Raw genomic sequence first — 144179 nt, 5'->3', positions numbered from 1 at the left:
CATGAAGCTGGTTGAGAGAATGTGTGCAAAGCTGTCATCGAGGCAAAGGGAGGCTACTTTGAAGAATCTGAATTTGTTTTAACACTTTTTTGGTTACTACATGATTCCATATGTGTTATTTCATAGTTTTGATGTCTTCACTATTACTCTACAATGTAGATAATAGTACAAATAAAGAAAAACCCTGGAATGTGTAGGTGTGTCCAAACTTTTGACTGGTAATGTATATAGATCTCTGGTTTTGGGCAGCCATTTGCAAATTGGAAAGTAAAGTTGGCGGGTGCACAGTGCACTGTTCAGCTGCTGGCTTCCACAAAAGTAAGTTGAGGTTTTTCCTAAAATTATATAATTATACCTGTCGAAATAAAATAATAAAAAATACTTCACTAGAGAGCATGACTTAGGCCTAATAAACACGTAGGCCTATGCCTATTTGGGAAGCCCATTTGGCAACTGGCCTAGCTCATAAATGAGTTGCGGCTGTCAGTGAAAAGCATCTAAAAGATGTGTAAAGATAATGTGTCTTGAGTATATTTTAAAATGTTGAGACAAGAAGAAGGGGAGGGGGGTGTAGCTAAGATATGGCTCGTCTCTCTACAGAATGCATGCACTCAGCTCTCCAGAATGCACTCAGCTGTCTCCAGCCAATTCTTGCAAATTCATTGTTTCATTATGAGAATTGTTTTGCCTTTGGACTGTTTATTTTTTATCAATTCCCCATTACATATGTCACCAGTAGGCCTAGTAGATGTACCGTTAAACCCCGTCATTTGGTTACATTCATTTTTGTTAATGCATGTATTAATTAGGCTATAGTAATTTACTGTTCTCAATCTCGGAGAGGAAACATTTTTGCAGAGTTCACAACCTGCTACACTTGTGAGAAACAAGATTTGGTTTATTTCATAACCATCATTTCCGAGTAGAGGTCGACCGATTAATCGGAATGGCCGATGAATTAGGGACGATTTCAAGTTTTCATAACATTCGTAAATCGGTAATTTTGGACGCAGAGTAGACGCCGATTTTTATTTAGTCTTTATTTAACTAGGCATGTCAGTTAAGAACACATTCTTATTTTCAACGACGGCCTAGGAACGGTGGGTTAACTGCCTTGTTCAGGGGCAGAACGACAGATTTTTACCTTGTCAGCTCAGGGATTCAATCTTGCAACCTTGCGGTTAACTAGTCCAACGCTCTAACCACCTGCCTCACAAGGACCCCGCCTGTTGCGCGAATGCAGTAAGAAGCCAAGGTAAGTTGCTAGCTAGCATTAAACTTAATCAATAATAATCACTAGTTATAACTACACATGGTTGATGATATTACTAGTTTATCTAGCGTGTCCTGCATTGCATATAATCGATGCAGTGCGCATTCGTGAAAAAGGACTGCCATTGCTCCAACGTGTACCTAACCATAAACACCAATGCCTTTCTTAAAATCAATACACAGAAGTATATTTTTTTAAACCTGCATATTTAGCTAAAATAAATCCAGGTTAGCAGGCAATATTAACCAGGTGAAATTGTGTTACTTCTCTTGCATTCATTGCACGCAGAGTCAGGGTATATGCAACAGTTTGGGCCGCCTGGCTCATTGCAAACTAATTTGCCAGAATTATACGTAATTATGACATAACATTGAAGGTTGTGCAATTTAAAAGAGCAATATTTAGACTGCCACCCGCTAGATAAAATACGGAGCGGTTCCGTATTTCACTGAAAGAATAAACGTCTTGTTTTCGAGATGATAGTTTCCGGATTCGACCATATTAATGACCTAAGGCTCGCATTTTTGTGTGTTATTAAGTTATAATAAAGTCTATGATTTGATAGAGCAGTCTGACTGAGCGATAGTAGGCAACAGCAGGCTCATAAGCATTCATTCAAACAGCACTTTCGTGCGTTTTGCCAGCAGCTCTGCTGTTTATGACTTCAAGCCTATCAACTCCCGAGATTAGGCTGGTGTAACGATGTGAAATGGCTAGTTAGTTAGCGGGGTGCGCGCTAATAGCGTTTCAAACATCACTCGCTCTGAGACTTGGAGTAGTTGTTCCCCTTGTTCTGCATGGGTAACGTTGCTTCGAGGGTGGCTGTTGTCGTTGTGTTCCTGGTTCGAGCCCAGGTAGGAGCGAGGAGAGGTACGGAAGCTATACTGTTACACTGGCAATACTAAAGTGCCTATAAGAACATCCAATAGTCAAAGGTATATGAAATACAAATGGTATAGAGAGAAATAGTCCTATAATATCTATAATAACTACAACCTAAAATTTCTTACCTGGGAATATTGAAGACTCATGTTAAAAGGAACCACCAGCTTTGATATGTTCTCATGTTCTGAGCAAAGAACTTAAACTTTAGCTTTCTTACATGGCACATATTGCACTTTTACTTTCTTCTCCAACAATTTGTTTTTGCATTATTTAAACCAAATTGAATGAAACAAATGTTTCATTATTTATTTGAGGCTAAATTGATTTTATTGATGTATTATATGAAGTTAAAATAAGTATTCATTCAGTATTGTTGTAATTGTCATTATTACAAATACATTTTAAAAATCGTCCGATTAATCGCTATCAGCTTTTTTTTGTCCTCCAATAATCAGTATCGGTGTTGAAAAATCATAATCGTTCAACCTCTATTTCCGAGTTGTCAATTATTTTATTGTCTTTTGTTTGGAGGGTTCCACGTGTGCAATAAGCATGTGTCTGGTTTCTCTGTGCTAATAATGTTGAGAGAGCATGCATAGAAGTACCTGACCTGCTGAACTGTCTTAACTCGTGGTGAGTTAGACCGCCAACACACATTTTTTCTTCACCTCAGACAGTAAGTCAACAAAGTCTGTTTTTAACATCCATTTCAATGATAATAGTTCCTCACATAGAAAAATCTTTCCAACACTATCCAGGCCTCAATAATCCCCAAGCCTCAGCGTGAAATAGCAAAATATCATGATCTGATGATCCCATATATCCAGTGGAAATGTCATAAAATACCTGAACATTTTCCCTTAGGCATAAACAGCTGTCTGTCCCTGAGCTCACTGTTGTTGGAAACTCTGAGGTTCCAATGTTGCAAGTTGATACAATGTTGCAAGTTAACTAGGAACAGCTTCAGGCCAGATCCAGTTGATTGATTTAATACGATGGTTCAAGTCAAGACAGATAGAAAGGGAGGCAGACAGGTGGAGTAGAGAGGTGAATGACATTGAAAGAACCTGATTTTTCATCCGGATATTTTCTACTGTTTTTAATTTGTTGGCTTTTGGCCTATTAATTTTACTTCGTTGATGATGGACGTTATAGGCCTACTGCTATATCGGCCTATGATATCCCTGAGTTCCATGCACTCATTTCTTTAGCCTCCAATGGATCACAGTGTATCAATGTGTCCATATGGCAGAGGCTGGTGCTTTGGCATAAGTGGAATTTGAACTTTCAGATTTGTATCATTTTAATACCAATTTTTAGGATTAACCATGTGACATTGATTTTGAGAAACGACTGACCAGTAACGTCACCACACAAAGCCCCAGCCCAGTCTCTATCACACTAATGGAGAGAGAGGCCAGACTACTAGAGGAGTATTACTAAACGATTTTGCACTGTGCCCCACCTAAAGGTTTTTGACCAGAAAAATGTTTCTCAGGACAACCCAGTTCTTAGCCGTGACCACAGAAGGACTGGCTGAAAGAAGGACTGGCTGAAAGCCACCATGTGGGAATCACTGGACCACACGATATTCTGTGAACCCCAACTCATGTACTCAGACTCTTTATGTCGAGTACCTTGCTGTTGACATAATACCAGAAGACTGAGCCAACTAGTAGAACCTAGACTTTCAATCAGGCCATCCTACTGAAAGGGACAGATATATTTTTATTTATTTAACCTTTATATAACTAGGCAAGTCAGTTAAGAACAAATTATTATTTGATATAAAACAGGAATTACATTATTAAAACGCAGCTATTAAACAACCATTACTCATGCTCTAGGCAGACACAGCTGAAATCATATGACTGATTTCTTAATGTCTGTGTCACAAATCCGAAAATGTTGAACAACAGGTGAAGACAGCAGAACAGTGCTATAGACATGTAAGGGGGTACATGGGGCTGGGTTGCAGGGACATGGCTCATACCTCTACAATGGTGACTTTGGCTGCCTTGCACATGGGCTGGTTGAAGTTCCTGGCTGTTTTCCTACATGGAGAGAGAACGAAAGAGAGAGAGAGAGAAAGAGATGGCATTAGCTAACAAGCATTCACGGCAACAAGGGAGCAATACAAGAAAGCAGGCACAGAGAAGTAATGGAATGGAAGTACAATAAGTCAATTAAGCATTAAGGCATAACAGGCAGTGCAGTATCATGAACACAGTCACAGGTAAATGGCGTTGTTCGGCCCGGTGCGATAGGGAAGGTTTTATAACATGAGTTACAGCATCAACATAGAGCAATCATGAACCGTGCAACAATCAATTCAACATTGCCTGTTTTTGCCTGTAAAATCAAATGGGGATTTTTTTATTGCAAAGTAGATACTGCGCTCTTGTGGTGACCAATTGAATTGTATTTACTATCACTTATTTTCAGTGTACAGGAGAGTAAATATTCAGGGGCAAGAAACAATACAGGCCCTGTTTTCATGTGGACCGAGAGAATGTTCTTCTCACATACTGACAGACAAGGGAACTAAGAAGAAAAGTCCATTTTCTACAGCTTTTCTGGAGAACGTTCAGTCTCTTTAGTCTAGTGTCAACATCTTAATTCAGTCACTGAGCCTAAAAGTGAATATCCTACCAGCAATCCATATGGCACAGAGCGACCTGCAGGCCCACAGTTTTGCTTATTGTGGAAACATAACTAGGTGATTAGAAAGGGTGTAACCTGTCCTGGGACAAGCAGTGGCCTAAATCACAGTGCCTTGGGTAAATATTTAGTGTCAAATGGATATGTATTACATAATGTACATTTACTCAATACTACGCTGATGGCTTTTTTGAAATAATGATGCACCTCGTCTCAACGACAGCATTACAGGTCTTGGTGAGAGCAGACTTAAGGGGTAAATATGCGCCTATGCTTTGTGCAAGGATTCAAGGGTAGGAGGAAGTAGCTTGCCCTGATATCAGATAACCTTTATCCCCAGAATAAGTGATTGACAGACAGGTTAAAGTGAGTGAATGTATTGGTAGCTACCTGAAGATTATGTTCCCGGCCTTGTCGGCCTTCCAGGCCTTGACCAGAGCAAAGTCTCCAGTGATGGCCTTCTCCATGATGTAGTGCCTTCCATTAAACTCCCGCACCTGCCAAACAACAACACAGCAAGGGCTCAAGAGACAGACTAGAAGACTGCTGGAGATGACAGCATTTTGAGTGTTGTTACAGAGGCTCGTGCTCCATGTCAGTATAGGCAGATTGTGTGATGAAAACAGACAGTGGTGAGAAAAACAATTTGATGCAATAACATTAGGGGATGTGTCACGATGTGGTGAATGTGGTGCTAGAAACCACATGTTGGTAGAGGCTGGGGTCTGACCTCTCTCTGTTCACTGGCGATGGCGATAGTTCCGTCCTTGTTGTATTTGATGGGGGAGCCGCCCTCCTGGACGAGGGTACCATAGCCTGTAGCCGTGAAGAAGGCAGGAACACCCGCACCGCCAGCTCTGATCCTCTCTGCTAGGGTACCCTGGGGGATAGAGGTCACGGTCATCAACTGGATCATTACTCAAAATCACTGAACCTGGACATTCCAAACCTCCACAACAAATGTATAGGACCTCAAATAACTCAAATGGATAACCTAGTAAAGCAAGGTGGTATCTGTGTGTGTGCTTGCGTGTCACCTGTGGCGTTAGCTCCACCTCCAGCTCCCCAGACAGGTATTGTCTCTCAAACTCGATGTTCTCTCCCACATAGGAGGAGATCATCCTCTTGATCTGTTTGGTCTGTAGGAGCAGACCCAACCCAAAGTTATCCACCCTGCAGGGAGAGAACACACACAGGTTACCACACACACACACACACACACACACTTCAGCCTACAGAAAAAGCAAACAGATCATCAGCTCCTCAGGGTATGCTGCCTCATGATGCACCACATACTCACACCCTACCCAGGTAGGTTCATATTATTCCCAAACTTTTACAAAAAATGCTTGTTGGATTTTATTATACTCATTTCGATGTGACACTTATGGGATACACCGTTGGGTGGGTCAAAAGCTTGAAGTACGCAATCACACAGTGTCTGTTGGAGACATAGGTCGAGTGGCAAATGAGGTGAGCTCTTCTCCTCAATAAAGGGAGCCACTTGCCCGCCAACTGGTCATTCTGGCCCTCTTCCTTGCGGAAGTGACTGTGTTCACAAAAGAAGCTCTCCTCAGCACGACTAGATTCCTGTCTTCCTATTGAACTTTTCTCAGGCGAACCGTGAGGTAACGCTGACGAATGTAAGACCTCAGCTCCTGTCGATAATGTTGAGTACTGATTGAAAGGAAGGTTTTGCTTTGAGTAGAATAAATGTTCTACTCGTCAGTCCCTGTTGTAGCTAACGTCACATGGCTAGCTATCGAGACTTGGTTAGCCCTCGCTGCAATACTTTAGCTTACCTGGCTCACCACGTTAACAAAGGACTAGCTTTCACCGCAGGGCTTAAGCTAACCTAGCTAGCTCACTGTAAGGCAAGCTAACCACACCAGCATTACTAGCTGCAACATGGTAATATTGCTAGCTCCCATCTCGCGTCTAGCTAACTGGAAAGCTAGCTAACGACACTACAAAGGGCTAGCTCTCGCCGTAAGGCTTAGCTACCCCGGATAAGTTTCAGCAAGACTAGCTTTTCCACCTGCAAGGGTAGAATTGCTAACTATACTCTCGCAATTAGCTCAACCCACATTCACCCGTGCCGTGTTAACTAGACTGATAGCCCTTACTTCACAGCGCGACGGGAGCTTGAACTTTGCTCAAGGATTACGATTTATCTGAGCCATGGAGCCTGCTACCCCCTCAAATGGCGCCTGCCACTGCCCCATTACCGGTGCACCCTTGTCCGTGTGGAGCTAAGCAATCGGGCAAGGACACACACTGTTTGTGTACCGTCTGCCTGTGGGCATAGCAGGCTAAAGCAGCACTCACTAACCCTGAGTTCAACGGGAAGACACTCCCCTCTCGCACCATCCCGGGAAAGCAACTTTTCTCAGCGGCCCCAGCATGCGTGCCAGAGGGAAAACACAACTGGGACAAGCCTTTGTCCAGCAATGGCCAAACCAGGCACTTTCTTGGCATGGACATTCAGGGCATAGAGGAGAAAGGCTTCAACAAGCCTTGGGGTGGTTATCCACCCCAACCCCAGTGCCGTCTATGACCGGCACTACCTGGAAAGGCAGAGCGCTTCACCGCCTCTATATTCCATAAGGTCTATATGTCTGCGGCACATTCAGTACAACTTAATGTCCCTATTGTTGGCTTACCAGGCCAATTTGCTACTAGAGATCGGCATTGTCTTAGGCAAAGGTCAACCAGTACCTATGGAACGAGATGTGCGTCGCTGGAGATCTCAACCTACGGGCCTCTAGAGGCGCCATCCAAGCGCCTTGAGCATTGCGGTGGTGGGGGAGAGAGCCTTGTGGCTTGACTTGAAAGCCTTGTGTCTAGCCTCTCAGAAAAGGAAAAGGCAGATTTCCTCGACGCTCCTATCACGCCAAAGGAACTGTTTGGGCCTTCTGTCGCCGACATGCGACCGAAGTGCGAACCTCGTAAGAAGGAAGGCGAAGCCATTAACTTCTGCTTGCCCCGCAGATCTGGGGTTCGTGGAAACCCGGTCTCACCTTCCACAAGCAAAGGCTCGGCAGGAGGGAGTGGGTAAAAATCTGGTACCAGGTTTTTCGGTAATGCAAAACCCCAATCGATGTAGCAGGCTGTGAATCCACAGTTCAGCTCTCCTATCAGAGGCCGACAGAGGGGGAAGCCCTCTGCTGCTTCCACAGATGTCCCACCCATCTACTTCTCCCACGGGGAAAGATGGGATGCCCGACCTAGGAGTATGTCCCCAGCGGCAGAGAGGGTCAATCAGTGTCCTGAACGGACTTGTTGTCCAGAGGGAATCCCCTATACAAGGATTGGAGACTGCACCCCCAGATGGTGAACCAGATCTTATATCTATTCGCATTGCACAAAGACACGCACTGCGTATTGTTCTTTGCTATAGCATGATACACACCACTGGGACTGGATGTGCGGGCACACCCTTGAAGGGTGGTGCTTTACGCTTTTCCTCCTCTATGCTTCATTTCCCCCACTCTGGACAGAGTATGGGAACAAGGATTATACCTCCTTGATAGCCCCTCGATGACCAGGGAAGCTCTGGCTAGTGGATATTCATCTTTCACTATACGCCGAGCCCTGTAAACTGCCGTTACTACCTTTTAACCCACGTGAAAAAGGAGATTTTCCACTTTCACCCGGAACCCATTGCCCTCTGGACCTGGCCCGTGGGGAGGTAAATCTGAATTCGATAGGCTTGCCCTTCTACGTGCTCACTATATATAGTTGAAGTCGGAAGTTTACATACACTTAGGTTGGAGTCATTAAAACTCGTTTTACAAACCACTCCACAAGTTTCTTGTTAACAAACTATAGTTTTAGCTAGTCGGTTAGGACATCTACTTTGTGCATGACAAGTAATTTTTCCAACAATTGTTTACAGACAGATTATTTCACTTATAATTTACTGTATCACAATTCCAGTGGGTCAGAAGTTTACATACACTAAGTTGAATGTGCCTTTAAACAGCTTGTAAAATTCCAGAAATGATGTCATGGCGTTAGAAGCTTCTGATAGGCTAATAGACATCATTTGAGTCACTTGGAGGTGTACCTGTGGATGTATTTCAAGGCCTACCTTCAAACTCAGACCTCAGAAAACAAATTGTTGACCTCCATAAGTCTGGTTCATCCTTGGAAGCAATTTCCAAATGCCTGAAGGTACCACGTTCATCTGTACAAACAATAGTACGCAAGTATAAACACCATTGGACCACGCAGCCATCAGACCACTCAGGAAGGAGACGCGTTCCGTCTCCTAGAGACTTTGGTGGAAAAAGTGCAAATCAATCCTAGAACAGCAGCAAAGGAACTTGTGAAGATGCTGGAGGAAACAGGTACAAAAGTATCTATATCCACAGTAAAACGAGTCCTATATCGACATAACCTGAAAGGCCGCTCAGCAAGGAAGAAGCCATTGCTCCAAAACAGCCAGAAAAAAAACGGACTACGGTTTGCAACTGCACATGTGGACAAAGATCGTACTTTTTGGACAAATGTCCTCTGGTCTTATGGAACAAAAATATAACTGTTTGGCCATAATGGCCATCATTATGTTTGGAGGAATAAGTGGGTGGCTTTCAAGCCGAAGAACACCATCCCAACCGTGAAGCACAGGGGTGGCAGCATCATGTTGTGGGGGTGCTTTGCTGCAGGAGGGACTGGTGCACTTCACAAAATAGATGGGATCATGAGAAGGAAATGTATGTGGATATATTGAAACAACATCTCAAGACATCAGTCAGGAAGTTAAAGCTTGGTTGCAAATGGGTCTTCCAAGTGGACAATGACCCCAAGCATACTTCCAAAGTTGTGGCAAACTGGCTTAAGGACAACAAAGTCAAAGTATTGGAGTGACCATCACAAAGCCCTGATCTCAATCCCATAGAACATTTGTGGGCAGAACTGAAAAAGTGTGTGTGAGCAAGGAGGCCTACAAACCTGACTCAGTTACACCAGCTCTGTCAGGAGGATATGGGCCAAAATTCACCTAACTTATTGTGGGAAGCTTGTGGAAGGCTACCTGAAACATTTGACCCAAGTTAAACAATTTAAAGGCAATGATACCGAATACTAATTGAGTGTATGTAAACTTCTGACCCACTGGGAATGCAATGAAAGAAATAAAAGCTGAAATAAATCATTCTCTACTATTATTCTGACAGGTGATCATAACTGACCTAAAATAGGGAATTTTACTAGGATTAAATGTCAGGAATTGTGAGAAAAAAAAAGTTTAAATGTATTTGGCTAAGATGTATGTAAACTTCCGACTTCAACTGTAGATGCATGTTGTGCGTTTGTGAGAAGTGGTGTGACCAGAAACAACGAACTCTCAAGGTTTTTTCAACCACAATCTCAGCCTGTCATATAGGCTTCGACAATACACAGGAGTGAAACAATCTCTGGTATGTCGTTTCATGAAGGGAGCGCGTCACTTACGCCCAGTCTTCAAGCCTCCAAGCCTTTATCCCCCTCCTGGGACCGGTCTATTGTGCTTGAGGTGATTTCACAGCAACCTTTTGAGCTGCTGGAAAGCGCCAAATCCTTCAAGATGGCTTTGATCATTGCCATTACATCTGCAAAATGACTGAGCTGCATGCACTGTTCACCATTCGTGCCTAGAGTTTGCCCTGGGTTTCGTGGTTACGTAACTCCGCCTTTATGCCTAAGATCAGCGGCAATTACGATTGTCTCGCTTTCGAGCTTGTGGCTTTCCAAACGCCACCCTTCACTTCTACGGAAGGGCATCTCCACCGTTCATGTCCAGTATGTGCTTTGCCAATCTACTTGGGTAGAACGAGAGCATGGCGTAAGAGTACGAACCCTTTGTGTTCGTACCCCCTGCAAGGATGGGCCCCTCTCTCGTAAACGGCTATCCCATGGGATAGTAGAGGCTATTATATTGGCTTATAATAGCAAGCGTTTAAAGCCCCCGGAGGGCCTGAAGGTTCACTCCACCAATGGCTAACCTTTTGGTCAATGTTCAAAGACATCTCTTTGAGAGGCGACATGTTGGGCCACCCTTTTTACCAACTGGACGTCACTTCACCTTCATTGGCGTATACTGTCTTTAGTTTGGGAGCATCTGAATGGTGATGCTGTTGGAACAACCCTGGCTTCGGAGAGCATGTCTGCGTTACGAGAGTTGCCAATATGCCATAAGTGACACATCAAAACGAGTATTAGAAGCAGAACTTAGGTTTCTATTAGTGAGATGTGTCACTGCTTTTCCCTGATAACAAAAGTACAAGGAAGTGATGCATGCTTGAGAATGACCAGTTGGCGGGCAAGTGGCTCCCTTTATTGGGAGCGGCAGGGTAGCCTAGTGGTTAGAGCGTTGGACTCGTAACCGGAAGGTTGCAAGTTCAAACCCCCGAGCTGACAAGGTACAAATCTGTCGCTCTGCCCCTGTTCCTAGGCCGTCATTGAAAATAAGTATTTGTTCTTAACTTACTTGCCTAGATAAATAAAGGTAAAATAAAAAAATAAATTGAGGAGAAGGGCTCAAATCATTCGCCACTCAACCCGTCTCCAACAGGCGTATCCCATAAGTGACACATATTCCCTCATATTCTCATAGAACCGGGGTTACGCAAGTAATCCTAAATTAATCAAGGTCAAACTACCGTAGTTTGTGTTAACAGCTCTGTCAGTCAGGTCCTGTGAAAGTTAACAAAGTGCAACAATCTACTATAACAGCATGAAATTATATTTGTTATAAATGTTTATTGTATATGTAAAAAGGCAATTCCAGTGTTATGTATGTGCCTTTTGCACACAAAATGAGAAACAAATTCCTCACAGAATTGACTTATCAAGCATAAATTAAAATGTTATTGTATATTTGTAGAACCCAAAAGGGAAAGAGTTACAAAATTCTAAGTAATACCACTTTGAAGTAACGGAACAGCAAAACTTACTTATGGATGTGACTGAAATTGACAGGCATTTTTGGGAGAATGGACACATCAGCAAAGGTCTGTGAATCTCAAAGTCTTAGGGTAAAATATGAATAGCCACTGTGAAAGTAAGGCTTGGCTACACACGAAAACAACAATGATGGAAATATATAAGTATCATATACAGTGCATTCGGAAAGTATTCATACCCCTTGACTTTTTCCACATTTTATGGTTACAGCCTTATTCTAAAATGGATTAAATAGTCCCCCTGCATTAATCCACACACACACACACACACACACACACACACACACACACACACACACACACACACACACACACACCCCATAATGACAAAGCAAAAACAGGTTTTTAGACATCTTTGCAAATGTATAAAAAAAAATGTTTTAACTTAAACATCACATTTACATAAGTGTTCAGACCCTTTACTCAGAACTTTCTTGAGGCACCTTTGGCAGTGATTACAGCCTCAAGTCTTCTTGGGTATGACGCTACAAGCTTGGCACACCTGTATTTGGGGAGCTTCTCTCATTCTTCTCTGCAGATCCTCTCAAGCTCTGTCAGGTTGGATGGGGAGCGTCGCATGAAATTACAGCCATTTTCAGGTCTCTCCAGAGATGTTCAATCGGGTTCAAGTCTGGGCTCTGACTTAGCCACTCAAGAACATTGAGATTTGTCCCGAAGCCACTCCTGCATTGTCTTGGCTGTGTGCTTAGGGTCTTTGTCCTGTTGGAAGGTGAACCTTCGCCCCAGTCTGAGGTCCTGAGCAGGTTTTCATCAAGGATCCCTCTCCGTTCATCTTTCCCTTGATCCTGACTAGTCTCCCAGTCTCTGCCTCTGAAAAACATCCCCACAGCATGATGCTGCCACCACCATGTTTCACCTTAGGGATGGTGTCAGGTTTCCTCCAGATGTGACGCTTGGCATTCAGGTGAGAGTCCTTTAGGTGCCTTTTGGGAAACTCCAAGCAGGCTGTCATGCCTTTTACTGAGGATTTGCTTCCGTCTGGCCACTCTACCATAAAGGCCTGATTGGTGGAGTGCTGCAGAAATGGTTGTCCTTCTGGAAGGTTCTCCGATCTCCACAGAGGAGCTCTGTCAGAGTGACCATCGAGTTCTTGGTTGGGCTCTCAGCTGAGCTGGGCACTCAGCTCTAGGATGAGTCTTGGTGGTTCCAAACTTCTTCCATTTAAGAATGATAGAGGCCACTTGTGTTCTTGGGGACCTTCAATGCTGCATACATTTTTTGGTACCCTTACCTAGATCTGTGCCTCGACACAATCCTGTCTCGGAGCTCTACAGACAATTCCTTCGACCTTATGGCTTGGATTTTGCTCAGACATGCACCGTCACCTGTGGGACCTTTATATAGACAGGTGTGTGCCTTTCCAAATCATGTCCAATCGATTGAATTTCCCACAAGGTGGACTCCAATCAAGTTGTAGAAACATCTCAAGGATGATCAATGGAAACAGGATGCACCTGAGCTCAATTTCAAGTCTCATAGCAAGGCATCTTTTATTTTTTTATTGCAAAAATTTCTAAAAACCAGTTTTCGCTTTGTCATTATGGGGTATTGTGTGCCGATTGCTGAGGATTCGTTAGTCATTTAAATCGATTTTAGAATAAGGCTGTAACATAACAAAATGTGGAAAAAGTCAAGAGGCCTGAATACTTTCCAAAGGCGCTGTATACTTTAGGCAGGAAAATGTACCGTTCTGCATGTGACGCTATGCAAAATTTTGTTGTCATCTGAAAATGCAGTGTACCTCAAAGAACCAACAAATCACCAGTATCTTGAATAGATATTGCATAGGCTATCAAAGTGCACTCGTGGGTCCTGTCTTAACCAACCATAAATGCACAAATGTGCTAAAAAAATGCATTTACAATTCTTTATTTGAAAAACTCTATTTTCATTGCGAATTAAAGTGCTGCATACCTCAAATATAGAAATATGTGCACTTTCATAACACTGCAAGTGACATCAATAAGGGATCATGGAGGGGCTCCCGAGTGGCGCAGCGGTCTAAGGCGTCCCTGCGCCACACAAAAAAAGTTATGAGAGTTTATGCCAGGGTTCCTTCTTCCATTCTACGATATATTGAATCCTGACATATCGTAAGTAGTGTAGGCATATTTGTTGCCCACTTCATTGGTTCTTGGGAGTTGAAAGACTGGCCTGATAGAGCTACTGCTGGGCTGAGAGCAGTCACAACGGTTTATACAGTTGCCTCAAGAGGGCATAAAAAAACTAATGTGCCCATTTGCCCTGACAAAGAAAAGGCTGGGAAGTGCGCCAGGTCAGCAGTCACAATAGTCTCTCAGTGACAGTTATTGACCAATAGTAGTGAGATGCAGTAAATAAAACTATTATTTTTAATTCCAGGTAGCAATGTGACCCATATAAGCAGTTCACTAAAGACATATACTGAGTGCAAGATAAAAGTGCATATCTTGGCTTCATGGACCTCAGGTTATTATAGTAAACCAAAACTGAAACCAAAACGAATCATGAAAAAACTATTTTGTAAACTGAAACAAAATAATTAAGAAATCTGTTTGAAAAACTAAAACTATACTGAAAATATTATATAAACAGAGAGAAAGAAAGAGAAAGACAGAGTTTGAAGGACAAGAACTCCACAGGGTTCAGAGAACAGTAGACTACAAGTTCTTAACTTATGTTTGCTATCATTTTCTTTTCATTTTGCCTTTTAAAAAACATTCCTTCTCGGATTCCTGACGGTTGTCTGACTACTAGACATATCAAATTGTCTAATCTGGGTCGGGTATAGGCCTGTACCCAGACATTTTATATCATTCAAATTCCCAAAGGCTTTTCACTCTAAAACAGGGATCATCAAGTAGATTCAGCCATGTTGTAGACCGCAAATTGAGCGCAAGACTCCTAAACAGATACAATATTTGACTAAAACATAATCCTTTCAAACTTTGCTTACATTTGTATATGATCACGATGTGTCTCTCTATTATGTGTGGGAATATTTGGGAACGGATTTCCAAAATGTAAATCTTGTATCTGATCTACTGGTGTTTTTACCGTCTTTTATGCCAATCAATGAAAATTTTAAAAACAATGAAATGTTTTTTTGCTCAGAAAACTATAGGGCCAAATATAAACCACCCGGGGGCCACCAGTTGGGGAAACCTGGTCTAAAATGACTGGTTCTTCAGGTTTCTGTCAAAGAGATTAGGTACAGTATAGAGGGAGGCACATAGAACAAGCAGCAGGGGAAATGCTTTTTTCGGTGGATGTCCTCGTCATAGCTCAGCATGGCCAGAATTATTTTATCCAGCTCCTGTGGCATGTCTGGGATGTTCCAAAAGTCATCTCTTTATAAACTAACACACTGAAATGGAGTATGCGAAGAGACAAGAATATAACCCTGGCACCAAGTCCACAACTACTTTTAGATTCAGTCTGCCCCATTGCTTCACATTAAGCCTACACACGAGCAGTTAAGTTGTAGGCCAACATGAATTAAGCATGAAGCATTTCTCTGCTTTCTGAAGACAAACAGACACTTTGTTCCAGTCGGTGCTTCATCCTTAGAGAGTTGGTGCTGCAGTTCAACCCCACGTCTAGCAGGATTAGTTCATCCTCACTGATAGCTTGGGTTGAAACTAGCCAACCATTCAGCACAGTGGTCAGTCCCTCCCTCCGGTCACTGGTGCAAAAAACAGCTCCCCTGACCCTAAAAGACTGGACAACACTACATCGATAGAAAACCAAGACAGTTTAGGAGTGGGTGCAAAACTGTCATTCAAGGTCAGGACCCCTTGTGAAAAGGTGCTTTGAGCCCAGCTCTGTGTGGAAGTTGTGTAGATTGTAACTGACCTTAGATTAGCATCTTGGGGCAACTTTATCGTACCCCCCTGGCCCCACACACGGAAGCTTTGTTATGAGAAACTCTTGTTTAAAATGTTTGGACCTGACAGGGTCTCTGTTGGAGTTCAGTCATTATAAACATATTCTAAATGGCATTATAAAACACTGGTCATGATCACAGCAAAGAGGAGAATGCACACATTCTCCTGAAGTTGGGTTCTCAACTAGCACTGCATCAGTGGCAACAAACATTTCCGAACAGCAGTAACAAATCAAGTTTGAGATAATTCAAGTGAATGAAAAATCAATTCTACTAGTCAGACACAGGTGAAAAGTAATTTGGTGCAAGAATATACAGTTGAAATCAGGAAGTTTACATACACTTAGGTTGGAGTCATTAAAACTTGTTTTACAACCACTCCAAAACATTTTTTGTTAAAATATAGTTTTGGCAAGTCGGTTAGGACATCTACTTTGTGCATGACACAAGTAATTTTTCCAACAATTGTTAACAGACAGAGATTATTTCACTTATAACTCACTGTATCACAATTCCAGTGGGTCAGAAGTTTACATACACTAAGTTGACTGTGTCTTTAAACATCTTGGAAAATTCCAGAAAATGATGTCATGTTTTTAGAAGCTTCTGATAGGCTAATTGACATCATTTGAGTCAATTGGAGGTGTACCTGTGGATGGATTTCAAGGCCTACCTTCAAACTCAGTGCCTTTTTGCTTGACATCATGGGAAAATCAAAAGAAATGAGCCAAGACCTCAGAAAAAAAATTGTAGACCTCCACAAGTCTGGTTCATCCTTGGGAGCAATTTCCAAATGCCTGAAGGTACCACGTTCATCTGTACAAACAATAGTGTGCAAGTGTAAACACCATGGGACCACGTAGCCATTATACCGCTCAGGAAAGAGACGCGTTCTGTCTCCTAGAGATGAATGTACTTTGGTGTGAAAAGTGCAAATTAATCCCAGAACAACAGCAAAGGACCTTGTGAACATGCTGGAGGAAACAGGTACAAAAGCATCTATATCCATAGTAAAACAAGTCCTATATCACCATAACCTGAAAGGCTGCTCAGCAAGAAAGAAGCCACTGTTCCAAAATCGCCATAAAAAAGCCAACCTACGGTTTGCAACTGCACATGGGGACGAAGATAGTACCTTTTGGAGAAATGTCCTCTGGTCTGATGAAACAAAAATAGAAATGTTTGGCCATAATGACCATTGTTACATTTGGAGGACAAAGGGGGAGGCTTGCAAGCCGAAGAACACCATCCCAACCGTGAAGCATGGGGATGTCAGCATCATGTTGTGGGGGTGCTTTGCTGCAGGAGGGACTGGTGCACTTCACAAAATAGATGGCCCCATGAAGAATGAAAATGTGGATATATTGAAGCAACATCTCAAGACATCGGTCAGGAAGTTAAAGCTTGGTCACAAGGCAAGGCAGCCGTCTTCATCGACCTTGCCAAGGCTTTCGACTCTGTCAATCACCATATTCTTATCGGCAGACTCAGTAGCCACGGTTTTTCAGATGACTGCCTTGCCTGGTTCACCAATTACTTTGCAGACAGTGTTCAGTGTGTCAAATCGGAGGGCATGCTGTCCGGTCCTCTGGCAGTCTCTATGGGGGTGCCACAGGGTTCAATTCTCGGGCCGACTCTTTTCTCTGTATATATCAATGATGTTGCTCTTGCTGCGGGCGATTCCCTGATCCACCTCTACGCAGACGACACCATTCTATATACTTCCGGCCCATCCTTGGACACTGTGCTATCTAACCTCCAAACGAGCTTCAATGCCATACAACACTCCTTCCGTGGCCTCCAACTGCTCTTAAACGCTAGTAAAACCAAATGCATGCTTTTCAACCGTTCGCTGCCTGCACCCGCACGCCTGACCAGCATCACCACCCTGGATGGTTCCGACCTTAAATATGTGGACATCTATAAGTACCTAGGTGTCTGGCTAGACTGTAAACTCTCCTTCCAGACTCATATCAAACATCTCCAATCGAAAATCAAATCAAGAGTCGGCTTTCTATTCCGCAACAAAGCCTCCTTCACTCACGCCGCCAAACTTACCCTAGTAAAACTGACTATCCTACCGATCCTCGACTTTGGCGATGTCATCTACAAAATTGCTTCCAACACTCTACTCAGCAAACTGGATGCAGTTTATCACAGTGCCATCCGTTTTGTCACTAAAGCACCTTATACCACCCACCACTGCGACTTGTATGCTCTAGTCGGCTGGCCCTCGCTACATATTCGTCGCCAGACCCACTGGCTCCAGGTCATCTACAAGTCCATGCTAGGTAAAGCTCCGCCTTATCTCAGTTCACTGGTCACGATGGCAACACCCATCCGTAGCACGCGCTCCAGCAGGTGTATCTCACTGATCATCCCTAAAGCCAACACCTCATTTGGCCACCTTTCGTTCCAGTACTCTGCTGCCTGTGACTGGAACAAATTGCAAAAATCACTGAAGTTGGAGACTTTTATCTCCCTCACCAACTTCAAACATCTGCTATCTGAGCAGCTAACCGATCGCTGCAGCTGTACATAGTCTATTGGTAAATAGCCCACCCATTTTCACCTACTCCATGTGTAACTCTGTGTTGTCTGTTCACACTGCTATGCTTTATCTTGGCCAGGTCGCAGTTGCAAATGAGAACTTGTTCTCAACTAGCCTACCTGGTTAAATAAAGGTGAAATAAAATAAAAATAAAAATGGGTATTCCAAAATGGACAATGACCCCAAGCATACTTCCAAAGTTGTGTCAAACTGTGGCAAAAGGACAACAAACTGAAGGTATTGGAGTAGCCATCACAAAGCCCTGATACTCAATCCTATAGAAAATGTGTGGGCAGAACTGAAAAAGCATGTGGGAGCAAGGAGGCCTACAAACCTTACTCAGTTACACCAGCTCTGTCAGGAGGAATGGGCCAAAAGTCACCCAACTTATTGTGGGAAGCTTGTGGAAGGCTACCCGAAACGTTTGACCCAAGTTAAACAATTTAAAGGCAATGCTACCAAATACTAATCGACTGTATGTAAACTGACCCACTGGGAATGTGATGAAATAAATAAAAGCTGAAATAAATCACTCTCTACTATTATTCTGGCATTTCACATTCTTAAAATGAAGTGGTGATCCTAACTGACCAAAGACAGGGAATTTATGAGGATTAAATGTCAGGAATTGTGAAAAACTTGGTTTAAATGTATTTGGCTAAGGTGTATGTCAACCTCCGACTTCAACAGAATAAACAATACTGAAATGAGAGGAGAATTTCACCACACTTAAACTAAAATGTAAACAAACAAATTATGTGATGTGAAAATCAATCCAGCCATGGCAGAAATGTACAAAAACGAATTGATCCTGTCCTTTCTCAACTTGGCCATTTATTATTGAAACAAAGAGAGTGGGATTTGAGTGTGCTAAGGATGTCGTGACAACTTTCAAAAGCATGGCCACCACAATGGAATGCACCCACGGTTTTGGGTTGCATGCAGGAACCTGCACATGTGAGCAAAAGACCCCCACTCACTCACTCACTACTTACCCAGCATTGTTGCTGACGGCTGTGAGGCTCTTTACACCAGTCTTTAATAAACTGTTGATAAGGTTCTCTGGGATGCCACACAAACCAAAACCTAGTGAGAGAGAAAGAGAATCAATCAATGTTTACAGTCATTTCTATTAAAAAGGAGAGCATGGCCCATTACTATGAAGTGGACACAGGGCAATGTGTGAGTGAGAATTTCCCCTGCTGAAAAAGATAAGCAGCATGCCATGAACTGGTTCATATAACACATTTGCCCATAGCCAAGTTTATCTATACCCTTCTCTTACAGCTGTCACTGTAGACTGTTTACCCCTTAACACTTCATAGATTTCAAAGAATTTGATAGGAGTGTAAGCAAAAACCATTCCACCAAGCCTATCAGAGGGCAAGGTGGGGCTATTATAATATTGTTAATACCCTTCTCTTACAGGTAACACTATGAAGTGTTAAGGGGTAAACAGTCTACAGTGACAGCTGCATTTGTAATGCATCACAGGAAAAAGCCCTTTCAAACCCCACAGTGAAGTCCTTGATGGTCTCCTGATATTACCTCCCACTAGGATAGTGGCTCCACTGGGGATGTCCTTCACAGCGTCTGTGGGGTCTGTGTAGAACTGGGAGTTTCTCTGGCTGGAGGTGGAATAGGAGCAGCCACACATCTGGGGAACACAGAGGAAAAGTCCAAGTTTACTATAGTAAACAAAAACTAAGTCATAGAAGAAAAAAAAGTTAGTAAACTGAGATAAAACAACAAACTATACTGAAACCACTTGAATTACTCTTAATCTAACAAGAAATAATAATACATAGAGGGCAAAAAAACCTAATGAGGTTTTCAAGCTACTGAATCTGGTGGTCACATTGAGATTGACTTTAAAATGTAAAAAGGTAGACTCAGCTAAATGACGTTGCTATGAGCAGCTATTGGACGCATTTGAGTGGTAAGGCTGAAGCAACCGAATGTTAAAAAAAAGTTGAGGAGTGAAGACGGGGGAGGTGCATCTGTGACAGCCGGGCCAAAAAAACAACAAATGATTGGTTGACAATAGAGCCTCCCACAATGCAGGCGATGGCTCTAGGAGGAAGTTGGTGAAGAGCAACTGCTGAAACTTGCAGTTGACTGCAGTCAAAACTTCATGACCTTTGATCACATCAAGTTCACGAAGTTGGCATGGTGGCGCAAGTCTGACCATTTTTATCCACTGAATGCAACACACTTTGAAAGGCCAACGATAGTCACCGACTTCACAAAAGTGATCCGCTCTAAGGTAGCCATTGAGATGAGCACGATGCAAGACTTTGCTCTCACACAGAGTATCAGCGCATGTGCATGCTTCACGCTGCTACAACGTGGTAGCTTCACGCTGCTACAACGTGGTAGCTACAAGACCAGCTACAAAACAGCTGAGCACTTTAGCCTCACAGGGTGGGGCACGAACTCAATATAATTTAAAATGACTAAAACCAAATCAACCAGTGTAGTAATTATAAATGGACCTACATTCATATAGTTTCTTGACTGTGTCCAGCTCACTAATAATCACTGAAATGAAAGCTAGAAAGTCAACGAGCATCAAAAATTCCAAGAACGATGGATATTTGATTTTGACAGGGAGGAAACCAATTGCACCGGGGGCCGCATTCGTACCTCGTTGAAGAAGACCGAATGCTGCCCCTGGTGCAAAATGAGTTTGACCCCCCTAAACAAGGCAATCAGCCCTATAAAATCAGCACTTCACATTGACCGCAGTGAGATAAAAACCCAGGCCTATAGTAAAGAATGTATTCAACTACAGCACAGGAAAGACAAACAAGAAAGGCAACGGCACAACAAACAAAGTGGACATGTGGCAAGGAAACAACAAGCTTGAACTGGTGGGATCTTGGGAACTCTGCAATGAAGCAAATTTCTACCGCTGAGACGTGGAGAGCAGACGGAAGCCGTTTAACCCCATCAAGCTTTTTATTTTCAGCCATTATCCCACCACTCGCTCATCCATTAACTCCTCCACTGTAACTAATTATATCCACCGTAACGGACTACTGTAGATGGAAGGCTCACTGGAGGAAATCGGAAGCCTGGTGGATCTGAGACGGTCTCTGACAATACAGAAGTTATTTTTCTTAGCTCTGACATTAACCTCAAGTCCCTGAAGTACAAAATAAAATATTATACACTGTCTGCAATCACCCCCTGAATGTAATTAATTTAGTGGTCCGTAATAACCAGCTTAAGTTGACATCCATTATCCCCACCTTCCACGCTACTATGATCCATTAAACTATCGGGCAGGAGTATGATGGATTTCTGTCATTTGACATACATGGCTCGACTTGGCCCTCAGCTCATGTAAAAATGAATTAGATATTATGGCCAATGAAGTGGAAGGAATATGATCCCAGAAGGATTTTATTTTTTCCAAAATAGGTTTGACTGTAAACTTTGGACCAGCATCTTGTGTTAAAAGGCCCAGTGAAGTCAAAAACATGAGTGTTCTGTGGTTTATAGGTCCACACTATGGAATTATACTGTGAAATTACATACACCAGGAGGTAAATTAGTTGATAGACCAACAAGAAATATAGTTCCAAGCCTCCCTGTCAATAACAGCTAGATTTTGTTTTTCCAACCCCTATCAGACCACTCCCAGTCGTAATAAAATTACTGCTTGAGAAATTGCTATTTTTTTTCTCTTTTCGAACCTTTAAAATTGAAAAAAATCACATTAAGGTACTTGATTGTTACCGAGAAACTATTTGTTATCGTGGTAAAAAAAAAAAAAACAGTGGCATTGGGCCTTTAAGGGTATATACCCAGGCTGACCTAGATGGAACCTTTCAGGAAGATAAACGACCATTAGCTTTATTTACTGTTATAACCTACAACACCTTATCTTAGGGTCAGTCTACACACACTGTACTGTGGCACAAATAACACACAGCAGCAACTGCATTACATGTGACTAAAGGAGGTCAAAACACAAACAATACAACATGTTATAGGATTACTGAGAGGCTAACTTCTATTGGTAATGGGATGCACAATAAAATGCATAGAACATTAATGGCATTCTGTCAGTGACTGTAATTCCCTAATCATTGTAGTGTATAGCAAAGCACCTCAACTCCTCCACAGAGTTGAGAGCAGACTAGAGTTTTTGAAATGAACCTCCCGACTCCTTCGAGTCGCTATGCAGTCGATACTTCCTAAACATACTTTCTTAAACCCTTACCGTGTTCTTATGTTTGTCCTCGATTGTTGTGTGCCTTTCTTTGTTTGCTGAAATCCATACTTTTTAATAAAACCTTAATCAAATTACAACCCCCGACTGATACTCGTATCGTTTGACAGCGACTCGATGTAGTCGGAGGTACACTCCGCCCACTCATGTCTCCACACAACTCTGTTGATGTGAAGTGCATCGTTGAGTTTTACTTGGCTATGTAATGTGCTGTACACACTCAAAAATTCCCTTATTCTATAACAGAAATGCAAACATAGACAAGATTAACAATACCCTTATTGGAGAACTGTAGGCATTGCTTTATTTTCTATTCTACTACCGGTAGACTACACCTCAGTTTACAGACTGTTCTGCACTACAGTTTTACGTGCCTCTAATTTTGGCTGTCCTTTTAGTGCACATGGCTTGCAAAGGGTCCGTGGGCAATGGAAACATTCTTGGGCTTCTGCGTTATACTACATCGGTAGAGGTCAATTCTTTATACAGTCTAGCTGGGGGAGTGTCTTCAATAGGAACTAGCTACTGTACACAATGAACACAGTGGCACTGGCAAAACAAACAATTGGTCACATTGAATTGGAATCCTAAGTCCTTTCTCAACCAAGGTCATGTGAGTGTGTAAGGGTGACAGACTCATTATAGTAGCTACAACAGTAGCCAGCTAACATGCTGAGAAACATGTATGTGTCCAGTTGCAGGTGGTGCATTTTAATTTAGAAAATGCTATGTTATAAAAAATATATATACAGTACCATTCAAGGGTTTTTGTTTATTCATACTATTTTCTACATTGTAGAATAATACTGAAGACATCAAAAGTATGACATAACATATGGAATCATGTAGTAACCCAAAAAGTGTTAAACAAATCAAAATATATTTTAGATTTGAGATTCTTCAAAGAATCTCAGTTGAAACCAGGATTCATCCGTGAAGAGCACACTTCTTTAGCATGCCAGTGGCAATCGAAGGTGAGCATTTTCCCACTGAAGTCGGTCACGATGCCGAACTGCAGTCAGGTCAAGACCCTGGTGAGGACGATGAGCACGCAGATGAGATTCCCTGAGATGGTTTCTGACAGTTGGTGCAGAAATTCTTTGGTTGTGCAAACCCAGTTTCATCAGCTGTCCGGGTGGCTGGTCTCAAACGATCCCGCAGGTGAAGAAGCTGAATGTGGAGGTCCTGGGCTGGGGTGGTTACACATGGTCTTTGGTTGTGAGGCCAGTTGGATGTATGCCAAATTCTCCAAAAACAATGTTGGTAGAGAAATTAACATGGAGTGCTGCACCAGATGACCTGGCCTCCACCATCACCCGACCTCAAACCAATTGAGATGGTTTGGACCGCAGAGTGACGGAAAAGCAGCCAACAACGCTCAGCATATGTGGGAACTCCTTCAAGACTGTTGGAAAAGCATTCCAGGTGAAGCTGGTTGAGAGAATGCCAAGAGTGTGCAAAGCTGTCATCAAGGCAAAGGGTGGCTACTTTGAAGAATTTAAAATACTACAAGATTCCATATGTGTTATTTCATAGTTTTGATGTCTCGTCTTTGGCCACATTCACATGCCAAACAAAAACAACTTAATGATTAGTTGACAATAGAGCCTCCCACAATGCAGGCGATAGCTGCTGGATGAAGTAGGTGAAGATCAAATACAGAAACTTGTAGTCGACTGCAGTCAAAACTTTGACCTTTGATCACATGATTTTTGTCAAGTTCGTGCAATGTAGTCTGACCATTTTTATCCCCATAATGCAACACACTTTGAAAGACAGTGACTAACGATGGTCACCGACTTAACAAAAGTGAAGCGCAGTTTTCAAAAATAGAAGGCAATCGGAAGGAGGCAAGATCAAGTGGGACAACTGAACAACAGGCACAACGATTTCCACTAGTTACCACAATCTCAGAGTAAAAATTGGCTGTATCGTAAAACTGTTGCTTTTATGGTAGGTTATTCATAAGGTTAGCAGTGTGGTCAAGGTTAGGTTCAAAATCACATTTTAAGATAAGCAACTGTAGAAATAAGCAGGGTTTATGACTTTGTGCCTGTGCTAACTAGTGACGACCATGCACAACTCCGATATAAAGTGTTTTTCCTCAAAGTTGCCGGGATTTCACGAGTCCTAGTTATATCAGTACACTTGTAACAACCTAATTTTTGTTAACAAAATTCCACACTCGTTGACCTCCATACAAAAACTCCTTGCTTGGTGTGCGAAACCCCTCTGAAATAACACCCCAAAAAAATAAGAGATCAGTGGTGTTCCAATTCATCCCAAAGGTGTTCAATGAGGTTGAGGCCAGGGCCCATGTGCAGGCGAGTCAAGTTCTTGCGCGCCGATCTTGACAAACCGTTTCTGTATTGACCTCGCTTTGTGCACAGGGGTATTGTCATGCTGAAACAGAAAAGGGCCTTCCCCAAACTGTTGCCACAAAGTTGGAAGCACAGAATCGTCTAAAATGACATTGTATGTTGTAGCATTAAGATTTCCCTGGAACTAAGGGGACTAGCCCAAACCATGAAAAACAGCCCCAGACCGTTATTACTCCTCCACCAAAAATTACAGTTGGCACTATGCATAGCGAAAGGTAGCGTTCTCCTGGCATTCGCCAGACCCAGATTTGTCTGTCAGATTGCCAGATGGTGAAGCGTGATTGTCACTATAGAAAACGCAGTGTACAGTTGCAGGTGGTAAGTTTGAATTTAGAAAATGCGGTTATAAAAATAAATCCATTATTTGCTCCATGAAGTAATCCAATAATGTGTATGCCACCATCTTGTCTATTTCAAATCTTCTCCCGAAAGGAAGAGGCAAAGCGAGAGGGACAATTGGGCCAAAAATCTGTCTTATTTCTTTTCTTTTTTTTTCGCTCACCAAGTGAGGAGTTTTTGTATGGTCAATGAGTGTCGAATTTGGTTATTAACAAAAAATGTAATGGCTTATTTGTCTAATGTGGCTTATTTGATTGAATGGAAGTTTCGTAATGATTAGGTTGTTACAAGTGTACTAATATAAGTAGGACATGTGACATCCCGGCAACTTTGAGGAAAAACACTTTATATCGGAGTTGTGCCTGGTCGTCACTAGTTACCACAGGCACAAAGTCATAAACCCCGCTTATTTCTACAGTTGCTCTTGTTCTACAAACATGTGTCCACATACTTTTGGTCATGTAGTGTACATGTTTGGCCGAATCGAGAACAAAGAAAGAATTGCCAATACCAGCTTAGAAGAAAAATAAGGAGACGTTTTGCATAGGCAAACCTGTAACATCCAGTTATGGATAAAAAAAATATTTGGTTACATCACATTGTCTGTCTGGTGTACAATCTGTAGCTAGGAAATACCTATGATGAATAGCATGGAATGGAAGCATCAAAAATCACCCGCATTTATAAAAGGTACTGGTAGCCTAACATTAGCAACTTCATCCAATATTTTATGGGGCAAGCCTATTTTGTAAATGAAAATAATGCATTTGGATTTCAATTTAGGGGTTAAAATTGAAGGTGCCCTATGTGTCCCAAGCACTAAAGGCAGTCTCCCAATCGCTATAGCTAGTTAGCAAGCTATATAGTGGTCTATTCGTATTTAGTCTAACGTTATTTCATTGACGGATTTTGATACTGACCTTGAACATGGAATGGGTGATGGAGTTCAAATTGGGTCTGCAGGTGGCAGATATATTTTTCAATAACACATTCTCCGCTCTTGACAATACTTTGAGGGCCGCCATGTTTTTGGAGCTAACCACCAGTCTTCAAAATGATGAGCAACGTGGGCTACCGGGCGTTTGTGTTGTGTGTGTGATCCCAGCTGGTTAAATGACACTGAAACTAGAAGGGTGTACGGGGCGGGGCTAGCGGAGGAGAGACAGAGGCTCGGCGAAGCTCATTACAATTTAACAGTTTCGCTGCTAGCCACTCATGGGTCTGAGTGCTGCGGGCTTTTGTTCTAGCCTAGCCCATATGCTATCAACCGATTTTTAAAAAACTATTCATTTTGTTATACATGTTCTTGGCTGGAACAAGCCGTCACTGTGGGTTCCCTAAACCAGCATTGACTGCACTATATAAATGCAATCGCCAAGAACATAATTATATGCAATTGACAGAGTGGACAAATCCATGGATATATTTGGAGCAAACATGTCGTGGATCAAAGTGCCGCAGAAAAATCAAATAAAGACCTTTCATCACGTGAATAATCATAGCGTCACGTGACAGTGTATTTAGTCATGGCGGACGACTGCAGACGACAGGGGTTTGAGCTGGAGAGAAGGATTTTTGAGTTGGACAATAAGTGCGCCAGTCTCAGAACTGAGAAACAAGGTATGTGTACGCGAAGTTACAGTGATCAAGAAAGGTAATGTCGCGTTGATGCACCTCGTGTTCAGTTGAAAGCTATTTTCCGCTAGCTAGCTAAATTCGCTAGTGCTACCTAATTAATACCATGTACACTTGTCCAATGTCGTAGCTAATTACTATACTAATCGAACGTAGCAGGCGTAAAAAGACCGCGTTACTTCGTTGGTCACCTTGGTATTGCAACAACCCTAAACCATAGTTATGACACAGTATACGTTTGCTAGATAACTAGCTAGCTTGGTGGGTTTGCTGGGCTACGTAGCTAACGTGATTTAGCTAGTTAAGTTAGCTTTAGCGAGCAAGCTTGGTAGCTAATTCTGTACTAGGTAACGTTTAGTTAGGTATCGTATAGCTAACAGCGTTAACTTAATGTCGACAAAGATACTGTCGAGCTATGGTCCATTTTATAATGTACTTTTCGACACATTCAATGCCTATACTAGTATTGTAGCTAGATTGCACAATGCCCTTGGTAACGTTAGTTTAACTAACAACTTCAACATAACCCATCGACTTGCCACAAACAGCGATGTTCTCCTGTTCAGATCCACTGAATCAAGAGAGAAACCGTTAGCTAACGTTAACTATTTGGCCGCAGAAACCATTCACACCACCCCGGGCCCTACCCAACGTTAGTGGTTCAAGCTGTTTTCTAACTAGTCTATTCTTAATCCATTCAGCATAGCAGTATTTAACTAGCCTAACACGGTTCACGTATTCCACGTTGTGTAGTTCGTTTTCACGGCCAATTATCCAATTTAAATTACTACCATCTCTCTGATTTCGACATTAGGCACTGCATACACTACAGATTCTGGTGAAATAAAATTAGGTGTCGCTAAACGAATGTTTAATATGTGATACGAGTAATACTTAGTCTACACTGTCATAGCCTAGAGACTATGTCCACCGTTGTACACGGTTTTTTACAGACTAACTCAAGGGGGAATTTCCTTACATTCTATGCCACTCTCTGAAACGACTTTGTAAAGTCATAGATATGATCGGTCTTTATGATGACTAACACTTTAATTGATACATTGAACTCTGTAAACATGAGAGGCACTGTTTACATATAGGCCTGTAATATGTTCTTAACATACTTTATTTTCTCCTAGATGATGACTATTTACAGAATGCTTCTGCGATACTAGACAAGTTGAAAAGCTTTTACAGACAAGGGGGAGAGAGTAGCAGTCTGCCTAAACTGCTTCAGGATTACACTCAGGTATTGCAGTTTATTAAATATAATTGTTCTAGATAGATTCTAGACAAAATGTTTTAGGCTAAGTGTAGATTCAAATGTTATTATTCAATTCCCTACATATCTGATAAAGGAAATTGTTACCATTCTGTTTTGGTGAGATATATGGCATGCTCAGGCTGGATCACAAGACTAGCAAATTCCCCCAAATGTCTCTTTGTGTCTGCACAGAATGTTCCACCTGCTGTTTAAAATTGAATGATAGTACTCAATTGTATTAAGTTGATGTGAGCTTGAATTAGCCTGAAGGTGTGAGAGCGCATACACACTTCTCTGTCCTTGATGCTGGAAGTTTCAACTGACCAGTGTCCTCTGACTATGTTCACACATGTACAGCAACTCAATCACTGATCTGTTAGTGAATGCAATGTTTTCATCCTTTCACCTGTGAGACCATAGAAAATCAGTGACTACTTTCAAAGATGAAAGGACAGAATGATGGACAAAAAAGTAGTGGGGCAAGCCACAAATATTGAAATCAGAAGAATTCAAAAGATTTGAATGTTAATTTCAAAGTACAGTGATAACTGTGACTTGACACATTTGCTACAGACATTGACAACTTCCAACCCACAGTCTGAGTTATCCACATCATCCCCACCCACCATAACCAACATAGGTTGGTGACAAGAGCCAGGTGGAGATAGAGATTTTCTTGCACCCTTTGCCTAATTGATGGAAGAATTGGCCAACAGCTTGTGGACAAATCTAGGCTCTACAAAAAGTCTGTAATTCACCTGCATTAGAGTTGAAGGTGGCATGTGATACCTGTCAAATGTTAACCAAAAATCGATAAATTAATACGGTGAATAAGCACACCAGACCTCAATGGATGAATTGCACAACTATAATTGTCAAATCATATTTGTGTTAAAGTGAAGAATGAGACAAGTGTATATTCTGTGTGTGTGTGTGTAGGTGATCCTGGACATCACGTTCTATGAGGAGAACAAGCTGGTGGACCAGGAGTTCCCAGAGGACTGCTCGCCATTTAAGATCCAACAGCTGCTGCAGGACCTCACAGAGCCAGAGGTGTTGGCAGGGAGGCTGGCACCGGCCCAAGAGGTGTGTGCAAGAGATTCAGCCCCTCATGAAGGGCAATGCAAGTGCCAAGGTCCTCATATGCACAGAGTATTTTGTTCACTAGTTAGCAATTTCTTATTCTTCAATAACACCAACTCCAAAGCAAATCGGGGGGAGGAAAATGGGTTTATTCAAAGAGGTCAAATCATACATGGCGGTAGATGGTCATTCTCTCCTGTCCTCAGTGATGCTCTGTAAGTGGTTCTCTCCAGTGATTATCTCGGAACAGAACAGAGGAACAGCATGTAGTTATAAGACCCATCCCTAGCCTGTAGTTGACCAATTAGAATTCCTTGTAATAATACTAGCCAATGGCCAAATAACAAATATCCTATTTCAGAAGACATAGTCCTCACATGTCTCTGAACCATTGATCAATAATTCCCTATTACAGGAAAAAAAACACTACATTGATTAGTTCTATTCTTGTACTCTTGTCTCTGCGTTGTGTATTTATCGTCCAAATATTATTACACACACTATTGTTAACTGACAGCTCTCTCTGTTCCAGGTGCAGTCAGTCTTGGGGCTAGAGGTGTTGGAATGCCTCTACTGGAGACGTGGAGCACTGCTCTACATGTACTGCCACACCCTCCACCAACGCAAGCAGTGGATCAAGAAGAACAAGGCCACTTTCCTCAAGGTAGGGGCACCTCCACTCATTTGGCCAACTTCTAACTTGATATAGCAAGCATGACTTGAATTTCAGTGCTCCTACCACTAGCAGAGTGCTGGTTATTCATTCTCAGTTTGTCTTTTTTCAGTGTCTTCAGGAGGGTGTACGTTACCTGATGAGGATGCTGCAGGTGAGGAACTCTGTGAAGCTCAACGATGGGGTGGTGTTTCATGACTCTGCTACCGCCAACTTCCTGGCTGAAGGTATGCATCATTGGATTGTTATGGCTTGTTTTTAATATTGTGCCAATGTTACACATTTGTTTAGTTGACATTATCAAGACAACCTTTTTCTTTACTTGATTTATATTACATCCTTGTTTTGTTCACTATTTTTTTAAGGGATGAGAAATTGTCTGATTTTGTTTTTCCAACAGGCATTTTTTCAGACACCCACCTGTTGACGATGATGTACATCGGGGAGATGTGTTTCTGGGCAGTGAAGTACGAGGACTGCAGCGTTGATTCCACAGAACGCAAAGAGGACCGGCTCCACTTCCGGGACATTGGGACACAGATCCTGCACAAATACGTGCTGGCCTGTGAGGGCCCTCTTCAGGGCCAGGGCTGGAACACTGAGAATGCCAAGGAGATCCTTAGTATCTTACAGTGAACTGGGAATGGCTCTGTGTACAAGTTGCCCATAGGGACTGATATTGGATCAGATGCTCAAACTCCAAATTGTAATGCTAAGCATTAAGAGAGGGGGAGGGGGGAATCTGACCTTAGATCAGTTTCTATGAGGAACTTTTTCCCGTTCTGAAAGGCTCTGGCTGAAATAGGTGGGCAAGGTTGGGGAAGAATGAAGGGGCAAGGGTATGGAGGGATGTTAACAAAATTTTATTCTCCGTGTCTCCTGAAAGAAGCACTTATCTTCCAGATTCTGGACTGTTGGACAGGCATGTGTTATGCTCTGAGAATGTGGTAGAATAATAATATTAAAAGATTAAGAAAATAACACATTGTTACAAAAAATAAAACAAAGATTGTTTGAAGATTAATGATAATCCACCTGGTAATGAGACATCGCACAGCAACTGTTTTTATTTATTTGTTTTTATTTTTTTAAATTGAATTGCATTTATATAAATATATATTAAAGTCAAGGTGGGGAATACACGGAGTTGGAGACTGATGGATTCATGAACATTTTCGAGTATGTACAGTTTTGTTTAAGATATCAGCTTTGTAATATGCGACTTCTTTTTCTCACTTATAAAACATACTTTTTTTTGCCCACACTTTGACAAGGAGTAATGTCCCAGTGATGGAAACTTTGATATTTTGATAGTATGCATTTAAATGGAGAATCTCTGTGGTGTTCGTTTTGAAGGAAAATGTTTTTCATTTAATTTTGTCGTCATTGAAAATAAATACTGTATGTTGGTTTCAAAATGAGTTGTGAAACGTATTGCACTGTATAACTACAATAACCACAATGCACCTCTTTCACGCCAACAACAAGGAAGTGGGCGAACTACCAACTACAAGAAACGTCAGCTTCGTTGTCAACTTCACTTTTCGCAGTAGTTGGCACCCTATTTGAGCTTTTATAAATGTTTAGCACATAGAGGACAGCGCAGACGCATTATCATTCTTACCAAATCAAAAGCAAGATGTCAGGGAAAAGTCAGAGCGACGAATCTGTAGTTATACGAAGTCTCAGACATTTCCGAGAGAAGTACTTCAATGCAAGGGAAAACGTCAGTGATCCGGCGCATGCAGCAGAAGTCACCAGTGAAGATGCACCGCCGGGCTTTTTGGACTGTTTACCCGTAAGATACAGGCCTTATAAACGCCAGTTGGCTACTTTACAAGATTAGATTTTTTTTGTTGTGGGGATCAAATGAGAAATGCCATAACATGCTGTGAGTATAGGGCAAGTAACGTGGAATATTTTAATTTATTGGACATTTGATAAATGTACTGGTCATCCTTATGCATTGGGTGGGTAACCTATTAATCAAATATATTTATATATCACAGTGCTGTACAGAAACCCAGCCTAAAACCCCAAACAGCAAGCAATGCAGGTGTAGAAGCACGGTAGCTAGGAAAAACTCCCTAGAAAGGCCAAAACCTAGGAAGAAACCTAGAGAGGAACCAGGCTATGAGCGGTGGCCAGTCCTCTTCTGGCTGTGCCGGGTGGAGATTATAACAGAACATGGCCAAGATGTTCAAATGTTCATAAATGACCAGCATGGTCAAAAAATAGTAATCACAGTGAACAGGTCAGTGTTCCATAGCCGCAGGCAGAACAGTTGGAGCAGCAGCATGGCCAGGTGGACTGGGGACAACAAGGAGTCATCGTGCCATGTAGTCCTGAGGCATGGTCCTAGGGCTCAGGTCCTCCAAGAGCGAGAGAGAGAAAGAAAGAATTAGAGAGAGCATACTTAAATTCACACAGGACACCGGATAAGACAGGATAAATACTCCAGCTATACCCGACACATAAACTACTGCAGGATAAATACTGTTTGGCCAGAGCCTTTCTTATTGGACCAGTTCAGGTAGTCCAAGTCCATTTTCTTTTGTTTGGTGGTGCCTATGAATGTTTGGTGAATATGACCCTGATGTGTAGACTCATCAAAACAGTCGTATGCACCATCATCAACCAGCAGATTCAATACTTTCAATACTCTCCTTCTCTCCCCATCTCTCTCACTACAGGTGGACCTACAGTTCCTAATCATGACCCTGCTGTCTCCTGTGGACCTCTGTCGTCTGGGGGCCACTAGTAGCTACTGGAGGGCTATGGTCAGAGACCCCATACTATGGAGATACTTTCTGGTCAGGGACATGCCTAAATGGCCCTCCATCAACCATGTGACCATGCCCCGGTTAGAGGCCTTACACACCCCTCTGTGTGTGGGGGAGAAGGAGATGGAGGAGCCAGGTCATGACTTCATGACAGAGTAGGTACTGGTCTGAAACTCTGGTATTGGAATGCATGAGGAAGACAAGGATTTACTGTGATATTTGGTCATCTTACATAAGTTGAATGCACTGACTGATGTTCTGGACAAGAGTGTCTGCTAAATGACAAAAATTTAAGTAATGAAGCCTTGTCGAATGCATATATAGTTTAGTACCCAGGCTATGGAAAGATTGTGAATGCATTTGGTTGGTAGATTGATTTTCCAGGAGGCCATATAAGTCAGACTTGTCAAGACATTTTGCTTGAGTCATTGGTCGTCCAAATGTATTAGTCACTCACTTCAGCAATGGAACTGTCCCTCCCTGCCTACCTAAGTAATAATTGCCTGTCTCTTCTTAGTTATCTAAAGGGCTACCCAGCCTGCAGACAGCAATGGTTTCCCCAGAGGCCGCCATACAGCGTTGTGACTTCCTTCCTCCAGTCGCTGGTGCCCACCGCCACTGAGCCGCGCTACGCCATGTTTGGCCCCGGCATGGAACAGCTGGATGTCTCCATGGTGACCAAGCTCATGCACACCCCAGATGTGCTCCTTGTAGCAGGGATACCCCAGAGACAGATCAATGGTGGGTTACCCACTGTCCTCTCTGATCCATCCTTTTACAGGGTGAACCTCCTCGAGACTTTCTGTTGCAGGCGAAAGCAAAATCAGAGTTACAATAAACATGTTTATTGTAATCCACAGTTACAATAAACATCCACCATATTGGTGTTACCTGAATTGTATTTGCTTACAATAATCTCAACAGTTGAATGCTGAATAGGTAAGTTAGGTACAGTACATGGCGAACCGTAGTAAAACCATCCGGCACTAGTACTGACCAACCAGAAGCAGTTGCCAAGTTCTGTGCTGTGGTGGGCGGCCCACCTAAAGCCTTTGTTTTTTGGGGGGGCTCACCAACTAAACAAAACCAATGTTGTTTTTTCCAGGTATTGGATCTGGGATTAGTTACGTGTACAAAAACCAGCACAAATTCAACATTCTGACTCTCTACTCAACCAACAGGTTAGTGTTATCACTATTGTCCTCCTATGACTGATAAGGGATGTAGAGTTACCATTCAAGGTATTGCAATGGCGCTCATGTGCATGCGTGTGTGTATATGTCTACCATTACCCGTTGTGGTTGTGTGTACAGGGCAGAGAGGGAGAGAGCCCGCATGGAACAGCAGAGTGTCAGCAACAAACTCTTCATCCAGGAGGGAAGGGACCAATCAGGACACCCACATTTTAGCCCCACCCCTCAGGTCCAGGAAGTGTGTCAAGCGGTGGATGGGTTCATCTATGTGGCCAACGCAGAGCCAGGAAGAGGTAATAGCAAGATTCCATTACATTCCTCATACTTGCTCCTATTCCTAGGGCCTTGTTGTCTCCTTGCAGGCTTTTTGGTCATTTAGCAGATGCTTACTCTTTATTCGTGACACAATGTAATCGCAATTTTCTGTATTTCAATCTCATATTGTATGACTGTATGTGGCATGCCGTGTATTTAGAAATGACGCAGCTGTTTATGGCAACATCTCTACAACTGCCCTGTGAAAATGTCACCATATGATGTGTCTGTCTCCTATTAGGTGATGATGGGGAGGTGGAGTGGGCTCAGATCCAGGCGTTGGTGGACCCTGCCTTAGGCTCATCCTCCAGACCCCTCCTGGTCCTGTCCTGTGTGTCCAGAGAGGAACCAGACCAGATCAGAACCACCAGCTCCAATAGTACCAGAACCCCCTGTGTGGATATGGCTCAGAGACTCTGCCTGCCCATGCTGCCCAACCCCTGGATGGTGAGTCAGTGTCTGTCTCTGTCTGTCTGTCTGGTCTGGTCTGGTCTTGTCTCTGTAGTGTGTCTGTCTTGTCTCTGTAGTGTGTCTGTCTTGTCTCTGTAGTGTGTCTGTCTTGTCTCTGTAGTGTGTCTGTCTTGTCTTTGTGAAATACCCTTTATAATTGGCCATGTCTCTTTCCAGGTTCAGGACACAGTAGCAGAGTCTCTGTCTGGTGTCTTAGATGGGATCTCCTGGCTGCTGGGGTGTTCTGGTCTCAGGCTGTAACTACCTGTCCAAGGAAAAACCTTCAGGACCGAAACAACACACTAAAGAACCGGCACAAATGCTTCTGAAGGAATGTTTTCCCTCTGATGTGCCTTGTTTCAATGAATCACATAAAAAAAGTTATTATTGGGTAAATACAGTGTATTGTTTTTTGCCAATAGTGGGTTGTACACAAATAAAACATACGTTTTAACTGTAGCTATGGTACTGTAATTAATATTACAAAGATGAATGAATGGTTTTGATATTACTACTACTGTGTACTTTAGAATCATATTGAATTATATTTTTTGGTACCTTTTATTTAGGGAAATCATGCAGTTATTCATCTGTTTCTTTCATATAATTGATGGAATTTTATACTACGAAATGTGCATTGTTTTATTTTCTTTAATTATTCATATGGTTATTTACCCCTCTATAAGATGTTATAAAGGAACTGAAAATACATGCATGTGTATGTACCTCAGTGAAGTGTTGTTTCTTTCAGGACTGTGAGTTTGGAGTACATGTGGAATAGTCCACTGTTTACCAAATGGTGTGCTGTGGCCGATTTTGTTTTCGGTTGTTGTTAAAGACCACGTTTTGTTTATTATTGTGTCAAAGTAGAATTCCAAAAGCTTTTGGTGGGTCACAGCACAGAAACATTGGTGAGCTGAGTGTGTGGAACAGACAGGCATTTGCTCTGTAGTTCATCTTATTTGTCTAAAGTGGCTTCCAACCCTTTTCATTTCTTCCTTTATCTGCACCAATGTAAAATATATATATATATATATATATATATATATACAGTATATAATTCAAAAGTTTGGGGTCACTTAGAAATGTCTTTGTTTTTGAAAGAAAAGCACATTTTTTGTCCATTAAAATAATATCAAATTGATCAGAAATACAGTGTAGACATTGTTAATGTTGTAAATGACTATTGTAGCTGGAAATGGCAGATTTTTTATGGAATATCTACATAGGCATACAGAGGCCCAATATCAGCAACCATCACTCCTGTGTTCCAACGGCACGTTATGTTAGCTAATCAAAGTTGATCATTTTTAAAGGCTAATTGATCATTAGAAAACCCTTTTGCAATTATGTTAGCACAGCTGAAAACGGTTGTTTTGATTAAAGAAGGAATAAAACTGGCCTTTAGACTAGTTGAGAATCTGGAGCATCAGCATTGAAGGCAAAATGGCTTAAGGACAACAAAGTCAAGGTACTGGAGTGGCCATTACAAAGCCCTGACCTCAATCCTATAGAAACTTTGTGGGCAGAACTGAAAAAGTGTGTGTGAGCAAGGAGGCCTACAAACCTGACTCAGTTACACAAGCTCTGTCAGGAGGAATGGGCCAATATTCACCCAACTTATTGTGGGAAGTTTGTGGAAGGCTACCCAAGATGTTTTACCTAAGTTAAACAATTTCACTCAATTAGATTGTTTATGTAAACTTCTAACCCACTGGGAATGTGATGAAAGAAATAAAAGCTGAAATAAATCGGCTATTCGGCTATAAATCATTCTCTCTACTATTATTCTGATATTTCACATTCTTAAAATAAAGTGGTGATCCTAACTGACAAAAGACGGGGAATTTTTACGATGATTAAATGTCAGGAATTGTGAAAAACTAAGTTTCAATGTTTCGGGCTGAGGTGTATGTAATCTTCCGATTTCAACTATATTTAGATATGAAGAAGAAAGGGACACCTTTCACCTCTTCCATGTTATCAGATGAGTGTAGACTGGAAGGAGAGGAGACAAAGAGAGGAAGCCATTTCACATTTTTGAGATGCACCCCCTGCCTCAGGTTGCTATTCCAGTTCTGGGTGGTTATTTTTCTCTGAGGTCAGCATTGGCACGCTGAAATGAATTCACATCTGTCTGACAGGGGGAGGCGAATGTTCCTGTTTCCATCACCAGGGAGCAGGCCTGCTCCTGCTTCTCAGGGCCAGGGCAAGCCGTGTAGAATGTAGACTAGTTGGAGCTTTTTGTGTGAAAAACGAAACCTAAAATGTCTAAACACAATCAAGAATGAACTGTTTGCTGAACGATAAAGCCTGGATGTTATTGTCTTATACACTACATTAAGAGCCTGAGCCCCATGAAACCCCTGGCTGGCATAGATTGAAAGAGGTGTATAAGAGAGTTGACTAAATGACCTCTTTCATAAACCCTGTTCAAATACAGTTCTTTGAAAATGCACCAGATTTGTCTTTCCTCTAACGTCTCTCTGACGGACCATGCTTTGGTAGGTGACCATGATACTACAGTAGCACCTTTGCTCTGACCTATCCATTCATGTCAGATATGGGTGGACAGGAAACCGAGTGCCTTTTATCATTTTGTTTTATTCATGTCCCTTGTGGACGTAAGCAACTGATTTTCATCCCTCCCTTGCACACACTGTCAACTGTAATAGGATAATGTGCCAAATTCAATGAAGCACTGATGTACTTTAACACCTGTCTTTTGTTCTAGTTCCCTTGGCAACAAAGTGGAGAATCGTCTCCCTAACCTTCTCTTTTCTGCACCCCCGTCTCAAAGGGTCGCAAAATTGTAGTAATCATTGTCACGGAAATACAGATTTAGAATGCAGTCATAATTGGTGCAATTTGGGTGCATTAAATCCAATGTGAATAGAGAAGGGAGATGGCAGCAGCGCTCTCTAGATGGTGAAATCAGACTGGGCGTAATAGAGGAAGAGTGAGGGCTTTATTGTGACAACTGCCCCTTTTATACAGCAGGCTGCTCTAAACAGGATGTACAGTTGAAGTCGGAGGTTTACATACACCTTAGCCAAATACATTTAAACTCTCAAATTTCCTGACATTTACTCCAGGGAGTAAAAACTCCCTGTCTTAAGTCAGTTAGGAACACCACTTTATTTTAAAAAATGTGAAATGTCAGAATAATAGTAGGGAGCATTATTTATTTAATCTTTTATTTATTTAATCACATTCCCATTGGGTCAGAAGTTTACATACACTCAATTAGTATTTGGTAGCATTGCCTTTAAATTGTTTAACTTGGGTCAAATGTTTCGGGTAGCCTTCCATAAGCTTCCCACAATAAGTTGGGTGAATCTTGGCCCATTCCTCCTGACAGAGCTGGTATAACTGAGTCAGGTTTGTAGGCCTCCTTGCTCGCACACACTTTTTCAGTTCTGCCCACAAATTTTCTATAGGATTGAGGTCAGGGCTTTGTGATGGCCACTCCAATACCTTGACTTTGTTGTCTTTAAGCCATTTTGCCACAGCTTTGGAAGTATGCTTGGGGTCATTGTCCATTTGGAAGACCCATTTGCGACCAAGCTTTAACTTCCTGACTGATGTCTTGAGATGTTGCTTAGATATATCCACATAATTTTCATACCTCATGATGCCATCTATTTTGTGAAGTGCACCAGTCCCTCATGCAGCAACGCACCCCCACAACATGATGCTGCCACCCCTGTGCTTCATGGTTGGGATAGTGTTCTTCGGCTTGCAAGCCTCCCCCTTTTCCAATCTTTGTCCCCATGTGCAGTTGCAAACCGTAGTCTGCCTTTTTTATGGCGGTTTTGGAGCAGTGGCTTCTTCCTTGCTTAGTGGCCTTTCAAGTTATGTCGACATAGGACTCATTTTACTGTGGATATAGATATGTTTGTACCTGTTTCCTCCAGCATCTTCACAAGGTCCTTTGCTGTTGTTCTGGGATTGATTTGCACTTTTCGCACCAAAGTACGTTCATCTCTAGGAGACAGAACATGTCTCCTCCCTGAGCGGTATGACGGCTGCGTGGTCCCATGGTGTTTATATTTGCGTACTATTGTTTGTACAGATGAACGTGGTACCTTCAGGCATTTGGAAATTGCTCCCAAGGATGAACCAGACTTGTGGAGGTCTACAAATTATTTTCTGAGGTCTTGGCTGATTTATTTTTCCATGATGTCAAGCAAAGAGGCACTGAGTTTGAAGGTAGACCTTGAAATACATCCACAGGTACACCTCCAATTGACTCAGATTATGTCAGTTAGCCTATCAGAAGCTTCTAAAGCCATGACTTCATTTTTTGGAATTTTCCAACCTGTTTAAAGGCACAGTCAACTTAGTGTATGTAAACTTCTGACCCACTGGAATTGTGATACAGTGAATTATAAGTGAAATAATCTGTCTGTAAACAATTGTTGGAAAAATGACTTGTGTCATGCACAAAGTAGATGTCCTAACTGACTTATACAAACTATAGTTTGTTAACAACACATTTGTGGAGTGGTTGAAAAACAAGTTTTAATGACTCCAACCTAAGTGTATGTAAACTTCCCGACTTCAACTGTATCTCCCTGCTTCTCCCTCTACTCAGTCTCTTAAACACACACGGACACAGTCAGCTGGATGTTTTAGGGGTGTAAATGTACTATTGAATAATATTGAAAATGAAACTTAAATTGCCACTTCTGCCTTTTCTTCAGTTTCAGTAATATTCAATTATATATTGACAACCTCTGTAGGAGGTTGATTTCACACATTTACAAACTCATGAGAGATCCCTAATTTGAAAGTGTGTGTGTGTGTGTGTGTGTGTGCATACACCTGTGTGGGTGTTCCTCCTAGTGTGGGAACCCCCCCCCCCTCATTATGCAGGGAATATTAATATAATTAGTTATTACTGTCTGGCGGTCTGCTGGAACCCTGTAGGGGCAGGGAAGTCTTTTTTTCCTCTACCCACAGAGGGAAATGGAGATGGCTTGGATTTGTATGGAATAGGGGTTTAGGGACTGGAGGTTGGACCCAAGGCAGGGACTGAGACTGGAACTAGAGCTGGAGCTAAATCTATACACTTGGAGGGTGGGGCTGGTTCAAGGGTCATGTTCTGGAAGGGGGATGGGTTCCAGATCGACGGCTGCTTCTGGTTTCCTTCCCTCCAGGATATGTGACGTCTTGTGGAAGAGGAGAGAAGAGAAAGAGAGTATTTGTGTGTGTGAGTGATTAAGTGATTGATTGTCTTTCTCTCTTTCCGGGCTTGGTTTGTGTGGCATCCCAGAGAACCATTTAATAAAGACTGGTGTGAAGAGCCTCACAGCCATAAGCAACAATGATGGATAAGTGTGTGTGTGCGCGTCAGTGGGAACAGTGAACAGAACACTACGCACAAACCAATTTACTTCTTCATGCAGTCAATAGTCAGCTGTTACATGTATACAGAACCTGATGTAATTACACAACTGTTATCAAAAACATTACAATTCAATGCAACCATGTGCTATTGGAGAAACTTGAAGTCCCATGGTAGGCTGGAATCCCCTGGTGGGATATATTTGTGCTGTATTAGGAGGTGACACAATGTGAACAGTGTTGCACAGCTTAACCAAACACAACCATAGGTTTCTAGGTCAGCTCCTGGAGAGGGTGATTAGTAAAATATAGACAAATAAAGGGTGCACACGAAAGGGAGGGAACAAGGACAGTGGAAGAGCAAAGGTCAATGAGGGAGAGCAGAGAAAGACAGAAAGATGTCATTGCCATGATTGCAAAATATTGAAATGTTCAGTACACGGCATAAGCGACAAGCTGCTCTTAGCTCGTCTCTTTGTCTCTCTTCTCTGAGTAAATAAGATCAGACCAGGCTTACCTCAATTTTTATGTAATGTAGGAAATGTATTGGACAGAGAAGTGTCTCCTGTATAGTCTCAATAGTCATATTTGACCCCTTGCCTAGTCTAGCTAGATTTCTGTATGAGTATGTTTTCTCAGTATATAATGTAGATACTGTAGTGATGTCAATAATGGTTTGATTAAAGTTTGTTAAAAAAAAATCTATTTAAAACAGTTACAAGTCAAACATTGGTGGTTTAAACCCCAAAATTGGCAAAACCCTAAATTCAAAGCTTATGGTCGATTTTGGCATGAGCTGCTTTTAAAGAAAGAGTCTCTTTTACCTTGTCTACCACTCATACATGCACATTGAAACGCACACACACACTTCCCAAAGGCACTTTTTCTGAGCGTCTCGGGTAAGGTTCCCTTTTCAATCAAAACTGCGAACTGACAAGCAGAATAAATCACTCTTACCCTGGGAGAGAGCATGTTTGAATATGCTGTTTGTTGTCGCGTGACTATTTATCCCGCACAGACAGCAAACATGGTTTCATTGATTTCATTGAATCCAAAGTGCAAAAAAAAACATATTTACCTCACAAATATGCGCATTGAGCATGGGAAATACAGTCTACACATGTTGTTTTTTTATGATTATTAAATGTGCTGTGCACATTCTCCAGTTTTTTCTTATATAACATGACTCAAGTCACTTTTATACATATTGCATCCATGCATCTTATTTTACAGATCTAAATCCACCATATGTGGAAAACATAGAGGTAAAAGTCATCAACCCTTCCTTCATCCCTTTCTCTCATTTGTTTTCCCAATCTTTCACTCCTGCACCCGAAGTTTTAGCGTGTGGATTTTTTCCTTCTTTTAAATGTTCTATCTTTCAATGATTTTTTCCTCGCTGGGTGGCTTCCATAATGAATCACTCTTGCTCTGGGAGAGAGGATGTTTGAATATGCTGTTTGTTATTGCCTGGCTATTTATCTCACACAGACTACAAACATGGTTTCATTGATTTTATCGAATCCAATGTGCAAAAAGTCACATTTACCTTACAAATATGCAGTGCACATTGTCCAATTTGTATTTAATAGGAGCCAAGTTCTCTTTATAAATGTAGCATCTACATTTTATTTTACAGATCTAAATACACTAAATGTGAAATTTTTTTTTTTTTAATGACAATAAAGAGAACCCCCTCAGTCACCACCCCTTCATTAATCCCTTTCTCTCATTTGACGTTGGATGGTGTATACCATGTGTATCCCGTACATATGACAAGTACATCTTGAAACTTTATTATGTCAAGCTCCTTTCAATATAATAATAAAAGTTAGCCATGTAGTAATAACAAAGTAAAAGTGATAGGAAAGTAAATGCAATTCTATTTTGTTTTCACAATGTTTCAGTCTTGCACCATGTTGTTTTAGCTTGGGGGATTTTCTCCTTCTTTTAAATGCTCCATCTTTTTCTTTCTCTCTTCCTCCCTGGGTTCCTTCCTGTACTCACTTTCCACCCCCACCTTCCCTCTTTTCATCAGTGTTAAGTCCTTGATTTATATTCTGTGATAACAGCCAACATTAAAACACAAACAGACTCTTATAAATTAACATTTGCATGATGCATTCAGTGATTAGAGTGGGCGTCTGTTTTAATTGTCTTGTTTTGCCACTGACTGGGACTCTAACGCTGCTTCTCTGTAGATCCTCCACATCCAAACAGAAGCTACACCAATTCACTTCAATTTTCCCATCTCAGTCCATCCCTCCATCCGTCCCATGTGGGATTTCTTTATGCGTCTGACTGGGTAAGGAGTCAAGATGCATTGCGCAAATGGCGGGTGAAACCCATTGTCAGACCCGATGTGAGGCTATTAGTCTTCATCAGATATAGACATGTGTTCTCACATCTTCTCGGTCCCTCTTGAGTAAATGAGATGAAGTGGACTTGTGTATAGGGTTCACTTCTTTATGACTTACGTCAGTTCTAAGTATGCAAAACCCGGTATATGACTTTCTATGCTTTGATTATTGTCATTTCCAAACAAACACACACACACATAGACACACACACACACAGACACACACACACACACACCACACACCACACACCACACACCACACACACACACACACACACACACACACACACACACACACACACACACACACACACACACACACACACACACACACACACACACACACTCCTGTCCTTCCCAATGAAAGCATGAATGCCATTAGGTTGTGCATACATGCATGCGTGTGTGGAGTGTGAGTGTACGTGTGAGTGAAGCATGCGGCGCTCTCAGCTCCTGCCATCATAATTCAATAGAGAGCAAGCTGCTGACAGTGGTGGTGAATGGTTACTCACTCGGTGTGAACCCTTACTAAATGCATTATAGGGGACATTAAGTGAAGAATAGGAGGATAGATTTTTGAATTTGAATTAAATGAACTAAATTAAACATAGCCTTTGTGGTACAGTTGAAGTCGGAAGTTTACATACGCTTAGGTTGGAGTCATTAAAACTCATTTTTCATCCACTCCACAAATTTCTTGTTCACAAACTATAGTTTTGGCAAGTCGGTTAGGACATCTACTTTGTGCATGACACAAGTCATTTTTCCAACAATTGTTTACAGACAGATTATTTCACTTATAATTCACTGTGTCACAATTCCAGTGGATCTGAACATACAATAAATTGACTGTGCCTTTACAGTTTTTTTCGATTGCTAAACGACAGTGGGCACAACTGGAGTCACATGTGCAAAACTCTAACTACAGTCTGCACTACCAACAGTCACCTGAGCTAAACAGTTCACATCAGCTGCAAAACTCATTCCAAGCAACACAACTCTTAACACATGGCTCAAAACACGCTCAGTGCAGCCAAACACTATGCACAACCCTCACTGAGATAACACAGACTGTCACTCAGAACACACTGAGAGTAAAAACACTAGCATCAAACACCAATACAGAAAATACAAACTTTTCATCTTTACAGTTTGAACAATTTCAGTGACTTCATACAAAGTCATATTTTCTTCAAAGAAAAGAGTGACATTCTTTCACATAATTTATAATTTTTTTTAGAACATAACAATTCTTTAAGGTAAATGAAAATTAGCAGTTTGCTTCAATAGTCTGTAGTAATTTACAGAATTACAGTAATGAGAAAAAAAAGGTAGAAACTAAAAGTACATACTGTAATTCAAACAAATAATTGAGGGGCTAATCCTGCCTCTCTCTAGCATCAGGCCACAGGTTTTCTTCAACATCACATCTAATGTTTTCTCTTGCCATGCACCTGGGGAAGAACCTTCTGGAGTGCCTTATCCATCCCTGGCAGTCCTCTGGACTCGTGTCCTCACATCCGGCACGCATGGCTTCCAAAAGAGACATTTGGTCATGTGGGTGGTGACCAAACACTTTCCACCTCCAGGCAGAGAAAAACTTCTCTATTGGGTTGAGGAAGGGTGAATATGCAGGCAGGTACAAAACCATAAATCTGTGATGTGCTGCAAACCAATCTGTGACAGCTGCAGAGTGGTGAAAAGCAACGTTATCGCAAACTATGACAAAAACTTGGGGGTTTCTTACTGGCTCCCCCTGTTCTGCTGGCACTAGCTGAGCATAGAGCTGTTCTAGGAAAGCTATAAGCCTTTCTGTGTTGTATGGGCCAATGAGTGGTGTGTTGAGAAGCAAACCATCATTGGCCATTGCAGCACACATGGTGATATTTCCCCCCTTTGGCCTGGAACCTCCACAGTGGCCCTTTGACCTATAACATTCCTTCCTCTGCGCCGTGTTTTGGCAAGGTTAAATCCAGCTTCATCGATAAATACAAATGAATGTGGTCTTTCCAGTGCTTCCACCTCCATTACTCTCTGAAAAACAGTAAGTGCACAGTTTTGCTGTAGAAATGCTAGTGTTTTTTTTTACTGTAAATATTTTGTATAGCTGTGTACGTAACCTCAGACGTCTTACCTGGACATATTGGTATCTTTGCTCTTTTACCCGTTCACTGTTTCTCTCGAACGGTACAGTGTATAACTGTTTCATTGTAACTTGGTGTTTCTTTAGGACTCGAGCAATAGTTGTTGTGCTGACAGAATGAACATTTTCAAATATATCATTATCAGCCAGCACTCTATCTTGAATCTCCCGCAGTTTTATTGCATTGTTGACAACAACCATGTCAACAATAGCATTTTCCTGCGCATCTGAAAATATTTTTCCTCTTCCCCCTGTTGGGGGCAGCCTTTGGGTCCTGTTGTAAAAATATATTTTACAGTCAAACTTACTGTAATATATATCTGTGTAAATATTCTATAATTGCAATACAAAATAGATTCCTGTAATGTTTTCATTTACTGTAAGGATGTAACTCTCACCTGTTTGCATGATGGACAATTCGCATTACAGATTCCACTGTGGATCTTTGCAGATTGGGTTGCACCCTCAACCCTGCCTCTCTCAATGAGAGACCATGGTTCACGACATGGTCTATAAGTGTAGCCCTTATTTCATCTGAAATAACAGCTCTTTGTCTTCTTTGTCTTCCTCCACGCATCCGCCCTCTCCCTGCCACCCTTCTCCCTCCACGAACCCATCTTCCTTGTTCCATTTCCAAAATGAGTCTTTCTGAGCTCTACCTATATATACTGTAATATGTGTGTGTGTTCACTAACAAGTCTAAAACAAGACACCTGCTTAGCCTTTCAGCTGAAATTGCAATCAGCAGTGTTTGAAAGGCACAAGGCTGAAATCTATTCCGTTTTGAATGTGTGGTTCACAGTTTTGACAGCAGTGTGTTAGCATTTGAACAAAGTGCTGTAAATCCACAGTGTTGTGCAGGTTGTGGTTAAAGTCATGGGATAAGTGTGTAGAGTTTTGAAAACTGTGTTCAAGCAATGAAAAACGAACTAGAGTTTGGTCCACATGAACTGCTGCTGTGCAGACTGTAATTAGAGTTTTGCACATGTGACTCCAGTTGTGTCCACTGTCGTTTAGCAATCGAAAAAAACTGTAAACAGCTTGGGCAATTCCAGAAAATTATGTCATGGCTTTAGAAGTTTCTGATATGCTAACTGACATAATTTGAGCCAATTGGAGGTGTACCTGTGGATGTATTTCAAGAGCTACCTTCAAACTCAGTGTCTCTTTGCTGACATCATGGGAAAATCAAAATAAATCAGCCAAGACTTCAGAAAAAAAATTGTACACCTCCACAAGTCTGGTTCATCCTTGGGAGCAATTTCCAAATGCCTGAAGGTACCACGTTCATCTGGACAAACAATAGTATGCAAGTATAAACACCATGGGACCACGCAGCCGCTATACCGCTCAGGAAGGAGACGCGTTCTGTCTCCTAGAAATGAACGTACTTTGGTGCGAAAGTGCAAATCAATCCCAGAACAACAGCAAAGGACCTTGAGAAGATGCTGGAGGAAACAGGTACAAAAGTATCTATATCCACAGTAAAAACGAGTCCTATGTCAACATAACCTGAAAGGCCGCTCAGCAAGGAAGAAGCCACTGCTCCAAAAACGTCCATAAAAAAGCCAGACTACGGTTTGCAACTGCACATGGGGACAAAGATCGTACTTTTTGGACACATGTCCTCTGGTCTGATGAAACAAAAATAGAACTGATTGGCCATAATGACCATTGTTATGTTTGGATTAAAAAGGGGAAGGCTTGCAAGCTGCAGAACACCATCCCAACCATGAAGCACGGGGGTGGCAGCATCATGTTGTGGGGGTGCTTTGCTGCAGGAGGGACTGGTGCACTTCATATAATTAATGACATCATGAGGAATGAAAATTATGTGGATATATTGAAGCAACATCGCAAGACATCAGTCAGGAAGTTAAAACTTTGTTGCAAATGGGTCTTCAATATGGACAATGACCCCAAGCCTACTCCAAAGTTGTGGCAACATGGCTTAAGGACAACAAAGTCAAGGTATTGGAGTGGCCATCACAAAGCCATGACTTCAATCCTCTAGAAAATGTATGGGCAGAACTGAAAAAGCGTGTACGAGCAAGGCCTACAAACCTGACTCAGTTACACCAGCTCTGTCAGGAGGAATGAGCCAAATTCACCCACATTCACCCAACTTACTGTGGGAAGCTTGTGGAAGGCTACCCAAAAAGTTTGACCCAAGTCAAACAATTTAAAGGCAATGCTACCAAATACTAATTGAGTGTATGGAAACTTCTGACCCACTGGGAATGTGATGAAAGAAATAAAGGCTGAAATAAATAATTCTCTTTACTATTATTCGGACATTTCACATTCTTAAAATAAAGTGGTGATCCTAACTGACCTAACACAGGGAATCTTTACTACCATTAAATGTCAGCAATTGTGAAAAATGGAGTTTAAATGTATTTGGTGTATGTAAACTTCAACTGTACATACCAATTCAGTAGGAGAAGATAGTGGCAGAAAATATCCCATTCGACATGTGTATTCACCACAAAGTATTATTCTATAATTTTCTTAGCCATCATGCAATGCTGTGGGACATCAATCAAATGTAATTATTAGCACAGACATATCACCGAGATAAGACCCAGGAAAGATTGACAGCATCTATGAATCCTAGGCATTCCCAACCTCCAGGCTGTGAATGTGATCCATTTGATCATGTGATGGTAAAGAAATACTGATTGGTTCAAAATCTCCACATCTGCATTAATGTGGTTTAAAGGTGACACTCAGAGCCATGGTGATGCTTAGTAAATATTTTTCTGAATCTCCGGTGTCCAAGCCCTATTTAGATACAGTATGTCTACCCAGAGAAATCACAGGCTACATGATCAACAGTCCCTGTCTGCTCTGAAAGGACAGCAATAGCAACAGCACCTCAACACTCAAGCTTTAGGATATGCAACTTCAGGACTGCTTATTGCTATAGCAAGGTTGACAGGAATGTTTTATTTGTCTTCATTTTCTTCAACTGACCACAATAACAGTGATTGAGGAATTAACATTGTATAAAATGTTCTAATGTATTGTAGATTTTTCTCTTTTATTTACAGTAATCCTCAGATCTGATCAGCTACAGACATTGTAGTGATACATGGCCACAGAGAAAGGGTTGTGGTTCATCATCGCATGAAGTAGGCCTATGCAACAACACATCTGCCACGCTGATCCTCAACACTGGGGCCCCTCAGGGGTGCGTGCTTAGTCCCCTCCTGTACTCCCTGTTCACCCACGACTGCGTGACCAAACACGACCCAACACCATCATTAAGTTTGCTGACGACACTACAGTGGTAGGCCTGATTACCGACAGCGATGAGACAGCCTATAAGGAGGAGGTCAGAGACCAGTGTGGTGACAGGACAACAACCTCTCCCTCAATGTGAGCAAGACAAAGGAGCTGAACGTGGACTACAGGAAAAAGCGGGCCGAACAGGCCCCCATTAACATTGACGGGGCTGTAGTGGAGTGGGTCGAGAGTTTCAAGTTCTTTGGTGTCCACATCACCAACAAACTATCATGGCCCAAATACACCAAGACAGTCGTGAAGAGGGCATAACAACACCTTTTCCCCCTCAGAAGACTGAAAAGATTTGGCATGAGACGCAGATCCTCAAAATGTTCTACAGCTGCGCCATCGAGAGCATCCTGACCGTTTGCATCACCACCTAGTATGGCAACTGCTCGGCATCTGACCGTAAGGCACTACAGAGGGTAGTGCGTACGTCCCAGTACATCACTGGGGCCAAGCTTCCTGCCATCCAGGACCTACAGTGGGGAGTACAAGTATTTGATACACTGCCAATTTTGCAGGTTTTCCTACTTACAAAGCATGTAGAGGTAGGTACTCTAGGTACCTACCTCTAGGTAGGTACTCTTCAATTGTGAGAGATGGAATCTAAAACAAAAATCCAGGAAATCACATTGTATGATTTTTAAGTAATTCATTTGCATTTTATTGCATGACATAAGTATTTGATACATCAGAAAAGCAGAACTTAATATTTGGTACAGAAACCTTTGTTTGCAATTACAGAGATCATACGTTTTGTTACGGTTTTCTTCCGTCGAAAGAGAGTCGGACCAAAATGCAGCGTGGTTAATATGATACATCTTTAATACGATGAAAACGAACAATACAAAAACAACAAACAGGCTGTATAGGTTTTCACGTTCCATCTGGTGACAACTAACACAAAGACAGGAACAATCACCCACAAACACACAGTGAAACCCAGGCTACCTAAATATGGTTCCCAATCAGAGACAACGAGAATCACCTGACTCTGATTGAGAACCGCCTCAGGCAGCCATAGACTATGCTAGACACCCCACAAAACCCCAAGACAAAAACGCACCACAAAAACCCATGTCACACCCTGGCCTGAACAAATAAATGAAGACAAACATAATATACTACGACCAAGGCATGATAGAACCCCCCTAAGGTGCGGACTCCCGGACGCACATCAAAACAATAGGGAGGGTCCGGGTGGGCGTCTGTCCATGGTGGCGGCTCCGGCGCGGGACGTGGACCCCACTCTATCAATGTCTTAGTTCCTCCCCCTCGCGTCCTAGGATAGTCTACCCTCGCCGCCGACCATGGCCTAGTAGTCCTCACCCAGAACCCCACTGGACTGAGGGGCAGCTCGGGACTGAGGGGCAGCTCGGGACTGAGGCAGCTCGGGACTGAGGAGTAGCTCGGGACTGAGGGGAAGCTCGGCACTGAGGGGAAGCTCGGCACTGAGGGGAAGCTCGGCACCACGGCACTGAGGGGAAGCTCGGAAAGTTGGTCCAAGATGGCGTAGCAGTAAGTCGTCCTGTCTCGTCGTGTCCCTTGTATATATCGTCTATTTTTCGTTTTTTACATATTTTTCTTCAAAAACATTTTGCTAAAACTAAGCTTCCAAATACTCTCCTGCAACCCGCCTCACCCAATGTAGCTATTTTTCCTAAAGTATTTATATTTACTTCGGAGCCGGAACCCCTCAACTGAAGCTAGCCGGCTAACCACCAGCTATGCTAGTGGTCTTCAGCTAACCGGTCATCAGCTAAGCTAACCTTTAGCTCGGAAAGCTCTCGCCAGCTCGAACAACGCGACTCTAACCAGAGCATAACGGACCTATTTATTTTTCATCCCCGGATTCATCCCTGGACTCCCACCGCAAACGGAACATTTCAGCTGGATCTTCACAGCTATCTAGCTAAACCGCAACCCCGGATGTTTACTCCTGGCTAGCGCTTCCACCCACTTAGCGTGAAGCTAGCCCGGCCAGCGCACCTGTACTACCACCGTACCATACTCCTGGGCTACAATACCCGGGCCCACGACCGGTCTATCGATGTCACCGCATGAAGAGGAATAAACAGACTCACCCCATCGCGACGTCCCCTAAAGGCCAACTCTCTAGCCCTCGCTATCTCCCTGCTTGCTAAACTCGGCCTGCTAAGCTGCTACCTTGTTTAGCCCGGGCCTACGAACTGTTAGCTTGTTAGCACAGGCCTGCTAACTGCTAGCTTGTCTAGCCCGGGCCTACGAACTGTTAGCTTGTTAGCACAGGCCTGCTAACCGTCTGAATCGCCGCGTCCCAAACACTCACCGGACCCATATTTACTTTCTATCTCTTCTTGATTTTTAATCTGTTTATACCTTTCCGGAAACCTGGCTCACCCAATGTGATACGGAATCGCTATTATTTTTAATTTTTAGAACACACTCAAGAACCTCCAGAAGCTAACCAGCTAACTAGCTACAAGCTATTTAGTCATTGTTAACTTTTTTAACCTGGATAACACTCGCCAGTCCAGCTTCCCTGCCCCATCCACCGCTGCCCCCTGGACACTGATCTCTTGGCTACATAGCTGATGCACTCTGGACTGTCCATTAATCACGGTACTCCATTCTGCTTGTTTATGTTTTATCTGTCGGCCCCGTTGCCTAGTCAACGCCATTTTACCTGCTGTTGTTGTGCTAGCTGATTAGCTGTTGTCTCACCTACTGTTTAAGCTAGCTTTCCCAATTCAACACCTGTGATTACTGTATGCCTCACTGTATGTCTCTCTCAAATGCCAATATGCCTTGTATACTGTTGTTCAGGTTAGTTATCATTGTTCTAGTTCACAATGGAGCCCCTAGTTCTACTCTTCATACCCCTGATAACTCCTTTGTCCCACCTCCCACACATGCGGTGACCTCACCCATTACAACCAGCATGTCCAGAGACACAACCTCTCTCATCATCACCCAGTGCCTGGGCTTACCCCCGCTGTACCCGCACCCCACCATACCCCTGTCTGCGCATTATGCCCTGAATATATTCTACCATGCCCAGAAACCTGCTCCTCTTATTCTCTGTCCCCAACGCTCTAGGCGACCAGTTTTGATAGCCTTTAGCCGCACCCTCATACTACTCCTTCTCTGTTCCGCGGGTGATGTGGAGGTAAACCCAGGCCCTGCACGTCCCCAGGCACCCTCATTTGCTGACTTCTGTGATCGAAAAAGCCTTGGTTTCATGCATGTCAACATCAGAAGCCTCCTCCCTAAGTTTGTTTTACTCACTGCTCTAGCACACTCTGCTAACCCTGATGTCCTTGCTGTGTCTGAATCCTGGCTCAGGAAGGCCACCAAAAATTCAGAGATTTCCATACCCAACTATAACATCTTCCGTCAAGATAGAACTGCTAAAGGGGGAGGAGTTGCAGTCTACTGCAGAGATAGCCTGCAAAGTAATGTCATACTTTCCAGGTCCATACCCAAACAGTTCGAACTACTAATTTTGAAAATTACTCTCTCCAGAAATAAGTCTCTCACTGTTGCCGCCTGCTACCGACCCCCTCAGCCCCCAGCTGTGCCCTGGACACCATTTGTGAATTGATCGCCCCCATCTAGCCTCAGAGTTTGTTCTGTTAGGTGACCTAAACTGGGATATGCTTAACACCCCGCCAGTCCTACAATCTAAGCTAGATGCCCTCAATCTCACACAAATCATCAAGGAACCCACCAGGTACAACCCTAACTCTGTAAACAAGGGCACCCTCATAGACGTCATCCTGACCAACTGGCCCTCCAAATACACCTCCGCTGTCTTCAACCAGGATCTCAGCGATCACTGCCTCATTGCCTGTATCCGCTACGGAGCCGCAGTCAAACGACCACCCCTCATCACTGTCAAACGCTCCCTAAAACACTTCTGTGAGCAGGCCTTTCTAATCGACCTGGCCCGGGTATCCTGGAAGGACATTGACCTCATCCCGTCAGTTGAGGATGCCTGGTCATTCTTTAAAAGTAACTTCCTCACCATTTTAGATAAGCATGCTCCGTTCAAAAATGCAGAACTAAGAACAGATACAGTCCTTGGTTCACCCCAGACCTGACTGCCCTCGACCAGCACAAAAACATCCTGTGGCGGACTGCAATAGCATCGAATAGTCCCCGGGATATGCAACTGTTCAGGGAAGTCCGTAACCAATACACGCAGTCAGTCAGGAAAGCTAAGGCCAGCTTCTTCAGGCAGAAGTTTGCATCATGTAGCTCCAACTCCAAAAAGTTCTGGGACACTGTGAAGTCCATGGAGAACAAGAGCACCTCCTCCCAGCTGCCCACTGCACTGAGGCTAGGTAACACGGTCACCACCGATAAATCCATGATTATCGAAAACTTCAATAAGCATTTCTCAACGGCTGGCCATGCCTTCCGCCTGGCTACTCCAACCTCGGCCAACAGCTCTGCCCCCCCGGCAGCTCCTCGCCCAAGCCTCTCCAGGTTCTCCTTTACCCAAATCCAGATAGCAGATGTTCTGAAAGAGCTGCAAAACCTGGACCCGTACAAATCAGCTGGGCTTGACAATCTGGACCCCCTATTTCTGAAACTTTCCGCTGCCATTGTCGCAACCCCTATTACCAGCCTGTTCAACCTCTCTTTCATATCGTCTGAGATCCCCAAGGATTGGAAAGCTGCCGCAGTCATCCCCCTCTTCAAAGGGGGAGACACCCTGGACCCAAACTGTTACAGACCTATATCCATCCTGCCCTGCCTATCTAAGGTCTTCGAAAGCCAAGTCAACAAACAGGTCACTGACCATCTCGAATCCCACCGTACCTTCTCCGCTGTGCAATCTGGTTTCCGAGCCGGTCACGGGTGCACCTCAGCAACACTCAAGGTACTAAACGATATCATAACCGCCATCGATAAAAGACAGTACTGTGCAGCCGTCTTCATTGACCTTGCCAAGGCTTTCGACTCTGTCAATCACCATATTCTTATCGGCAGACTCAGTAGCCTCGGTTTTTCGGATGACTGCCTTGCCTGGTTCACCAATTACTTTGCAGACAGAGTTCAGTGTGTCAAATCGGAGGGCATGCTGTCCGGTCCTCTGGCAGTCTCTATGGGGGTGCCACAGGGTTCAATTCTCGGGCCGACTCTTTTCTCTGTATATATCAATGACGTTGCTCTTGCTGCGGGCGATTCCCTGATCCACCTCTACGCAGACGACACCATTCTATATACTTTCGGCCCGTCATTGGACACTGTGCTATCCAACCTCCAAACAAGCTTCAATGCCATACAACACTCCTTCCGTGGCCTCCAACTGCTCTTAAACGCTAGTAAAACCAAATGCATGCTTTTCAACCGATCGCTGCCTGCACCCGCATGCCCGACTAGCATCACCACCCTGGATGGTTCCGACCTTGAATATGTGGACATCTATAAGTACCTAGGTGTCTGGCTAGACTGCAAACTCTCCTTCCAGACTCATATCAAACATCTCCAATCGAAAATCAAATCAAGAGTCGGCTTTCTATTCCGTAACAAAGCCTCCTTCACTCACGCCGCCAAGCTTACCCTAGTAAAACTGACTATCCTTCCGATCCTCGACTTCGGCGATGTCATCTACAAAATGGCTTCCAACACTCTGCTCAGCAAACTGGATGCAGTCTATCACAGTGCCATCCGTTTTGTCACTAAAGCACCTTATACCACCCACCACTGCGACCTGTATGCTCTAGTCGGCTGGCCCTCATTACATATTCGTCGCCAGACCCACTGGCTCCAGGTCATCTACAAGTCCATGCTAGGTAAAGCTCCGCCTTATCTCAGTTCACTGGTCACGATGGCAACACCCATCCGTAGCACGCGCTCCAGCAGGTGTATCTCACTGATCATCCCTAAAGCCAACACCTCATTTGGCCGCCTTTCGTTCCAGTACTCTGCTGCCTGTGACTGGAACGAATTGCAAAAATCGCTGAAGTTGGAGACTTTTATCTCCCTCACCAACTTCAAACATCAGCTATCTGAGCAGCTAACCGATCGCTGCTGCTGTACATAGTCTATTGGTAAATAGCCCACCCATTTTCACCTACCTCATCCCCATACTGTTTTTATTTATTTACTTGCTCTTTTGCACACCAATATCTCTACCTGTACTTGACCATCTGATCATTTATCACTCCAGTGTTAATCTGCAAAATTGTAATTATTCGCCTACCTCCTCATGCCTTTTGCACACATTGTATATAGACTCCCCCCTTTGTTTTTTACTGTGTTATTGACTTGTTAATTGTTTATTCCATGTGTAACTCTGTGTTGTCTGCTCACACTGCTATGCTTTATCTTGGCCAGGTCGCAGTTGCAAATGAGAACTTGTTCTCAACTGGCCTACCTGGTTAAATAAAGGTGAAATAAAAAATAAAAAAAATAAACTGAGGGGAAGCCCGGCACTGAGAGGAAGCTCAGGCAGGTAGTTGGATCCTGCAGATCCTGGCTGGCTGGCGGATCTGGAAGAGTCTGGCTGACTGGCAGATCTGGAAGAGTCTGGTTGACTGGCAGATCTGGAAGAGTCTGGCTGACTGGCAGATCTGGAAGAGTCTGGTTGACTGGCAGATCTGGAAGAGTCTGGCTGACTGGCAGATCTGGAAGAGTCTGGCTGACTGGCAGATCTGGAAGAGTCTGGCTGACTGGCAGATCTGGAAGAGTCTGGCTGACTGGCGGATCCTGGCAGACTGATGGATCTGGCTGCTCCATGTAGACTGGCAGCTCTGGCTGCTCCATGCATGCTGACATCTCTGGCTGCTCCATGCAGACTGACAGCTCTGGCTGCTCCATGCAGACTGGCTTCCCTGGCTGCACCATGCAGACTGACATCTCTGGCTGTTCCATGCAGACTGACATCTCTGGCTGCTCTATGCAGACTGACATCTCTGGCTGCTCCATGCAGGCTGACAGCTCTGGCTGCTCCATGCAGGCTGACAGCTCTGGCTGCTCCATGCAGGCTGGCAGCTCAGGCTGCTCCATGCAGGCTGGCAGCTCAGGCTGCTCCATGCAGGCTGGCAGCTCTGGCTGCGCTGAACAGGCAGGAGACTCCAGCAGCACAGGAGAGGAGGAAGGCTCTGGCTGCGCTGAACAGGCGGGAGACTCCGGCAGCACAGGAGAGGAGGAAGGCTCTGGCTGCGCTGAACAGGCGGGAGGCTCCGGCAGCGCTAAACAGGCGGGAGACTCCGACAGCACTGGAGAGGAGAAAGGCTCTGGCAGCGCTGAACAGGCGAGGCGCACTGAAGGCCTGGTGCGTGGTGCTGGCACTGGTGGTACTGGGCCGAGGACACGCACAGGAAGCCTGGTGCGGGGAGCTGCCACCGGAGGACTGGTGTGTGAAGGTGGCACAGGATGGACCGGACCGTGAAGGCGTACTGGAGGGCCTGAGAGCAGGACTGGCACAGGACGTGCAAGGCTAGAGAGGTGCACAGGAGGCCTGGTGCGTGAGGCTGGCACAATCTTCACCAGCTGACTAACACGCACCTCAGGACGAGTATGGAGCGCTGACCCAGGTGCCATCAAATCCCCGACACGCTCCGTCGGGCGAATATCTTGCATACTACGCCAAATCAACTGCTCTCTCTCTTCACTCTCCTCCAATTCTATTAACACCTCCTCAAGTGTCTCCTCATCTCCCATCCGTGCACTCTCCTCCATTCTGTCCAATAATTCCTCGACCCTCTCAGACTCAGCCCTCAGCTTCGCCGATAGCTCCGATAACATCCCTGGCTCCTTACTGTAAACAGGGGGAGTTGGCTCAGGTCTGACTCCTGACTCTGCCACACTCTCCCTGAGCCCCCCCCCCAATAAATTTTTGGGGCTGACTCTCGGGCTTCCATCCGCGTCGCCGTGCTGCCTCTTCATACCAGCGCCTTTCCGCTTTCGCCACCTCCAGTTCTTCTTTGGGGCGGCAATATTCTCCAGGCTGTGTCCAGGGTCCTTTTCCGTCCAATATCTCCTCCCACGTCCAGAAGTCCTGTGATCGCTGCTCCTCACGATAAACAGGGGGAGTTGGCTCAGGTTTGAACCCTGACTCTGCCGCACTCTCCCTGAGCCCCCGCCCCAAGACATTTTTGGGGCTGACTCTCGGGCTACCTTCTGCGCCGCCGTGCTTGTCTCTTCGACTCCATTCTCCTATAGCCCTCTTCGCACTGCTCCAGCGAATCCCAGGCGGGCTCCGGCACTCTCTCTGGGTCGACCGCTCACCTGTCTATTTCCTCCCAAGTCATATATTCCAACCTTGGTTGCTCCTGCTGCCGCTGCCTGTCACCGCACTGCTTGGTCCTGGTGTGGTGGGTGATTCTGTTACGGTTTTCTTCCGTCGAAAGAGAGTCGGACCAAAATGCAGCGTGGTTAATATGATACATCTTTAATACGATGAAAACGAACAATACAAAAACAACAAACGGAATGTGAAAACCTATACAGCCTATCTGGTGACAACTAACACAAAGACAGGAACAATCACCCACAAACACACAGTGAAACCCAGGCTACCTAAATATGGTTCCCAATCAGAGACAACGAGAATCACCTGACTCTGATTGAGAACCACCTCAGGCAGCCATAGACTATGCTAGACACCTCACAAAACCCCAAGACAAAAACGCACCACAGAAACCCATGTCACACCCTGGCCTGAACAAATAAATGAAGACAAACATAATATACTACGACCAAGGCGTGACACGTTTCCTGTAGTTCTTGACCAGGTTTGCACACACTGCAACAGGGATTTTGGCCCACTCCTCCATACAGACCTTCTCCAGATCCTTCAGATTTCGGGGCTGTCGCTGGGCATTACGGACTTTCAGCTCCCTCCAAAGATGTTCTATTGGGTTCAGGTCTGGAGACTGGCTAGGCCACTCCAGGACCTTGAGATGCTTCTTACAGAGCCACTCCTTAGTTGCCCTGGCTGTGTGTTTCGGTTCGTTGTCATGCTGGAAGACCCAGCCACGACCCATCTTCAATGCTCTTACTGAGGGAAGGAGGTTGTTGGCCAAGATCTCGCGATACATGGCCCCATCCATCCTCCCCTCAATACGGTGCAGTTGTCCTGTCCCCTTTGCAGAAAAGCATCCCCAAAGAATGATGTTTCCACCTCCATGCTTCACGGTTGGGATGGTGTTCTTGGGGTTGTACTCATCCTTCTTCTTCCTCCAAACACGGTGAGTGGAGTTTAGACCAAAAAGCTCTATTTTTGTCTCATCAGACCACATGACCTTCTCCCATTCCTCCTCTGGATCATCCAGATGGTCATTGGCAAACGTCCGACGGGCCTGGACATGCGCTGTCTTGAGCAGAGGGACCTTGCGTGCGCTGCAGGATTTTAATCCATGACGGCGTAGTGTGTTACTAATGGTTTTCTTTGAGACTGTGGTCACAGCTCTCTTCAGGTCATTGACCAGGTCCTGCCGTGTAGTTCTGGGCTGATCCCTCACCTTCATCAGGATCATTGATGCCTCACGAGGTGAGATCTTGCATGGAGCCCCAGACCGAGGGTGGTTGACCGTCATCTTGAACTTCTCCCATTTTCTAATAATTGCGCCAACAGTTGTTGCCTTCTCACCAAGCTGCTTGCCTATTGTCCTGTAGCCCATCCCAGCCTTGTGCAGGTTTACAATTTTAACCCTGATGTCCTTACACAGCTCTCTGGTCTTGGCCATTGTGGAGAGGTTGCATTCTGTTTGATTTAGTGTGTGGACAGTTGTCTTTTATACAGGTAACTAGTTCAAACAGGTGCAGTTAATACAGGTAATGAGTGGAGAAGAGGAGGGCTTCTTAAAGAAAAACTAACAGGTCTGTGAGAGCTGGAATTCTTACTGGTCGGTAGGTGATCAAATACTTATGTCATGCAATAAAATGCAAATTAATTACTTGAAAATCATTTTAAGTAATGTGATGTTCTGTGATTTTCTGGATTTTTGTTGTAGATTCCGTCTCTCACAGTTGAAGTGTACCTATGATAAAAAATTACAGACCTCTACATGCTTTGTAAGTAGGAAAACCTGCAAAATCGACAGTGTATCAAATACTTGTTCTCCCCACTGTATATACTAGGCGTTGTCAGAGGAAAGGCCAAAAAATTGTCAGACTCCAGTCACCCAAGTCATAGAGTGTTCTATCTGCTGCCGCACGGCAAGGGGTACCGGAGCGCCAAGTCTAGGACCAAAAGGCTCCTAAACAGCTTCTACCCCCAAGCCATAAGAATGCTGAACAACTCATCCAATGGCCACCCAGACTATTTACATTGACCTATGCATAGTCACTTTACCCTACCTACATGTACGAATGACTTAGACTGACCTGTACCCCCCCATTGACTCGGTACCGGTACCCCCTGTATATTGCCTCGTTATTGCTATTTTATTGTGTTACTTTTTATAATTTTTCATTTTGACTTTTGTTTATTTCGTAAATATTTTCTCTTTCTTGAACTGCATTGTTGGTTAAGGGCTTATAAGTAAGCATTTCACGTTAAGTAACTTGTTCTGACAAAGCCTGATTAAAAGTATTTTTTTCATGTCTTGTTCAGCCTTAGTGCTATATTTAGTTGTGTGCAATTACTCTTCTTTCATCGCCCACTGTAGCCTATTGACCCTATTCAGCAAGGTCAACAACACTCATTTTGCACTATCTGTTGTTGTGTTGTGGAATATGATGCAGTTTTTCACAGTCATGTTAAGTACCATCTAAAATTGTTGGCCAAAAATCCAATAAAAGGATTGTAGCAGGGCCCAGAGGACAATACAGAAAAACAGCCAGACTTGCACTTCAGTACAAGAGCGAGGTGGAGCCAGGCCATATGGGTCAGCTGTATTGTTCTCATTGTCACATTTAATTTACTCTCACCCCCCATGATCATTCAGAGGTGAACAAAAAGGGAACAAAACATCAAAATAATATTTTCTTTCTTTTTTCTTTTTTTACCCCACCACCACCCTTCTTTTTTTTGTACATGGATTTAATGGCCCTCCATCAAGTCAAAGCTCTGGTATACTGTGCTTTTAAATAACACAATTGATATACCCCAAGTGTTTAGAGGGAAAAACGTGTTGGTTTAAACGACCCATTAAATACATTGTGATGGATCATACCAGTGTAGGATTGCAAAAATCCGGTAATTTTCCCACAGTCCCAGGTTTTCCAGAAGTCCTGGTAGGAGGGTTCCGGATTTCCTGCTTATTCCCTCCGTTCAGGGAGTCTTCCAACCAGGTTTTCTGGAAAACCAGGGAATTTTGGGACAGTTGCCAGATCTTTGCAACCCTATATAAGGGTAATGGATTTTCTTTGCCAAATATCACACTGTCTTGAACTCAAAGCAATAGTGTCACGTGTAGCCCCAATCTCTGACCTCACAGAAAAATTATGTGAATACTCCCAGTTTGAATTGCAAACAGAGAGATGCATTTCTCTAAAACACATTAACAGATGCACTGGGGTCGGGGAGTCCTTCCCCTTTTACACTCATCCCTCCATATTTTGCTACATCGGATCCATCCCGCTCACCTGCACAGCGTTTTATGCACAGCACAGAAGAAAGAAAAACAGGGGGAGCCGTAACTTCTGAGCCCTATAGATCTATCCTTCTGCAGCACAATTGATATCAGCAGAGCAATCTGGAGGCAAACATAGAAATGGCACATGGCCAGAAAAACCGGGCTGCTGCCCTCGGCTGCTGAGCACTTTGGATATTACAGGCATTTTCTACCAGCCATAGTTATGCAGGCCGAGGCATGCATGCAAAATGCAGCATGGCAAATTCCACACCAGCAAGCAAATGCCTAGATTGTCAAATTAATAGGGAAAAAGTCGATGCATGCATTGATATATGAGATTTGCATTTTATGTGGGAATTTGGAAGAGAGAAAGAAAGATAGTGTTCCAAAAAGGGCTGCAGTATAGTTTGTAGTTTTCAGTGTAACTATCCCAGCTAGCACATAATGTTCCGAGAACCATATGTTTCTTAGAATGTGGTTGTCCTAGGGTTATTTTGCATAAAAAAACATTCCCACAACGTTCTGGGAGGGAAAGGTGCAGCAAAGTTGCTTGGCTTTTTAACATTCTCAGCACATTTCAGGAACTTGACAAAATAACGTTATTTTCTTGGTATTTCATTACTTTAACAGAACGTTTCCTAAAAGTTTAACATTGTTACATTTAATTAAAATGTTGGTAATGTTTTAGGAATGTTATCCAACTGTTTTGACATTGGGAATGTTCTCAAATAGTTCAGAGAACGTTAAGAAACAACGTTCTCCCGTGGGAATTGAAATACATCAGCATAACGTTTCGACCAGGTTTCCTCATTGTTCTATTTAAAGTAATGTTCTCTGGGGGAATTTCAATACTTCAGCATAATGTTTCCTACAGCCTTTCCTCATGGTTCTATTTAAAATCATGTTCTCAGAATGTTCAGCGAACGTTAAGAAGCAACATTCTTCTTTGGGAATATCAGTACTTCAGAATAACGTTTTCTGCAGGTTTGTTCGTGGTTCTATTTAAAGTCATGTTCTCAGAACATTATGAAAACTTTCCATAAGAAAACACAAGAAAACATGAGTAATGTTAAAAAACATTCTAAGAATGTTATAAAAATGTTGTTAAGTGTGTTCAGGAGTGTTGGCCACACCCACTAATTGGCCGCATCTGATCTTAATGAAATGGGGTCCATTTAAAATGACTAAAATGAACAGCTTTGTATGAGTTAAAAAACATGACATGCTAACTCTATCCTGGTGGTGCAGTGGACTAATTCCATGGATAGGAAACAGAAGATCATAGGTTCAAATCTCACTGATTGATGCCTTGCTACATTAATAAAGGAATGTGTTTGCATGATTATTTTTTCAGCAAATTAATTTCCATGTGTCACTATCTGTGCTTCGAGTATGAAACATTTAACCTAAGCTAGCGGTATTATTAAGTCTGATTGAAACATTCAGTGAAAGTTCAAAAAACCTCAAAATAACCTATTATTTCTGTTCTCAGAACAAAAATAAAACCTCCCAAGAAGATGTTCAGGGGTAAAATGTTCTCAGAACCTCCCTCCAACCCAAAAATATACGTTCTCAGAACAGGCTAAATGTTTACAAATATGTGCCTTGCCGGTAGGCCTATGCCAATGGGCACTGTTACAAAACATCCCCTCTTCAATGTGGTATGTGTGCAAAGAAGTGCTGAGTTTTTCCCTCTCACGAGCAGAGGCAGGGCTTGCAGACTTGAGGCAGTGCAGCCCCGCCCCTACTTGATGGCTGTTGGGGTCAGAGGTCACATTCATTGACAGCTGAAATTCAGGGACCACAAACAGCCATCCAGTAGGACCTCCAAGTGATCCCGAACAACCGTTTTTTCAACTTTTATTAAATACTGCAATCTCACATATCAGACAACACTTTCTCTTTCAACCACACCGGAAACAAAATCAGTTTCACTGCATTTGGCAGTGCTTACTCAGAAATTTGGTCACACAGATATTCATCATAGACTGTCTCACAATCTGCAATTTCTAGATGATCCATTATTTTTTACTGTCAGCCTATTCTTCTGAAGGATGACATCAAAGCATGAGGCTACATTCCAAGCTACATTCTTGTTTTTTCTTTTACCTTAATTTATTAATTCAACTTCTGACTTTCAATAGCTCCTTGACCATGTGACCTAGTGACCTTAAACCAACTTTGTATTGTTCACAGGGTAGGGACACACATTGCACAGCCTTTGGTTTTCCCCATAGAGCACAACATTATCAAATCAAATCAAAGTGTATTTGTCACGTGCGCCAAATACAACAGGTGTAGACCTTACAGTGAAATGCTTACTTACAGGCTCTAACCAATGGTGCGAGGGGAAAAAGGTATATGTGTGTGTGTGTGTGTGTGTGTGTAGGTAAGTAAAGAAATAAAACAACAGTAAAAAGACATTTGAATAAAGAGTAGCAAGGCTTTATACAGACACCTGTTAGTCAGGCTTATTGAGGTAGTATGTACATGAATGTATAGTTAAACTGACCATGCATATAAGATAAACAGAGAGTAGCAGCAGCGTAAAAGAGGGGTTGGGGAGGGGGAACACAATGCAAATAGTCTGGGTAACCTTTTGGTTACCTGTTCAGGAGTCTTATGGCTTGGGGGTCAAAACTGTTGAGAAGCCTTTATGTCCTAGACTTGGCACTCCGGTACCGCTTGCCATGAGGTAGTAGAGAGCACAGTCTATGACTGAGTGGCTGGGGTCTTTGACAATTTTTAGGGCCTTCCTCTGACACCGCCTGGTGTAGAGGTCGTGGATGGCAGGCAGCTTTGCCCCAGCGATGTACTGGGCCATATGCACTATCGTCTGAAGTGCCTTGCGGTCGGAGGCCGAGAAATTGCCATACCAAGCAGTGATGCAACCGGTCAGGATGCTCTCGATGTTGCAGCTGTAGAACCTTTTAAGGATCTCAGGACCCATGCCAAATCATTTTAGTTTCCTGAGGGGGAATAGGCTTTGTCGTGCCCTCTTCACGACTGTCTTGGTGTGTTTGGACCAATCTAGTTTGTTGATGACCAAGGAATTTGAAGCTCTCAACCTGCTCCACTACAGCCCTGTCGATGAGAATGGGGACGTGCTCGGTGCTCCTTTTCCTGTAGTCCACAATCATCTCCTTAGTCTTGGTTACGTTGAGGGATAGGTTGTTATTCTGGCACCACCCGACCAGGTCTCTGACCTCCTCCCTATAGGCTGTCTCGTCGTTGTCGGTGACCAGGCCTACCACTGTTGTGGCATCAGCAAACTTCTATGGGATCCAAGGATAAAGCGAACAACGATGGTCTTTTAAAGGTTTAATAAGAGGAATTCCTACGTAAGAATGCTGTTCATTGACTATAGCTCAGCATTCAAAACCATAGTACCGTCCAAGCTCATCATTAAGCTCGAGGCCCTGGATCTGAACCCCGCCCTTTGTAACTGGGTCCTGGACTTTCTGATGGGCCACCCCCAGGTGGTGAAGGTAGGAAACAACACCTCCACTTCACTGATCCTCAACACTGGGGCCCCACAAGGGTGCGTTCTCAGCCCCCTCCTGTACTCCCTGTTCACCCATGACTGCGTGGCCAAGCACGCCTCCAACTCAATCATCAAGTTTGCAGACGACACAACAGTAGTAAGCTTGATTACCAGCAATGAAGAGACAGCCTAAATGGAGGAGGTGAAGGCTCTGGGAGGGTGGTGCCAGGAAAATAACCTCTCACTCAATGTCAACAAAGCAAAGGTGATGATCGTGGACTTCAGGAAACAGCAGAGGGAGCACCTCCCTATCCACATCGACAGGATCGCAGTGGAGAAGATGGAAAGCTTCAAGTTCCTCAGCGTACATATTACTGACAAACTTAAATGTTCCACCCACACAGACAGTGTGGTGAAGAAGGCGCAACAGATCCTCTTCAACCTCAGGGGACTGAAGAAATGTGTCTTTGCACCTAAAACACTCACAAACTTTTACAGATGCACAATTGAGAGCATCCTATCGGGCTGTATCACTGCTTGGTACGGCAACTGCACCGCCTGCAACCACAGGACTCTCCCGAGGGTGGTGTGGTCTGTCCAACGCATCACCGAGGGCAAACTACCTGCCCTCCAGGACACCTACAGCACCCGATGTCACAGGAAGGCCAAAAAGATTGTCAAGGACAACAACCACCCGAGCCACTGCCTGTTCACCCCTCTATCATCCAGAAGGCGAGGTCAGTACAGGTCCATCAAATCTGGGACAGAGAGACTGAAAAACAGCTTCTATCTCAAGGCCATCAGACTGTTAAATAGCCATCACTAGCACATAGAGGCTGCTGCCTATATACATAGACTTGAAATCACTGGCCTCTTTAATAAATGGAACATTAGTCACTTTGATAATGTTTACATATCTTGCATTACTCATCTCATATCTATATACTGTATTCTATACTATTCTACTGTATCTTAGTCTATACTACTCTGACATTGCTCATCCATATATTTATATATTCTTAATTACAGTCTACTTAGATTTGTGTGTATTGGGTACATGCTGTGAAATTGTTAGATATCACTTGTTAGATATGCACGGTCAGAGCTAGAAACACAAGAATTTCGCTACACCTGCAATAACATCTGCTAAACACGTGTATGTGACCAATACAATTTGATTTGACACACACACAAACACACAGACACACACAAACACAGTGATTGACTGATCTTATTGTTGTATATTGTAGGTAGAACCATCTGCAAAGGTTTCTACCTAGCACCAAATGTGGTTCCCCTATGTGGACAAGCAGAAGTAGACTATATGTTCTACTTAGCACCTTTTTTCCTAAGAGTGTACAACCATAATCCACTCTCATTAGCCATTCAGTTCCTGTGACATGTAGTGATGTGTCCATTGTGTTGCTGTAATTATGTTATTTGTCATAGTTTGTTTTGTTAAATAAATTAAATATGTAAATGTATTTGGTATATTTAGTGGTATATTTCTCTTTCAAGTCCTTCTGTAGTTTGAATATAAAAGGTGTTGTTCATCTCTTCTAGTAGTCTGACTCCATAGACTCCAGTAGTTTGTAATGTTGTGATGTCCCATGATTTCCCCCACGGGAATATATCCATCACTTTTCTTTCTAGTGATCCAAAAACATTGTATTTGATGCCAGTGAACATCCTGATTTATTCAAACAGTTATTGAAGGATGATAGAAATAGGTACTACTGCTGTCAAGCTACAGATTTAAGGTATAATTTCAGACAGAATCAAGTCGGATTGTTAGTTCATAAGGCATTTTGTGAATGAAATCTGAACTTGTGTAAGGCCTGCAGCTATACTCAGAGCATTTCGTATTATTCTGTACATAAATCCGAGACACTCCATCTAGATTGATATGTTCCGTTTCGTATGGTATGTATTAATTTGTAGATGTCCATCACCCATTTCGTATGATATGTTAAAAATTACAATTCGTAGTATATTTACGAATATGAAAAATGTACAATTTGATACGAATTTGCTAAACTTTCTTTATGTTTAGTAATTCTAGCTAGGTGGCTAACATTAGCTCGGATAAGGGTTAGGGTTATGTTTAGGAGTTAGGTTAAAGGGTTAGGGTTAGCTTATCTCTAGAAATTCTGACGATTTCAAATGTATCTCACCCTCTTGATTTTGCGGAGAAATTTCGTGAACATTTTCCGGACGGGGGCGCTTATTCTCACGCTTTACTGTTGAGAGAGCCCGGAGCTGTAAAAGGAGCACTCACTGTACCTCTATGAATCCCTGTCGTACTTGTCTTCATCCCAGACGAAATAATATAGCGATAGTGTCAATTTGGTCGTATAGAGGAATCAATCTAAAAAGAATAGCTGTTAGTAGTGATCACTCATAGCTTGAAGTATGGTAATGTTAACATTGGATTGGTTTCTTTATTAAGGCTACATTGTCCGTTGAGGGGGTTAGGCTACATCGTGGAGTTAAAAGGCGTACCAGTTGTGTCTGTCCTGGTTCTGTCAGATGAACAAATCGTAAGAAGTCGACACCACTCACGCATTTTCCCAGCTGACAACATAGTATTAGGTGAGTGTGTGTATATAATACAATTATGCTATCAATTGTCTGCCTTTATAAAAATGAATTTCATTTGATATGTTTTCTCAATGCTTTTCGCGGGATGAATCTCGCAGACTGGGACTAGCAAAAAGTTTTGATGAGTCGCTGTTCAACATCAACCATCGTGTTGCTACATGTATTGTAACGGTGTACAATACCACTTTATTGTTCCATATTATTGATTAAAGCTGTTTTTCTTTTTTGCGGAAAATATAAAGGAAAGAGTTATTTTCATTATTTTGACTGATCTGCCCTAAGCGATTATGAGGCACATGTGTGTGGTGCACGTTTCTGCGATGTTAGCGTTTGGTATTTATTTGCATGGGAGATGCAGATGAAGGTGGTTAGAGTGTTTCGGTTTCCAGAAGTTCAGTAGTTTTAACAAGGTCACGCCTCTGGAATTCACTATTTAAACACGCTTTAATCCATCATTATGCTGTACCATTCTTGCTTCAATAGTTAAAGATTCTCCATTCCCTAATGATTTCACAGGGCTCCGAGACCGACCCCTGTTGACAGTTTGTGGATGATAGCCTAGTCTAAAATGGCAACGACACAAAATCCAAATGTGAAGAATGGCAATGACCTATTGCATTACAATTCCAAATGCATGGAGTGACCTATTGCAAGCAGGGCGTAAACAAACCATGTCATATTTTTTGTTGTTGTAAAACCATAATTATTTTTTGGTCACTCAAAGGCTAGGTTTTTGCATGGGAAATATGATGAATGTCCAGGAATAAAAAATAATAATATTAAAAATAATATCATATCACAATAAAAAAAAGACAATGCATGCAATAGGATACTTCATGCATTTAACAAATGTTTTTATTAGGGGTTTACATTAAACAGGCTACAAGCTATGTAATGGGAGTTATGAAAGTATACAATATTCTATGTTCTTTATTGATCAAACTTGAGGTGCAATGTTGTGGGTGCATCTACTGTAGGAATGTGATCCATGGTCTATTTTATCTATTCCTCAATAGTTGAGAATGGAATGTTGGTGTAACATCATGTCTAAATAATTTTGATTCCCGTCTTGTTGGGCAGATGTACCTGATGAACCAACTATATTCATTTGGGGAGAGTTTGAAACACATTGGAAACATTCATGGACATTTAGCAATCTTGCTGTTACTAGCTAATTTGTTTTGGGAGATAAACATTGGGTTGCTAATTTACCTGAAATGCATATGGTAATTTTCTTTGCTGGATCTTTTTAGAATTTTTACCCATTTATGAGTCATAGTTAGTTTTGAGTTAGTTGTCTATGATTAATCTATCCTCAATTCTTCTTCTTCTGATTTTATATGGAGGTTGGCAACTAACTTTAAGATGCATTAACGCCACCAACTGGAGTGTGGAGCTCGTTCATCTTTCAATCCCCCCACATGTGTATCTGCTCGTAAAAACCAATGAGTAGATGGTAGAGGTGGGACTTGCAGCACGTCAAGTGTCAAATAGAACTAAGTTCTATTTTAGGGCCTGGCTACGCAGGCTCCCGTTGACGCGCGTGTTCAAGCAGTTTGGATGAAATGATTGAATAATAACATGTATGTGTACATTTATTTTGCACCGCTTGCATATGCAACGCGGGCGGTCTGGGCAGCATGTTAGGCCTAGCATGTTAGGCTGCGCGATATGGCCAAAATATCATATCACAATATGTTTTCACATTTTGGACGGTATAGCGGTATTTCATGGTATTTCATGTGTCAGAATGATAAAAGTTAGAAACCGTTTTTAGGAGTACTAGTGCATGAGCAGCAAAAAAATCGAAATGGTTTTAATGGTCTTTCTCCATTCTGATTGCTCAACCAAACTAGGACAAAACTGACTGTGAAGTAGTCCAATTTGTACCACTTTTCATTTACTTAGCACTATATCAAAATATTGTTATAGATCTTCATGTAAAAATCCATACCAGTATGTGGATCCATAAATCTTCAAATACGATATATATCGCCCAGCCCTATTCCTAGCCTACATGCAGATGCCACTACACATACACACCCCTGCCTCAGCCATGGGGGTAATATCCATTGGGGAGACTCTTGCAATGGAAACCAATACCACATCTCACATCATTTCCAGGTGGTCATGATAAGGTGAAGGAATTGTGTGTGGTGTGCGTACGTGTGTACATTGTTGCATGACCAAGAAAAGTGACTGAGTGATACTGGCTGAGTGATACTGTAAATTGTTAACCATATTTATTTTTAATTAGCCTCTCTTTATCAGGAAAAAATAACACAATATTGGAGTGAAAAAAATGCCTCTGTTTTAAAAATAGTTGTTTGGAGAGCTGATAAGAGAGGGCTTCCATTATCTCTCTGTTGTTAATCTATGGAGTGGAGGTCTAGTGCCCCCATACTCAACAGGCGGACCACGTCCTGGATCCGGACCCTGGATCCGGACGGGGTCAATACGGGCCACAGTTTTTTTTGGGTGGGGGGACTGAGTTGGGCTTCGACCCCTGGTATCATATGAACACACATAATGCATGGCAAAATGTGTAGAATTGCAGGAAAGGAGCTTTAAAACTGAAAATATTTCTCTCCGCCATCAAGAAGGGTGTGAACTGTTTGAACAGTTTGGGATCGCATGGGTTGCGAGATGGGGGTTGGTTACTACGCCGATAAATGACAGTATCTATTCAGGCCTTTGCCACCTAGGGAGTTTCTGGGACCGTACCTTCTCAAATAGTTCTTGACTACCCCCGGTCTAGTGCATGGTCATTCACTATTCAGAATCGGGTACGGGTTGAGCAGAAATGAGCTGAATAGAATTATAGTATAGGCTTTACAGACCTCAAACTTTGTTTCCCCATTTTGTAACTACGTCTGAGTGCTCAGTGCAGAGGACAGCAATAGGGACCTTTTTAGAAATTAGTATAGTGAATAGCATTGGACTTCAGAGGCCACTTCCACTGTCTGTCTCTGTAATGGATGGGCGTGCAGGCTATCTGCCATACGTAATGTACTGCATGTGGCTAAAAACAGAGTTTTATAAATGAGGACAGACAGCTTTTTAAAAGAGACCAGTTCCATCAGCTCTATTTGTAGTGTACGTCCACCCACATAGACCATTAAATCTACCTTCTACAAGTCCAGCTCTCTAAAAACCCTTAAATGAACACACAAACACACACACTCCAATCTCAGGCTGCAATGATGGGCCTGTCAATCCCAGTGTTTGTGGGAACAGCAGTAAAGATTGAGAGGAGGGTTCTCTGTTTTATGTTACATTAACACTAGTCCCCCTGTCTGTCAGTCTGAGTGGTCCTCTGGGTACAGAGTGGGTTGACAAGGGCTTTTAATCTATGTCACTACATTTATAAATACTTGAAATGTGGATTGGTTAGATCTCTACCCAAACAACGCCTTTTACAGATGTTTAAAGAAAGGTGAGAAAAAAAGCAGAAAATCAAATTTGATGTATGGCTGGCACAATTAGTGTAAAATAACCATGGTAACCATTTTATGGGGGAGAGGGGGGGGACAAACACCTGACTGAAACCGGCCATTCGTGCGGTTTAGTCCTTTTCTGCAGTGACATTGACTCTTAACAACGTGATGAAACTTTGTTGCCTTCTTGCTGAAACAAGCAAGGTGCAGCAGCAGCACACATAGACATAGAATGAAATGGGCTTGGAACCACTAACCCTGGCAATTCGACTGGTAAACTCACAAGCACACTCTTAATGGCTGCCTTAATGGCTGCGTTGCAATCATTTCCATGGTAGTGTAGAATGTTCAATCAAAAGATGTTAACTGATGTGACTCATGTATTGGAAAGTCTTTTTTTGTAATGTCAGTTGTGTTGAATCAACAAATCACAGCACATATTGATGGGTACACTTCCTGCTTTTACATCCTGCTTTGCGCCTATGGGTACACAACAATGGCCACCAGTCCACCCATTATGCCATCACTGACTTGAATAGGGATGCCTGTTCTATTCATTCTATATCTATGGCAGCACATGCAGTCAGGAGTGGAGGAGAGGAGAAAGTGTGGCAAAAAAAGTATGTATTTATATTATTATTATTATTACAGAGACTGTAATACTCATTTGGCTGGCCAATTACTGTCAACCTAGGTAAATAAAAGGTTAAATATTTTATGTGGGTGTTACATTAAATGTATAGCACTCGGATTTTATTGCATTGTATTACATACGGCTAGAACCGGCCCTGTCTTGCTCCAATACAAATGAGTTAGGCCTAACCAGCCTACAATATTAATGTAAAAGCGACATCTAATGTTCTTTCAGTAATACAATGCTAAGAGCAGTGAGAAGTCATAGTGATTTGTTTTAGATGCGAGTATGAACGTAAAAAACAACAACAAAGGATCCAATTCTGGATTGCAGACATTTGGGTCAATGACGTGACGTGCATATTTTGTGGTCTGAATGAAATGTTTTCCAAAATCAACAACCATTTTATACACATTTTATGTTATGTAACTATGCCCCTAATCTTTTATTTAGTCCTAAAATAGTTCATGGTTAAATGTGAACAAAATGGTCACTTTCGGTGCTCTAAAGTCATACAACTGTCCTAAGACAAATGCAACCTATATAAATGTTAATAAAACATCTCAAATCATAACAAAACTGTCAAACGATTATTCTGGCATGATTTTTTAAAGCGTTTGTATGGTAAGTATGTATGGTAAGACAGGTTAGGCAGAACGGTTTTAACTACTTTAAATAGCCATCATAACTATCGTTCAGTGCGACCGGCAAAGTCACAATTTTGGATCAAATCACATTATGGTACTCACGTGACAGGATGTGACATCATTACGATGCCTGTGAGATACCCTTTGGCTAAGAATAAAGGTAAGCAAGTCTCTCGTAAATGTTTGATAAGTTTACATTTTCACTCCCTGTCAAGTTTTACCCCAAAAATCTGATAATTCGGTGCGACCACTACAAACCAATAAAAATTATGAATTATCTGAAAAGCTTAATTAATTTAGATACCCAAGATACATACTTGATGCCAAAGTCAAGTGTTCACATGGGTGCATAAGCAGTTGCCTCTAAAACATGTTTAGGTGAGGAAAGTCATATGGTGTAACCAAAATGATCATTCGGAGTCACCAGAAATTCACCATATGACTAAACCGTCCTACTGAATGATGTCAATATGATCAAATCACAATTTAATTGTCACATGCTCTGAATACACAGGTGTAGAACTTACAGTGAAATGCTTACTTACAAGCTCTTTACCAACAATGCAGTTTTACGAAAAATAAGTGTTAAGTGATAAATAAAAAATAAAAGTAACAAATAATTAAAGAGCAGCAGTAAAATAACAGTAGCGAGGCTATATACAGGGGGTACATGTACAGAGTCAATGTGTGGGGGCACCGGTTAGTCGAGGTAATTGAGGTAAAATGTAGAGTTAGACACTGTATAGATAATAAACAGGGAATAGCAGCAGCGTAAAATGGGGGGCAATGCAAATAGTCTGGGTAGCCATTTGATTAGCTGCTCAGAAGTCTTATGGCTTGTGGGTAGAAGCTGTTAAGAAGCCTTTTGGACTTAGACCTGGTGCTCCGGTACCGCTTGCCATACGGTAGCAGAGAGAACCGTCTATGACTAGGGTGGCTGGAGTCTTTGACAATTTTTAGGGCCTTCCTCTGACACCGCCTGGTATATAGGTCCTGGATAGCAGGAAGCTTGGCCCCAGGTCATAGGCACTACCCTCTGTAGTTCCTTGCGGTCAGAGGCCGAGCAGTTGCCATACCAGGAAGTGATGCAACCACTGCCTGGCTCTCGATGGTGCAGCTGTAGAACTTTATGAGGATCTGACGACCATGCCAAATCTTTTCAGTCTCCTGAGGGGGAATAGGCTTTGTCGTGCCCTCTTCACGATGGTCTTGGTCTGTTTGGACCATGATAGTTTGTTGGCTCTCAACCTGCTCCACTACAGCCCCGTCGATGAGAATGGGAGTGTGCTCGGTCCTCCTTTTCCTGTAGTCCACAATCATCTCTTTGTCTTTGTCACGTTGAGGTAGAGGTTGTTATCGTGATACCACACGGCCAGGTCTCTGACCTCCTCCCTATAAGCTGTCTCATCATGGTCGGTGATCAGGCCATCCACTGTTGTCATCGGCAAAGTTAATGATGGTGTTGGAGTCGTGCCTGGCCATGCAGTCATGAGTGAAAAGGGAGTACAGGAGGGAACTGAGCAAACACCTCTGAGGGGCCCCCGTGTTGAGGATCAGTGTGGCGGATGTGATGTTACCCACCCTTACTACCTGGGGCCCGACAAGAAGTCCAGGATCCAGTTGCAGAGGGAGGTGTTTAGTCACCAGGGTCCTTAGCTTAGTGATGAGCTTTGAGGGCATTATGGTGTTTAATGCTGAGCTGTAGTCAATTAATAGCATTCTCACATAGGTGTTCCTTTTGTCCAGGTAGGAAAGGGAAGTGTGGAGTGCAATAGAGATTGCATCATCTGCGGATTTGTTGGGGCGGTATGCAAATTGGAGTTGGTCTAGGATTTCTGGGATAATGGTGTTGATGTGAGCCTTGACCAGCCTTTCAAAGCACTTCATGGCTACAGACACGAGTGCTACGGGTCGGTAGTCATTTAGGTAGGTTACCTTAGTGTTCTTGGGCACAGGGACTATGGTGGTCTGCTTGAAACATGTTGATATTACAGACTCAGTTAGGGACAGGTTGAAAATATCAGTGAAGACAATTGCCAGTTGGTCAGCACATGATTGGAGTACACATCCTGGTAATCCGTATGGCCTGTGGCCTTGTGAATGTTGACCCGTTTAAAGGTCTTACTCACATCGGCTACGGAGAGTGTGATCACGCAGTCGTCAGGAACAGCTGATGCTCTTATGCATGTTTCAGTGTTGCTTGCCTCGAAGTGAGCATAGAAGTAATTTAGCTCGTCTGGTAGGTTCGTGTCACTGGGCAGCTTGCGGCTTTGCTTCTTTCTGTAGTCTGTAATAGTTTGCAAGCCCTGCCACATCCGACAAGCGTTGGAGCCGGTGTAGTACGATTCAATCTTTGTCCTATATTGGCGCTTTGCCTGTTTGATGGTTCGCCGCAGGGCATACTGGGATTTCTTATAAGCTTCCGGGTTAGAGCCCGCTCCTTGAAAATGACAGCTCTACCCTTTAGGTCAGTGCGGATGTTGACTGTAATCCCCATGGCTTCTGGTTAGGGTATGTACGTAAGTTTCCCTGCATTTAAGTCCCCGGCCACTAGGAGCGCTGCCTCTGGCTGAGCGTTTTCCTGTTTGCTTATGGTCGTATACAGTTCATTGAGTGTGGTCTTAGTGCCAGCATTGGTTTGTGGTGGTAAATAGACAGCTTCGAAGAATATAGATGAAAACTCTCTTGGTAAATAGTGTGGTCTACAGCTTATCATTTGATTCTCTACCTCAGGCGATCAAAACTTAGTGACTTCCTTACAATTAGATTTCGTGCACCAGCTGTTGTTTACAAATATACATAGACCGTCACCCCTTGTCTTACCAGAGGTGGCTGTTCTATCCTGCCGATACAGCGTGAAACCCGCCAGCTGTATGTTATTCATACAGCCATGACTCTGTGAAACATAAGATATTACAGTTAATGTCCCGCTGGTAGGATATACGTGATCGTAGTCTATTTTATTATCCAATGATTGTACGTTGGCTAACAGGACCGATGGTAAAGGCAGATTACTCACTCGCCGTCGGATCTTTACAAGGCACCCCGACCTATGACGGCGATATCTGTCTCTTTCTCCTGCAAATGATGGGGGCCTTGTCGGGTGTCTGAAGTAAATCTGACTTGTTAAAGAAAAAATCTTCTTCCAGTACGAGGTGAGTAATCGCTGTCCTGTTATCTAGAAGCTCTTTTTGGTGATCAGAGATCGTGGCAGAAACGTTATGTACAAATTTAAGTTACAAATAATATGTATTATTATTATTTTTACACACAAATACATCATATCGCCTTGTGAGTAAAAACACCCGTTTTTGTAGGATAAGGGTGTTTTATGTCAGTTTTGTACTGAAAATATGTTTGCATAAATAACTTTTTTTTCTGTTTCTTAATTGAGGGTCAATTTGCAGATGCCTCTATCAAGTAAATGCCTGTATCGTCAGGACACTGCTGAGTCAGTTGCTAATTGGCCACAGAAATCCAGGTGTTCCACTTTGGGGGGAGTAGACAGCAGGCTACAATCCATGCAAGTGTTGCATAAACATCAGAGGGAAGCCAGTCCTATGCCACCATATCTGACTCCCTTAGACATGATGAGATAGCAGTCTGGGCTCACCTGGAGCCAGTCCTAAGAGATGTCAAGAACAAGAATCCACAAATCATGACACTCCACATAATGAGCGATGGTCACCCGTCACCCAATACAGAAACAAGAAGAACGTGTACCTACTTAGCACACTGCCATATATTTTTGGATTCAAACAAATCACCTGGAACTTTTCTGAAAAGGCCAATGGGAAGGGGGCAACAGATGGTGTGGGTGGGGCTGTGAAACATTGTGCAGACAAACACATTTAATGGGGGGGAAGATGTGCAGACTCCCAGGGAGCTCTTCGAAATACTTGAAGAGTGGATCGAGTATCAAGTTCTTTTCGTTTGCAGATGTCACTAAGTACGAGGAAGCTGTGCAAAACAAACTCGCTGGAGTCAAAGGAACCATGAAATTGCACCAGGTCAACAGACAAATTGGTCACACAAACGGACACCCCTAGTCCGCTCAATGTACATGTGTAACGCTCCTACTGCACACCAGACATGTAACCACCACAGCTCCTCAGAAGCAAATGGAGGAGGCGAAAAGCTCAAAAGCTAGAGACCTGTAGGACATAGTCACGACCTTTAGGGTTGAAGCCGAGGCCAAAGCCATGAGCATGGTGGTCTTGTAGGAGGGGATCTTCAGATGCACAGGCTCCATCGGTTCAAAGGAGCCATCACACAGCACATCCAAATCCCAAGTGGGCGCAAAAGGCTTAAAAACCGGTCTTAGACACCTTTTTAAAAACCGCACAGCCATGGGATGAGCCACTGGAGTGGAACCATAAATTCCTATATGACACGCTAAAATAGCTGCCATATACATCTTCGATGTGGAGAATTAACGGCCCTGCTCGAATAAGACCCTGTTATAATACACTGCTCCAAAAAATAAAGGAACACTTAAACAACACAATGTAACTCCAAGTCAATCACACTTCTGTGAAATCAAACTGTCCACTTAGGAAGCAACACTGATTGACAATAAATGTCACATGCTGTTGTGCAAATGGAATAGACAACAGGTGGAAATTATAGCCAATTAGCAAGACGCCAACCAATAAAGGAGTGGTTCTGCAGGTGGTGACCACAGACCACTTCTCAGTTCCTATGCTTCCTGGCTGATGTTTTGGTCACTTTTGAATGCTGGCGGTGCTTTCACTCTAGTGGTAGCATGAGACGGATTCTACAACCCACACAAGTGGCTCAGGTAGTGCAGCTCATCCAGGATGGCACATCAATGCGAGCTGTGGCAAGAAGGTTTGCTGTATCTGTCAGCGTAGTGTCCAGAGCATGGAGGCGCTACCAGGAGACAGGCCAGTACATCAGGAGACGTGGAGGAGGCCGTAGGAGGGCAACAACCCAGCAGCAGGACCGCTACCTCCGCCTTTGTGCAGGAGGAGCAGGAGGAGCACTGCCAGAGCCCTGCAAAATGACCTCCAGCAGGCCACAAATGTGCATGTATCTGCTCAAACAGTCAGAAACAGACTCCATGAGGGTGGTCCACAGGTGGGCCACTGCCCACCCTGTGCTCTTTTGGCATTTGCCAGATGAACACCAGGTTCACACTGAGCACGTGACAGATGAAAGCAGGTGACAGTGACAGTCTGGAGACGCCGTGGAGAACGTTCTGCTGCCTGCAACATCCTCCAGCATGACCGGTTTGGCGGTGGGTCAGTCATGGTGTGGGGTGGCATTTCTTTGGGGGGCCGCACAGCCCTCCATGTGCTCGCCAGAGGTAGCCTGACTGCCATTAGGTACCGAGATGAGATCCTCAGACCCCTTGTGAGACCATATGCTGGTGCGGTTGGCCCTGGGTTCCTCCTAATGCAAGACAATGCTAGACCTCATGTGGCTGGAGTGTCAGCAGTTCCTGCAAGAGGAAGGTATTAATGCTATGGACTGGCACGCCCGTTCCCCAGACCTGAATCCAATTGAGCACATCTGGGACATCATGTCTCGCTCCATCCACCACAGACTGTCCAGGAGTTGGCGGATGCTTTAGTCCAGGTCTGGGAGGAGATCCCTCAGGAGACCTTCCGCCACCCCATCAGGAGCATGCCCAGGCGATACAGGCACGTGGAGGCCACACACACTACTGAGCCTCATTTTGACTTGTTTTAAGGACATTACATCAAAGTCGGATCAGCCTGTAGTGTGGTTTTCCACTTTCATTTTCCAAATCCAGACCTCCATGGGTTGATAAATATGATTTCCATTGATCATTTTTGTGATTTTGTTGTCAGCACATTCAACTATTTAAAGAAAAAAAGTATTTAATAAGAATATTTCATTCATTCAGATCTAGGATGTGTTATTTTAGTGTTCCCTGTATTTTTTTGAGCAGTGTATATTGCTTCTAAAATTTAAAAAAATCACAAATAATATTTTATATTATTAATTTCAAACAAGGGCTATAGCATGAGAAGAACTTACCCGTCTAAAACGATGTCCTCTCCATTCAAAAAAATATTCCTCCACTTCGGAATCGCTAAATGAATTGTCCCACAACAATCTCTGTCTCACTTTTCCGATCAATTTCTTCTAAAATTGTGTGTACATCTGTATATCTAGACTTAGATTTAGCTTTCCCTGACTTAGTCGCCATACTGATTGATATATAAACAGCTGAATCTGCACATTTACCAAAACAATGCTGTGCGTAATATGCGTAGCTCCTTCCGGTATAAAACTTCAATAGCGAATGACTCTCTTTACACCGGAGTTTACTACATGGGTTGGTCTTCCAACACATAACCATTGCATCTTGCCGTTTACCTCAGCTCATTGGCTATCTACCCAGCTAGATTTCAAGACGATCAGTGGTCATTGGGTTAAAATACAGTCAATCAACGAAACAGTGGTCATATCATTGGTGCACAGTGATGTCATTACTTGTTGTCTTCAAAACAGTTTCTTTCAGTCAATACGTCCCGCGAAATGGCCCATCAGGTTTGGTTGTGTTACAAACAAACCAAACCTGATGGGCCATTTCGCGGGACGTATTGACTGAAAGAAACCGTTGTGTTACAAACAAACCAGTTGATTGCAATGAAACCAAACATGACTGGAAAAGTCATGTTTTGTGTTGGTATTTACCTGGAATGTGTCATCGAAAATGGAATGAGACGGAATTCACGACACAAGCGGTTCACAAAATGTTTCGTGTTAGGCTATAAAAATGGATTTTATCAAACAAAAGATCATTCATTGTGTAACAATGGAGCATTGGGATTGCAAACAGGAAGATCGTCAAAGGTAAACGATTTATTTTAATGCAGTTTGTGATTTTGTTACGCCTGTGCTGGTTGAAATAGTTGTTTTTTATGGGGCTCTATCCTCAGATAATCGCATCGTATTCATTCACAGTAAATCCTTTTAAAAAATCTGACAACGCAGTTGGATTAGCAAGATTCTAGGCTTTCGATACATGTGAGACACTTGTATTTTCATGAATGTTTAATATGACTATTTATGTAGCGATCACCATATGTTGTGGAATTTCAGCCCGCTACCGGGTTCCATGCTCAGAGAGGTTAAAGGACTTATATATGGGACTATTACTAGGTCAGTGTTCTGATTAGCGACCAAGTAGACAGTTTATTTTAGGAAGATTGTGCGCACATCCAAGAAGACTGAGGCACAACAGGAGGATGAGTTGATTCTGCGGGTCGTGACATTATCGGCTAGCCAATCAGTTAGATAACTAGTTTTGAAGTGGAGCCCATTTTGTCTGGAGAAGTAAAGGAATGGATCCAGCGCTGTAGGAGCTGTATCTACTACGCTTTGTTTCGGGGCAAGCTGGATCATTTGGAGTTCCAATGTGGCAATTGTTTGCTTCCAGAGGATTATACGATTGAAGTGGCTCCCTTGATCAAGCAGGTCACCAGTCTACGTAAGAAACTAGGGAAAATGCAGAGTGGAATGTTTACCTTTTTTCTACGCTGGTGGCTGGAAGGTGTTTGGGCTTGTTGGATGCATCTCCGCCTTCCGTTTGTCGTTGTCTGACTGGCCGGTGTTTGCATGTCATAAGCCGTAGAAGCCGAATACCCTACAAAATCAACCTTGATCAACCTTATATTTTCAAAACCCCAGAAAAATATGTAAGAGGGGTGTTTTCCTCAGATATATGTGACCATTGTCATATTGAATGTTTCAGGGATGTGCGAATACCTAGATCCAAACCCCGTCTTATCAGAAAGAGGAATTTTAAACACTTCAATGAACAAGTTCTCAAATCAAACTTTATTTGTCACATGTGCCGAATACAACAAGTGTAGACTTTACCGTGACATGCTTACTTACAAGCCCTTAACCAACAGTGCAGTTCAAGAAGAAGAAAATATTTACCAAGTAGACAAAAATAAAAAGTAATAATTAAAAGTAACACAATAAGAATAACAATAACGAGGCTCTAAACAGGGGGCACCGGTACCGAGTCAGTGTGCAGGCGTTAAAGCCTAGTTGCAGTAATCTGTAAATGCGTGTTTGGCATTTAAATGTCTCAGTGGTGCCCCCCGCATTGTTTGGGGGATGGGGAGGCCCCACCTTTACTGTACCATCAGACCTCCGTCTGGATCCGAGTACCAAACTGTGCAAGCAGGATTAGGTTTGGCCTGCCTGACTCCTTGGGCCATATCATTTGTGCTAGCTGGGATTGTATGAACGAATACATTGATCACATCTCTGTACTGTAAACAAATAGCTCACCATCAGGACTCTTTTCATTGAGAGAACACATTTTTAACACAATGAGGTCTGGTCTCTGAAGAAGATACCTACACTTCATCTACTGTCCCAGATTCATTGTAGACTTTTAAGTCCATGGTAGGCAAGCTACGTTAAACAAAATGAAAATAAGTAATTTAAAGTCAATTGCCATTGAGCTTCCTCATCTTTCTACTGCAGCCCTCATCCTCAACTCATACAGCCAGCATCCTTAGTGAAACATGCTATACCGATAGACTGCTCGGTAAGGAATATTTGGCCTGGAACTAGCTAATGATAAGAAAGATGCGCCAGTCTAAATGGTTGACTAAGGCCAAATATGAATTTCAAAAACATATTACTTACATGAATGCAAAGACTACCTCTGCTAGTGTCAGCCTAAAGACAAATGCGAAGAAGGAGATGCACTACATGGCCAAAAGTATGTGGACATCCCTTCAAATGAGTGGATTTGGCTATTTTAGCCACACCCGTTGCTAACAGCACACCGCCATGCAATCTCCATAGCCAAACATTGGCAGTAGAATGGCCCGTACTGAAGAGCTCAGTGACTTTCAACGTGGCTCCGTCAAATCTCTGCCCTGCTAGAGCGGCCCCTGTCAACTGTAAGTGCTGTTATTGTGAAGTGGAAACTTCTAGGAGCAACAACGGTTCAGCCGCGAAGTGGTAGGCCACACAAGCTCACAGACCGAGACCGCCGAGTGCTGAAGCACGTAGTGTGTAAAAAACGTCTCTACTCGGTTGCGACACTCACTACTGAGTTCCAAACTGCCTCAGGAAGCAACGTCAGCACAGTAACTGTTCATCGGGAGCTTCATGAAAAAAAAAAGATCCATTGCTGCTCCTCGCAGAGTCGAATAACGCATATGTGACGATCATTATAACAATGCAGCTAAAGTGTGATTCTTTCGCGCAAAGTCAATAATTAACTCCCCCCCCCCTTATTTAACATTGCTTGTAGGGGATGGAAGCTGCCTGTCACGCCCTGACCTTAGAGATCCTTTTAATTCTTTTCTATTTCTTTGTTTTTGGCCGTGTGTGGTTCCCAATCAGAGGCAGCTGTCGATCGTTGTCTCTGATTGGGGATCACATATAAGTTGTCACTTTCCTTTTGGGTGTTGTAGGATCTTGTTTTCTGTTTAGTGTCCGTACCTGACAGAACTGTGCGCTTTCGTTTTCACTTTTGTTATTATTATTTTTAAATAAAAGTATCATGAACACTTTCCATGCTGCGCTTTGGTCCACTCTTCCTTCTACCAACGAGAGCCGTTACACTGCCAGTGTGCTAGGCTTGTAATCTTTTAGATTTGGCAAATGTGTGAGTTCGATTCCCCCCTACAGACAAACTTTTTTTTTTTCCTCTCTGAAAATACTATACACTGCTACTCCTCAACAGCATTTGGAGAGCCATGCTTAGGCCTACAAAATGTGCAATAGGGTCAGGGTCACGGAGTCCTGTGCATCTTTGCTGCAACTTCCACTTGGAGTAGTACATGTGCGGCCATAAGCCAGGGAAAATGCAGAGCGCCAAATTCAAATAAATTACTATAAAAATCAAACTTTCATTAAATCACACATGCAAGATAGCAAATTAAAGCTACACTTGTTGTGAATCCAGCCAACATGTCAGATTTCAAAAAGGCTTTTAGGCGAAAGCAAACGATGCTATTATCTGAGGATAGCACCTCCGTAAACAGAGAGAAACCATATTTCAATCCTGCAGGCGCGACACAAAACACAGAAATAAAAATATAATTCTTGCCTTTGACAAGCTTCTTTTGTTGGCACTCCAATATGTCCCATAAACATCACAAATGGTCCTTTTGTTTGATTAATTCCGTCGATATATATCCAAAATGTCCATTTATTTGGAGCGTTTGATCCAGAAAAACACCGGTTCCAACTTGCGCAACGTGACTAAAAAATATCTCAAAAATTACCTGTAAACTTTGCAAAACATTTCAAACTACTTTTGTAATACAACTTTAGGTATTTTTTAAACGTAAATAACCGATAAAATTGAAGACGGGATGATCTGTGTTCAATACAGGAGGAAAACAAACTGTAGCTAGCTTTCTGCTCACACGCCTCTATCTAACAGTACACTTTTTATATATATTATATTATATTTCTATATATATATATATATATATATATATATACACACTAAAGTTTGGGGTCACTTTTTTTGTCCATTAAAATAACATTAAATTGATCAGAAATGCAGTGTAGACATTGTTAATGTTGTAAATTATTATTGTAGCTGGAAACGATTCATTTGTTTTTATTGGAATATCTACATAGGCGTACAGAGGCTCATTATCAGCAACCATCACGCCTGTGTTCCAATGGCACATTGTGTTAGCTAATCCAAGTTTTTAATTTGAAAAGGTTAATTGATCATTAGAAAACCCTTTTGCAATTTTTAGCACAGCTGAAATCTGTTGTCATGATTAGAGAAGAAATAAAACTGGCCATAAAACTGGCCTTCTTTAGACTAGTTGAGTATCTGGAACATCTGCATTTGTGGGTTCCATTACAGTCTCAAAATGTCCAGAAACAAAGACCTGAAACTCGTCAGTCTATTCTTGTTCTGAGAAATGCGAGAAATTGCCAAGAAACTGAAGATCTCATACAATGCTGTATACAAATCCCTTCACAGAACAGCGCAAACTCGCCCTAACCAGAATAGAAAGTGCCTGCCAGCATGTTTCCTAGGCTAGTTAAGGATGCTATAGTTATCATGTTTAACAGGTAGGCCAGTTGAGAACAAGTTCCCATTTACAACTGCGACCTGGTCAAGATAAGGCAAAGCAGTGTGACAAAAACAACACCGTGTTACACATGGGATAAACAATAGTACAGTCAATAACACAATAGAAAAATCTGTATACTGTGTGTGCAAATAAAGTAATGAGGTAAGGCAATGAATAGGCCAATAGTGGCGAAGCAATTTAGCAATTGACACTGGAGTGATATATGTGCAGACGAGGATGTGCAAGTAGAAATACTGGTGTGCAAAAGAGCAGAAAAACAAATATGGGGATGAGGTAGGTAGGTAGTTGGTTGGATGGGCTATTTACAGATGTGCTGTGTACAGCTGCAGCGATCTGTAAGCTACTCTGACAGCTGATGCTTAAAGTTAGTGAGGGAGCTATAAGTCTCCAACTTCAGTGATTTTTGCAATTCGTTTCAGTCATTGGAAGCAGAGAACTGGAAGGAAAGGCGGCCAAAGGAGGTGTTTGCTTTGGGGATGACCAGTGAAATATACCTGCTGGAGCGCGTGCTACAGGTGGGTGTTGCAATGGTGACCAGTGAGCTGAGATATGGCGGAGCTTTATCTTGCAAAGACTTATAGATGACCTCGAGCCAGTGGGTTTGGCGATGAATATGTAGCGAGGACCAGCCAACGAGAGCATACAGGTCGCAGTGGTGGGTAGTATATGGGGCTTTGGTGATAAAACGGATGGCACTGTGATAGACTGCATCCCATTTGCTGAGTAGAGTGTTGGAGGCTATTTTGCAAATGACATTGCCGAAGTTCTGGATCGGTAGGATAGTCAGTTTTACGAGGGTATGTTTGGCAGCATTAGTGAAGGAGGCTCTGTTGCGAAATAGGAAGCCAATTTTCGATTTAACTTTGGATTGGAGATGCTTAAAGTGAGTCTGAAAGGGGAGTTTACAGTCTAGCCAGAAACCTAGGTATTTGTAGTTGTCCACATATTCTAAGTCAGAACCGTCCATAGTGATGCTTGTCGGGCGGGCATGTGCGGGCACGATCGGTTGAAGAGCATACATTTTGTTTTACTAGCATTTTAAAAGCAGTTGGAGGCCACGGAAGGAGTGTTGTATGGCGTTGAAGCTCATTTGGAGGTTTGTTAACACAGTGTCCAAAGAGGGGCCAGATGTATTTATTATCTACCAAAAGGTTAGACTTGTTTTGAATTCTGGTACCGCTGCCCCACGCACAAGCTTGTTAGCTTGCTCTTGTCCAGGGCGTTGAGGCAACTCATGTTCAAAGTTCCTCCATATTAACAGCTCCTCAGTAGGTATCTTAGCTGCTAGTTATAATTAGCTATGTAATTCAGTGAAGTAATGATAGGCCTACTCCTAATATCCTAAATGCATTATAATGCGCGCCATATCATGATGCCCAGCACTTCAAGCCAACCCTCCTCCATGTCCACCACTCTCTTTCTCTCTCTCCCCACCCGCAACATTTCTGTCGCAGCTTGCGCCCTATAGTACACTTGTAAACAAGCGTAGCAAGCTGCTCTATCCCCACTGATTGGTTGAGTAATTGAATGATCTAAATGTAAAAACAATGTCGATTTCACAGGTCAAAAAAGGAACAGAAAGTCAACGATGTAAACTGGTACTTTTGTTTTGGTTCTAAGCGGTTCAGAACTTTATTATGCTGGTCGGAACAGTGAAACGTAATGAAAACAATAGTGGTTCTGTTCAGAAGGCTCTAAATATGATCACTCTTTTGTGGCTGAGAATTTTCCTCAACAGCAGGAAATGCCAACTTGTCGTATATTCACGGTTTAAAAAGGCTTCTAATGTTTGTAATTTCCACTTTAAAATGTCAGACGTAATTTTCCCTAACGAAAAATGTATCAACCCCATACATTTCCATTAATTATAATCCACATAATTCACATTTCCTGTTGCTACAGGATTATTTTCCTGCTGTAGCAGACTGTCTCAAATGAAGATCTTGCGTCTGTAAAATCAATGCATATAGCCTGAGAGAGAACCATTCCATATGCACGCAAGTTATACCTCTGATATTAAGGACACACACACTACACAAACACATGGTCTGACATATCTTATGCAGGTTAATTATGTGTTGTCTGGGGATAGGTTTCACATTGGCCAGCTGAAAATACATGGCAGTCACAGTTTGTGCTAACAGGGCAGAGAAGGGGGAGAGAGAGAGATGGGGAGGGAAAGTGAGAGAGAGCACTGGGTAGAGTTTGGCTTAATATTTTACAAGGAGATGTCATCGATGACGATTATCCTTCTCTCTCCCCCCTCTCTCCCACCAAAGTGAAGCCCCCCCCGTCATGGCATCTCCATCTTTTCTCCTCCTCATCCCCTCCCTGGGTTGGCTGTCTGCTGTGACATCATCAGGTAGGCTGCTACTACTCGCCTCACACACTCATGTTTGTCTCATGTCATTTTTACCACTGTAGAGAGAGAGCGTGATGTGATAAAACATATGACACTCATATTGTATCTCACTGTTACTGACACCATTCTGTATACTTCCGGCCCTTCTTTGGACACTGTGTTAACAACCCTCCAGGCAAGCTTCAATGCCATACAACTCTCCTTCCATGGCCTCCAATTGCTCTTAAATACAAGTAAAACTAAATGCATGCTCTTCAACCGATCGCTACCTGCACCTACCAGCCTGTCCAACATCACTACTCTGGACGGCTCTGACTTAGAATACGTGGACAACTACAAATACTTAGGTGTCTGGTTAGACTGTAAACTCTCCTTCCAGACCCATATCAAACATCTCCAATCCAAAGTTAAATCTAGAATTGGCTTCCTATTTCGCAGCAAAGCATCCTTCACTCATGCTGCCAAACATACCCTTGTAAAACTGACCATCCTACCAGTCCTCGACTTTGGCGATGTCATTTACAAAATAGCCTCCAATACCCTACTCAACAAATTGGATGCAGTCTATCACAGTGCAATCCGTTTTATCACCAAAGCCCCATATACTACCCACCATTGCGACCTGTACGCTCTCGTTGGCTGGCCCTCGCTTCATACTCGTTGCCAAACCCACTGGCTCCATGTCATCTACAAGACCCTGCTAGGTAAAGTCCCCCTTATCTCAGCTCGCTGGTCACCATAGCATCTCCCACCTGAAGCACACGCTCCAGCAGGTATATCTCTCTAGTCACCCCCAAAACCAATTCTTTCTTTGGCCGCCTCTCCTTCCAGTTCTCTGCTGCCAATGACTGGAACGAACTACAAAAATCTCTGAAACTGGAAACACTTATCTCCCTCACTAGCTTTAAGCACCAACTGTCAGAGCAGCTCACAGATTACTGCACCTGTACATAGCCCACCTATAATTTAGCCCAAACAACTACCTCTTTCCCAACTGTATTTAATTTTAATTAATTTATTTATTTTGCTCCTTTGCACCCCATTATTTTTATTTCTACTTTGCACATTCTTCCATTGCAAAACTACCATTCCAGTGTTTTACTTGCTATATTGTATTTACTTTGCCACCATGGCCTTTTTTGCCTTTACCTCCCTTCTCACCTCATTTGCTCACATTGTATATAGACTTGTTTATACTGTATTATTGACTGTATGTTTGTTTTACTCCATGTGTAACTCTGTGTCGTTGTATCTGTCGAACTGCTTTGCTTTATCTTGGCCAGGTCGCAATTGTAAATGAGAACTTGTTCTCAACTTGCCTACCTGGTTAAATAAAGGTAAAATAAATAAATAAATAACCATTCAGCTCTCACAGTCATCTCATACACAGTATAACACAATACCAATGTTTCTCAATCAGATCTCTTACTCTCTTTTTGTTTGAAATCTGTAACACATGAATTAATGTCCTTTCTTGTTTCATTCAATATTGCATAGTACATGGCATTGATGCTTGTTATCAAATGTTATGTCAGACATCAGTTGCAGAGCCCTGCATTTGCACACATTGGAAAAGGTGGGTGGTTGAGCAAACAGCAGCCTTTTCTTTTCTAGCCAGTCAAACCGCATCGGATCAGTAGTGAAGGTGGACTGGGCTGTGACAGGGACAGACAGACACACAGACGGACGGACAGAGGGACATGATGGGCTACATGTTGACCCCCCCCAATACAGCCCGGGAAGACATGCATTAAATATATGTTTAATAACCACTGCAACTCTAGGACAAAAAATATGTAAAACCAATTTAAACAAAATAAATCATGTGTGAAAAGAGGGGAACCGCAATTGTTTTGGTTTAATAACCATGTAAAATGCCGTGTCTCCTGAATGGTGCAATCTCAGGGACCATATTTCAGGAATGTCCAATTGGCCATATTTTGTTACCACATTGTTTGTTAAACTATGCTCCCAGTCTCTGAGTTCAGCATATGGAGTAACCGAGAGAGCTGGACCCGCAGTGGTGCGACGCACTGGCTGCTGCTCAAATGGACTCTGTCCATTGGAAGTGGGTTAAAGTGAACAGCTCTTGGCCAGTTTGTAGAAACTGTTCCCTCACACAATGGTGGGGTCAATCTGAGTGATCTAGAATGTCCCTCTCTGTGCCTGTCTGGTAGTGGTTTAACAGGACTCACTTCCATAGGGAGTCCTCAATCCTCTCCTCTGCCTTTTCTCCTATTCTCCTCCTTTTCTCCTCCAAGTTATGAGTCTCTGTTGGCCACCTGTCTTTGGAAGGAGAGAGGAGAGGGATCCCACACAGGAATCTCTCTCCTCTCACACTAGTACATGTAGACTATGGGATGAAACTAAGCCTCACTTTGTTTCTGGACTTTTAGAAAGTTAGATGCGGGTATGGATACGCTTCAGGCAGGTGACAGAACATGTAGAACATTTTTCATTTTAACCATTTGAAAAGTTTGCTTATTGGCTACGTAACGAGAATCATAACAAGTCTGTGTAACAATACAGAGGCGGATGCAAGATGCAAGCAACGATGGTTTAATGAATACAGTTTACAGCAGCAACAGGACAGACAGACTGTACTCAGACGGAATCCGACCCAGGGACTAGGGCGTATCTTCCTATGATAGCGTGCTGAGAAATCCAGGGGAGTGTGTCCGGATGGGTAGGAGGAAGCACAGCAGATAATCCACACAAGGGCGGTGAGAGATGAGCACAGACACACGACACAACCTCAGAGAAGTAACAACGATCTGACAACAAGAAACACTGGTTACAGAACATATAAAGGGAAGATAAGTGATTCCAGCTGGCACAGACAATCAGGCCGAGATTGGGAACCACGCCCACACAAACACGAGAGAGAGAGAGAGAGAGAGAGAGAGAGAGAGAGGCAGTGGATTCATGAACCGTGACAGTCTGGTGCTTACTACTGTTCTTTCTTAATTTCCAAATGGTCACTAGTGAGCTCTCTCTGGTTTTGAGTTCTAGACATGCATTACTGAAAGTGTTAGGAATATGCAGCACCTTGCAACTGGGGGCACCTAAAATGATGCACAAATAGTTGAATGCTAGTGTCGGTCGTTAACCTATGGTCCTTAGTTCCCCTGGGAATAGGTTGGTTGGTTGCCAACGACTGCTGTGCTATGGCAAACTGGCCAGTGTTCCTCAACAACCGTGAAACATCTGTACACAAAGAACAGCTGCTGATAGTGGGAGCAAACACACACTCCTAACTTACAGACCCCAGTCTTTCCTTTCAGCAGCCTTCTGAAGTCATGATGATGATGAAGATGATGATGTGCGCGTGCACGTGTGCTTCTAGTCCTAATAAAGGTCCCCGTCATAGTTTTTTACCCCAACCTGTAAGAGAAATTATAAGTGCCCACATGAACAAATTCTACAGTTTACTATAGAATCCTACAGTTCTTACTATGGAATTCTATAGTAAACTGTATAATACTATACTACACACTGTATTATCTCTTGATCATGTGTAGAAGTTACTATAGAATGTTGGTGGTATACTGTAGAATGCTACAGTAAATACTACAGTAATTTCTGCAAAAATACTGCAGTCTGCAAAAACAACACTTTTTTAACTACAGTATAGCAAAATACTACAGTTGGCCATAGACCTAAAAAATTGTCAAAGACCCCAGCCACCCCAGTAATAGACTGTTCTCTCTACTGCCACATGGCAAGCGGTACCGGAGTGCCAAGTCTAGGACAAAAAGGCATCTCAACAGTTTTTACCCCCAAGCCATAAGATTCCTGAACAGGTAATCAAATGGCTACCCAGACTATTTGCACTGTGTGCCCCCCCACCCCCTCTTTTACGCTGCTGCTAATCTCTGTTTATCATATATGCATAGTCACTTTAACCATATCTACATGTACATACTACCTCAATCAGCCCGACTAACCGATGTCTGTATGTTGTCTCGCTACCTTTATATTCTCACTACTGTATATAGCCTCGCTACTGTTATTTTTCAGTCATTTTACAGTTGTTTTTATTTCTTTACCTAACTATTGTTCACCTAATACCTTTTTTGCACTATTGGTTAGAGTATAGACCAAATGGTGTTACCGACAGGTTCTAGAAAAGAGCAGAAGCACTGAGCTATCCATTCAGACCCCTGTCCTACCTACAGGTTATGAAAAATTTGCTCTAAAGGAGAAAGCTTCCAATTCTATGTCAGTGATGATAATAAAACACAGACACGACAGTAAATATGCAAAAACACTACAGTAAATACTACAGTCTGCAAAAACACTACAGTAAATACTACAGCCTGCAAAAACACTACAGTAAATACTAGTCTGCAAAAACACTACAGTAAATACTAGTCTGCAAAAACACTACAGTAAATACTACAGTCTGCAAAAACACTACAGTAAATACTACAGTATACCACAATCTGTAAAAACATTACATGAATTACTATAGTATATTCTACAGTTCTTTTACTACAGTATTTCTACTATAGTTAACTGTAAATACACCAGTATACTACATTAAATACTACAGTCTGCAAAAACACTACAGTGAATACTATAGTATTTTTTTATGTGGGTATGTTTTGTTTAGAAAACTCTAGGGCCTATGTCATGGAAATTCAGTACTGAGAGAGACTTGGTCTCGGTAATTTCTTCAAACAATCATCTTTATCTAATATCAATTAATTATTGCAATAATGAGACCGTCAGCCCACCAGTCTTGACTGACTGTTAGGCTGAGAGTCTATAAAGACCATAAAACACAGCATTAGCAGGACAGAAATATATCTTACTGTTCATTAAGTAAATAATTGTTACATAGCCAACAAATAAGGTGAATACATAATTTTTCCCTCACACCTATTGCAACCATTGATGGCCACCAGCTGATTCCTCGTTTAAACGGTCAGTGCACACGAATATCACCAGCACAGCTGATCTCAATTACAACCAGCATTGGCCACCGATTTACCGCTCCTAATACAGATGTCAGGGTTATATTTTAGTCCTCATTGCAACCAACATTTGTCAAGACAATTTTGCCCTCAATTTGATCCTGAGGGCGATATATCTCTTTGAAAATCATTCCGTACAACTGAAATAAAGTATTTCCTTTTTTTGTGAAAATGAATGGAAAATGAATGTTGGTGTAGCCTACTCATATTATTTTATTTGTTTCCAATTTATGTTATTCACTAAATAGGCTACTACGGTCTTTAAAATAAGTTTCTGGTATGGCCATTTCTTATCAAGATTGGGTGTAAAATATCCCAGGACTGTCCATATTTGTAACTAAATAAAGTCAAATTGTTTTTATTTGCCATTTTTATGATTATACAGATGACAGAACGGGTAGAGGGCAGAACACACACTGATCCCCTACCAAATCAGACCCATCCCAACCCCCCTCCCCCGTTCTCTGACAGAGCCCCACCCCAAAACCAGACTTTAAGCAGGCAAGATATACAATGAGTAATAATCAAATGGTAAATAAATAAAGATTACAAATAATTATACAAAATCTAATTTGGGTTGGTTTACGGAGGGTTATAAAGTATTCTAATTATAAAGACGTCTGATGTTTAAAAATAATAACTTTTTTATTTTTTTATGAAACCAGTTTGATCTGTGGTGATATTGGAAGGACTGACTCAAAATGGCAGGCAGTCATCTTAGAAACTACCTTTACATTAAAATTCAGTAAAGAAATCGGCCTATATGAACCACACTCGAGGTTTGTTTTCCTTTTTCCAAATAAGTGAAATATATTCTCGTCTCATTGTTGAGGGTAAAGAGTTTGAGGAGACTGATTCCTCAAAAACGGAAAGCAAGAGAGGAGAGAGTTGATCTGAGAATGTTTTTCAAGAATTTCCTCGGAAATCCGGCAGGTTGAGGAGATTTACCACACGGCATATATTTAATTGCCAACACAATCTCTTCTGCAGAGCACTGTTCTTCTTATTCAACAGCACTCTCAGGCTCCACTGTAGGAATGCCTAAGAACTCAAAGGGTGTTGATTTAAGGTGGTATTACCAGCGGATTCCGAAGTGTATAATTTTGAGTAAAAGTTATGAAAGCATGAATTGACCCCTAAATGATCAATACATTTGTTACCCAGCTCGTCAGTCATCTCAGGTATGGTTTGATTTGCGGTTCTCTGACGCAGCTGGTGTGCTGGCATTTTCTCCGGTTTCTCGTAGTGTTCGTAGTTTTTGCATCGAGATTTGCTCATTCGATTTTCAGCTTGTCGAGTTGAAAGAAGATCAAACTCTCCGAAGTGGCAAACGTTGTTTTAGGAAATCTGCAGATGAAGAGTGTGAATATGCCAGATACAAATCCAAGATTTGATTTGTAAATTCCCCTAGGCGTTGCATATTGCACTTCTTTAAGCCTGCACTGTTCGAAATAAATTGGTCCCTGAGATAAGCCTTTGTTGATTCCCATACTAATTTTAGGAGACATTCCAGAGTTTTGAAATTGCTCAATTTGAGATGATATAAAAGCGACAAAGGTTTCTTCTGATAACAAGGGCGATAATTAGGCTGTGTATTTGGTAGAAGTAGTTTCATAGTAAGCGGAGAATGATCCGAAATGACTATGGCTTGGTAATCACACTCCGTGATAAGTGGCAGAAATCTATTGTCTAGGAGAAAGTACAAAGTCTATACGTGAGAAGGTCTTATGAACTGGTGAGAAAAGCATAATACTCCCTAGCTGTGGCATTGCGGAAACACCCACGCATCAGATATGCCATATGTCTTAAGAAATAGCTGTTGTGGATACTGTCTTGGATGAAGATGATACTTTAGGAGCGCTACGATCCAGATTGGGCGACATTACCCAATTCATATCACCACCTAGTATTGGGTGGTGTGTGTCCATATTAGGTCATCGAGAAAATACATTTGTGAAGAATGAACTGTTATCCAATTTGGTGCGTAGATGTTAGACAAGAAAACAACAGTCTTCCCACTACAAAAATGAAACAGCCGGCTGAGTCTGCCTCTACAGTTGACATTGCGAACGGTATGTTTTTACTAATTCAAATGGCAGCTCCTTTAGTTTTAGAATGAACGTTGGAATGATATGATTGACCGATCCACCCTCCTTTGAAACGAGAGTGGTCGAAAGTGCGGAGATGTCTCCTGAAGAAAGGCGGATATCCACTTTAAGGTGATTTTAAATGAGAGAGCCCTTTTTCGTTTCACTGGGTGACTTAACATTCCAGTGACAGAGCAACCAGCCGTCCCTCTCGTGATATTAGGCCTAGCCATGTAAAGTCAGGTGGGAAAAGGATAGAGACCAGATTACAATAACAACTGATCCATTCAACATTTGTCCAAACATAACAACAAAAAAGTTGAAGAAGAATAAAAAAACATAGACAAACGATACTCTGAAGTCTAGTATGAAAAAGAAAACCCACCCTGGTCATTTAATAGAATAAGGTAACTGCTAATCCCCAAGAAAAGATATCCTTACATAATGTGCTTGTAGTGGGGAACACTAAACCTATCGAGTAGAGAACCCTGCTGAGATGAGATAGTGAAGGATTTTAAAAACAAGTTGTGCATAATAAATAAATAAGAAATACTTATCTACAATCCAAAACTAGGCTGTTTTTAAAAGAAAGTATAAAACATTTTATAAGTCACATCTTACAGCAATTCCACTAAGTTAGCAGCAACATCTTTAAAGTAATGACATAAAGCACAGTTCTATTATTAGGTTATCTACACTGGATACGGGTACCATCGATAAATAGAAATGACATAAAGCACAGTTCTATTATTAGGTTATCTACACTGGATACGGGTACCATCGATAAATAGAAATGACATAAAGCACAGTTCTATTATTAGGTTATCTACACTGGATACGGGTACCATCGATAAATAGAAATGAGCAGCTTCATGGTAATAAAATAACACGTTGACACAAAGGGAGAATTGACTCACCAGAACTTAGGCACTTAACATTACCTAATAATAACAATCTCAACTGATACCACTGGCAACGCTATACAGTATCTACAAAAGAGAGACTGAGTCGGCATTGGTCGACCCATTCGTCCATTACCCTAATTGCCAAATAGGTAAACATTCAGCCATTTGCTTCATCTGACCTCTGTAGAACGTTTACCTTTATGAAGGCCATCGCTTTATGGGGGTCTTGGAACTCTTTCTCAGAGCCGTTGTATGTTATGTGGCTTTTCCTGCCCGGCTCCATATCATACCGAACGTCGGTCCGTCCACGCAGCAGACTCTTGACATCATCGAAAGAGGCACGGTCATGCTGGGGGCATAGTCTGGGAAGATGGAGATGGGTGCTCTGGCATGCCGAAGAGCATCAATACAATCCTGATACTAGTGTAGTTGAGCCACAATGACAAGGTTTTCCGCCAGGCTTTCCGCCAGGCTTTCTTACTTGAGAGCCCTGATGTGAGCGATCTACAAGGACGTCTTTATCCAATTTGAGGGCTTCCATCAATAACGTTGAGACAGATGAAGTAGAACTTGAGCCCGGGTCCTCCGATACCCTGATATTGGATCTTTGCATATTGTAAATATATGCATTGTTCCTTAAGGCTAGCCACATGGTTTGTTGTGTTGTCTGAGCATGTTGACAAGCCTTGTTCCATGTTGGAGACAGTTTTCTTAACTGTATCCAGTTCAGTACGAACCATTGCTGTATGCTTTGCAAGTTCATTCTACTGCTTATAACTCCGACTTAATAAAATTAAAGTCCTCACTGAGCACCTTCTTGAGTTCCCTGAGTATAGATGAAATGTCTGCTCTGAGGGCAGCAAGAACCTCGAATTTCAAATCCGCGGTGTTCATTTTTTCACTTGTTGAAGAACTTGAGCTCCTCGTCATGGGCCTAGTGCTCTCTCTTTTGTCAGTGACTCCGCTGAACTTTTGCAGGTTAGGCACCATCTACGCATTAAAACAAAAATAAAAGTTGAACAATGTAAAGCACATCATTTCAAGGCTGTGTTTCCTAGTTCTTTTTGGGTCAAAGCACAAACAAAGTAGTAAATAAATGCAATTTCATCCGGAGCTCGTGACCTACTCCACGGCTTGCTCACACGCGCCCCCTAAATAAAGTGAATTCTGAGTTCTAATCAAAACAAATATCAAATTAAAATGTAGGGTTTTATTTTTATGGCATATGTTGTATTATTTTGCCAACTGACCTGCTAGTTTGTTCTTGTGGGATTTTGGTTGCAAGCAAGTTTTCTTTGATCTCCTGTTTAGTAGCGTTTTAAGAAATCTAACGGTAATTCTACCAAAGTGGTTGTTTGTCTTTTCTACACTTTAAATGTATTTGCAAGTTCTGTAGGTACTTCCTGGAAATCTCAAGCTACATTTATTTGCGCTAGAGTGTACACACACACACACACACACACACACACACACTACAATTTCAGAGACCTCAGTCTGAACCCTTTAAAGAGCAGCACTGAGGTGTGTTTACAGTTTGTAGCAGGGTTAAGGAGAAGCAGGGCCCAAAGATGCAGACAAGCAGTTCTGGGAAAGAATGGAAGAAGAACCAGGTGATAACTTTCAAAGGGTGAGAGATGGAGGGATGTATGGTATGAGGGGTGTATTTCAACTAGGACCACAACATTGTGAGAATGTTAGGGTAATACACTTCTAATATGCTACTAGTTAAGGGTATAGTGACCACATTCGAAAATGCCCAAATGCGGCACAACAGGATGATTTTGCGGGACATTCGTTGGACAGTGTAGCCTAATTAATGCAAAATGTTGGCAGCATTCATTACCTTTTTTACCAGTGAAACATTCACCTGCATGTCAATCATTTAATCTCAATCAGTTTCATGGGAATATGCATTTAGATCTTCAATTACTTTTCTATGAGAAAATTAGAGCAGATGGTGTCGTCAAACTATACAGCCTTCCTGTATTTTGTTTAAATCCAAACAAATTCTGCCTAGAGGTGTGCGCTGTTGAGTTTTGGCCTCAATATCATTTTTGGGGGACTATTTAGCTAATCATCCTAAAATCTTAGAGGAAATGACTGCAGTGGTGTTTTTTGGTGTGACAGTTATACTATGCTATTATATTTGATTTTGTTATGTATAATACAAATGAATCATTGTGTGATCTTCCAAGACATGGATTCAGCTTTGCTCTAACTTCACTAAACGAGCACCATTCTGTGACGTGGCAGAGCATTGCTCCGGTGAGCTCCGGCAGCGCTACAGCCCTACTCTCACTGCACCAAACAAGCTAATTGAAACGTTCGTAGCCTACTCTGTTGCCTCACGCCAAATTTGTTAATGCAGAAATGAGAGACCACATGTATGGCTGTTTTTATGCAAATCTGGGAATGTTTGGCCAAGGAAACATTTACGTCTCAGGTGACGAAGCGAGACAAGTAACAGAAAATACACTACATGACCAAAAGTATGTGGACACCTGCTTGTCGAACATCTCATTCCAAAATCATGGGCATTAATATGGAGTTGGTCCCCCTTTGCTGCTACAACAGCCTCCACTCTTCTGGGAAGGCCTTCCACTAGATGTTGGAACATTGCTGCGGGCACTTGTTTCCGTTCAGCCACTAGCATTAGTGAGGTTGGGCGCTGATGTTGGGCGATTAGGCCAGGCTCGCATTCGGCGTTCCAATTCATCACAAAGGTTTTCGATGGGGTTGAAGTCAGGGCTCTGTGCAGGACAGTCAAGTTCCTCCACACCGAGCTCGACAAACCATTTCTGTATGGACCTCACTTCGTGTATGGGGACATTGTCTTGCTGAAACAGGAAATGGCCTTCCCCCACAAAGTAGTAAGCACAGAATTGTGTACAATGTCATTGTATGCTGTAGTGTTAAGATTTCCCTTCACTGGAACTAAGTGGTCTAGCCCAAACCATGACAAACAGCCTCAGACCATTTTTCCTCCTCCACCAGATTTTACAGTTGGCACTATGCATTCAGGCAGGTAGCTTTCCCTGGCATCTGCCAAACCCAGATTAGTCCGTTGGCCGGCCAGATGGTGAAGCGTGATTCATCACTCCAGAGAACATGTTTCCACTGCTCCTCAGTCCAATGGTGGTAAGCTTTACACCACTCAGCTTTACACCACTCCAGGCGATGCTTAGTATTGCGAATGGTGATCTTAGGCTTGTGTGTGGCTGCTCGGCCATGGAAACCCATTTCATAGAGCTCCTGATGAACAGTTATTGTGCTGACATTGCTTCCATAGGCCGTTTGGAACTCTGTAGGGAGTATTGAAACCTAGGACAGACAATTTTTACACGCTTCAGCACCTGGCGGTCCCGTTCTGTGAGCTTGTGTGGCCTACCACTTCGCGGCTGAGCTATTGCTTCCCCTCGACGTTTCCACTTCACAATAACAGCACATACAGTTGACCCAGGGCAGCTCTAGCAGGGTAGACATTTTACTAACTGACTTTTTGGAGAGGTGTTTGCCCATGTTTGTCTATGGAGATGGCATGGATGTGAGCTTGGTTTTATACACCTATCAGCAGCAGGTGTGTGGCTGAAATACCCAACCACTAATTTGAAGGGGACAAATGTGATTGCTTGACGATTGGTCTATGACATTGGTCTACTTCTCTTTTTGCGCTGCACATATCAGATCTCAGCAACGATTGGAGAAGTGTTTAACATCACCAGTACCACATCCTTATGATATTTTAATAATGCAACGTGACTGTAGGAGACAAGTCGGAATGTCTGACTGAAATACGGGACAAATCAACCCTGACATTTTTTCAAAATAATTATTTTTAAAAAAGTGACATGTCTTCTCTAAGTGTTCAACACGTTTGTTATGGCAAGCTTAAATAAGTTCAGGAGTAAAACATGTGCTTAACAAGTCACATAAGTTGCATAGACTAGTGTTTAACATGATTTTTGAATGATTACCTTATCTCTGTACCCCACACATTATAAGTAAGGTCCCTCAGTCGAACAGTCAATTTAATTTAACAAAGACCAGGGAGGTTTTCCAATGCCTCGCGAAGAAGGGCACCTATTGGTAGATGGATTAAAAAAATTTTTTAAAAGATATTGAATATCCCTTTGAGCATGGTGAAGTTATTAATTACACTTTGGATGGTCTATCAATACACGCAGACACTACAAAGATATAGGCATTCTTCCTAACTTACTGTACTTGCTGGAGAGGAAGGAAACCGTTACAGAGGTTAATTAAGGGCTGTGATAGGAGACAAAATAGTTACTCCACAATACTAACTTAATTGACAGAGTGAAACAAAGAAAGTCTGTACAGAACACAACTATTCCTAAACATGCCTCTTGTTTGCAATAAGGCACTCAAATGTCACCCCTGCTCCCTCTCTGGCACTCGAGGGCGCCAGTCTGCCCTTCATTACGCACACCTGTCACCATTATTACGTGCATCAGCACTCATTGGACTCACCTGGACTCCTTCACTTGGTTGATTGCCCCATCTATATCTGTCTGTTCCTCTGTTGGTTCCCCGTGTCAGCATTATTGTCATTTACTTTTCCCCTGTCCAGATTCTGTCCGTATTCTGTTTCTGTCCATTGGTTATTAAAGGTTCACTCCCTGTACCTGCTTCTCGTCTCCAGCGTCTCTCCTTACACTAAAGTAATGCTTCAAAAAATGTGGCAAAGCAATTCACTTTTTGTGCTGAATACAAAATGTTATGTTTGGGGCAAACTCTCCATATTTTCAAGCATGGTGGTGGCTGCATCATGTTATGGGTATGCTTGTAATTGTTAAGGATTGGGGAGTTTCTCAGGATCAAAAAGAAACAGAATGGAGCTAAGCACAGGCAAAGTCCTAGAGGAAAACCTGGTTCAGTCTGCTTTCCAACAGACACTGGGAGACAAAATACTTAAGTAAATTATATATTTCGGTATTTCATTTTCAATAAATTTGCATTAATTGAAAATGAGAAATAAACATTTCTCAAAACATGTTTTCACTTTGTCATTATGGGGTATTGTAGAATAGAAATATGGAATAAGTCAAGTGGTATGAATTCTTTTTGGTACTGTAATTCCATCTAGTTGGCTCGCGGTTTGCTAGGGAGTTGTGGATGGGGATAGGAAGGGCTTAAACTGCTCGCTTCACCTCTGAGGATCGCAGGTTCAATCGCAATGCTGGGCACTCATTAAAATTGTTTCCGTTTTGAACCTTAGCCTTACCTTAACTAGTGGGAATTAATGCCTAAACTTAAGCTTCATGTTCTTTCTGTTTAATCGGCAAGTTTTTTCCCCCCAGTTAGAACAACCTTAACCCTTAACTAATTTCACTTCATCCATAGACTGTTGTGAAAATATTTTATGTTGGCTCATGACCAAAACCCCACACAAAAACTAGTTACCTCTGACATTTAGGGTAGAACCACCTCAGTCGGTCAGTAATATTGGTTGAGTACATGTATGTACTGTATGCCTGTCAGAGCACTGTGCACATTTCTGTGTGTGTTTCTGTGTGTCTGTGTGCGTGGTTGTGTTGAGTGGGGTAACTGTAACCCAACCAACGTATCTATATTTACTCTCAGCAAGTGCTGTGGTTGTGAGGGTATTCCTGTTCAATTTGGCTAATCTGGCTGGGACGGTGAGCCGACCCCGGGTAGACTACGGCTATCATATTTCAAATGAGAATGGGGATAATGGTCCTATGGCTCAATTGAATCAAACTTGCATAGAAGTATTAGCTATGTACAGTTGAAGTCAGAAGTTTACATACACTTAGGTTGGAGTCATTAAAACTCGGTTTTCAACCACTCCACAAATTTCTTGTTAACAAACTTTAGTTTTGGCAATTCGGCTAGGACATCTACTTTGTGCATGACACAAGTCATTTTTCCAACAATTGTTTACAGACAGATTATTTCATTTGTGATTCACTGTATCACAATTCCAGCGGGTCAGAAGTTTACCTACACTAAATTGACTGTGCCTTTTAAACAGCTTGGAAAATTCCAGAAAATGATGTCATGGCTTTAGAAGCTTCTGACATAATTTGTGTCAATTGGAGGTGTACCTGTGGATGTATTTCAAGGCCTACCTTCAAACTCAGTGACTTGGGAAAATCAAAAGAAATCAGCCAAGACCTCAGAAAAAAATGGTTGTCCTCCACAAGTCTGGTTCATCCTTGGGAGCATTTTCCAAACGCCTAAAGGTACCACATTAGTCTGTACAAACCATAGTACACAAGTATAATCACCATGGGACCACGCAGCCGTCATAGAGATGAACGTACTTTGGTGCGAAAAGTGCAAATCAATCCCAGAACAACCGCAAAGGAACTTGTGAAGATGATGTAGGAAACGGGTACAAAAGTATCTATATCCACAGTAAAACTGTGTTGTGGGGGGTCCTTTGCTGCAGGAGGGACTGGTGCACTTCACAAAATAGATGGCGTCATGAGGGAGAAAAATTCTGTGGATATTTTGAAGCAACATCTCAAGACATCACTCAGGAAGTTAAAGCTTGGTCCTAAATGGGCCTTTCAATTGGACAATGACCCCAAGCATACTTCCAAAGTTGTGACAAAAAGGCATTAGGACAACAAAGCCAAGGTATTGGAGTGGCCATACCAAAGCCCTGACCTCCTATAGAAAATTTGTGGGCAGAACTGAAAAGGCGTGTGCGAGCAAGGAGGCCTACAAACCTGACTGTTACACCAGCTCTGTCAGGAGGAATGGGCCAAAATTCACCCAACTTATTGTGGGAGGCTTGTGGAAGGCTACCCAAAACATTTGACCCAAGTTAATCTTAATGCAATGCTACCAAATACTAATTGAGAGTATGTAAACGTCTGACCCACTGGAAATGTGATGAAAGAAATTAATGCCGAAATAATTAATTCTCTCTACTATTATTCTGACATTTCACATTCTTAAAATAAAGTGTTGATCCTAACTGACCTAAGACAGGGACTTTTCACTGGGATTAAATGTCAGGAATTGTGAAATACTGAGTTGAAATGTATTTGGCTAAGGTGTATGTAAACTTGTGACCTCAACTGTAGCTCTTTAACCATGGACAAATACATTCAACAAATGGTTTGGGGTACTACCGTTAAACCTACCTGATCAATTCCTTTTAACAGCTTAGTGTCCACTTTTCAGAATAAGAAGTTGTATACGTGCAGATAGTAGTTTGTGAACAATAGTGACACGGTGTAAACATTGACAAGTTTGATTGATTTTCAACCTTCGATGGATGCCCAGAGAACCAATGGAGGATTTTTCTTCTTAGAGGTTTGTTGGTTGTTTTTGTAGAGCTTTTCTTTATGCACACATGGGGTTTGTTTTTTAATGGACATATTGGGAACAAGAGAGATTCATTGTGTGTGTGAGCTGTTTAAAGTGGCAATCAGCAGTTGACACAATACAAATCATTCTCCCTGACACTTTTTCTGTAAAGGGATGGTGCGGGAGAAATATAACCACTCAAATTCATAGGCATATCTATGGATGCAGGGACTGACCATCCATGGCATCAACATTTTAATCATGTTTTGAGGCTGTACACTGTGTGATTTACATTTACTTTGTTTACAAACTTATTTTGGGTTCTGATAGGGTGCAACTGCGACAGTTTAAACTCACGAGGCATAAGTTATATTCTTCAAGAATCAATAGGTACATATCATTAATTTACAAGTCCAAAAATCAATATAGCAACTAAGGATTGTCCCTTTAAGAGTGGTTGGTAACAAATGTCTTGTATCGAGTTCCAACATTTCCAATGCCCCGGAGCAAGCCGTGTGAATTTATGTGTTGGGGTGTGCGTGTGTGTTGGCACTTACTTTTAACACCTGTTTACTCTCCTCCTTCTGTGTATCTGGTGTTCAGTGGGTCTCATCTCTCTCGCTCTCTCTATTTCTCTGCCTGCTTCGTTCCTGTCCAGAAAACAGGCTGTCGCCTAACACTGCCCCCTCAGCCTGTCCAACTTATGGACATAGACCTATGACATATATTATTATTCAACTTCAACTTCCTGATGTATGTACATCATTTACAAACATGTAAATATTACGTACACAACCCATACCTCATCCTCAGCTTTTCACATTAAAACAAAGATGAAGCCTCAGTGTGTGAGTTCCAAATACCTTTTAATGGAACCCCCAGTGTGTTTTTTTATTTTTGCGTGTCACTGTTCCAAAATTGGATTGTTACTCAACAGGACAGTTAACCCGCCCTGCCCTCAAACGAAGTCACGCTGCTTGCCAATTATCTACAGAGTGGTTGCAGTTGCGTAAAAAAATCACCTAGCAACCACACCAGTCGCCATGTTGGGAGACCAGAGTCAGTGTGGTGGAAGTCCTCCAATTGTCCATATAGCTGGCTGGGTTTTGCTACCAACGGAAGAAACTTCGGAAAGATTGCCCATTATTTTGTTTTTCTAAGGACCCAGAAAATGGAGGAAGTGGGAGAACCTATTAAAGTAAGTAAATATATTTTGAAAATGATCGATGTGTTATCAAATCAAATGTTATTTTTTAATTTAACCTTTATTTTACTAGGCAAGTCAGTTAAGAACAAATTCTTATTTTCAATGACAGCCTAGGAACAGTGGGTTAACTGCCTGTTCAGGGGCAGAACGACAGATTAGTACCTTATCAGCTCAGGGATTCGAACTTGCAACCTTTCGGTTACTAGTCCAACGCTCTAACCACTAGGCTACCCTGCCGCCACAAGTGCCAAATAGATGTGTAGACCTTACCATAAAATGCTTACTTACAAGCCCTTAAACAACAATAAAATTAAAATAAGAGTTAGGAAAATATTTACGAAATAAACAAATGTAAAAAGAAATTAAGACAATAAAATAACAATAATGAGCCTATATACAGAGGGCACCGGTACTGAGTCAATGTGCGGGGGTGCAGGTTAGTCAAGGTAATTGAGGTAATATGTACACGTAGGTAGGGGTAAAGTGACTATATGCATAGATAATAAACAGCGAGTAGCAGCAGCGTAAAAAAACAGGGGGGTCAATGCAAATAGTTTGGATAGCCATTTGATGAACTGTTCAGCAGTCTTATGGCTTGGGGGAAGAAGCTGTTAAGGAGCCTTTTGAACTTAGATGTGACGCTATGGTACCACTTGCCGTGCGGTAGAAGAGAGTCTATGACTAGGGTAGTTGGCCATTTTTAAGTCCTCCCCCTGACATCACCTGGTATAGAGGTCCTGGATGGCAGGCAGCTTAGCCCCAGTGATGTACTGGGCTGTACGTTCTACTCTCTGTAGCGCCTTACGGTCAGAGGCCCGAGAAGTTGCCATACAAGGCAGTGATGCAACCAAATGCTCTCGATGGTGCAGCTGTAGAACCTTTTGAGGATCTGAGGACCCATGCCAAATATTTTCAGTCTCCTGAGGGGGAATAGGTCGTTGTCGTGCTCTCTTCATGACTTTCTTGGTGTGTTTGGACCATGATAGGTTGTTGGTGATGTGGACTCTCGACTTGCTCCACTACAGGCCTGTTGATGAGAATGGGGGCGTGCTCGGCCCTCCTTTTTCTGTAGTCCACGATCATCTCCTTTGTTTTTATCACGTTGAGGGAGAGGTTGTTGTCCTGGCACCACACTGCTAAGTCTCTGACCTCCTTCCCATAGGCTCTGTCATCGTGGTCGGTGATCAGGCCCACAACCGTTATCATCGGCAAACTTAATGATGGTGTTGGAGTCGTGCTTGACCACCCAGTCGTTGGTGAACAGGGAGTACAGGAGGGGACTAAACACGCACCCCTAAAGGGCCCCTGTGTTGAGGATCACTGTGGCAAATGTGTTGTTGCCTACCCTTACCACCTGGGGAGCGGCCCAACCGGAAGTCCAGGATCCAGTTGCAGAGGGAGGTATTTAGTCCCAGGGTCCTTAGCTTAGTGGTGAGCTTTGAGCGCACTATGATGTTGAATGCTGAGCTGTAGTCAATGAACAGCATTCGCACGTTGGTGTTCCTTTTGTCCAGGTGGGAAAGGGCAGTGTGGTGTGCAATAGAGATTGCATCACCTGTGGATCTGTTGGGGCGATATGCGAATTGGAGTGGGTCTAGGGCAGTGGTTCCCAAACATTTTATAGTCCCGTAGCCCTTGAAACAGTCAACCTCCAGCTGTGTACGCCCTCTAGCACCAGGGTCAGGGCACTCTCAAATGCTGATTTTTTTGCCATCATTGTAAGCCTGCCACACACACACTAATACATTTATTAAACATAAGAATGAATGTGAGTTTTTGTCACAACCTGGCTCGTGGGAAGTGACAGAGGTCAAAAGTAACAGTCAGTATCTGGTGTGGCCACCAGCTGCATTAAGTACTGCAGTACATCATCTCCTCATGGACTGCACCAGATTTTCCCATTCTTGCTGTGAGATGTTACCCCACTCTTCCACCAAGGCACCAGCAAGTTCCCGGACATTTCTGGGGGGAATGAGATTGCCTGCAATGACAACAAGCTCAGTCCGATGATGCTGCGACACACCGCCCCAGACCATGACAGACCCTCCACCTCCAAATCGATCCCGCTCCAGAGTACAGGCCTCGGTGTAACGCTCATTCCTTTGACGATAAACGGAAATCCGACCATCACCCCTAGTGAGATAAAACCGCGACGCATCAGTGAAGAGCACTTTTTGCCAGTCTTGTCTGGTCCAGCGACAGTGGAGAAAGAACGCATCTCCTTCCTGAGAGGTATGACGACTGCGTTGTCCCAAGGTGTTTATACTTGCGTACTATTGTTTGTACAGATGAACGTGGTACCTTCAGGCATTTGAAAATTGCTCTCTAGGTTGAACCAGACTTGTAGAGGTCTACAACTGTTTTTCTGAGGTCGGATTTCTGATTTCCTTTTGATTTTCCCATTATATCAAGCAAAGAGGCACTGAATTTGAAGGTAGGCCTTGAAATACATCCACAGGTACATCTCCAATTAACTCAAATAATATCAATTAACCAGAAGCTAGTAAAGCCATGACATCATTTTCTGGAATTTTCCAAGCTATACAGTTGAAGTCAGAAGTTTACATACACTTAGGTTGGAGTCATTAAAACTCGTTTTTCAACCACTCCACAAATTTCTTGTTAACAAACTATAGTTTTAGCTAGTCGGTTAGGACATCTACTTTGTGCATGACAAGTAATTTTTCCAACAATTGTTTACAGACAGGTTATTTCACTTATAATTCACTGCATCACAATTCCAGTGTGTCAGAAGTTTACATACACTAAGTAGACTGTGCCTTTTAAACAGCTTGGAAAATTCCAGAAAATTAGCTTGGTTGCAAATGGGTCTTCCAAATGGACAATGACCCCAAGCACACTTCCAAAGTTGTAGCAAATGGCTTAAGGACAACAAAGTCAAAGTATTGGAGTGGCCATCACAAAGCCCTGACCCTAATCCCATACAAAACTTGTGGACAGAACTGAAAAAGCGTGTGTGAGCAAGGAGGCCTACTTACCTGACTCAGTTACACCAGCTCTGTCAGGAGGAATGGGCCAAAATTCACCCAACTTGTTGTAGGTAGCTTGTGGAAGGCTACCCGAAAGTTACAATTTAAAGGCAATGCAACCAAATACTAATTGAGTGTATGTAAACATCTGACCCACTGGAAATGTGATGAAAGAAATAAAAGCTGAAATGAATTATTCTCTCTACAATTATTCTGACATTTCACATTCTTAAAATAAAAGTAGTGATCCTAACTGACCTAACTGACCTTTACTACGATTAAATGTCAGGGATTGTGAAAAACTGAGTTTAAATGTATTTGGCTAACACGGAACCAAAACCGGCTGCGCGAGTGCACCATCGTGCATACATTTATTTTGTTCCCCTACACCAAACGCGATCACGACACACAGGTCAAAATATCAAAACAAACTGAACCAATTACATTAATTTGGGAACAGGTCGAAAAGCATTAAACATTTATGGCAATTTAGCTAGTTAGCTTGCACTTGCTAGCTAATTTGTCCTATTTAGCTAGATTGCTGTTGCTAGCTAATTTGTCCTATTTAGCTAGATTGCTGTTGCTAGCTAATTTGCCCTGGGATATAAACATTAAGTTGTTATTTTACCTGACATGCACAAGGTTCTGTACTCCGACAATTAATCCACACATGAAACGATTCGGTTGACCGTTTTAAGTAATCTATTCTCCTTCCAGGCTTTTACATCTTTAAATTGATATGGTAATTGGCATCTAAACTTTCATAGTATTACTACACTGACCGGCAACACAGTTTGTTTTTCAATCACCCACATGGTTATAACCAATGAGGAGATGGCATGTGGGTACCTGCTTCTATAAACCAATGAGGAGATGAGAGATGGGAGAGGCAGGACTTACAGCGCGATCAGCGTCAGAAATAGAAAGGAGTTCTATTTTAGCCCTTGGCAACGCAGATGCTCGTTGACGCGCGTGAGCAGTGTGGGTGCAATAATTGAATAACATAGATTTCTACATTTATTTTGCAACGCGCACGCGACGCGAGCGGTGTGGTCAGCCTATAAGGTGTATGTACACTTCCGACTTCAACTGTATATACACTGCTCAAAAAAATAAAGGGAACACTTAAACAACACAATCTAACACCAAGTCAATCACACTTCTGTGAAATCAAACTGTCCACTTAGGAAGCAACACTGATTGACAATAAATTTCACATGCTGTTGTGCAAATGGAATAGACAACAGGTGGAAATTATAGTCATTTAGCAAGACACCCCCAATAAAGGAATGGTTCTGCAGGTGGTGACCACAGACCACTTCTCAGTTCCTATGCTTCCTGGCTGATGTTTTGGTCACTTTTGAATGCTGGCGGTGCTTTCACTCTAGTGGTAGCATGAGACTGAGTCTACAACCCACACAAGTGGCTCAGGTAGTGCAGCTCATCCAGGATGGCACATCAATGCGAGCTGTGGCAAGAAGGTTTGCTGTGTCTGTCAGCGTAGTGTCCAGAGCATGGAGGCGCTACCAGGAGACAGGCCAATACATCAGGATACGTGGAGGAGGCCGTAGGAGGGCAACAACCCAGCAGCAGGACTGCTACCTCCGCCTTTGTGCAAGGAGGAGCAGGAGGAGCACTGCCAGAGCCCAGCAAAATTACCTCCATCAGGCCACAAATGTGCATGTGTCTGCTCAAACGGTCAGAAACAGACTCCATGAGGGTGGTATGAGGGCCCGACGTCCACAGGTGGGGGTTGTGCTTATACAGCCCAACACCGTGCAGGACGTTTGTCATTTGCCAGAGAACACCAAGATTGGCAAATTCGCCACTGGCGCCCTGTGCTCTTCACAGATGAAAGCAGGTTCACACTGAGCACGTTACAGAGTCTGGAGACGCCGTGGAGAACGTTCTGCTGCCTGCAACATCCTCCAGCATGACCGGTTTGGTGGTGGGCCAGTCATGGTGTGGGGTGACATTTCTTTGGGGGGCCGCACAGCCCTCCATGTGCTCGCCAGAGGTAGCCTGACTGCCATTAGGTACCGAGATGAGATCCTCAGACCCCTTGTGAAACCATATGCTGGTGCGGTTGGCCCTGGGTTCCTCCTAATGCAAGACAATGCTAGACCTCATGTGGCTGGAGTTTGTCAGCAGTTCCTGCAAGAGGAAGGCATTGATGCTATGGACTGGCCCGCCCGTTCCCCAGACCTGAATCCAATTGAGCACATCTGGGACATCATGTCTCGCTCCATCCACCAACACCACGTTGCACCACAGACTGTCCAGGAGTTGGCGGATGCTTTAGTCCAGGTCTGGGATGAGATCCCTCAGGAGACCATCCGCCACCTCATCAGGAGCATGCCCAGGCATTTTAGGGAGGTCATACAGGCACGTGGAGGCCACACACACTACTGAGCCTAATTTTGACTTGTTTTAAGGACATTACATCAAAGTTGGATCAGCCTGTAGTGTGGTTTTCCACTTTAATTTTGAGTGTGACTCCAAATCCAGACCTCCGTGGGTTGATAAATTTGATTTCAATTGATAATTTTTGTGTGATTTTGTTGTCAGCACATTCAACTATGTATAGAAAAAAGTATTTAATAAGAATATTTCATTCATTCAGATCTAGGATGTGTTATTTTAGTGTTCCCTTTGTTTTTTTGAGCGGTGTATAACATGTCTTACTGAGACTTTCCATAAGTCAATGCAAGTTTCTTCAACTGTCTTCTGACTGTGATTAGAGCGAAGTTGATGTGCCAGCAGATTACAGATGGCCTTTGCCGATCGTTCATCATCTTCATTCATCAGCGAGTCGATGGCTTGAATAGTCTCGCTGGAAATGTAAACATTGGCATGTTTACTACGGCAGACCCATATGTAATTATTGGCAATATGAGTCTCACTAGTATTGAGTAATGTGCTGTTAAGTGGTGTAGGTCTTATTTATTTAAAGAGCATATTGAAGTTAGAATCAATAGGATTCGAAGCAATAGCCTACCCCTGTGGTCAACTATTTTAGCACCGTTTCGTGCTGCTCTGAGACAAGCAAGGGGACTGGTCTTGATTTTTATTTTCACTGATACTCAGTTTGGGTATTGGTTAGACTACAATTAGGGTGTAGAAATGTTATGCTCTTAGTACTGTAGCCTCCTCTTTACCGTAACGTTGTACAGCACCATATTTTCCGTTCCATCCTAACAGAAACCCTGAGGGTTTTTCATTTTTCTCAGAATAGAAACACCATAATATTAATCTAATTAATTATGCAACATTTCTTAAAATCAGTCCCATATACAAATTTTCTTCCAAAAAAGGTTTTAAATTCTCTAGTGCGGCCACTATTGAAGGCTATCAAATGCTTCTCAAAGATGCCCTCTGGTGGTCAAACTAGCACTAACTAGCATTAATGGTAACAGCAGCTGACACTTAAATAACGTGCTATAGAATTCTGCGTCACCATGCAAGCTGTGCTGCAGTACGCTGCAACTTTTAAAGGACGAACCACTCTAGCGAACAGTACACTTTAGCTTGAAATGAAACCACTTCCTGTCAAAATTAGAAATGTGTAATATCTGAAAATATAGCTAGCTAGCTATCTTAACCTGTATACATCAACATGCATCATGGACGCATCTCCCTGTCAGGAATGCCATACCACGGTTCCCCTTAGTTTGAAGATGTAGACCGGAGACAGGTGTTTACTTCATCTCTTTAGCTATCATACCCTAATTCCACTGATTTCAAAACTTGATCCTCCAGAAAATGGAGAGCAACACTTATGGAGCTCCACTACACAATATATTTTAGAAAAATCTGTATTCGACAGGATTACCAACACAGACTCACGAGCTCAAGTAGACAGACGCCTTCAATATGGCAGACCAATCCGAACTCCTCTCTCTGCATGTCCAGCCCACCTATTATCTCAGCCAATCATGGCTAGTGGTTGCTGTCTTTTTATGTGACTTGACCAACAAGGCTCGTAATTTAACAATTGTATTCGTATTTACAGATGGCATACAAGTTTGTTATTAAGGCACATGAAAGTTCATATGTTCGAAAAGGCATTTCTGCCCTCAAAAAAACATTTTGATTTTAAAAAATTAAATACTTTCAAACGGCTCTCTTATGAAGTTGTGACTCATACACCTAGTTTCCTGAATTGTGTCACATATTTGACTAAAACATAATCATTTCAAACCTTGCTTGCATTTGTATTCGATCACGTGTCTCTCTATTATGGGTGGGAATATTTGGGAACAGATTTACAAAATCATTTGGAGCTGATTTTCTGGTGGTTTTACTGTCTTATTTTCAACAATAAAATTATTTAAAAAAAATGTTTTTGTATTTTTTTCCTCAAAGAACTTGGGGCCAAATTAAACCACACGCAGCCCGCTAGTTGTACACTCAGTATATGTATGGAGAATAATGTATTCTGTGTGTATTCCTTTATAACCGCGGACATGCGAGATACTAATTTCATAAACTTTATGGTGTTGTACTCAATTGTGCTTATTTAGCTAGCTATTAGCTCAGTCAGAGAAGTATTAGCTTGTGTTGTTTCCTTTGAAGCTGCCCTGGCCTTATCATGACCGGGGCCTATGTATTCAATTGGTTTCGCATAACTCTGTTCTGTCCTGCCCTGCCCCCTTATGGAGCTGTTCCGTTACTGTTTCTTACGGTTATATTATTCACAATGATGATTTTTAAAGCAGTGTTATGTGGCCATTGAGAACAGCAATGTTGATCAGACGGAGAAATATCTTCTTTTACCACTTGGTGGTTTTCCGAGCGCATGCCACAAAGCTGTTCATCATGTCCGACTTATCCACTGCCCCCATTTTGCGATTTTAGTCAAGCACTCAGTCTGGGATCTTTCACTCTCCCATCAGGTGATCCACCTTCCCTGTGGCTAGCTCTTCTCCTGTAGCTCCAAGGCATAGTGATTGTTCTCCTCCACTATATTTCTGTCAGAAACAACTTGACGCACTCTGCCTCAGAGGGAGATGGCAAGTGGCTTTGCGCTCTTAGCTGGGACTCATCAAAGTGAACAGCAGGTTCAGAATGGGTGAAATGGCTGGCAGCGTTCCAGCTACTGCAGACCTGCTGTACTTCACCCACTGTTGGCCTGCCTCCATCACCACCACCATCATCAGACGGACCTGGGACTTCGTCAGTGGGCAAGGGGTCCTCAGATTCAGCGTTCTTGAAGGTCACAAGTTTGGAGAGCAGCTCCTCACTGTCACTGTCATAATCTGATTCCTCACTGTCATACTCAGAATCATTGTCCGAATTTACAAAAATCTCCTGAATTTCCACATTTGTGAGTTGTCTCCTTTTGAAATAGAGTTATAATTCTACAGCTTACCGCACTAGCTACATAAACAACAATACAATGGCTCCAAGTGAGTGTCAGGGGTGACGTGATTGGCTGCCGGTGTGGTGATAATGATGATTTGTTTCCCAGATGGTTTGTTTACATAGCAGGTTAGGATAATTAGGATAATTAACATGGCAGGTTAGGGCAATTAACGCAGCAGGTTAGGTGAATTAATGTTGGATGTTAACCTCCATTATCTTAAGGTTAGGAAAAGGGTTAGGGTTAGGCTTAGCTAAAATGCTACAGTTGTCAACAACTGCCCCTGACACGACCACTAGACAGAGCTGTTGTAGGCCTAGCTACTCCATCTAACCACAACGGTAAAAATGTAAACAAACCGTTTGTGGCGACAAATCATCAGTACCATAACACCGACATTGGCCACGTTTATCAATAAATCCGTTTCAGGAAATGGTTTTATTTACATGTTTTCAAGTACTGGTCACATCATGCATTCCAATTTTTGCATAGATTGTAATGGACACATAAGATGTGTGTAAAATACTTCGTTGAAGGTTGTACTGATTATGATCAGCTATTGCTAAGCTATTTGCCGGCTATGTGTGGAGCCATGTTTGTTGATGTCCTTCAATGCATTCTGGGTGTCTGTCAGACCAAAGATGTTATACCAAAACAAGGTGAATGGATGGTTCTCATCTTTAAACTTCCAGAAGTGAATGGCTGGGAATGATGCAAGTGAATGATGCAAATTGAAAATTGCATCCAAAAATAAACTGCTCACAATGAGGACATTACGTTGTACAGACTGTTTATGCAAGAGTGACCAGCTCAAACGCCGACTGTTGCGTCAATCGTAACTATACGTTGAAATGAATTGTTCTAATCACACTGGTTTGAGTGTACGCTGCAGGGACCACTGTAGAATGATCACACCCATGTGTTTGTACACGTCAAAGGGTTAAGAAGGTAAGGCTGTTCAGCCTACACCTTACATTAAGTTGCACAGATACCATGTGACAAATAGACATTATTCATGTGAACATCTCTTTGACATTCAAACCTATTTTTATTATTCTGAAAAATATCTGTTTTAGAATTTAGGAACATTTACGCAAACCTTTTCATTGGAGCACTTCCTGTATAACTAATTTGGGATCTCAAGCACCTCCCGATTTGACTAAATGCAATTGACCCCTACCCTGGTGATTAGGTTGTGCAAAGCTGTCATCAAGGCAAAATGTGGCTACGTTGAAGAATCTGAAATATAAAATTATATTTTGATTTGTTTAATGCATGGTGGTGGCAGTATCATGCTGTGGGGATGTTTTTCAGCAACAGGGACTGGGACACTCGTTAGGTTCGGGGAAAGATGAATGGAGCCAAGTACTGAAAGATTCTTGATGAAAACCTGCTCCAGAGCGCTCAGAACCTCAGACTGGGGTGAAGGTTCACCTTCAAACAGGACAATGACCCTAAGCACACAGCCAAGACAACGCAGGTGTCCTTGAGTGGCCCAGCTAGAGCCCGGAGTTGAACCTGATCAAACATCTCTCAAGAGACTTGAAAATAGCTGTGCAGCAACGTTCCCCATCCAACTTGACAGAGCTTGAGACGATCTGGAGAGAAGAATGGAGGAAGCTCCCTAAATACGTTGCAGTTCTTGAAACAAACCGGTGCCCCTGACACCTACTACCACACAGTGGTGGGAAAAGTACCCCATTGTCATACTTGAGTAAAAGTAAAGATACCTTAATGGAAAATAACTCAAAGGTTAGTCACCCAGTAAAATACTACTTGAGTAAAAGTCTAAAAGTATTTGGTTTAAATATACTGAAGTATCAAAAGTGAATGTACTTGCTAAAATAAACTTTCAGTATCAAAAGTACAAGTATAAATAATTTCAAATTGCTTATATTAAGCAAACCAGACAGCACCATTTTCATTTATTTTTTACATTTTTACGGATAGCCAGTGGCACACTCCAACACTCAGACATATTTTACAGAAGAAGCATGTGTGTATAGTGAGTCCGCCAGTGTGTTTAATACCAAGGATACAGTCAGCTAAGTGCATGCAATTAGAAAGCTCACAACACATTTTATACTCTTCCCTTGTAGGCATAACCTCCCCAGCTATACATTTTATGACCCCAATGAGATTCCCTCCTTTCCCCTGTGAAATGTCCACGGTCCTCTCTTTGTTTAGCCAGATGTCAGAATCACACCCCGTGCATCTTCTGTTCTGCGCTTGACCCTGCTCTCTGATCCTAGGCAATTTCCTCTGATTAGGTCAACATTTCTAAATTAGCATACACACATTTTCATGGCCTAAACTCCGTTAATACTCACAGTAATCATTCACTAAACAGGATACAAACAAACTACATGTTACATTTTAATAGGATTTATCACTGCCAAGCATTCAACAGGTAATGAGTACTTTTGGGTGTCAGGGAAAATGTATGGAGTAGAAAGTACATTAGTTTCTTTAGAAATGTAGTGAAGTAAAAGTTAATTACAGATAACTAAAAATACTTTAAGTAGTTTTTGGGGTAAGTACTTTACACCACTACTACCATACCCCATTTAAAGGCACTTAAATATTTTGTCTTGCCCATTCACCCTCTGAATGGGACACATAATAAATAATCCATATCTCAAGGTTTAAAAATCCTTCTTTAAACTGTCTCCTCCCCTACATCTACACTAATTGAAGTGGATTTAACAAGTGACATCAATAAGGGATCATAGTTTTCACCTGGATTCACCTGGTCAGTCCGTGTCATGGAAAGAGTAGGTGTTCTTCAGGCTTTGTATAGTCAGTGTACATTTTTTGGGACAATTTTAAATATTTGACATATCCTAAAAACTGTATCTAAAAATATATATTTTTGTTTTTTTTCATATGGGTGTAATGTGATTTGTGGATTAAAATAAAGTATTTCAAGTGTGTGTGAGTGCGTGCGTGCGTGATGACACAGCAGGAAGTAACTCAATTTGCACGGAAATCACATTAAATCGCACTGATTTAGACACTTAAGTGGGAAGAGCAACAAGGTTTGTGAATGGACGTGTTTAAATGGACAGAATGTCCAATACAGCAGAGGGATATTACAGTGGGCTCATTAGAATGGATACAGGGCACTTACTAGCTAAACATTTAAGGCAAAAGAACAGACTGAATGTCCTTTCAAAACAACAGCACAAAATATCAACACTAGCATGGGGTTCTGATGAACCTGTGAATTGAATGACAGTAGAAGGATTTTTCGTTCTTGTAAACGTCCTTTGCATGCATATAGAAATGCACACAGGCATGCAGACACACACACACACATGCACACTGTGCCTAATTGGCTTATCTGCAAGAAAGCAACAGGATACAGAATGAAAAATGTAGCTGTGTTCTCTGCCCAGGTAACAAACGGTAGCTGAGACAGATCAGAAGGTCATTGCTTTATAGTGAGCTAGATAATATTCTAATCTCTTGCTGCTTCTCCTTGGTAATGGCCTTTTATAGCATTAGGAGAATGTGCCTGCAATGCCACATCATGATGGATGTAAATCTTACCATGCCTGATTTGGGAACTAGTGAAATTGAAACCACTAGCTAATTATCTGAGAGTAATGTCAATGTGATGATTATGACTTTGACATTTGATGACACACGAGTTGCTAAAGATTCTGAAAGTTGAAAGAATGTTTTGTTGTTGATATGTTCGCTTGCTCGCTCACACTCACACACACAAACCTCTGCCTGTCTCCATCTCTCTGAAGAAATCACTCTGCGTGTTGTTAGCCCAGTGTTAGCTAACTCTCTCACATTACCAAATGAGCTGGAAAGGTGGTGATTCTCAGCATTAGCCCCATATCCACCAGGCTCTTCAGGGCAATTAGCTAACCGTTTTGCAATATACCCGCTGAATTATCCCTAACGCGCCTTTGCTCTTTTCACACCGCAATTTATTGTGGCTTTGGTGCTCACAGAAAGGGTTTTATTTAGACTTTAGAGGGTTTGTTTTAAGCCTAATGATTGTCGTCTTGTCAGTGAGTCAGGCTCTGTTTCCTAGCTACGCTGTGTGGACAGGTACAGGGAGGAAGACTGTTTTTCAGCCTGATAGAGAGAGAGGAGTGGGGGCACAAATGCACACAGTCTGTAGCATACACAGGCATGCACAACATGTTTGTGTTTCCATTGCTTTAGGAGCATGCTGGTTATATAAGAGTCATGCCATTCTCCTGCTGAAAGAAGACAAAATTGACGTTCTCATCAGAAAAAAAACCTTGTTCTCCATCCAGTCCTTCATGTTCTTCTCCATTTGTCATACCAAGATGCCCTTCTCTCACAGATGACCTTCTGTCAATGATCAGTTATGAAAAGCCTCTGATATACATCCCCAAACAGGCATAATAAAAAGGGCCCTGAGTCACAAAAGGCCAGACAGACATTTTATATTTTCCCTTTTAAAATGGATCATTTAGGCCTCTGTCAAAAACTCACAGACCAAAGGTTTGAAAAGTCCTCTCAGCAGATGAGCAGGAGACTGTTTATCAGGTGTTGTTCATAACCTTTCACCTCCGATAGACTTTTGGCTTGGAGGCCGGGCAGATGTGTCCAGTTGGTGATAGAATAGAGAACTCCCAGTTAACCTTGTCCTCCTGCACATGAAGGTAATTTGGCCGACACTTTGATCCAAAACCACTTACAATGACGTCAAAGATATTTACAACTTCAGCACTAATTCGTCACAATCATTTCACTTAGCCTAGTACTAGGGCTGGGAATTGACAGGGATCTCACGATACTATATTATCACGATGCATAGATGCCGATACGATATGTATTTCGATTCTCACGATTTTACATGTATTGCGATTCAATACTGTGATTTTATTGCGATCCCATGGTCAAAAACGTATTGCTCACCGTACGTCTGCTGCAAAGGGACAAGAGAGAGAAAATGGGAAAATTGGTTTCAATCAGTCATGGAAGTAAATGTGTAAGTAAACTGGCTCCCTAATTAAAAGGAAGATGGAGAAGAAGCTATGAAGGAAATATACTGTAGGTTTGGTTAAAGCCGACTGGCGCAAAAATAATATTGCGATACTGTCAAAACGATATGATATATTGGCAAAAAGAATATCCTGATATGTAACTGTATTCATTTTGTTTTAACCCCATCACTACCTAGTACACAAGCTCGATACAGTGGAGTACACCTCCTTTTGATGGGAAATGACTGTTTGGCTCAGAGATGTCTTTCGTCTTCTATTCGATTTAAAAGAAATGAAGTATGCTAAATGCATTGAACTGTAATGTATAGACAAAGCGGTGATTTGACATTCATAAACAATGTACTTTGTAGGCTACCTGTAAAAATGAAAACATGTTGAGAGTTAACAATTATACAGTGTTCTTTAATGCACTATTTCCATTCATGCTTAGATGAATTATTTAGCTTTGCAGTGATTTCCAAGGCAGGGCAAGGGAAGGCTAATCATTATTCTGTTGTTTTTTGTGTTGTCTTTGATTGATGGGAGAAGTTTAAATGCACATCTTTTTTAGTTGGCAGGGTTCTAGGCAGGAGTTAGAGTTGAACTCCTAGTATCTTTAAGCACCATTCCCATAATCAGGCCTTTTCTATGTTTTCAAAGTAAAGCAGTACGTATATCTAGGCAGGGGTAGGCCATTCTCCCTGCTGTATGTTTTGGCATCATAGCTTTCAAGGTCTGCAGCAACTCTTTGATTGGGGCAGCTGGAATTCAAGGGGTGAGAGTTAGGGAGGGTTGAATTAACAGAGGGCAGGGAGCCACACATCATACTTGTTGTGAGGGAGAGAGTGGGAGAGAGGAATGCACTGAAATATGAGATATAGGCTTATATTCACATACAGTGGGGCAAAAAAGTATTTAGTCAGCCACCAATTGTGCAAGTTCTCCCACTTACAAAGATGAGAGAGGCCTGTAATTTTCATCATAGGTACACTTCAACTATGACAGACAAAATTAGAAAAAAAAATCCAGAAAATCACATTGTAGGATTATTAATGAATGTATTTGCAAATTATGGTGGAAAATAAGTATTTGGTCACCTACAAACAAGCAAGATTTCTGGCTCTCACAGACCTGTAACTTCTTCTTTAAGAGGCTCCTCTGTCCTCCACTCATTACCTGTATTAATGGCACCTGTTTGAACTTGATATCAGTATAAAAGACACCTGTCCACAACCTCAAACAGTCACACTCCAAACTCCACTATGGCCAAGACCAAAGAGCTGTCAAACGACACCAGAAACAAAATTGTAGACCTGCACCAGGCTGGGAAGACTGAATCGGCAATAGGTAAGTAGCTTGGTTTGAAGAAATCAACTGTGGGAGCAATTATTAGGAAATGGAAGACATACAAGACCACTGATAATCTCCCTCGATCTGGGGCTCCACGCAAGATCTCACCCCGTGGGGTCAAAATGATCACAAGAACGGTGAGCAAAAATCCCAGAACCACACGGGGGGACCTAGTGGATGACCTGCAGAGAGCTGGGACCAAAGTAAAAAAGCCTACCATCAGTAACACACTACGACGCCAGGGACTCAAATCCTGCAGTGCCAGACATGTCCTCCTGCTTAAGCCAGTACATGTCCAGGCCCGTCTGAAGTTTGCTAGAGAGCATTTGGATGACCCAGAAGAAGATTGGGAGAATGTCACCTGGTCAGATGAAACCAAGATAGAGCTTTTTGGTAAAAACTCGTCATGTTTGGAGGACAAAGAATGCTGAGTTGCATCCAAAGAACACCATACCTACTGTGAAGCATGGGGGTGGAAACAGCATGCTTTGGGGCTGTTTTTCTGCAAAGGGACCAGAATGACTGATCCGTGTAAAGGAATGAATGAATGGGGCCATGTATCATGAGATTTTGAGTGAAAACCTCCTTCCATCAGCAAGGGCATTGAAGATGAAACGTGACTGGGTCTTTCAGCATGACAATGATCCCAAACACACCGCCCGGGCAACGAAGGAGTGGCTTCGTAAGAAGCATTTCAAGGTCCTGGAGTGGCCTAGCCAGTCTCCAGATCTCAACCCCATAGAAAATCTTTGGAGGAAGTTGAAAGTCCGTGTTGCCCAGCAACAGCCCCAAAACATCACTGCTCTAGAGGAGATCTGCATGGAGGAATGGGCCAAAATACCAGCAACAGTGTGTGAAGACTTACAGAAAACGTTTGACCTCTGTCATTGCCAACAAAGAGTATATAACAAAGTATTGATATAAACTTTTGTTATTGACCAAATACTTATTTTCCACCATAATTTGCAAATAAATTCATATAAAATTCTACATTGTGATTTTCTGGATTTTTTTTCTTCTCATTTTGTCTGTAATAGTTGAAGTGTACCTATGATGACAATTATACAGGCCTCTCTCATCTTTTTAAGTGGAAGAACTTGCACAATTGATGGCTGACTAAATACTTCTTTGCCCCACTGTAGACCTATGTTTAACAACCAAATAAACGGAGAAGTATGTTCCATGTTGGTGATGATAATGGTATAAGATGATGACATTACCACGTATCAAAGGCAAAGCAGCTCCACAAACTAGAATTGTGTGTGTGTGTGTGTGTGTGTGTGTGTGTGTGTGTGTGTGCGTGCGTGCGTGCGCATGTAAACTAATATGTATATTCTATAGAGTTCAGCTATAAAGGAGAGGAGGAGGAAAGAGGGATGGAGAGGGAGGTAGGAATCCATCTTCTGGCCAGGAGCGATTGTTTAGCTCCCTGTCAACCTGCAGCCAGCAGTCAGTCAAACTTTGAAACAAGATTTGAGACTATGACAGAGACATTATGAAATAGGTTTTAGGTGTGTCATATGCTTTCATGATTTAATGTGTTATTCTCTATAACACTCAAAGTCCTTATGTCTAGGCTACATTTAACAAACCGCCTCGCCCTCCAAGTCTTTACTGAATCCCTTTTTATAAGCCATGCAAACACTACAGACCCATTAGGTAGTGTCGAGAGCCCACTGTAGCTAATACAATGTGTTTGTGTGTATGTATGTGTGTGCGCCTGTGTGTGTGTGCACGGAGGTGCGTGCGAGAGCGCTGAGCAGAAATCAATGGCACCTTCAGTCACTTATTTATGGTAACGCCAAACCCAGAGCCTCTCAAATGGATGACAAACTGACTCTGAGGGAGGACGGGCCGGTGGGTCTGTGGAGGGGGGTAGAGGCAGAGAAAATGGGTCTAATGAGGGGAGAAGGATGGAGGAAGAGAAGTGGCAGTGGAACCGCACGGTAAGAAACTATTAAGGTTACACTCAGGTGCCCTACCAAGTTTTGAAGATGTTCTTAGACCTTTACGATTGTGGCAATTGGCTTCTATGGATAGGGCTCAATTGAAATGTTTCTTACAGGAGAATTATGAAAAGCACATGCATAACCATGGTAGCAGCTGAAAGGGAACAGTTTGGAGATAATGGGAAAATGATCAGACTGAAGTTGAGAACACAACAGTTCACCTGACACAAGACTGAATCGAAACATTACGCTGTTGATTTTATTTGTATTTTCCATTGACTGTACTTTTCACCGCATTTGATGATAACGAAATCAGAAAATACTCTGGATACATTCAGTAACATGATAAGAAAATGTGGGGTAGGTGCAACAAAAGACCAAAAGAATGACAAGGGTTTGAGGGAGAGGACCTACTGGTGTCTGCAAGCGGACACACACCTCTCTAAAGTGTGCCCAGTACCTAAGCAATTTCCAGTCACTTTTATGACTCAAAGAAGAGTCTTCAACTATAAGGTACTTTTTTTGAGCTCTCCTAGCTGTGCCGTTGAGGAACTAGAGCAAGCACACTTGTAGTTTTTTCGCTTGGAACACAGCCCTGCACCCCCCCATCACACAATTACTGCAATTCAAAAACGGTCCATTAGAAATCTCAATCTGGGTCAGGTAGGCATGCTTGTTAGGCTTTCACAAGGCAATTCAGAGAAATTAATCTTAATTTGGGTGCGTATAGTCATGAGTGCATTCAGGTGCGTGTGCTGCAGTGAATTTTCTTCACAATAAATAAACAATCTCATTCTGTTCAGAACGTATGACGTCATCTTGTAACTGTACATCAGACATAGTGATCATAAACCACACTGTATATGAATTGAGTTTTATGATTCGGAAATGTGAATTGCACATTTGGACTCACGGGTGTTGTGCACGCTTGTATGACATCTAAGCGGTATCTATAATAATCTTCAACATCTCATCTTTCAAAAATACATTGAGTGATCTTAATTGACAGAATTTCCATCACTCGACTTCCTGCCGCGCGCGGTGCTCTAGCTCAGAACGGCTGTCAGTCATAACCTGTACAGCGCAGAGCCAGAGCTCTGACATCATATATAGCACTACATTCCAATGTAGGTTCTTATTTGTGCCCAAATCAGCCATTTGTAACCCATATATTGTACGGGTATGACTGTAAAGGGCTATATTGCTAGTGTTTTTTACAGTAGCAATGCTCTGCCTGATTGAAATGCACAGAGCACAGCTAGCCTGGGTTTGGACATAGTTCAACCCTATATCAAAGTTTGTTCCACTTCCACACCTCAGAAACCAGAGGCAGATTTATCCTAATGAAAGATTTGATCCACACAACAGATGAATAATTCTTCACATTACGGTATCTTTTCTTGTACAGTAGTCTGTGTCATTTTCTTAAAGTATGCTTCTCTGGGATAATTAAAGTGGATCTCTCTTTCTCTCTCTCAGATCCCTTTGTCCATGCTCCTCATTTCACTGGGTGTAAATCCAGGGAGCTTGTGACGTTTAGCTGTTGGTGGAGCGCCGGAAGCTTCCAGAATCTCACGGAACCCGGAGCACTGCAAATGTTCTACTGGAAGAAGTGAGTGAGTGAGTGGAAAGTAGTGAAAAACGTGTAAAGAGTGTGCTTTATATACCCCGGATGTATTGTAAAAAATGATTTCAGTTTTATATTATCTTTTTATCAATGACTCATGTGGACTCGAGAGTCCAAAGACCTCTAAAATGTGTTAGTCCTATCTCTCTCTCTCTCGCTCCCTCAGAACTGATTTGACGAAAGAATGGAGGGAGTGCCCTGACTACTCCTCCACTGTGAAGAATGAATGTTTCTTCAATAAGAACAACACAGTTATCTGGACGACCTACTGTGTGCGGCTCAGCTCCAAAAGCCAGAACATCACCTACGATGAATTGTGTTTCGAATTGCAGGACATCGGTGAGGGCACAAAAGACATGCTAATATGGACTATTATAGTTAACGACACTTAGTTGATAGCCCTGCTTTATGCCAAGTTGCAGAACTTAAGGAACTGAATGGGTCTGATAAACACATTACAAATATAGAGGACTGCTGGACCGGCTCACCTACTTGGGTCAGCAAAGAAATCCCCATTCATTTTCTGGAGGCCACTGATTGTCATTTAAAAAACACAAATTTGACTGTCTGAAATACACATTTGTCATAAAGTCTTGAGGACTCACTCTTGACGTCAGCAGTGGCAGTTAACTTTGACATGTTTTTGGTTAAATCTACCTGATTGGTTGATGGGCCTCCCAAACGAATTTAGTTTAGAGTTTAGAAACATTTATTTAAGTGTCGCTACCCAATGATACAATATGCGACAGTAGGTCGTTTTAAATACATTGTGGACCATTCAAATGGATTTTTGAGACACTAAAAACAATCATAGTCAAACATGGTACAGGTGTCATCTATAATGCATAACATAACCTATACACATGTATGCATGAACCAAAAACTAAGTGCAGTAAATAAAAGGACAATTAGGCACATATAAAGGAACGTCTCCATTGGAGAATATTTATATATTATTTATATATTATATATTATTGTTACCTGATAAAATTACACATGTATTATTTTCAGCAAGACCGTTAATTATAATTTTGTCTCGACAGCTGATGAATTAACAATCATCCCTCATGTCATTGTATAACCCACAGTAAAAGCAAGGCACAAGCTTCTGTTTCAGTGGAACAAACCGTTTTTACCAAAAGTACATACCCGTTTATCTAAGAGAGTGTTTGTGTATCGACCAGTCTCAATAGTGAGAGGGGCCACTCCACGTCAAAATTTTGCTTGGATAAAACTGTACGTACATCGGGTTCTGTCCCAAACGTTCGTTTAAAAAGGCAGTACGTGCACAGTTTGTTAATTTCAGGCTTGTTTATCAGTTGGTAACACTTTAGTTCATCAAATCAAAGTTTATTGGTTGAGTAAACAGATTTGCAGATGTTATTGCAGGTGCAGCGAAATGCTTGTGTTTCTCGCTCCAACAGTGCAGTCATACCTAGCAATAAAAGCAATAACCAAAGAGCTTGTGTAACAGATGTCCTGCGAAGACAAGAAGACTGGTCTCGGCACCAGTGTAACAGATCTTGCGTTGTGTTTTTAAAGAATGGCCTGTCCAGCCAGCGGTCCCAATTGATTGGTGTTTATTCTGACTGACTGACGAGAGACACAAGGAAGTACAGATGTGCAGGACAACAGCGCGTTGATGGCTGTACAGTAGATTCGTGATTCGTCTGTTAGCATGGAAATAACTGAATTAGTAGGGCCTAATGCAGTTCAAGTGTTGTCACTGCAGTCCCTGGTTCGAATCCAGGCTGCATCGGATCCGGCCGTGATTGGGAGTCCCATAGGGCGGCGCACAATTGGCCCAGCTTCATCTGGCTTTGGCCGGGGTAGGTCGTCATTGTAAATAATAATTTGTTCTTAACGGACTTGCCTAGTTAAATAATGGTTTGAATTTAAAATAAAATAAATGATGCGACCATTACAATTAAAGCATGCTAGCTAACTTACTCTTACAGCCATATACTGTATATATACGGTACATTCGAAAAGTATTCAGACCCCCTTGACTTTTTCCACATTTTGTTACATTACAGCCTTATTCTAAAATGGATCAAATATTTTTTTTACCTAATTAATCTAGACACACTACCCCATAATGACGACGTGAAAACGTTTTTTAGAAATGTTAGCAAATGTATTACAAATAAAAACAGAAATACCTTATTTACATTACTATTCAGACCCTTTGCTATGAAACTAGGTGCATCCTGTTTTCATTGATCATCCTAGAGATGTTTCTGCAACTTGATTGGAGTCCACCTGTGGTAAATGCAAATGATTGGACATGATTTGGAAAGGCACACCTGTCTATTTAAGGTCCCACAGTTGACAGTGCCAGAGCAAAAACCAAGCCGTGAGATCGAAGGAATTGTCCGTAGAGTTCCGAGACTGGATTGGGTTGAGGCTCAAATCTGGGGAAGGGTACCAAAAAATATATGCAGCATTTAAGGTCCCCCAGAACACAGTGCCCTCCATCATTCTTAAATGGAAGTTTGGAACCACCAAGACGCTTCCTAGAGCTGGCCACCCAGCCAAACTGAGCAATCGTGGGAGAAGAGCTTTGGTCAGGGAGGTGACCAAGAACCCGATGGTCACTCTGACAGCGCTCCAGAGTTCCTTCCAGAAGGACAACCATCTCTGCAGCTCTCCACCACAAAGGCCTTCAGGGTAGAGTGGCAAGACAGAAGCCACTCTTCAGTAAAGACACATAAAGGTGCCAAAAGGCACCTAAAGGACTCTGACCATGAGAAACATGATTCTCTGGTCTGATAAAACCAAGATTGAACTCTTTGGCCTGAATGCCAAGTGTCACGTCTGGAGGAAACCTGGCACCATCCCTACAGGGAAGCATGGTGGTGGCAGCATGATGATGTGGGGATGTTTTATAGCGGCATGGACTGGGAGACTAGTCAGGGTCGAGGGAAAGATGAAAGGAGCAAAGTACAGAGAGCTCCTTGATGAAACCTGGTCCAGAGCGCTCACACCTCAGACTGGGGCGAAGGTTCACTTTCCAGTAGGGCAACGACCCTAAGAACACAGCCAAGACAACTCAGGAGGGGCTTCAGGACAAGTCTCTAAATGTCCTTGAGTGGCCCAGCCAGAGTCCATACTTGAGCCCGATCAAGCATCTCTGGAGAAAAAATAGCTGTGCAGCGACGCTCCCCATCCAACCTGACAGAGCTTGAGAAGATCCGCAGAGAAGAATGGGAGAAATTCCCCAAATACAGGTGTGCCAAGCTTGTAGCATCATACCCGATAAGACTCAAGGCTGTAATCGCTGCCAAAGGTGCTTCAACAAAGTAAATAGCAAAGTGTCTTGTAAGTAAGCATTTCACTGTAAAGTCTACACCTGTTGTATTCGGCACATGACAAATAAAATTAGATTTTATTTTATTTTATCTAACCAGGTAGGCCAGTTGAGAACAAGTTCTCATTTACAACTGTGACCTGGCCAAGATAAAGCAAAGCAGTGCGACACAAACAACACAGTTACACATGGGATAAACAATAGTACAGTCAATAACACAATAGAAAAGTCTATATACAGTGTGTGCAAATGTAGTAAGATTTCTGGGGGGTAAGGCAATAAATAGGCCATAGTGGCAAAATAATTGCAATTTAGCAATTAAACACTGGAGTGATAGCTGTGCAGAAGATGAATGTGCAAGTAGAGATACTTGGGTGCAAAGGAGCAAAAAATAAATATCAATATGGGGATGATGTAGTTGGGTGGGCTATTTACAGATGGTTGTGTACAGGTGCAATGATCGGTAAGCTGCTCTGACAGCTGAAGCTTAAAGTTAGTGAGGGAGATATTTTTTATTTCACCTTTATTTAACCTGGTAGGCTAGTTGAGAACAAGTTCTCATTTGTAACTGCGACCTGGCCAAGATGAAGCACAGCAGTTCGGCACATACAACAACACGGAGTTACACATGGAATAAACAAACATACAGTCAATAATACAGTAGAAAAAAGAAAAATCTATATACAGTGAGTGCAAATGAGATACAGTGCCTTGCGAAAGTATTCGGCCCCCTTGAACTTTGTGACCTTTTGCCACATTTCAGGCTTCAAACATAAAGATATAAAACTGTATTTTTTTGTGAAGAATCAACAACAAGTGGGACACAATCATGAAGTGGAATGACATTTATTGGATATTTCAAACTTTTTTAACAACTCAAAAACTGAAAAATTGGGCGTGCAAAATTATTCAGCCCCTTTACTTTCAGTGCAGCAAACTCTCTCCAGAAGTTCAGTGAGGATCTCTGAATGATCCAATGTTGACCTAAATGACTAATTATGATAAATACAATCCACCTGTGTGTAATCAAGTCTCTGTATAAATGCACCTGCACTGTGATAGTCTCAGAGGTCCGTTAAAAGCAACTCCAATCCAAAATTGATTATTAAAAATATATATATATTTTTTTTAAAAGACATGTATTTGTCATAAATACAATTATAACTACTAAATTAACACTTATTTTAACTTCATATAATACATCAATAAAATCAATTTAGCCTCAAGTAGATAATGAAACATGTTCAATTTGTTTTAAATTATGCAAAAACAAAGTGTTGGAGAAGAATGTAAAAGTGCAATATGTGCCATGTAAGAAGGCTAACGTTCCAGTTCCTTGCTCAGAACATGAGAACATATGAAAGTTGGTGGTTCCTTTTAACATGAGTCTTCAATATTCCCAGGTAAGAAGTTTTAAGTTGTAGTTATTATAGGACTATTTCCCTCTATACCATTTGTATTTCATTAACCTTTGACTATTGGATGTTCTTATAGGCACTTTAGTATTGCCAGTGTAACAGTATAGCTTCCGTCCCTCTCCTCGCTCCTCCCTGGGCTCGAACCAGCAACACCACGACAACAGCCACCTCAGAGCGAGTGAAGTTTGAAACGCTATTAGCGCGCGGTATCTGGCCAGCCATTTCACTTTGGTCACACCAGCCTCATCTCGGGAGTTGATAGGTTTGAAGTCATAAACAGTGCAATGCTTGACTCACAATGAAGAGCTGCTGGCAAAACGCACGAAAGTGCTGTTTGAATGAATGTTTACGCGCCTGCTTCTGCCTACCACCGCTCAGTCAGATACTTAGATACTTGTATGCTTGTATGCTCAGTCAGATTATTTGCAACACAGGACACGCTAGATAATATATAGTAATATCATCAACCATGTGTAGTTAACTAGTGATTATGATTGATTGTTTTTTATAAGATATGTTTAATGCTAGCAACTTACCTTGGCTTACTGCATTTGCATAACAGGCAGTCTCCTTGTGGAGTACAACGAGAGAGAGCCATGCCGATTAATCGGTCGACCTCTAGTCCACATATTCTAAGTCAGAACCGTCCAGAGTAGTGATGCTGGACAGGCGTGCAGGTGCGGGCAGTGATCGGTTGAAAAGCATGCATTTAATTTTACATTTAAGAGCAGTTGGAGGCCACGGAAGGAGAGTTGTATGGCATTGAAGCTCGTCTGGAGGTTAGTTAACACAGTGTCCAAAGAAGGGCCAGAAGTATACAGAATGGTGTTGTCTGCGTAGAGGTGGATCAGAGAATCACCAGCAGCGAGAGCCACATCATTGATGTATACAGAGAAGAGTGTCGGCCCGAGAATTGAACCCTGTGGCACCCCCATAGAGACTGCCCTCTGCAGGATAACAGGCCCTCTGATTTGACACACTGAACTCTATCAGTGGTTGGTGAACCAGGTGATGCAATCATTTGAGAAACCAAGGCTGTTGAATCTGCCAATAAGAATGCAGTGATTGACAGAGTTGAAAGCCTTGGCCAGGTCGATGAAGACGGCTGCACAGTACTGTCTTTTATCGATGGCGGTTATGATATCGTTTAGACCCTTGAGCGTGGCTGAGGTGCGCCCATGACCAGCTCAGAAACCAGATTGCATAGTGGAGAGGGTACAGTGGGTTTTGAAATGGTCGGTGATCTGTTTGTTAACTTGGCATTCGAAGACTTTAGAAAGGCAGGGTAGGATAGATATAGCTCTGTAGCAATTTGGGTCTGGAGTATCTCCCCCTTTAAAGAGGGGGATGACCGCGGCAGCTTTCCAATCTTTAGGGATCTCAGACGATACGAAAGAGAGGTTGAACAGGCTAGTAATAGGGGTTGCAACAATTTCGGTGGATCATTTTAGAAAGAGAGGGTCCAGATTGTCTAGCCCAGCTGATTTGTAGGGGTCCAGATTTTGCAGCTCTTTCAGAACATTAGCTATCTGGATTCGAGTGAAGGAGAAATGGAGAGGCTTGGGCAAGTTGCTGTGGGGGGTGCAGAGCTGTTGACCGGTGTAGGGGTATTCAGGTGGAAAACATGGCCAGCAGTAGAAAAATGCTTATTGAAATTCTCAATTATCGTAGATTTATCAGTGGTGACACTGTGTCACAGCCTCAGTGCAGTGGGCAGCTGGTAGAAGGTGCTCTTATTCTCCATGGACTTTACATTGTCCCAGAACGAGTTTGTGCTACAGGATGCAAATTTCTGTTTGAAAAAGCTAGCCTTTGCTTTCCTAACTGCCTGTGTATATTGGTTCCTAACTCCTCTGAAAAGTAGCATATCGCAGGGGCTATTCGATGCTAATCCAGTACGCCACAGGATGTTTTTGTGCTGGTCAAGGGCAATGAAGTCTGGAGTGTACCAGGGGCTATATCTGTTCTTAGTTCTAAGTTGACATGAATACTTAAGTAAATGTGATATACATATATATTTTTTTATAAATTACCAAAAATTCCTAAAATCTGTTTTGCTTTGTCATTGTGGGGTAAAGTGTGTAGATTAAGGGGGGACTATTTAATTCATTTTATAATCAGGCTGTAACGTAACAAAATGTGGATAACGTCAAGGGGTCTTTTCCAATGTACTATAAATGAGCTTCTGCCACTCCAACTACATCCAGCCCAAGGTGCTGTAGTAAACAATGAGAACGGGCCTTGTGACAAGTCAATATTCCAGCGCAGAACATTCTAGAACCCACATGTGACCTAACATCGGAGAACGGCGTGTTGACTTCACAACCCGCCCTCCTCTGACAGCGAGCTTCTCTGTGCCCATTTCCTTTATGATGTCTTGGAAACTCGACTCAATAGCTCGCTGCTGGTGGCATGATTAATGTACACCCTCTTGTACATCTTTGTTTTTAGGAGCGTAACGTTTTTGTCCGTTACAGCTTTCTTGTGTTCATTTTTTTGTTGTGTTGGTCGATTTTATTTGAATGGTTTAACATTTTACTTGACACCCAGCATCATAACACGTAACGACACGGTCAAAACCATGTCATAATATGTCATAACAGGAAACATAACTTGTCATAATCTGTTGTTATATGATCATAACACTGTCGTAACATATATTTAGACCTGGTGTGACATATATTGTTTTATTTTATGGCTTGTTATGGCACCTACACAAGAGTGCCAAAACCCACAATACCTACCACACATGGCAAAACATTCCATCACACCATAGCCTAGGTGTCAACAGTATGTTTATGTTATGTAAAAAATTGACTGTGTTAAATGATCATTGTAATTGCGCACACATTGATGTATAACATGCACCTACCACAATGCTCTATTGCTGATGACTGGGATGAATGCAGGGGCGGGACAAGACCGTCTCTTTTTGACTCATGACTGATATAAGGGCATTTATACAATGGGTGGGTCTAATCCTGAATGCTGATTTTGTTAAAAGCGCATTCCAGCCGGTGTTGATCATAATGCTTCTTGACAGGGTCATAAAGTGTGTTTTGTTAGTCCAAGTAAAGTGACACAGGATGGTCATAATGCTTCTTGACAATGTCATAAAGTGTATTTTCTACAATTTATTTTAATTATGATAGGAAAAACATGACTGTAAAGTATGCATTACAACAAAAACAAAGGATAGAGACAAACTTTCAAGTTAAAGTAAAGTTCTTGGCAGGGAAAAACTGGCACAGTGCATTCGGCAGGTAGCATTCCCCTGGCATCCGCCGCCAAACGCAGATTCGTCCGTCGGAATGCCAGATGGTGAAGCGTGATTCATCACTCCAGAGAATGCGTTTCCACTGCTCCATAGTTCAATGACGGTGAGCTTTACATCACTCCAGCCGATGCTTGGCATTGTGCATGGTGATCTTAGGCTTGTGTGCGGCTGCTCGGCCATGGAAACCCTTTTCATAAAGCTCCCGACAAACAGTTATTTTGCTGACGTTGCTTCGAGGCAGTTTGGAACTCGTTAGTGAGTGTTGCAACCCGAGGACAGACAATTTTTTACACGCTATACCCTTCAGCACTCGGCCGTCCTGTTCTGTGAGCTTGTGTGGCCTACCACTTCACAGCTGAGCCGTTGTTGCTCCTAGACGTTTCCACTTCACAATAACAGCACTTACAGTTCACCGGGACAACTCTAGCAGGGCAGAAATTTGACTAAGTGGCTTGTTGGAAAGGTGGCATCCTATGATGGTACTACGTTGAAAGTCACTGAGATTTCCAGTACGGGCCATTCTACTGCCAATGTTTGTCTTTGGTGATTTCATGGCTGTGTGCTCGATTTTATACACCTGTCACCAATGGGTGTGGCTAAAATAGCCCGAATCCACTAATTTGGAGGGGTGTCCACATACTTTTGTATCTCTAGCTTAAACTGACAGATTTTTATGGGAGTTGTTTTATTATGCTAATTAAGATTATTTGTGCATATTTTTGTTTTAAGACATTTATAATGGCTTCCTTGTGTTTAGGACAGATTCATTTGGCAATAATAACTCCTGGTCTGTCGTTGTGTGATTGTTTTCTTTCTGAAGTCACACACATTATGACCTTCATTTTCGGCTCATGTTTTAATAATACAGTTCGGTGTTCAGGCTGACTTTGTTTTCTTTGTATGTGTCAGCGGACGCACAGGGAGTATATTCTAGAACTTTCAAGTCGGGTACCTAGATCACTAACCTCGGAGTCTGATAGAAACACTGAGGGAAGAGGGTTGTTTTTTCAAGTCCGCTTCTAGGTTAGTGACTTGGTCGAGCAAATCCTCAAAGTGTTTTTTTAAGCTCCTCTCGAATAAGCTCAATTTTCTCTCTGATGTCAGCGGCCACTTTTGTCAGTGATGGTATCCTCCGAACTTTGAATGCTTGTGGAGAGTCTACATTCATCATTCTCAATTTCTTGTCGTCGCACAGCTTTTTTGCATTCGAAAAGAGGGACTTTGCTAACCCATTAATAGTAGTTAACAGTGTCTATTGATGATAGTGCCTTCTGGCCCGGGGGAGTTTTAAGATCCCAGATGCTTGTTCGGAATGTTAAAATACATCGCTTGCGGTACGTGTCTTTCGTATCAGTGATAAATAATAATTTTAAAAAAAAGTTAAATTACTACACACCTTATCTCCATATTACACTGCTTGTTTACAGAAAACATATGCTAATTAGCTATCATGCGTGCTCCGAAACACCTGTAAGTGTAACTGGGGTGGAAGTGTAGTTTGTCAACTTGAGGCACACACAGCTTATGGATCTGTGCAAAACTGTTACACTACTTGTAAGTGACTTTTTTTATTTGAAAGATTCTTTCTCGCTGATATGAAAGGTAAGGGGCATATCAGCATATGTTTTAGAAAACTGTTTCGCAAGTGATGATTACTGACGTTTGTAAACGTTAAAACCCAGCGTCGGAATTGTAGTTCACATGCAGCCAGCTGTGGGCGGCGCTAAGCGCTGAAAACCCTACGGATAATAAGGGTTTTTGAGTGCTAGGACTTCGCTTGCGGTTTGCTGGTTTAGTAACTTACTTGTTTAAAAACAATGAAAACGGACTGCATGCAAAAAAAAGCTTAGACTTTATGTAAAAGCTTTGGAGATTTTGGCTAATTCTGTCATTTAAATTAAACTGTTAAAATATTTGTCATGGGGCGAGGGGTTAATTACTGATGATGGGAGTACGCTAATTGGTTGAAATCAAAACCTGCAAACACACTGGGTTCCCAGGACAAGGGGCAGGTTTCTAGGAAGGCCTATCTGGCCAATCATCACTTTCAGCCAGAAACAGCAGAAAAACAGCAATGTCCTGTTACATGTTGGTAAATATCAGACAATACCAACACACTGTTAGACGGTCCCACAGTTTGGAAAAGTATTCAGGCCCCTTGGGTCTGAATTCTTTTGTAAATAAGGTATTTTAGTTTTTTTAAAATCAATTTTAGAACAAGGCTGTAACTTAACAACATGTGGAAAAGGCAAGGGGTCTGAATACTTTCCGAATGCACTGTAATTTGGATCTCTGTGGGTCTGTGCTATCCCTAACAATGGGAATATGTATCCATATTAGAGACACAGTAGGAAAAATAATTAAATGTTACAAATGCATGGCAACATCTGCCTCCATCCCTTCCCCCTCCAAGGGCAGAAGACGACTATCAGCATGTGAGACCGACAATAGCCGAGGGATGTAGGACATTTTTACCAGACACCAGTTGTTCCAAGAAGAATAAAAGCAGGGATGGACAGAAGGAGAAGGGGGGATAATGATCAGTCAGAACAGAAATTATGAAAATGTTTGACCACAGCAGGTGTTGTTATTAAGGGAGGTTTCACGCCAAGTGACTAGTGGACACTGGTACACTGGCAGGGACACAAGTTTCAGACATGCTCTTCTGATGTAAGGTGGACGGTGTGATAGACATGGTCTATAGCAGGGTTCCCCAACTGTCGGCCTGCGGGCCAAATTCGGCCCACGGGTGATTTTATTTGGCCCCCCAAGTAAAAAATTAAATGAATTTAGAAGTTTCGTTGTTGGATATAAAAGACTGTAACGTCACCAGGAAATCTGCTCAGCGATTGATTCAAGAAATCTATTCCCAAGTATTCCCATGCATAAATATAGACACATACAGTCCCTTCAGAAAGTATTCATACCCCTTGACTTATTCCACATTTTGTTGTATTACAGCCTGAATTAAAAATGGATAAACTTTTTGTTTTTCCTCCCCCTACACACACTACCTCATAATGGCAAAGTGAAAACATGTTTTTAGAAAATGTTGCTAATTTATTGAAAATGAAATACAGAAATATTTAATTTACATAAGTATACACACCCCTGAGTCAATACTTTGTAGAAGCACCTTTGGCAGCGATTACAGCTGTCTTTCTGGGTAAGTTTCTAAGAGCTTTCCACACCTGGATTGTGCAACATTAATATTATTATTTTCAAAATTCTTCAAGCTCTGTCAAATTGGGTGTTGATCATTGCTAGACAACCATTTTCAGATCTTGCCATAGATTTTCAAGTTGATTTAGGTAAAAATGGTAACTCGGCCACTCAGGAACATTCACTTCAATCTTCTTGCTAAGCAACTCCAGTGTAGATTTGGCCTGTTTTAGGTTATTGTCCAGCTTAAAGGTGAATTCATCTCCCAGTGTCTGGTGGAAAGCAGACTGAACCAGGTTTTCCTCTAGGATTTTGCCTGGGCTTAGCTCCATTCTATTTATTTTTTTATCCTGAAAACCTCCTCAGTCCTTAATGATTACAAGAATACCCATAACATGATGCAGCCACCACTATGCTTGAAAATGCGGAGAGTGGTATTCAGTAATGTGTTCTATTGGATTTGCACCAAACATAAAACTTTGTATTCAGGAAAATAGAAGTGAATTGTTTGAATTTATTACTTTAGTGCCTTGTTGCAAACAGGATGCATGTTTTGGAATATTTTTTATTCTATACAGGCTTCCATCATTTCACTCTTATCAATTAGGTTAGTATTGTGGAGTAACTACAATGTTGTTGATCCATCCTCAGTTTTCTCCTATCACAACCATTGGCCTCATGTTGAAATCCCTGAGTGGTTTCCTCCCTCTCCAGCAACCGAGTTAGGAAGGACGCCTGTATCTTTGTAGTGACTGGGTGTATTGATACACCATCCAAAGTGAAATTAATAACTTCACCCTGCTCAAAGGGATATTCAAGGACTGCTTTTTTAAATTGATACACATTTACCTTCTTTGCGAGACATTGGAAAACTTTCTTGGTTGTTGTGGTTGGATCTATGTTTTAAATTATAATTGTGTGTGTGGGGTACAGAGATGAGAGAGTCATTCAAAAATCATGTTAAACACTATTATTGCACACAGAGTGAGCCGAGAGGGGGGCGACCTCGGGGCTTTAAAAAAAAGTATATTTAATAATGCATTGCAGGCATCATCACCGCTTCTGCATGCTGGCATAGAGAGGTAGCGCAGAGGCACTTGCACACATGGGGATCGTTTTTTAAGCCTAGGGTCCGCCATTTTTTTTGCCTTTTTATAAATGCATTTCATGCAATTCTACATCTTTTTAGATGTATGGAGACTTTAGAATAATCTTTTTTATTACTCACAAAAGATTGAAATGATAACACTGACAAACTGAGAATCTGAGATCAATAGAAACGACTGTGTCTTGAATCCATCAATAGCCTATGCTTAGGTGTGTGGAGACACACATATCGTATAATATGAGGAGGAAATTATAGTCCTGAGAAAGCTTTCTCACCCAATGATGTGCAGCTCACTCACCAGCGATTGCTGATGCGCTTGTGCCAAAAGCCTATCTCTCTCATTTTACTGTTCGCTCAATAGGCCTATTTTGAAGTTGAGAACATATTTGGTAGTCTACAGACAGATTAGTCTTCTCTTTTCACCATAATCTATTTTGCGTCCCAACAATTTGTTTTCCCACAATTGTATTCGAAATATTTGCGAAAGGCCTGTTTTGGCCACATGCTGTTCACTGACAGATTAGCCACGTGTTCCAGACTGTAGCCATGCCATGTGATTGGGCTACACACAATCCACAGCTACTGTAGGCTATATATATTTTTAAAAAGCTATTGATCCTCTGTAACTAAATTATAGGCCGACTCCTGGTCTTTCTTTCTGAACAGACAACAGGAGTTCTGTATCTTTGGCAAATGTATTTACATTTATCAGGGGTGCTGTGGCACCTCCAGCACCCTTCTCGTGGCTGTGATTCTATAAGGAAATAAATGAAGTGCAACGCTGGAGAAATGAGAGTTGTCTCATGTCTATCAGAGCAGAAAGAAGGAGAAAGTAAATGTCATTCTAGTTCTGTGAGAGATACAGGATCTTCTCTCTCTCTCACCACAGCAATGGCCATGTGTTGGTCTATAGTCAACATTGTGTGCAAACCGTAAACCCGGGCCGGCCCAACAATCAATTCTTAGAATATCAGGCACGTTTTCACTTTACATTTTTTACGGGGCAGGAAGATAAAGAGGAGGCAACTTGAATTAACTCTGATTTTATTTACATTTTTACATTGCAAACAGTGAAAATAATGTTTCATGCCATGAGAGGTATAGGATCCTAGCAAATGGGTCCCGGGATGATACAGCCCAATATCGAGAGGTGCAGGATCCGTCACAAATTAAGCGCTGGCGTAGGCCATGCAGTGACAAAAAAAAAATCAAAATGTTATCCATTTTAAATTCAGGCTGTAACAACAATAACAAAAGGGCAAGGGGTGTGAATACTTTCAAAAGGCACGGTATGTTACCGTATGCCAATGTAATAAATTATTATGTTTTGTGAACTACTATATCTGTTTGGGCTTCTTGCCAAAATGATTTGTTATTATCTTGACCATCCTCTCAAGAAAAAAATGACCAATGGCTGAATGCAGTTTGGAACCTCTAGTCTATAGACTGTGAAACTCTGGTCCTGGGAGTCCCAGGGAGTACATACTTTTGCTCCAGCCCAACTCGTAAACACATGATTAAACTAATTGAGGTCTATATTGAAAACAATGATATATTGGTTCACTGGTCCACTTCTTTCTAGTCAGTAGATAATGCATGAGGAGAAAGAAGCCATTTTAGACTAAGATACACCCAAAGTCCTGTCACTAGTAACTAGTCATTCATATAGGGGAGAGTAGGGTAAATGAAGACAGTTATTACCTTCAGCATCTTGTTGTTTAGGGAAATATAGTATTCTTTCTAACAAAGATATCTACATTTATTTCAGGATTTTGTGTATCCCTGGAAATAATCTGAATTCATGTAAACATTACAGTTTTGAAAACATAGCTTGGAGTATGGGTTAGTTGAGCCGTGGGACAGGCTAAGTTAAGCCGCTTACACATTTCTGTATTTAATTCAATATTATTGCTACCTTTTTACAACCATGTCTATTTTTATTTCCCAAAGACAATTCATCACAATCACAATAGTTTTTATGCGTTTTAAGCACTCCCTTACTGACCTTTGGCCTCTGACAGTGCACCCTGATCCCCCGGTGGCCCTGAACTGGACGCTGTTGAACGTCAGCCGGTCGGGCCTGAACTATGACATCATGGCGAGCTGGGAACCCCCGCCCTCGGCTGACGTATCCGTTGGATGGTTGACACTGGTGTACGAACTCCAGTTCAGGAGGAGGAACAGCTCACACTGGAAAGTGGTGAGTCACACACAGGCACACTCACACACATACCCTGACTGCACTTCTGGGCTATTACCCAGCGGCCTCTGCAGTTTTGAGTGCTAGACCACACTGAAACTCTGTCGACACCATAACAAGAAGAGAGATCCTGTTGTTGACTGCCTCAATCAACGACAGAGCCAAGTTTGTGTTTGTGGCATAGAAGAGTGTTTATGGAATAAAACGTAATTTAATGTATAAGAGGGAGACATAAACCTTTTATTTTAACATTTTGTAGCTTTCGATCGTATTCCTCTCTTACAAAAGTGTTTTCCTCTGTCTCCCGCTCTCTCTCAGTTGGAGCATGAGTTTGGCACTCAGAAGTCAATCTACGGCCTTAGTACAGGAGAGGAGTATGAGGTGCGCGTGCACTGCTCAATGAGGGCCTTCAATAACTTTGGGGAGTTCAGTGATGCCATCTTTGTCCATGTGTCAGAGATTCCCAGTAAAGGTGAGAGGTCAGGGCAGCACGGGTTGGGATAGAGAGGAGGGACAGTGTTGTTTACACAAAGAACAAACATAGCTGCCATCTTGCGCAAGGAAGACACTTATCCGGGATAGGGTAGGATTACCACATAATGCTAATAGTTAAATCATTGTTATTTATTGATTTGGTGATGATGATGATGATGATCCTGTTCTAGAGTCCACGTTCACTGTGACTCTGGTCCTGATCTTCGGGGCTGTGGGAGTGGCCATTTTCCTCATGCTCATCATCTTCTCTCAGCAGCAGAGGTGAGGACAAACAAACAAACACAAATGCACACCCACTTCTGTCATCTTCATCTCCTCTCTCCCTCTTCTTCTCAGACTTATGGTGATTCTTCTGCCTCCTGTTCCTGCACCCAAAATCAAAGGGATTGACACAGAACTGATTAAGGTAAGACTAAAAACACTGTGTGCATGCATGTGTGTGTGCGCGTGCATTTTGTCTTATGAGTAGGTTTGATCAAGTACACTATATATACAAAAGCATGTGGACACCCCTTCAAATTAGTGGATTCAGCTATTTCAGCCACACCTGTTGCTGACAGGTGTATAAAATTGAGCACACTGCCATGCAATCTCCATAGACAAACATTAGCAGTAGAATGGCCTTACTGAAGAGCTCAGTGACTTTCAAGGTGGCACCGTCATAGATTCAGTTCGTCAAATTTCTGCCCTGCTAGAGTTGCCACGGTCAAGTGTATGTGCTGTTATTGTAAAGTGGAAACGTCTAGGAGCAACAACGGCTCAGCCGCGAAGTGGTAGGCCACACAAGCTCACCGAATGGGACCGCCGAGGGCTGAAGCGCATAGCGAGTAAAAATCGCCTGTCCTCAGTTGCAACACTCACTACCGAGTTCCAAACTGCCTCAGGAAGCAATGTCAGCACAAGAACTGTTTGTCGGGAGCTTCATGAAATGGGTTTCCATGCAGCCGCACACGCACACAAGCCTAAGATCACCATGTGCAATGCCAAGCGTCGACTGGACTGGTGTAATTGGACTCTAGAGCAGTAGAAACACATTCTCTGGAGTGATGAATACGACGGACGAATCTGGGTTTGGCGGATGCCAGGAGAACGCTACCTGCCCCAATGCACAGTGCCAACTGTAAAGTTTGGTGGAGGAGGAATAATGGTCTGGGGCTGTTTTTCATGGTCCGGGCTACGCCCCTTAGTTCCAGTTAAAGGAAATCTTAACGCTACAGCATACAATTACATTGTAGACGATTCTGTGTTTTCAACTTTGTGGCAACAGTTTGGGAAGGCCCTTTCCTGTTTCAGCATGACAATGCCCCCGGGCACAAAGCCAGGTCCATACTGAAATGGTTTGTCGATTGGTGTGGAAGAACTTGATTGGCCTGCATAGAACCCTGACCTCAACCCCATCGAATACCTTTAGGATGAATTGGAACGCCGACTGCAAGCCAGGCCTAATCACCCAACATCAGTGCCCGACCTCACTAATGCTCTTGATGCTGAATGGAAGCAAGTTCCAACATCTAGTGGAAAGCCTTCCCAGAAGAGTGGAGGCTGTTATAGCATCAAAGGTGGAGACCAACTCCATATTAATGCCCATGATTTTGGAATGAGGGGTTCGACAAGCAGATGTCCACACACTTTTGGTCATGTAGTGTATTTAGTATGTGAAAACAAGTTTGTTATGGCTCAGACAGAGCGCAATACAGATGATTATTAATTTAAATCTCAGGCTCTTGTCTAAGTGTCCCTATGAACAGTAGATAACACAGTGTAGTATGCTGGGAATTGACATGATAAGGGCACGCTCAAAGAAATATAATCTAGATTCTATTTCTATGGGCAAGCTACACTGATACAATAGGCTTTGTTTGAACAAAAAAAATTAGGGCTTGGCAGTGAAATGTGGTACAAGATGATTGAAGCGCTTGCAGTACTTGAATTCAGAGCTTAGACATGCAAGTACCTCTGTCTCAAACCCATACCCTCCTCACAAACACTCTCTGCCTCTATCTCTCCCTCTGTCTCATCCACGCCCTATCCAGAAGCGAAAGCTGAATGAGCTGAACTTCCTCCTGAGTGTTGGTGGCATGGGGGGTCTCCACCCCTACCCCCCTGACCTGTACCAGGACGAGCCCTGGATGGAGTTCACCGAGCTGGACGCAGACGAGCCTGAGCCTGGGGAGAAGGAGGACAACCAGAGCTCGGACACACAGAGACTGCTGAGCCTGGGTCACAACAACCACTGCACAAACCATGGCTGCTCTCACACCCTCAGGTATGGATAGGTTTGCAAAGCTACTGGTCATTTACCAAAGTTACCTGAATAATCAATGGTAATTTTGGTAATTTATACTTTTTTTTGGAATTCATTCAGTATATACAGTAGTATTCATTTTGTATGTCTGTGTCATATTGTCCATGAGTTTCCAGTAGATAGACCATATGGTTCAAGAGAAAATAGCCTAATTAATGATCTAATCAACAATGGCATTATTTTCAATTAACTCTGCAACTCTATCAACTATTAACTCTTTTGACAACTGCCAACAGTCTGGCGCCAAATCATTTACAAAAAATATGACATATTGACATAGTAAAATAAATGAAAGTGTGTCAAAAATAAAAACGTATATTTAATGCTGAAACCAGATTGCGAATTAAACCGTGACATTCGGGGGGGGTCTCTTTTGGGTGCGCGTGCATAGATTTATTTTTTTGGGCACCTAATACTAAAGACATATTTTAAAGGTAAAAATGTATTACCTTTTAATGTGGCATAAACCAGTCATAATGTTTTCATCTGATTGTCAAACAAATCACTTCAAAAAGTAGGCTATCTGTGCATGTTTGTCCATTCCAAAATAATTACAGTATCCATACAATGCATATAATAGGCCTACATGCATATAATAGGCCTACATAAGTTGAATCAAAACAACTTTAGACCTTATTCATGAGTTGTCCATAATTCATCAGTTCATAATCAATGGCAATTGCAGAATGTCAATAGGTACACTTTTTGGTGTTTTGTAAACAGACGTCTATTTTTGATCATCAAATGGGGCGAGTGTACATGCAGTTTGGATGCTGGAATTATTTTGGACTGGACAAACATGCACAGGTAGTCTATTTTCTGTAGTGATTTGGTAGACAATCAGATGACAACATCATGACTGGTTGTGTTCATTCCACGTTAAAAGGTCAATTCATTTTTAGGCTTACATTAAAGCTGCATTATGTCACTTTTGGGGATGACCCTCTGAATCCACGTAGAAATGTGTGTTATAGGTCTGTCGTTCTCATTGAAAGCCAGTCTAAGAAGCTGTAGATGTATTCTATGTGCGCTATTCTATGCTTCCCATTCTTAAGTTTCATTTTTGCATTTTTTACTTTCAGTTTTGTACATCAGCTTCAAACATCTGAAAATATAATATTGTTGGTTATGGAAAATATATCTCACAGCGGTTTACATGGCGCAATGTTTCTTTACACTATTCTTGCTTGTTTTGTCAGAAAAACTGAAATTAGGCGAACTATTAGAATTTTTGCAACCAGGAAAGTTCTGCATAGTGCATCTTTAATTGATGCATCTTGCTTACAAATTGACCTATTTTGTAGCCTGAAAAGCCGGGACAGCTGAAATGTGGCTGAAACTGTACCAGGAAAAACTAGATGGTCAATTTACATGACTAGGCTTCAATGTGTATTACCATGAATTTCAAACAGGCCTTACCGGCAGCCAGTAAAAAGAAATTGGTGGGTAATCTCTGATTACCGGTGGAGGTGGAAAAAGTAACACTCCCTATACTTTCAATGCATCTTTCTGGGAAAAAAAGTGAGTAAATTGCATTTACTTGCGTTTACTCATCACTAGGCCTACACCACTGCTGGTAGCCCACCCTCTTAGCCGAGGCAATTTTACACACATGAACACATACAGAACAGGTAGCCGACATTCAATATAATAGTTGAATGAAAACATGTTTACACACTATTTCATGAGTTGTTCATAATTCATGAGTTGATTGCTTGGAGTCTTCACCGATCGTGTGACACAAAACACGTCTTTCTTTCCTGACATGAATGACATTTATTGGTGTTATTTGTCATTATTAAGCATTTAACAATTGACTTCGAACATTGAACATTAAACCCTGTACGAATCCTTGGATCTTGTAGGTCTCGGAAAATGCACTAAGTGTAACTATGCCTACGTAACATTGAATTATGTTTTGCCGTTATAACATGTGCACACAAATCCAAAATAATGTATGCTTCTAACCGAAAGAGTCAACTGTAGGCCTACTGTCATTAACGTATACTTGTTGGATGGATTGGATGCGCATTCGTGTCTAGCTGTAGGCTGCTGTACATTAGGAAAGTGTAGACTGGAGCCTCTTATGGAGTCATGAAGCAGCTCTTACAGTAGCGATGACAACTGGAATGGTAACTCTCTTTCCTCCTTTCTCTCCCTCTCTCTCTCTCTCTCTCTCTCTCTCTCTCTTTCCTCCTTTCTCTCTCTCGCTCTCTTTCCTCCTTTCTCTCTCTCTCTCTCTCTCTCTCTCTCTCTCTCTCTCTCTCTCTCTCTCTCTCTCTCTCTCTCAGCATCCCTGATAATGACTATGATCCAGAGCTGCCTGACCAGGAGACCCTAATGTTGATGGCTGCCCTCCTGTCCAGCCAACATGAAAAAGTTGAACCCTGCCTGGGGAACCAGCGGAGCCACTCCAACCCCCCGGCTCTAAAGGTGCTGGATGTCCCATGCCAAAGGCTCCAAGCTCCAGAAGGAGGGGAGAGGCCCCTGGTCCAGACCCAGCTGGGAGGCCCTCATAGCTGGGTCAACATAAACTTCTATGCCCAGGTCAGCGATGTAATGCCCGCTGGAGGGGTGGTGCTCTCACCAGGCCAGCAGGTCAGAGCCCCGGAGAATGCTATAACAACAGAGGAGGATAAGAAGAAGATTGGGAAGATGGAAGGAGGAGAGGAGGAGAGTGAAGGGGAGGAGGAGGAGGAGGAGGAGGAGGAGGAGAAGGAGGAGGAGGAGGAGAGAATAAATAAGAAATTGCCGTCTCAGCTGCTGGTGGTGGATCCTGAGGCTGGGGGCTACACGACAGAGAGTAGTGGCCGGCAAATCAGTACCCCTGACCCCTCCTCACCTGGGGAGGTTTACCACGCCTTCCCCCCACCTCCCCCCTATCTCCTGCATACCACCCCCCTAGGGGACTACCAGTCCCTGTACATCCTTCCCAACTCCCCTGCTCAGTTCCTGCCGCCTGTTTTGGACTACACTGTGGTTCAAGATGTTGACTCCCAGCATAGCCTTCTCCTCAACCCTCCTTCTCCCCAGGGGTCCCCCTCCTGCCCCCCACAACCACCCTCCAAGCCCTTGCCCACAATGCCCATAGGGTACCTCACCCCGGACCTGTTAGGCAACCTCTTGCCTTAAAGAAAAAAACACCACCCAGGAGGCCTTGGGGCATAGAGGTCAGAGTTCACAGGCCAGGAAGTCAGTAATCATCCCAGAAAGACAGTCTTGTTCTACCTGAAACCAAATATGTTACGGGACAGACAGGCACGATGTTTGTTTGAGAGGGTGATGGAAGGGAAGCTGGGAAAGAGAAACATTTCGATGTTGTGTTTGGGTTTTATATAAGTGATACTGGAACTTGAGGAAAGAGTAAATTGGCCTTTCTGGTTTGACAGAGCTTAAAGGAAGACTTGTGTTGAACAAATCTTACAGTGCTCTGTCTGACTAAGACCGAGACACCCAAAAACCCACAGTCTGAAACCTTTAAATGCACAGATTTCTAATATAACGTTACACACAGATAAACTTATGCACCACAAATACGCAGACAGACAAGCTCAGACATGATTCTAGTTGTATGTTATCTGATACCTTTAAGTATCTATCATTTGACTGATTAAGTGCTATGTAAACATTTTCCTTGCAGACACACCCAGTCCCACCTTAATGTTTCCTACTATGATCTATTATAGAAATGTCAGAGAGAAGTGAGTAAAGAAACAAGCTCACATATGTCATATAACATATAGATATTTTAATACTGTAGCATATTGGCTTAAGTCTTAACTATACTGTAGATGGATCAAGTAACAGATTGTAATGGAGAATAACAAGCACATTTATACAATCACACACACGCGCACACATTTACATCATCGTTGTCGCCTCATTAATTGACAGAACACTTAAATGTGCTGTTTTGTCAAACTTACCGCTACAATGAGCGCAAAGTGTCTATTGGTGACTATTGTCGTTCATTTAGCACTCATTATTTTGCTTAGTAGCACATTTTCATGCTTATATTTAGCTTTGAATTCTTGCAGCAGAATCATCAAATCGTTACCAGACTGAGGTCACAGTATTGAACACAGCTATTAGACAACCTGTCTGTACTCAATGTGAAAACTCACTCTGATTACCATAATAAATAGAGAACAAGGCAGCTCATAACAGCGAACATGTTTCACTTGTGTAATGAGACATTAACAAGCACAGACTGGAGTCTCACAATACAGGAAAGACAGCTTTTGTATGTTCTACTTACTTTGCCTTCATTTTAATTGCAGGGACAATAACTGAAAATGTGTAAAGAGGTACTTAGGATATGTCTTTCTCTCTGTGTTTCTACTGTTCTCAATGCAGTTGCAATGCCAATGTTAATGTGCTGTCGCTTGAGCTTTATGATAGTGGAATGAGCCTCTTTTGATGTAGTGAAACGTACTTAGACACTCAGGGTTTTCTATATGCACCCAACTTTGCAAACATGCCCAAGCAAGCACACACACACACACACACGCACATACACACCATTTCAAAACGTGGTAAAGACCGTATCCACTTTTCTTTTGAGCTGACATACACACACGCACACACATTGTTGTAAAAAAAAAAAAACTGGTGGTGAATTGGAAATGTACTAGTTTGTGTATCTGATCTGCATTAGTAATTAACAAGACGCTCCGTAGACACAGCAGATTATACATGTATCATCAGAAGAGAAACCATCAGATCCAGTGGTTGGGTGAACAGCTGGAGTATGTGTTTGGTGTTGGACATTGTACAGTGTAGTCATACTTGTTCATAGGCAATGGAGCGCTTTAAAGGTGAATGTGAACCTTTCAGGGCCATCATTATTGGAGAGTCTTGTCTCTGTGTATGACTGTGGCATTCTGTCAGATCCATTCAGCATATACACTCTTAGGGGAAAAAAGGGTTCTTCGGCTGTCCCCATAGGAAAACCCTTTGGTTCCAGGTAGAACCCTTTTGGGTTCAATGTAGAACCCTCTGTGGAAATGGTTCTACTTGGTTTTTAAAAAAACTTTTATTTAACTAGGCAAGTCAGTTAAGAACAAATTTATTTTTTACAATGACGGCCTACTTCGGCTAAAGCTGGACGACGCTGGGCCAATTGTGCGCCGCCCTACGGGACTCCCAATCCCGGCCGGATTCAAACCAGGGACTGCAGTTACGCCTCTTGCACTGAGACGCAATGCCTTAGACCGGGAGCCGCTGCGCCACCTTGGTACCGAAAGGTTTCTACCTAGAACCAAAAATGGTTCTTCAAAGGGTTCTTCTATGGGGACAGCAGAAGAACCCTTGTAGGTTCTAGATAACACCTTTTTTTCTCCTAAGACTGTACAAACTGCATCACAAGGACTGTAAGCCTATCTGTAAGTGCAGAATATCTGTTACTATTTTGTGGTGTTCCCTACAGGAGCTCTTGACCGTTACGATTCGTAAATATGAAACATATATTATGCCGGCACGTTAAGAATGTTCAGTTCAGAGTTCAACATGGACAATATCACTTTTCAGTTGTCTATTCAACCATTCATGAATGATGATAAGTGTTTTTAAAAGGATAATATCACAACACAACCTGTTCAAGTGTGCCATTCTCTGGCATGCTTATTCTCTCTCGCTCTCTCTCTTAAGTGAACTGCTGCTGCCGCCATTGCCGCCATTGCTGATGAGACCAGCATGCAAACATTGAAACAGAAATCTACAAGTGCCGTAACAACTATGTGTGTTGTATTTTGTTTTGTTACTAATCAGAAATGTTGCTGTTAGGTACATTTCCCCGCCTGCATTCAGCCTTACCGCGGGCTTATACATTAGGGTGCAACTTCACAGAAGGTTGAGATCGAAATGCATTGTCTTCAACAGACATCATTCAATGTTGTGTAGTAGAATATGAAAAAGTGTCAGCTCTATACATTGCATTTCTATCTGCAGCATTCTAAAACTTTGCAACAAACTGAATAAGCCAGAGGTGCCTTTGTGTATATACAGTATAAGGAAAGAGATATCAGATTATTTAAATATTTAAGTACTCGTATAACATTTGTGACAGGCCGGCTCAAACCAGTCTTATTTAGCAAAATTTGAAATTGTCTTAGCTAACATTCGGCTATAACTAGCCAAGAAAATGGCTCTGAGATACGAAATATTAAGATCATCCACATAACGTGAGCTAGCGAGCCAGCCAGCTAACGTTAGCTAGCTAACAGCACACTTTAACTTGAAATAAAACCCCTTTCTGTTAAAATAGAAACGTGTAATATCTGAAAATGTAGCTAGCTAGACTATCTTATAATGTAGCTAGCTAGACCGTATACATCATGATTCATGGATGGACCCATCTCCTGTCGGATGCCATGGTTGCCCTTAGTTTGAAGATGTAATCCGGAGACAGGTGGTTTCTCCAGCTCCTTAGCTATCACACTCGAATTCCACTAATTTCAAAACTCGGTCCTCCAGAAAGTGGAGCGCAACAGTTATGCCGTTTTACTACTCGATACATTAAAACAAAAGCCGTGTTAGACAGGATTACCTACACATACTGACCAGCTCAAATAGACAGAAGCTTGCTATATGGCAGACCAATCCAAACTCATCTCTCGGCATGTCCACTCATTATCTCAGCCAATCATGGCTAGCGAGAAGGTTGCTCACGTTTTCTGTGGCTAAACCAACTAGGCTTGTAATTTAACAATTTATTTGTATTTACAGATGGCATACCCAGTTTGTTATTAAGGCACATGAAAGTTAACACTGTATGTTCGAGAAAAAAAAAATTGATTAAAAAAAATGGCTCTCCTATGAAATAGTGACCTGTGACATACGCCTAGTTTCCTGAAATGAGTCACATTTATGGATGTTTGAGAAGTTACAGATATAGGAAGAGAGAACGGAGAACAACTCTATTCAAGCTTACGATCTGTTTACCATTTGTGCAGTGGTGGAAAAAGTACATGATCATACTTGAGTAAAAGTAAAGATACCTTAAAAGAAAATTACACAAGTGAAAGTCACCCACTAAAATATTACTTGAGTAGAAGTCTAAAGGTATCTAGTTTAAATGTACTTATGTACAGTGGTGGAAAAAGTTCTCAAGTGTCATACTTGAGTAAAAGTACAAAGTAAAAGTAAATGTTATACATGAAATTCCTTATATTAATCAAACCAGATGGCACAATTTTCTTATTTTTAAAATGTATTTACGGACAGCCAGGTGCACACTCCAACACTCACATAATTTACAAATGCAGTATTGGTGTCTAATTATTCTACCAGATCAGAGGCAGTAGGGATGACAACGTGTTATATTGATAGGTGCGTAAATTGGACCATATTGCTCTCCTGCTAAGCATTCGACATGAAACAAGTACATTTGCGTATCAGGGAAAATGTGTGGGAGTAAAAAGTAAATACACTATATGACCAAAGGTAGGTGGACACCTGTTATATATCCATATTTTCTTTCTCCCTGTCCATATTTTGAATTTCAGACTAAATCAAGTATCTGTGAATTATCTATCATGAATGCATAGCAGAATCTGTTTTTACATTGTAAACTCAGCAAAAGAAGAAACGCCTTCTCACTGTCAACTGCGTTTATTTTCAGCAAACTTAACATGTGTAATATTTGTATGAACATAACAAGATTCAACAACTGAGACATAAACTGAACAAGTTCCACAGACATGTGACTAACAGATTTGGAATAATGTGTCCCTGAACAGTCTGTATCTGGTGTGGCCACCAGCTGAGTTAAGTACTGCAATGCATCTCCTTCTCTTTGACTGCACCAAATGTGGCAGTTCTTACTGTGAGATATTACCCCACTCTTCCACCAAGGCACCTGCAAGTTCCCAGACATTTCTGGGGGGAATGGCCCTAGCCTTCACCCTCCGATCCAACAGGTCCCAGACGTGCGCAATGGGATTGAGAACCAGGCTCTTCGCTGGCCATGGCAGAACACTGACATTCCTGTCTTGCAGGAAATCACACACAGGACGAGCAGTATGGCTGGTGGCATTGTCATGCTGGAGGGTCATGTCAGGAAGGCTACCACATGAGGGAGGAGGATGTCTTCCCTGTAATGCACAGCATTGAGATTGCCTGCAATGACAACAAGCTTAGTCCGATGATGCTGTGACACACCGCCCCAGACCATGACACACCCTCCACCTCCAAATCGATCCCGCTCCAGAGTACAGGCCTCGGTGTAACACTCATTCCTTGGACGATAAATGCGAATCCGACCATCACCCCTGGTGAGACAAAACCACGACTCGTCAGTGAAGAGCACTTTTTGCCAGTCCTGTCTGGTCCAGCGACGGTGGGTTTGTGCCCATAGGTGACGTTGTTGCCGGTGATGTCTGGTGAGGACCTGCCTTACAACAGGCCTACAAGCCCTCAGTCCAGCCTCTCTCAGCATATTGTAGACAATCTAAGCACTGATGGAGGGATTGTGCATTTCTGGTGTAACTCGGGCAGTTGTTGTTGCCATCCTGTACCTGTCCCGCAGGTGTGATGTTTGGATGTACCGATCCTGTGCAGGTGTTGTTACACGTTGTCTGCCACTGCGAGAACGATCAGCTGTCCGTCCTGTCTCCCTGTAGCGCTGTCTTCTCACAGTACGAACATTGCAATTTATTGTCCTGGCCACATCTGCAGTCTTCATGCCTCC

At 42.4% G+C, this 144179-nt stretch overlaps 4 protein-coding genes across 6 annotated transcripts in view; 3 read left to right on the top strand and 1 right to left on the bottom strand.

The window, feature by feature from the left end:
- oxct1a (3-oxoacid CoA transferase 1a) overlaps positions 1-26277 on the bottom strand; it is a 111247-nt gene extending 84970 nt beyond the window's left edge. Inside the window, exons 1-7 of one of the 2 annotated variants that reach the window (XM_024418160.2) lie at positions 26084-26277; positions 19752-19860; positions 19199-19289; positions 5857-5992; positions 5550-5699; positions 5210-5316; positions 4152-4212 (exon numbers count right to left, since the gene is read on the bottom strand). In XM_024418160.2, the coding sequence (XP_024273928.1) occupies positions 4152-4212; positions 5210-5316; positions 5550-5699; positions 5857-5992; positions 19199-19289; positions 19752-19860; positions 26084-26188 (759 nt within the window). In that variant the 5' untranslated portion in view covers positions 26189-26277. Of the gene's footprint in view, positions 1-4151; positions 4213-5209; positions 5317-5549; positions 5700-5856; positions 5993-19198; positions 19290-19751; positions 19861-22434; positions 22584-26083 lie in introns of those variants that run through there. The other variant, XM_024418161.2, reaches the window with a different exon arrangement.
- A 339-nt stretch (positions 26278-26616) lies between these two features.
- On the top strand, positions 26617-31236 carry lg04h5orf51 (linkage group 04 C5orf51 homolog). Its single transcript, XM_024418164.2, has 6 exons — positions 26617-26783; positions 27938-28047; positions 29002-29148; positions 29678-29809; positions 29931-30045; positions 30219-31236. Exons 1-6 carry the CDS (start codon positions 26690-26692, stop codon positions 30452-30454), a joined length of 834 nt encoding a protein of 277 aa, XP_024273932.1. The 5' UTR covers positions 26617-26689; the 3' UTR covers positions 30455-31236.
- A 57-nt stretch (positions 31237-31293) lies between these two features.
- On the top strand, positions 31294-35289 carry fbxo4 (F-box protein 4). Its single transcript, XM_024418162.1, has 7 exons — positions 31294-31616; positions 32512-32756; positions 33119-33342; positions 33707-33782; positions 33915-34087; positions 34351-34556; positions 34737-35289. The coding sequence occupies exons 1-7, from the start codon at positions 31458-31460 to the stop codon at positions 34818-34820; spliced, it is 1167 nt and encodes a 388-aa protein (XP_024273930.1). The 5' UTR covers positions 31294-31457; the 3' UTR covers positions 34821-35289.
- A 29658-nt stretch (positions 35290-64947) lies between these two features.
- Positions 64948-140124, top strand: ghra (growth hormone receptor a). Of its 2 annotated transcripts, XM_024418157.2 has the most exons (10): positions 64948-65293; positions 83396-83478; positions 118068-118200; positions 118382-118554; positions 132512-132690; positions 133009-133162; positions 133356-133446; positions 133522-133591; positions 135219-135451; positions 137782-140124. In XM_024418157.2, exons 2-10 carry the CDS (start codon positions 83412-83414, stop codon positions 138620-138622), a joined length of 1941 nt encoding a protein of 646 aa, XP_024273925.2. In that variant the 5' UTR covers positions 64948-65293; positions 83396-83411; the 3' UTR covers positions 138623-140124. The 2 variants fall into 2 exon arrangements, with proteins under 2 accessions (XP_024273925.2, XP_024273926.2); XM_024418158.2 differs by lacking the exons at positions 64948-65293; positions 83396-83478 and adding an exon at positions 99800-99952.
- Positions 140125-144179: the final 4055 nt, after the last annotated feature.

Source organism: Oncorhynchus tshawytscha, linkage group LG04 (assembly GCF_018296145.1).
Source record: "Oncorhynchus tshawytscha isolate Ot180627B linkage group LG04, Otsh_v2.0, whole genome shotgun sequence".
Lineage (NCBI taxonomy): Eukaryota > Metazoa > Chordata > Actinopteri > Salmoniformes > Salmonidae > Oncorhynchus > Oncorhynchus tshawytscha.
This window is presented reverse-complemented; position numbering and strand designations above follow the sequence as displayed.

Coding starts and splice junctions, on each gene's coding strand:
- fbxo4 (XM_024418162.1), top strand. CDS start 31,458: ATGTCAGGGAAAAGTCAGAGCGACGAATCTGTAGTTATACGAAGTCTC. Junction 31,617..32,511: donor GCTTTTTGGACTGTTTACCC/GTAAGATACAGG, acceptor CTCTCACTACAG/GTGGACCTACAGTTCCTAAT. Junction 34,557..34,736: donor TGCTGCCCAACCCCTGGATG/GTGAGTCAGTGT, acceptor GTCTCTTTCCAG/GTTCAGGACACAGTAGCAGA.
- lg04h5orf51 (XM_024418164.2), top strand. CDS start 26,690: ATGGCGGACGACTGCAGACGACAGGGGTTTGAGCTGGAGAGAAGGATT. Junction 29,149..29,677: donor GGCTGGCACCGGCCCAAGAG/GTGTGTGCAAGA, acceptor TCTCTGTTCCAG/GTGCAGTCAGTCTTGGGGCT. Junction 30,046..30,218: donor CGCCAACTTCCTGGCTGAAG/GTATGCATCATT, acceptor TTTTTCCAACAG/GCATTTTTTCAGACACCCAC.
- ghra (XM_024418157.2), top strand. CDS start 83,412: ATGGCATCTCCATCTTTTCTCCTCCTCATCCCCTCCCTGGGTTGGCTG. Junction 133,163..133,355: donor GTCAGAGATTCCCAGTAAAG/GTGAGAGGTCAG, acceptor ATCCTGTTCTAG/AGTCCACGTTCACTGTGACT. Junction 135,452..137,781: donor GGCTGCTCTCACACCCTCAG/GTATGGATAGGT, acceptor TCTCTCTCTCAG/CATCCCTGATAATGACTATG.